This window comes from Narcine bancroftii, chromosome 5 (genome assembly GCF_036971445.1).
Source record: "Narcine bancroftii isolate sNarBan1 chromosome 5, sNarBan1.hap1, whole genome shotgun sequence".
Classification (NCBI taxonomy): Eukaryota; Metazoa; Chordata; class Chondrichthyes; order Torpediniformes; family Narcinidae; genus Narcine; species Narcine bancroftii.
This window is the reverse complement of record NC_091473.1, coordinates 60,298,715-60,411,243: the sequence shown is the minus strand read 5'-3', so window position 1 is coordinate 60,411,243 and position 112,529 is coordinate 60,298,715. Positions and strand designations below refer to the sequence as shown.

The 112,529-nt window shown below is 43.8% G+C and overlaps 1 protein-coding gene across 2 annotated transcripts; it reads left to right on the top strand.

The window, feature by feature from the left end:
- Positions 1–3,666: 3,666 nt before the first annotated feature.
- Positions 3,667–104,133, top strand: tnr (tenascin R (restrictin, janusin)). 2 transcript variants are annotated; one of them, XM_069937534.1, is made up of 18 exons: positions 3,667–4,151; positions 6,307–6,783; positions 18,864–18,979; positions 19,546–19,696; positions 27,925–28,194; positions 33,520–33,705; positions 41,849–41,938; positions 44,666–44,794; positions 56,558–56,701; positions 61,569–61,688; positions 65,988–66,131; positions 74,114–74,244; positions 80,696–80,828; positions 92,657–92,808; positions 94,923–95,019; positions 97,218–97,379; positions 99,960–100,123; positions 100,264–104,133. In XM_069937534.1, exons 1-18 carry the CDS (start codon positions 3,686–3,688, stop codon positions 100,351–100,353), a joined length of 3,222 nt encoding a protein of 1,073 aa, XP_069793635.1. In that variant the 5' UTR covers positions 3,667–3,685; the 3' UTR covers positions 100,354–104,133. The 2 variants fall into 2 exon arrangements, with proteins under 2 accessions (XP_069793635.1, XP_069793633.1); XM_069937532.1 differs by lacking the exons at positions 3,667–4,151; positions 61,569–61,688 and having other exon boundaries at positions 6,468–6,783.
- The last annotated feature ends 8,396 nt before the right edge of the window (positions 104,134–112,529 follow it).

Here is a 112,529-nt window from a genome sequence, read left to right as displayed (position 1 = left end):
CTCTGTCAGATCTCCCCTCATCTCCGATGCTCCAGTGAAAACAATCCAAGTTTGTCCAATCTCTCTCCATAACTCGTACCTCAAATCCAGACAGCATCCTTGTAAACCTCTTCTGTCCTCTTTCCAAAGCTTCCACATCTTCCCGTAATAGGGTGACTAGATATGCATACAGTAATCCAAGTGTGGTTTAACAGAAATTTTATATTATTGCTTTTCAACTCGTTGCCTTGCCCAATGAAGCAAGCATATCGCACACCTTCTTTACCACCCTATATGTTTGCGTGACCACTTTCAATGAGCTGTGGATCTGGAACCTCAGAACCCTCTGCATGTCAATACTTGCTTTTTCATTTTTTTATTGGTTTTTATAATAAATACAGTACAATGAAGAAAAGGGAATGAAACTGGAAATACATTATCACATTGTGGTGGTACACCACCGGCCTACTGCAGGGAGCAACCTCTGTACCTGCAGGAGTGTACCGCCGGCCTACTGCAGGGGGCAACCTCTGTACCTGCAGGAGTGTAAGGGAACAGGACAACACCTGGCTGGCTGTCAATCAATCGGCCTGAATGGATCAAACCCCATCCGGTCGGGTGTCAACCACCCTCTGGGATATAACCCTGTGCCGGCCTCCCGAGGCCTCACTCAGAGTTGCTGCAGCTACAGCCATCCTGGCTTTGTGGAAGTCTTTATGGATTAAAGCCTGTTGTACAGTCTTTACCTTGTGTGTGTCTAATTCTAGTTAACAGTGCACCACACACATGTCTATGTATCAATATAAAACTTTAAACAGAATAAACTTGATTTCCCCTACCTCCGCTGCACTGGATGAAGACAGAATATTTTATGTATGTGTGTCTGTATTAAAAAATCTAACAAAAAACAATCTGAGCAGCTTATCCTGAGGGTTATATATATTTTGTAGCTTTTGATTCATACGTGAATCAAAAAACAAAGGTAAGACTCTATCTCATCTGGAAGAGTGAGTACATCTAATCAAATTAAAAACATTTACATCAAATGGAAATAAGACATAAAATGTTGCCATGTGTCTTCAAATTTCACTGCTGAATCAAATACATGATATCTAAATTTTTTCTGAACTTAAACAGGACATAATATAAGAGAACTATTGAAACACTGTTGGAGGTCGAGAGTCTTTGCTTTTGAATAAGATGGCTCTTTTAGCCAACAGTATAGAGAAGGCCACAACCCTTTGTGCAGGAAAAGAAAAACTCCCAATGTCTGGTTCAATAACCCTCAAAAGAGTAGTAATTGGATTGGGTCATAACTCAACCTGAAATATAATTGAAAAGATATTAAAAATTTCTTTCCAATAGATTTCTGAAGATGGACAAAACCAAAACATATTTGTCAATGTAGCAAAATCAGATTTTCATCTGTCACAAGTAGGGTTAATATTTGAAAAGATACAAGCCATCTTACTTCTGTTCATGTGAATGCAATGCACCACTTTGAATTGGATTAATGAATTTTGGGCACAGACTGAAGATGTATTCACCAGTTTCAGAATCTTGTCCCATAGATCCTCCGATAAGGGTCTTGCAAATTCCAATTCCCAAGCCTTTTTAATCTTATCGTGAAGTATCAGACATAATTTCAATAATCTATCATGTATAATTCCAATTAATCCTTTCTGAGAAGGATGCAATTGAAAGATGTTATCAACTAGATCTAATAAATATACAAACGGAAAATCCAGTAATATAGTATTTAAGAAATTTTTAACAAAAAAATGAATATTTGGCAAGTCAAATTTTACTTGCCAGCTGTTCAAAATATATTAAACAACCTTCCTTAAATAAATTTGTAAAATAAATAATACCTTTGATTTTCCCTATAGAGGAATTATTTATGGTCGAAAAAAAATTTGATAGATAGCACTAGATAAAATAAAGTTTTTTAAATTAAAAAAAAATTGTAAGTTGGAACCAGATTCACAATATACGTTTGAGTATTGGATTAGATAGGTCTTTATTGATCTTGGAAAAACTAAATGGAAGAGCGGTGCCCAATAAAGAAGCCACTGAATACTGATGTATAGATTTCAATTCTGAATCTGTCCTTAATGGATAATCCAATTTGTCAGTATTGAAAAAATCCAAAAAGTTAGATAATGAATGTAAACAGCCCAGTAATAAAATCTAAAATTATGTAGGGCCATACCTCCATCTTTTTATCAATTTTTGTAATTGAAATTTACTAATTCTGGAGTTTTTGTTCTTCCAAATAAAGGAAGAAACTTTTAAGTCAATATTATAAAAAAAAGACTTCAGGATGAAAACTGGAATTGCTTGAAATAGATATAAAGACTTGGGTAATATTATCATTTTAACTGCATTAATATGACCTATTAAAGATAATGATAAAGGAGACCATCTAGAAAAAGACAATCTCACATACTTGAATAGAGGAGAAAAATTGAGATTATATAAATCTTTAAATCGATAGTAATTTTAACCTCTAAATATGTGAAATTATCTCTGACAATCTTTTAATGGAACTTGAGTGTAGATAGGGACCTGCATATTAATCAGAAAATGCCAATACTTGGCTTTCATCTGACCTCCCAATCTGCCATTTATCCCTCTGCCATTTATCTGCCCATATCTGAAACTGATCTGCTGCATTCTTGATAACCCTCTACACTCTCCATAGCTCCACCATTTCTGTGTCATCTGCAAACTTACTAACCCACCCACGTACTTTTTCATTCAAATCATTCATATACATCACAAACAGGGGTGAGGGACCTAATACTGATCCCTGCAGAACATTACTGGTCACAGGCCTCCAACCTGAATAATACTCTTCCATTACCACCCTCTCTCTTCCATGGGCCAGTGCATCCCTTGCATCAGTACCTTCTGGATCAGCTGACCCTGAGGGACATTGTCAGGTGCCTTATGTGGAGGTTCAAATACATCCTCGTTGGGTTGCCAAGAACAGTATGAGAGAAAATGTGACAGAAGAAGATGGTGCATGGTGGGAATTATCTGTCAGAAAGGAAGCATTCAACTATTTCCAATAATCTGTCTGTTGATATCATTGAGCCTTTTGTAGCAGTCTGAATGATTTGTCTTCTTTATGTTGTACTGTGTTTTGAATTCTCACACAATGCTGATATTCTTAGACTCTGCTTTCCCTCCTTCCAGAGAGCAACATGGAAATACAAAATGCTCTAAGGATCTTAGCATCAATATGAAATGAAAGTGCCTTGCATCACTGGATAAAAGAGACTGAAAGTTTAAGTTGGTGATCAGGAGCATCTTAAAAAGGTAGCAAAGAAAGGGTGGTGTTTTGAGAGGGAATTTTAGGGGTCAGGAGCTTTGTGGCTGCAGCTGTTAGTGTCTTTGTTCTCGGTAACTCCGTGTATCTCTTGCATTGGCTTGGGAAGCTTACAGGGGTGTAGAGGAGTAAGTCATGAAGAGTAGGGAAAAGGATGGTGAGGTTTGGAAAATCAAGGCATTGGTCAGCCGGGAGACATTCCCATTGGGGTGGAAGGCTTGGGTCCAGTTCTGACAGTGTTTGGCTTATCATGTGGATTGTGGTGAATGGCCAGCCATGAGTTTCAGTTGAATCTATGAACCTTTGTTTTGCAGCTCCCAATTCAGAATACATTGATCCTCTGGTTCAGGCAACACCCAGTGCTGAGGTGAGATGACACCACTGGTTGGTCTCCTGGCTGTCTGCCTGAGCACACTCATGGATCCTGCCAAACATTGGCTGCTGGTCAATGCCCAATGGCAGAAGGGTGAAGAGGCTTCAGCCAGTACTCATCGGATTAATCACACCGTGCTGGTCCAGCAGAAGTCGATCATCTTCAATCATGTCTACAACATCAATGTGCCACTGGAGTCACTCTGTTCAGTCAGGACACAGGGTGCTCTTGGACGGACTGAACCCTCCCAGCCGGACTACACTGTTGAAAAGTTTCAACAAAACCAGACACTAGAGAGCCCGGTGAGTTTCACCCACAACATCAATATACCCCACCAGGCATGTGATGGCCTGAAGAGTTCACTGCTCGAGAACCTTGTCAACCGCATCGAGCTGCTAGAAAGAGAGGTTTCCTTGCTCAGACACCAATGCACCACAGGCTATTCAGCAGAGAGCTCGGCTGCAGGTAGGAGGTATTCTGGGAACATGACCCATCACGACATTACACCTCCCTCTCTCCATTGCCCCTCTTCCCACAGCTCATCTCCCATCTCTCCACCACCCACTTCCTCTCTCCTTGCTCCCATTCTCTCCTCTCCCCAATTTCCCTCTCCCCATCTTCCCTTCCCTGCTCTTCAGAGTCTTGTGAGACTGACATCACTGTTGTACAGAGTGCAGTGAGACTGAAGTCACCGTCGTCCAGAGTGTGGTGAGACTAACATCACCATTGTGCTGAGTGCAGTGAAACTGACCTCACCATTGTGCAGAGTGCCAACACATCTTTCCTCAGATAAGGAGTCCAAAATTGCTCACAATACTTCAAGTGTAGTTTGACCAATGGCTTACAAAGCCTCATAATTCTATCCCTCTCAAAATGAATGCTGACATTATATTTTCCTTCCTTACTACCAATTTTACCTGCAAGATAATTTTCAGGGAATCTTGTATGAGAACTTCCAGGTGCCTCTGCACCTCTGATTACTGAACTCATTGCCTGTTTAGAAAATAATCAACACCTTAATTCCTTCTACCAAAGTGCATGATCCACCTGCCATTTCCTTGCCTAATCTAACTGTCTCAGTCCTTCTGCAGATTCTGTGCCTCCTCAACACTACCTGCTCCCCTCCTATCTTTTATCATTCGTAAACTTGGCCATAAAGCCAAAACTTCCATCATCCAAATCATTGTCATTGAACATGAAGAGAAGTGGTCCCAGTGCAGAACCCTGAGGGAATACTGCTCACCACCAGCCAACCAGAAAAAAGACCCTTTTATCTCCAATCTTTGCCTCCTGCCAGTCAGCCAATCTTCTATCCATGCTAATGCCTTTCTCATAATGCCTTGGGCTCTTGTATTGTTTAAGAGCTTTGTGTGTGTGTGTGTGTGTGTGTGTGTGTGTGTGTGTGTGTGTGTGTGTGGCAAAGGCCTTCTGAAAATCCAAGTAAATGACATCCACTGATTTTCTTTGTCCTTTCTGTCAGCTCCTAAAAGAATACCAGCAGGTTTGTCAAACAAATTTTCCCTAAAGGAAACCATTATGACTTCTGCCTTTTTTTTAACCATGTGCCTCCAAGTGCCTCGAAACCTTTACGATAGACTCTAACATCTTGCCATCTACGAAGGTCAGGCTAACCCAACCTATAATTCAGTGTTCTTTGCCTCCATCACTTCTGAAAAAGAGGAGTAACATTTGCAATTTCCCAGTCCTCTGGAACCATCCCAGATTCCAGTAATTCTTGAAAGATTACGATGAAAGCCTCCACAGTTCCTGAGCTTCCTTCTTAAGAACTCTGGGGTGTAGTTCATCTGGTCCAGGTAATGTATCCACCTTCAGATTTTCCAACTTTACCAGCACCTTCTCCCGAGCAATAGCGACTACAGCCATTTCTGCCCCTTAATACTTTGGAATATCTGGCATACTGCTGGTGTCTTTCACAGCAAAAACCAACACAAAATACTTCCTGGTTCATCCTCCATTTCTTTGTTCCCTTTTATAATGTCTCCAGTATTGTACTATCTCCCCAAGATGAGGGATTCCCACTACAATGTCAGATTAACCCAGTCAATTATTGACCAGCCTGCATCAGGTGGCTATTTTGATGTGTAGGACAGATCTTCTCATCTGGACAACCTAACTCTGGGATCAAGGGATCTCCTCCAGTGGTTGCATGAAGCTCTAATCCTCCACTGGTTGCAGTTGGATGTGTGGGCTTCCTAAGTGAAGGTTGCCCTGCATGCTGTCCCAATTTAACCAGTTCAGGGTTGGATGTTGGGATGCAGCAGCACAAGGTTCCTTCTTCTGTTCTCAGGTTGAATGTTATTGGTCGATGACACTGACAGCTTGGGTAGCTGGTGCGATGGGGGAGGGGAGACAGCCTCGGAGCCAGGAGGCAGGAAGCCAGATATTGCAGGGATATGAGATACCTGCTCCAGGTCAGCTGAAGCCTCAGACAAGAGAATGGGAAATATTTGGTGACTCTGGTGACATTGTCAACCCCTGTTAATGCAGTATCTGGTGGGAAAAGTTTCTGCTCAGCTTTCTCAGTTATGACCTTCTAGCACTTCCCTGTTAAGTTTCAGCAATCTCCTGCCTTCACTCACTCTGCTCTCTCTCACTCCAGGTCAAGTCGATTATGTTCCCCTGTGTAGTGGGCATGGGAACTTCAGCTTGGAGACATGTGACTGCAGCTGTGACCTTGGGTGGACGGGCAAAAGTTGCTCACTGCTTGTCTGCCTCAACAACTGCTCTGGACACGGGATATGTGTGAATGGGCAGTGTGTCTGTGACCAAGGCTACATGGGTCAGGACTGCAGCGACACAGGATGTCCAAGGAACTGCAGTGAACATGGCCTTTGCGTGCAAGATGAATGTATCTGTGAGGAAGCCTACACTGGAGAGGACTGTAGCCAGTTGAGGTGCCCCAATGAATGCTCTGGACATGGGCAGTGCATCAATGACTCCTGCCTGTGCTCCACTGCCTATACCGGAGAGGACTGTGGCCAGCTGAAGTGTCTGAATGACTGCAGCAGCAATGGTCAGTGCAGTCACAGCAACTGCTCTTGCCAGGCTGGCTATTCTGAAGAAGACTGCACGGCAGGTAAGGACTTCACACTGAGGGTTACACTGACTGGCAGCTGTCACACATGCATCGCTGGGTGCCACTCTGCCTGTCCCACTGATCTGGATGGGGATAGTGGGTCAATGGCAGTGTGCCTGTGACCAAGGTTATAGTCACATGAGGCCATTCAACTCAGATCTGTGCCATTTGTCAGAGCTGTCCAGTCTGAGGGCCCAATTCTAGCACTAAGTCCATTGTTGTGCCGTTAATGTCATGTGAATGTGATAAGGGGTTCTACCTCTGGGTTCCATTTCCCCCCACCCTCATAATTTCTCTGATATTTCTTCCTATTGTGAAGCTCCACTTTCTTTCTACTGTCTTCACTTCAGTTGTCTTCACTCAGCCTCTTCTGCTCAAAGAAAGTAGCCACATCTGATGTCGACTTTGCTCAAAAATGAACAGTTCCAGTCCTGGTGAATCTCCTCTGCACTCAAGCTTGATGATCAGAGCTGTGCACATTGTGCTTAAGCTGTGTCTTACTGGTATCATGTACAACCTGATAAAACTCCTGCAAATGGAAACCCGAAATAAATAAATGCTGGAAGCACTTAGCAGGCAGGTAGCATCTGTGGAAAGGGAAACAGAGTGAACATTTCAGGCCAAAGATCCTTCATCAGATCACCTGCCAGACCATGCTCCTCCTCCCCAACCTGTTCATTTGTGCTTCTGCCGGTGTTTTGTTATTCCTAATGACAGGCTGTGGCCCAAAATGTCGAACCTCTATTGCTTTCTGATCTGCCGAGTTCCTCCAGCAGTTTGTGTGTTGCTCCATTTCTCTGTATATTCCATGTTGACCTCCCGAGTTTATCTAACTGATGGTTCAGTCTACCTGATGGGAGGCCCAGCCTTGAAACGTTGGATACCTTTTGCTTCTTACAGATGCTGCCTACCTACTGAGTTTCTCCAGCACTTTTGTGGACTGCACACCAAAGTATGACCCAGATGATTGATACTGAGATAGCAGCATATCCATCTCAACCATGCACCAGCATACCACAGTCATCCAAGTCATGACCCAGTGGGTTGCGGGAACCATGTTGTGACCTCACTGTGACAAGATTGTCCATCTCAGCAGTAGTGGAGGAGGTATCTGTCATTTTGGAGCCTAACTGAAATTGAAGGTGTGTTTGGTGAAGAGGGATCAGACCTTGGGAAAAACATTGATCAATCATTCAAATAGGCAAATCCAGGGAGAATGGAATGTAATTGTGTTCCGTGTGAGGTGTAACACTTGGGGAGGCATGATCAGATAGATTATACCCCAAACATTCATGCATTTTAAAGAAAAGAAGGTCCTTGGTGTTGAATTATAAGGTGACAGTGTAGATAGATAAGGGGTAATCATTTAAAAAAAAACAAAATGCTGCGATCATTCAGCAGGTTGGAACCTCTATGTGATGAGGACCAGTCCAGTTAAAAGGAAGCATTTAATGTTTTCTGTTCCTTTTGCTCAGTTTAGTTCCTACTTATTAACTCTGGCCTTTTGGGCAAATCCCAGCAATTTACCTTTTAACAGCTGATTTCATTGGCCAGAAAGCTTCACATGCTGGTAATTAGTTCTTGTGCTTGTTCAACACTTCCCACCCATCTTCACTGAAAACCAGCTCGCCTCTTTATTTCCGAGCCTAGTCAAGCCAAATGTATCTATCATTCATATCATGCTCGCGCGGCAGGACGTGATTGTGTTCATCCAGGACCATGGAGCATATTTACAAGTTAGGAAAGTAGTTAACACATTAAAATATTAAGGTACTAAGACGTATACACTAAAAGTCCACAGTACACTATCCACATCTGTACTGGGAGTTCAGGAGCTTGATGGCTTGGGAGATAAAGCTGTTTCCCACTCTGGGCATAACGGCCCGAGTGCTATGGTACCTTCTCTCAAATGGCAGAAGGAAGAACAGTTTACATGTGGGATGTGTGGAGTCTTTCAAATTGTTTATTGCTTTCCGCCTTTGTCAAGTGTAGTAGATGTCCTTCATGCTAGTAAGAGGTTCCCCAATGGTCTTTTCCATTGACTTCACTATCCTCTGCAGGGTCTTGCGGTCTGAGGAGGTACAGCTTCCAAACCAGGCGATGATATAGTTGCACAGGATGCTCTTGATACATCCTCTGTAGAATGTAGTGAGGATGGAGAGTGGGAGGTGAACTTTCCTCAGCCTTTGCAGGAAGTAAAGATGGGACTGGGCTTTCTTGGGTATGGAGCCGGTGTTATGGGACCAGGAGAGATTCTCTGTCAGGTGCACTCTGAGGAACTTGGGACTCATGACGACCTCAACGGTGGAACCATCCTGAAGTTGACAACCATCTATTATATTTTTTTAATGTTCAGATACAGGTTGTTTTCCCTGCACCAGTTCGTTAGACCCTGCACCTCATCTCTGTATGCTGCCTCTTCATTCCTATTGTTCGGGCCCACCACTGTCATGTCATTAGTGAATTTGATAATGTGATTCGAGCTGCGTTTGGTTGCACGATTGTGGGTGAGCAGACTGAATAGTGGATTTAGCATGCAGCCCTGGGGGGCGGGGAGGGGGGGCGTGCTCAGTGTGATGGTCTTGGAGGTGCTGTTTCCGATCCGGACTGTCTGTTGTCTCCCCATCGGGAAGTCAAGAATTCAATTTACAGAGGGAAGTGTTTAGACCCAGCAGGCCCAACTTCCTTATCACGTACTGAGGTATGACTATGTTGAATGCTGAACTGAAGCCAATAAATAGCATTCAAACATACGAGTCTTTATTTTCCAGGTGGGTGAGGGCTAAATGAAGGCGGTGGTGATAGCATCGTCCATGGAGCGGTTGAACCTATATGTGAACTGCAGGGGGTCCAGTGAAGGGAAAGCAGGTGCTTTATGTGTCCCAAGACAAGTCTCTTGAAGCCTTTCATGATGATGGACCTGAATGTGACAGGGCAGTAATCATTGAGGCAGGACACAAATGACTTCTTTGGCATGGAGACAATGGTGGCGGCTTTGAAGCATGTAGGGACCTCGGCACTACTCAGGGAGACGTTAAAGATGTTGGCGAGAACATCCACTAGCTGAGCCGCATATCCCCTGAGCTCTCTGCCAGGAATGCTCTCCGGTCCAGCAGCTTTCCTTGGGTTGACTTTACCTAGTTCTCTCTTAACATCGGCCACTGTAAGACACAGCACCTGATCATTTGGAGGAGTGGTGGTCTTCTCTGCTGCAACACCGTTTATTGCCTCAAACCATGCAAAGAAGTTTTTCAGTTCATCTGGGAGGGAGATATCACCAGCCCAGCCCATGCAGATGATGTAGTCTTGGGTTTAGTGATAGCTTAGATCCCCTTCCACCTGTGTCACATGTCCTTGCTGTCCAGGAAGTGACTGTGAATGTGCACACTTAGCCTCTGATGGTCCTAGACAGCTTGGCTCTTGCAATCGTTAGGGCTCCCTTGTCATCTGCTCTGAAGGTCGCCTCTCAGTTCCTGAGCAGCGCACACACCTCCGCAGCGGTGCAGACACAAAGCATTGACTGTTTCTCTTTCTGCTGACCTGCTGAGTTTTTCCAGTGTTTTCTGGTTTTGCGTCAGATTGCAGTTTATCTTTTATTTTCAAATGTGATTTTTGCCTTTGTTACCCAAAGCATAGAATGTAAGTAAAAATACAATGCTGGAGAAACTCAGCAGGTCGATCAGGGCACAAAGATAAAGGCACATAACCAATGTTTTGGGCTTGAGCCCTTCATCAGGGTATCAAGGCATAGAATATAAAAGCAGGAGACAGAAGGTGCAGGAATCCTGACCAAAAAATAAACTGCTGGAGGATATCTGTGGAGGGAAATGGACAGTAGATGTTTCAGGTCAGACATTACAAAACACTTGTTTGGCAAATGCTTGTGATGCTGCAGGAAAGATGTGAAAGCTGCAGAGAGGGTGGTGGAGGCTAGTCACCAGGATGTTACCTGGCTTGGGCGTTTAAATTATAAAGGGAAACCGAGTCAGCTGGGTTTGTTTCCTTTTAGGCTGAGGAGGAAACTGACAGAGGATCCAAAATTATGAGGGTGTTGATCGTATTAAACCTGTCACTTCATCAGAAGTATCCAAAATGAGACAAGTGAGTTTAGGGGGGGGAAGGATAAAAAGTTCAGGCAGATCTGAGGAAGTAAATTTTCTCCCAGTGAGGTCGGAAACTGAAACAGACTGCCTGTGCAGGTGGTGGGGGTAGAAGCTCACTCCATTTATCACTTGAACTGATAAGGCAGAGAAGGGTTGATTGGTGGTAAATGCCATTAATGTGGTAGGTCATTGAGCTGCACTTCAACTGAAGTTGTCTACCTCCACTAGTCCAATTTGCCTGCATTGCCCCATAATCCTTCTGAACATTTTTCATTCATGTCTCCATCCAAATGTCTTCTAGATCTTGTAATTGTATCCTCCTCTACTGCTTCCTTTGGTAGCTCATTACATATACCGTCAACCTTTGTGTGATAAAGCTGCTCCTCAAGTCCCCTTTAAATCTCCCTCCCCTCACCTTAAACCAATGTTCTCTAGTTTGAGTCATGTGGGCTGAAGGGTCTGGTTCTGTGCTCTATGACTCATGAGTCCAATGCCTGAAGTTCTCCCTCAATGTGCAATTGAAGACTGGAGCAATTGTAGTTCACTCCCATCTTCACGTCTTGCTGCTCTGGATTCACCCAGCAGAAAGATAAACCCTTGATTTAATATCTGTGCTGCATACACTGTTGCCCAGCCTCTCGATTGTCTGCCATTTTCTTTTGGCAGTCTGAAGCTGAATGAGATGGGTGCTGAGCTTCTGGTTCCACCTTACCCTGGTCTCATTGTCCATCTCTGACCTGGCTGTTGGAGCTTAATTGCTTTGAAATTTCCACCCATCATACAGGAGAAATACAAAAGCTGCAGAGGCTGGTGGAAGAACTCAGGCCCACAACATTGACCATTTCCACTCATGGATGTAATCTGACCCATTTGAGTTTTTCCAGCAATTCTCTTTCTGCCTATATGCTACAAACCTCTCCTGGTCCTGTGATCAGAGAGTGTCCAAAACCTCAGTTCTTACACTATCCTTTCACTGCATCTCCAATAAACAGCGTCTTCAAATTCTGAGATTTGATATCTCTTTTTATGGCTTTGCGTGGCCCCCCCCCCCCCACCCCAATCTCTGTGACCCCTTCCAGCTCTGCAATCTTTGTACCTCCCATCCTGGCCTTCTTTTGTCCTAACTTTAATGCCTGATACATCTTCAGCTGCCTCAACCTAAACTTCTGAAGTCCCATTCCTGGACATTTCTCCTCTTTAAAGCCATTCCTTCAGAACTCTCTGACACAATGCTTGAGGGAGCAATGATGATCAGAATATTGGTGAGAGTCTTGGAATATATGTAGAGTTATGTGAGAATATTTGTGAAGCTTGTGTTCTGCGTAAGCAGGTTGCATCGGAATCAGCCATTACATGAATCAAATTTGTCACTGGACTTGCAAACAGAATCAGGGCTACAACTCAGCCATGAGTTCAAATCCCACCAATGCACTGAGGAATTTAATCCAGGTAATTAATCTGGAAATTTTCATAAAGGCCACTTAGCAATATCGTTTTACAGCATATAAGCAAGCCAATTGGCCAACTTGTACATGCCAACCAAGTTGTCTAGATGAACTAGTCTCATTTGGCTGTGTTTGGCTCATATCCCTCTGGACATTTTGTCACCATGCATCAAATGTTCTTTAGATGTAATTGTCCTACATTGACTACATTCTCTGGAAGCTCTTTCAACATACCCACCACCCTCTATGTGAAGAAGATAACCCCAAGGTCTCTTTTAAACCTTTGCCCTCTCACCTTCAATTATTAGAAATAAGGTTAGTGAACTTGAGGCGCAAATCGGTACCCATGCCTATGATTTGGTAGCCATCACGGAAACATGGCTACAATGTGACCATAAATGGGAATTAAACTTTCAAGGGTATCAGGTGGTGCAAAGAGATAGACAGGATGGTAAGGGAGGTGGAGTTGCACTCTTAATTAAAGATGTGCTCCAGGCAATAGTGAGGGATGATATAAGATCTAAAGAGCATAATGTTGAGTCCATTTGGGTAGAGATAAAGAATAACAAAGGGAAAAAATTATTGGTGGGTGTTATCTATCGCCCACCAAATAACAATAGTTTAGTGGCACAGGAAATAAATAGAGAGATAAGTGAGGCATGTAATAATGATACGGCAGTAGTCATGGGGGACTTTAACTTACACATAGATTGGGAAAATCAAGTTGGTCGTGAGAGTCTGGAAGAGGATTTCATAGAATGCATCCGTGATAGTTTTCTTGAGCAGCATGTTAAGGAACCAACAAGAGAAAATGCTCTCCTGGATCTAGTGTTGTGCAATGAGATAGGTAGAGTAAATGATGTAATAGTCAGAGACCATCTGGGAAATAGCGATCATAGTATGATTGAATTTCTCATTCAGATGGAAGGGGAAATAGTTAGATCTAAAACTAATATATTATGCTTAAACAGGGGCGACTACCATAGGATGAGGGAGGAATTGGGCAGAGTGGACTGGGAGCACAGTCTAATTGATGAAACAGTTGAGAAACAGTGGAAGATTTTCAAAGAAATATTTTGTAATGCTCAACAAAAATATATTCCGGTCAGGAAAAAGGGCAGCAAGGGAGGGAAAAATCATCTGTGGTTAACAAAGGAAATAAAGGAGAGTATAAAATTGAAGGCGCAGGTGTACAAAGCTGCAAAGAGCAGTGGGAAACTGGAAGATTGGGATAACTTTAAGAGACAACAAGAGGTTACAAAGCGGGTAATAAGAAATGGGAAAAAGGATTATGAAAGTAAATTGGCACAAAATATAAAAACAGAAAACAAAAAAATTTATAAATATATAAAACAGAAGAGGGTGACCAGAGTTAACATAGGACCCTTGGAGGATGAGAAAGGAAAACTGGTAGCAAAAAATGAGGAAATGGCTGAGGCAATGAACAAATATTTTGTGTCAGTCTTCACAGTGGAAGACACGTCCAGCATGCCCAAGTGCAGAGTTAAGGATGCAAATGTTGGGGAGGGCCTTGATGAAATAGTTGTTACAAAGGAAGTAGTGATGGAGAAACTAATGGGACTAAAGCCAGACAAATCACCTGGTCCTGATGATATGCATCCAAGGATTCTGAAGGAAATGGCAGAAGTTATAGTTGATGCATTGGTGGTCATATACCAAAATTCCTTGGATTCTGGGCAGGTCCCGGCAGACTGGAAGACAGCAAATGTCACGCCACTTTTTAAGAAAGGACGTAGACAGAAGACTGGAAATTATCGGCCAATTAGCTTGACGCCTGTAGTTGGAAAAATGCTTGAAGCCGTCATTAAAGATGAAATAGTGAAACTTTTGGAACGTAAGGGTTCAATCAGGCAGACGCAGCATAGTTTTAGAAAGGGAAGATCTTGTTTGACAAACTTGTTAAGATTCTTTGAGGATATAATGGGTGTGGTGGATAGAGGGGAACAGGTTGATGTTATATATTTGGATTTCCAGAAACCATTTGATAAGGTGCCGCACAAGAGACTTATCAGTAAGTTACAGGAAAGTGGAGTCCGGGAAAGTATATTGGCCTGGATTGAAAATTGGTTGTCTGACAGGAGGCAGAGAGTCGGGATAAGTGGGAGTTTTTCAGGTTGGCAGAGAGTGGTAAGTGGGGTGCCGCAGGGGTCGGTGTTAGGCCCACAACTGTTCATCATTTGCATTGATGACTTGGAGGAGGGGACAAAATGTGGTGTAGCCAAGTTTGCAGATGACACCAAATTGAGTGGAAGAGCAAATTGTAATGAGGTTGTGGAGAGTCTGCAGAGGGATTTAGTTAAGCTGGATGAGTGGGCAAAGGTCTGGCAGATGGAGTACAATGTTAGTAAGTGTGAGGTTATCCACTTTAGCAAGAAAAATATAAGAGCTGAATATTATTTAAAGGGTGAAAAACTACAGCATACTGTTGTGCAGAGGGTTTTGGGAGTGCTTGTGCATGAATCGCAAAAAGTTAGATTGCAGGTGCAGCAGGTTATTAAGAAGGCAAATGGAATGTTGGCCTTCATCGCTAGAGGAATTGAATTCAGAAGTAGGGAGGTAATGTTGCAACTGTATAAGGAACTGGTGAGACCGCACCTGGAGTACTGTGTCCAGTTCTGTTCTCCATATTTGAGGAAGGATATACTGGCTTTGGGTCCAGAGGAGGTTTACTAGGTTGATCCCTGGGATGAAGGGGTTGACTTATGATGAAAGATTAAATCGTCTAGGATTGTATTCGCTCGAGTTCAGAAGAATGAGAGGAGATCTTATAGAAACATATAGGATTATGAAGGGTATGGATAGGATAGATGTAGGAAGGTTTTTTGAGCTGGCCAGGGAAACTAAAACGAGAGGACACAGACTCAAGATTCGGGGGAGTAGATTTAGGACAGAGATGAGGAAAAATAGTTTTTCCCAGAGAGTAGTGAATGTTTGGAATTCTCTATCCAGGGAAGTGGTTGAGACTGCTTCATTAGACATATTTAAAATTCGGTTAGATAAATTTTTACATGATAGAGGAATTAGGGGATATGGGGAGAAGGCAGGTAGGTGGAGTTAGGTCATAAATTAGATCAGCTATGAATGGCGGAGCAGGCTCGATGGGCCATTTTTGGCCTACTCCTGTTCCTACTTCCTACGTTCCTATATTAATGCCCTCTGGTCTAAGATCTCCTACCCTGGGAAAATGAATATGACTATCAACCTTATCCCTGCCTGTCATGATTTTATGTCCTTCTGTAAGGTCACACCTCAGCCTCCTGTGCTCCAGTGAGAAGTCCTAGCCTATCCAGTTTCTCCTTCAAACTCAAGCCTACTATTCTCAATAAAAATGATGATGATGAGTTTATTATCATACTCACAAGGCACAGTATATCTTACAAGTTCAAGAACTGCACAGAATACTTCAAGGTCTCATAAACATCTTGAAATATGAGTCTCAGCTCATGTAGTCAATGCCTTGATTGATGAAGACAAGCATGCCAAACACAGGCCTCTCCACCCTATCCACACACCACCATTTTCACAGAGCTGCATACCTTTACTCCAGGTCTTTCTGTTCTTCAGCGCTCTCCAGAGCCCTATCATTCACTGTACAAATCCTGATCCTGCTTTAACCTATCAATGTGAAACACTTCACATTTGTCCACATTTAGTTCCATCTTGACTGATCAGTCCCTTGACTGATTTTGCCAGTTCAGCCTAATCAGTTGAAATCTTAGGCAACTATTTTCACTTCCACTGTATGATCAATCTTGATGTCATCTTTAAACTTGTTAACCCACTAATCACATGGTAATCTGTCAATAATATAGATGGCAATCAACAGAATCTGAATTTATTGTCAAGAACGTGTCACAAATTTGTCTACATCACCTTTGTTGACCTCACCAAAGCCTTCGACACCGTGAGCAGGAAAGGGCTTTGGCAAATACTAGAGCGCATCGGATGTCCCCCAAAGTTCCTCAACATGATTATCCAACTGCACGAAAACCAACAAGGTCGGGTCAGATACAGCAATGAGCTCTCTGAACCCTTCTCCATTAACAATGGCGTGAAGCAAGGCTGTGTTCTCGCACCAACCCTCTTTTCAATCTTCTTCAGCATGATGCTGAACCAAGCCATGAAAGACCCCAACAATGAAGACGCTGTTTACATCCGGTACCGCACGGATGGCAGTCTCTTCAATCTGAGGCGCCTGCAACCTCACACCAAGACACAAGAGCAACTTGTCCGTGAACTACTCTTTGCAGACGATGCCGCTTTAGTTGCCCATTCAGAGCCAGCTCTTCAGCGCTTGACGTCCTGCTTTGCGGAAACTGCCAAAATGTTTGGCCTGGAAGTCAGCCTGAAGAAAACTGAGGTCCTCCATCAGCCAGCTCCCCACCATGACTACCAGCCCCCCCACATCTCCATCGGGCACACAAAACTCAAAACGGTCAACCAGTTTACCTATCTCGGCTGCACCATTTCATCAGATGCAAGGATCGACAATGAGATAGACAACAGACTCGTCAAGGCAAATAGCGCCTTTGGAAGACTACACAAAAGAGTCTGGAAAAACAACCAACTGAAAAACCTCACAAAGATAAGCGTATACAGAGCCGTTGTCATACCCACACTCCTGTTTGGCTCCGAATCATGGGTCCTCTACCGGCACCACCTACGGCTCCTAGAACGCTTCCACCAGCGTTGTCTCCACTCCATCCTCAACATCCATTGGAGCGCTTTCATCCCTAACATCGAAGTACTCGAGAAGGCAGAGGTCGACAGCATCGAGTCCACGCTGCTGAAGATCCAGCTGCGCTGGATGGGTCACGTCTCCAGAATGGAGGACCATCGCCTTCCCAAGATCGTGTTATATGGCGAGCTCTCCACTGGCCACCGTGACAGAGGTGCACCAAAGAAAAGGTACAAGGACTGCCTAAAGAAATCTCTTGGTGCCTGCCACATTGACCACCGCCAGTGGGCTGATAACGCCTCAAACCGTGCATCTTGGCGCCTCACAGTTTGGCGGGCAGCAACCTCCTTTGAAGAAGACCGCAGAGCCCACCTCACTGACAAAAGGCAAAGGAGGAAAAACCCAACACCCAACCCCAACCAACCAATTTTCCCCTGCAACCGCTGCAACCGTGTCTGCCTGTCCCGCATCGGACTTGTCAGCCACAAACGAGCCTGCAGCTGACGTGGACTTTTTACCCCCTCCATAAATCTTCGTCCGCGAAGCCAAGCCAAAGACAGATGCAAATATTACTATAAATTACATTTAAAAAAAATTTAAACATTTAAAAAAATTAGTGGAAAAGAGAAAGTTAGGTTGTGTCTGCAGTTCATTGTCTATTCATAAATCTGATAACAGGGAGAAGAAGCTGATTTTGTACTGTTGGGCATTTGCCTTTAGGCTCCTGTATTTCCTTCCTGATTATACCAGTGAGAAGAGGGCATGGCCTGGGCAGTGAAGGTCCTTGAGGATAGAGATTCCTTTCTTGAGACACTGCCCCTTGAAGATGTCCTCGATGGAGTGAAGACTGATGCCTATAATAGCACTAGCAGAATTCACAACTCTTTGTAGTCTTTCTTTGTTCTGTGCATTCTCATCTCCATACCAGATAGTGATGCAAGCAGTGAGAATCCTCTCCACGGTACACCTGAAGAAATTTGCAAGTCTTTGGTGACATCCCAAGTCTCCACAAACACCTCATGAAGTCTAGCTGCTGGTGAGCCTTCTTCGCGATTGCATCGACATGAAGGTCCCAGGACAGAGATGTTGACACCCAGGAATTAATGAGGACTGATTTGTATTCTCCTGACTTTACCCTCCTGAAGTCCACCACAGTGGACAAGCATCGATCTCTGAGAGCCACCACTGGTCACAGGCTTTCACTACAATTGATAACTCTCCACTTCCACCCTCTGTCACCTACCATCAAGCCGATTCTGTACCCAATGGGCCAACTCACCCTGGATCCCATGCTACCTGAACTTTCAGACCAGTCTACTGTGGGATCTTGTCAAAGGCCTTGCTAAAGTCAACATGGACAATGTCTACTGTCCTTCACTCTTTATTACCTATTCAAAAAAACTGAAGCACAGAACCACTGGGTTGTTATGAAATCCTATTAGTTCTATGAATGTCATTGAGGGAAGGAAATCTTCCATCTTTGTCTAATCTGGCGTAACCACCATTCCAGACTCATTTCTGTTGACTCACAATGACCTTGGATCAGGGGCGATGAGGGATGGACAATGAATGCTGGCATTCCCATTGTCATCCACATCCTCTGAATGCACAAACTGTTCCTCCAATGGTCTATTTTGTAAACTCTCACAGTGTTGACAATGGTAAAGGAATGAACCACATACAAACATGTGGAAATGAGAAGGCCTTTCTTGTGTGTGGTGACAACCGGTTGAAATGATGAACATGGTCAATGTTTGGAATGTGACCTTGTTCCTGGAAAGCCTGAAAAATGTGTTCTTGTCTGCTCAGATTGATCTCTGCTTTCTCCCCAAGATCTCCCCATTCCTCAGGGACTACGCTTCAAGTCTGTCACTGAGACGGCAGTGGAGGTGCAATGGGATCCTTTTCAGTTCTCATTCGATGCTTGGGAGATCAGTTTCATTGCAAAGGTAAGTCACCCTCTACCACTTGACACATCAGACCAGTCCCCAAGCCCACCTCTTGAAATTGTCCCTCGCTTCCTCATCTCTGTTTTTCTTCAAATTGAGTGCAGTAGCACATATTCCACTCTAAGTTGGTGGAGTTTGTGAGGGCCAAATGAGAGACCAAAAAGACAAGGAGCAAGTGTTTCAGAATAAGCAAATGGTACAGATATTTAATTGTCACACTAAAGGTCAAGACCCCTTTCCTTCATTACAGCCATGCCAAAGGCTTCTGTATGCCTCTCTCTGTCCTCCCTCGCCAATTCTTAACCTTTTCCTTCATTACGTCCATGGCTGAAGCTTCTCTCTCTCTCTCTCTCATGCCTCTCTCTCTCCCATCTCTGTCTTATCTCTTTTTCTCTCTCTCTCTCTCACTCCCCACACATTCTTCACTCCTTCACATCCAGGAATACTCTTCAGTATTCCCTTCTCCATCTTCCCTCCCCATGCCTCAAAACTTCCTTTCATTATGCCCACACCAGGGGACGCAGTTTTGCTCTCTGACCTGATGTGATATTGCATTCCTGTTTCAGAGTAACGAGGGCGGGATGATCGTACAGCTTCCCACGACAGTCACCTCCTTTAACCAGACGGGTTTAAAACCTGGTGAAGATTACACAGTCAACCTGGTCGCTCTCCGAGATCAGATGAGGAGCTCACCAGCAACAGAAGCCATCTCTACCTGTGAGTTGATGATACAGACTTGTGAGAATGGTGTGAAGTCAGTACAATCTCCCCAGGATACAGACTAGACATTGTCTGTCTCCAGGGTACTGACCCACGTTCACTGTCCCCAGAGTACAGACCCACAAAAACTGACAGTCTGTGAGGTACAGACAGGTTTCTGGGCTACAGACCTACAAGCACTGATTATGGCTGGGGTACTGCCACGATAGAGTGCTGCCTCCCAGGTGCTTGGGTTCAGGATGTCCTTGAGCGGTTGCAGAATATTCAGCCAAAAGTCATGGTACATACTGATACCTATGACATAGACAGAAGTGGGGTAGATGTCCTGTAAAGTAAGTTTTGGGAATTAGGAAAGAGGTGTCAATAAAATTAACTGATCAGACACCAAGCATCATTTCACAGACTTTATTTCAGATGATACATTATGGAGAGTAGGTAGCAGTCTCCACTGCTATCTCACTCTGAAATTTTCTTCTGCAAGGATGTATATTTATATAGAGTCAAAACAAGCCATTCTCGAAAGCATAATGGATTACATCATGGGATAAATTTTTGAGAACTACATTAAGACCCTTCTTATATTTTTTGTATTAAAATCTTATATTTAAATAATATGAAGGAGAAAGTGTTAATAACCATTGTTAATGTCCTTGAGTACGATTCAGGCTAAAACTTCTAAATAATTTGAAGAAGAATGTGCCAATAACCAATATTAGCATCCTTGATTTCGGTTAAGGCTTCACTTTTAAATAATATCTAATTGAAAGATGCTGCATATAAATGGGATGATTGCCAACTATGTTAGGGTCAATGTCAAACCTATCAGCACAAAATTTCTTTCACAGAATTGGTGTCAATTCTTCTTCTGGCTATCAATCCTGTAGGACAATGATGGTTTCTTTCAGTCCGTTTGTGGGGTTTGATATGTGCATCCTGGAGTGGCTGTACAGGCCGATCCTTGATAGACCCTGCCTGCCCCATACTTATCAGGTGAGGCCTAGAGGACAGAAGTTCTGTTGTGGCGCTTTTTGTCCCTTTCCTCTGTTGTCTTAGTGACAGTCTCAATCTTCATAAAAATTTCTTCCACAAGAGGTTGTAAAGTTGGAACTCCAAGGTGGTCCTCAAGCTAGGGAAGGTCAAAAGAGGAAGATAGCGCAGGTAAATGAGGGCAGAGTTTCAAGTTCTTAGATTATTGGAACTTTTCTGGGGAAGGGGACGGGTTGTATTTGAAATGGAGAAGAACCAATATCCTTGCAAGGTTTGCTAATGCTGTTTGTTGGTGGGGTTTAAATGAGATTGTCAGGGAATTGGAAAGCAATGTGAAGAGGCGTTTGGCACACACATTGAGGTAGCTGGCAAGGAGTTTATGTGGAAGGACAGACAGATGTATGGTGATGAGATGCAATGTAACAGGGACACAGAGTTAAAAAAAAAACAAATACAGGCCTAAAGGTTTTATATTTAAATGCACAGCATCAGAAATAAAGTGGATGACCTTGTAGTACAGCTACAGATTTACAAGTATGATGTTGTGGCCATCACAGAGGTGTGGCTAAAGGATGGTTGTCATTAGAAGCTGAATGACCAAGGATACAGTGTATTGAAAGGACAGGCAGGTAAGCAGAAGGGGTGGCATGTCTCTGTTATAAGGAACAACATGAAATCATTAGAAAGAGGTGGCATAAGATCAAAAAAAAGCCATTGTAAGGTAGATGTAAGAAATGGCAAGGGTAAAAAGAGTGATGGCAGTTATATTCAGACCTCCAAACAGAAGCCGGAATGTGGACAGCAAGTTACAATGGCAAATAGAAAAGGCTTGTCAGAAGGGCAATGTTATGGTACTCATGGGGGTTTTAAAGTGCAAGTAGTTTGTGAAAATTAGATTGGAACTGGATCTCAAGGGAGAGAATTTGTAGAATGCCAACAAAATAGCTTTTGAGAACAGCTTCTGGCTGAACCGACCAGGGAAATGTAGATTCTGGATTGGGTATTGTGTAATGAATCAGAATTGATCAGGGACTGAAAGGTAAGGGAACCCTTAGGAGGCAGTAATCATATAATTCACCCTGCAGTTTGAGAGGGAGAAACTAAAATCAGGGGTCTCAGTACACTAGTGGAACAAAGGGGGACTACAGAGGTGCGAGAGAGGAACAGGCCAACATTCTTTGGAAAGACACACGAGCAGGAGGGATGATAGAGCACCAAAGGCTGGAGTTTCTGCAAGAAATGAGGAATGTGCAGGACAGGTATATTTCAAAAAAGAAGAAACATTTGAAAGGAAAAAGGACGGAACTGTGGCTGACGAGAGAAGTAAAAGCCAAGGTAAAAAGAAAAGAAAGGGCATACAACAAAGGAAAAATTAGTGGGAAGATAAAGGACTGGGAAACTTTTGAAAGAGTGTAGAAGGCAACTAAAAAGGAAAATATTAATTCTGAAAGGAAGCCAGCAAATAATATCAAAAAATATATGAAAATCAAAAAGAGTATATTAAGAGTGAAAAAAGAGGCAAGTGTTGATATAGGACTGATAGAAAATGACATTGGAGAAATTGTAAGGAGAGCCAAGGAGATGGCAGAGGAACTGAATGAGTACTTTGCATCAGGCTTCACTGAGGGAGACATCAGCAGTACAGCAGACTTTCAAGGCATCAGGGAAAACAATAGCAATATACCTGATAGTTAGAGATCTCAGGGAATAGAATGAAGTACAGACAAGATTACTAGAGAAATTGTGCTTAGCAAGATAAATGGACTAAAGATAGATCAGCCTCCTGGACTGAATGAGGTGCACCCATGGGTCCTGAAGGGGTGGCTTTGGAGATTGTGGAGGCATTGGAAATAATTTTCCAGAAATCAATAGACTCTTGCATGGTTCCAGAGGATTGGAAGATCACAAATGCAGTTTTAGTGTTTAAGAAAGGAGGGAGGCAGAAAAAAGGAAATTGTAGGCCTATTGATCTGACATCGGTAGTTGAAAGTTATTGGGGTTGATCCTCAAGGGCGAGGTTATGTAATACCTTGAGGTGCGTGACATGAAGGAAAGATCCTGTCTGACAAACATATTGGAATTTTTTGAGGTAGTTTCAAGAAGGATGGACAAGGGAGAGGCTGTGGATGTTGTGTATTTGGATTTTCAAAAGGCCTTTGATAAGGTGCCATAAAAGAGGCTGCTAAATAAGATGAGAGCACATGGAATTACAGGAAAGATATTAGACTGGTTGGGGCTTTGGCTGATGGGCAGGAAGCAAAGGGTGGGAATAAAGAGATCCTTTTCTGGTTGGTTGCCGGTTACTAGTGGTGTTCCATGGGGATCAGTGTTGGGGCTGCTTCTTTTTACAATGTATATTGATGATTTAGATTATAGATTGAATTGTTTTGAGGCTATATTTGCAGGTGACACCAAGATAGGTGGTGGAGTAGGAAGTGATGAAGAAACCGAAAGGTTGCAGAGAGATTTGCACAGCTTAAGAGAGTGGGCAAATAAATGGCAGATGAGATACGGTTGTACATTTTGGAAGAGGAATTAAACAGGCAGATTATTATTTGGATGGGGAGAAAATACAAAATTCGAAAGTGCAAAGGGAATTGAGGGTCCTTCTGCAGTATAATCTAAAGGTTAACCACCACGTTGGATTGGCAGTAAAGAAAGCAAATACTAAGTTGGCATTCATTTCAAGAGAAATAGTGTAAAGAGGCGTTGATGAGGCATGAAAGACCCCAACAATGAAGACGCTGTTTACATCCGGTACCGCACGGATGGCAGTCTCTTCAATCTGAGGCGCCTGCAAGCTCACACCAAGACACGAGAGAAACTTGTCCGTGAACTACTCTTTGCAGACGATGCCGCTTTAGTTGCCCATTCAGAGCCAGCTCTTCAGTGCTTGACGTCCTGTTTTGCGGAAACTGCCAAAATGTTTGGCCTGGAAGTCAGCCTGAAGAAAACGGAGGTCCTCCATCAGCCAGCTCCCCACCATGACTACCAGCCCCCCCACATCTCCATCGGGCACACAAAACTCAAAACGGTCAACCAGTTTACCTATCTCGGCTGCACCATTTCATCAGATGCAAGGATCGACAACAAGATAGACAACAGACTCGCCAAGGCAAATAGTGCCTTTGGAAGACTACACAAAAGAGTCTGGAAAAACAACCAACTGAAAAACCTCACAAAGATAAGCGTATACAGAGCCGTTGTCATACCCACACTCCTGTTGGGAGGATGGAATAATGTTGGAGAGAGTACAGAGAAGATTTACCAGGATGATTTCAGGAATGCAAGGGCTAACATATGAGGAACATATATCAGCTCTTGGAGTATATAAGAATGAAAACATTTTGAATGCTGAAACAATTGGACAGAGTAGATGTGAATAAGATGTTTCCCTTGGTGGGTGAATCCAGAACAAGAGGGCACAGTCTTAGAATTAGAAGGTACGCATTTATAACAGAGATTAGGAGAAATTTCTTTAGCCAGATGGTCATGGATTTGTGGAATACATTGCCACGTACAGCCGTGGAGGCCCAATCATTGGGGAAGTTTAACATAGAAACTTAGAAACATAGTAAAATAGGCGCAGGAGTAGGCCATTTGGCCCTTCAAGCCAACACTGCCATTCAATATGATCATGGCTGATCAGTACCTGATTCCTGCCTTCTCCCCATACCCCTTCATCCTCTTAGCCACAAGGGCCAAATCTAACCTACTCTTAAATATTGACAAGGAACTGGCCTCAACTACTTCCTATGGCAAAGAATTCCACAGATCTACCACCCTCTGAGAGAAGAAATTTTTCCTCATCTCAGTCCTAAAAAAAACTTTCCCCTTATCCTTAAACTGTGACCCCGGTTCTGGTTTTTCCCAGCAGTGGAAACAACCTACCTGCGTCTAGTCTGTCTAATCCCTTAAGAATTTTATATGTTTCTATAAGATCCCCCCCCCCTCAATCTTCTAAATTCCAGAGAATAAAAGCTGAGTCTATTCAACCTTTCTTCATATGCAAGTCCTTCCATCCCTGGTATCATTCTAGTGAATCTTCTCTGCACCCCCTCCATGGCAAGGATGTCCTTCCTCAGATAAGGAGACCAAAACTGCATGTAGTACTCCAGATGTGGTCTCACCAAGGCCTTGTATAGCGTAGCAGGAGATTGATAGGTATCTAATTAGTCAGGGTATCAAGAGATTTGGGGAAAAGGCCGGAAATTGGAACTGGATGTGAGAATGGTTTAGCTCAGGGTGGAATTTCGGAACAGACTTGATGGGCTGAATGGCCTTCTGTTCCTTTATCTTGTGATCTGATGCAACAAGGAAAGGTTTCCTCTTGTCCTCACCTACCATCCTATCCAGACTCTCCAGTCAACATATTATTCTCAACCATTTTCACCACCTACAAGGTGATCCCACCACCAGATACATCATCTCCTCTTTCTGCAAGGACCACTCTCCCCCTCATCCACTCATTCCTTCCCTCTATTTGCCCCCTCGGTACCTCCTCCTGTGACCAAAAGAAATGCTCCACTTCAACCTAGAGCTCCCCCCTCACCACCATTTGGAGTCCAAAAGAGTTCTTTCAAGTGAAGCAACACCGCTGTTTTTAAATGTACAGCCTGGTAACAGGCCCTTCAGGCCCATGAGTCTATGCCACCCAATTAACCTACAATCCCATTCGTTTTTGAAGGGTGGGGGAAAATCTGAGCATCTGGAGGAAGCCCATGCAAACACAGGGATAACATACAAGCCCTTTACAGACAGTGCTGGATTCAAACCTAGGTCGCTGGCGCTGTAATATTGTTGTGCTAACCGCTGCGCCAATTGTGCTGCCCTCTACACTAACAGTATTGCTCTGTGCTTACTATGCCGCCCTCTATGCACACCGTGTTTCCACTTGTGAATCGGAAGGGGTCATTGGTATCCAATGTTCCCGTTGTGCCTTCCTCTGCATTGAAGATACTGGATGCAGACTGGGAGATCATTTCGTTGAGCACGTTCACGCAGTCCGCTGCAATCACACAGTCCTCCCAGAGGCCCACTATGTTAATTCCACACACCATTCCCACGTTAACATATCCATCCATGACCTCATGCACTGTGGCTACTCGCAAATTGGAGAACAACACCAAATATTCCATCTGGGTACTTTCTGATCAGAATGCATCAACTCTAGCTCTTTCCCTTTTCCTCTGTCTCCTTTCCTCCAGCTCCCCTCTTTTCTCCTCCATTCAGAGCTGCCTCCTCCCCATTATTCCCCTGCCATTTTCTCCTACCCTCCCACCATATCCACCTATTACCCCATATCTCTTTTCCTGTATTCCTCTTCTTGCCCCTTCTTCCTCCTCCCCCCTCCTTTTTATTCAGGTTTTATTTGCTCATATCTTACTGAAGGGCTCAGGCCTAAACCGTTGGCTCTTCTTTTACTTCCTATAGATGTTGTGTGACCTGCTGAATTTCTGCAGTAGTATTGCACTACAATCCCAGCGTCTGCACTTTCTTGTTTTGCTAAATTCTCATCAAGAGTGTGACGGACAATCTCCACTTGCATGAATGATTACAACTTCACAAATACGTCAGAATCTCAGCATCATCCCAGAAACAGCAGCTCACTTTGTCAGCAGCTCATTAAACACACAAAACATTCAACTCCCCCCAACCAATGTATGCAGTGATTGTCCCGCAGTCACTGACCTGCAACACCAACTGGATAAATAATGCAGTTTCTCATCTAAATCCTGTGGCTCTCTTCCCAGATGCATATATTGTATTTATATTGGAATGGAGTAAAGGATGAAAGAGAAATAGATCTCTGAGTGCATGTAATTAAAAAATGCTAAGAAAGAAGCTGTTTACAAACCATCAAGGCTGGAAAAGTGAGAGGGTGAGAATTGAAAGTCAGGGTAAGAGGCAATGAGGGTGAATTGACATAATGCTGGCCAACAAAGGATGATGAGTGAAAGAATGAAGCAAAGGAAATTGGCACTGAATGACTCCTTCAAAGTTTGCAGGGAATGTTGTTGAGAATTTTTTTTTAAATTAGAACCAAATGGAATCAGGAAGTGATCTTAACAAGTGAGATTAAGGAGAATGTTAAAACCTTTTCCAAGTAACTGAGAACAGGGCAGCTAAGCAAAATGTGGGAGATACGATGGTCCATACGCGTACTACTTGAGGGTATTCACCATTCCTGATGAAGGTCTCAGGCATGAATGTCAGTTACCCTTTCTATGGATGCTGCATGACCTGCTGAGTTTCTCCAATGCATTTGTGTCTTGCACTTGACCCCCGCATCTGCATATTTTTTTTGTTTAACTTGAGGGTATTCACCAGTAATAATGATGTGGAGGCTGCAGAGTGAGGGGAGAGAAATATTGACATTCTGGAGTATGTTTGTATCGAAAAGGAGGAAGTGCTGGAAACACTAGAGAACGCTAATGCTAGTGAATCTCCAGGGCCTGATGGGACTATAACAGGATGCTAAGAGAAGCAAGGGAGGGAATTGATGATGTGATCCGTTGGAACATTTGCACCTTCGTTCTCTACAGAAGAAGTAGCAGACAGCGGGTGGATTGTTGATGTTTGTCCACTGATTCAAAAGGCGCAATGGATGGAAGATTCTGTGAGAAACAGTTATGAATTTTAGAACTTAACAAAGGACCTGTTTGGAAATTGTTCAGCAAGTTTTTTTTTTAAAATAATCTTCAATATTTTCCTTTTAACATTTGAAAAATGAAAAAAATTGAAGTCAATGGGGAAGAACAAATACAAGGGTACAATTGATTCCACAACATCTAAAAAAAATTCTGCCAGTATTTGTTTTCTGTATTAAAGACATTTCCCATGGATAAAATAAAAGTTTTGAATCTTTAAAATGCTAAATAAAGCTATTAATAAAAAATAATTACATTTATTCAGGATCTACCAAAGTGTTCTGGAGTTTTAATTTTTATGGAGCTGTCAGATTGTTGGATAATTAATTTTCAGAGTGGGAAATCCATCAGCCTCCTTCAGTTCAACATAGGGTTTGATTCTCAGATGACTCTGTAAAGGAGTCACTCAGTTGTGGTCCATGCAGTTAGAATGGGACAGGTTGTGCCGGGAGTGATTTGAGAACCAGAGTGAGCCATCCGTCTAAGCTAATCACAGGTCACATTTGCCAGGAGTCTTACCTGGGACCTGCATGTGATTGCCACAACATCTAAAATTGTGTTGAATGAAGCTCCTCATTTACCTTTCAGTGATTGACAGACCGACTCACATCACCATCAGGGAGGTCGCTGATACTTTTGTTTTTGTGGAATGGGCACCTCCCAGAGCTGATATCGACCACATCCTCCTGTCCTATGAACTAGCCAATGGAACCCATGACAAGACAATGCTGAGACTCCCATCCACATTGACTCAGTACACTCTACAGGACCTGAGACCTGCCTCACAGTATCAGGTGTCAATCGCTGGTATCAAGGAGCACAGGCAAAGCCAGCCTGCCACTATCACCTTCACCACAGGTAAAGGTGCTGATTAATCTGTGCTTGAGTGTGCATGTGTCTATGTGCTGTTGGCATCCATGAGTGTGTGCAGAGAGATGAAAGACTCCACTATTGCCTCCATCTTTGCATGACTGTGCTGGTTTCTGACTGAAGGTTTGAATTATAAATCACCTTTGTACAAGTCTGTGTCTGAATAAGGAAACAGGATTTCCCTGTTATTTTATTCCACATTCTCATTGTGGATTTTACTTCCCCAATCTGAATTAGAATTGTCTTGGTGTGAAAAGATTAATCAACTCTTGAAAAGGCAACAAAAGTCACCAAGCTGTCTAATTTAACTAATTTTTGAAGAGAAAATAAATATATTGACCAAGACAGTGGAGTTGATGTGACTGAAGTGGAATTCATTATAATTTTTGATGAGGTCCCATTGGAAAGCTCGTCCAAAAGATCAGAACCAATGGGATACAAAGCAAAGTGATAATTAGAGGTTTAAAGGATGATATTGATCATTTGGTAAATGGAAATTGATCTTGTTAAGTATGAGGTGCTGCATTTAATCAGCTATAACAAGGGTAGGATGCCTACTATGAATGGGAGAACCCCCAGGTTTTGAGGGAGAGTGAGACCTGGTGCACATTGAGAGATCCTGAAAGATGCCAGCACAGGGAAGAAATGTGTACTGATGGTGTGTTGTGTGCAATTCTGGTTGCCAAACTGCAGAGGGCATGATCGCACTTCAAACAAGATTCATCAGGATGTTGCTTTGCTTTTATGAAGAGACGGGACAGATTGGCTTTGTTTTTCTTGAAGGGGAAGAGGCTGAAGAAGAACTCAAAATTCTGAGCCTTTATAGGGTAGGAAACAATAAACTTTTCCCTGTGCAAGAGGTGTGTCTCAGGCCAGAAGGCAAAGGTTGAAGGGTTGAGGGCTAAAAGATTGAAAAGGGATCTGAGGAAGAATATTCTTCACTTCAAGTGGTTAGATTGGATTGCACTGCCTGAGAAAGTGGTGAAGCATTTGGGCGAGTATTTGAATCACCAAGACCTAGTGGGCTGCACACCTAACTCTGATTAATGGGCTGCACACCTAACTCTGATTAATGGGATTAGTGCAGATGATACGTCATGGTTCACAGAGACATGGCCCTTTGGCCCAACTTGAACATGCCAACCCACCTGCCATTCTGGGATAGTTCCATTTACCTATATTTAGTCCTCATTTTTCTAAATCCTTTCCATTGTATATCTGACCAAATATCTGCTGAACTGCGCTCGCTTTTACAGCTGAATGATGAAGTTGGCCCTCAGGTCCCTCTTGGATCTCTTCCCTCTCACCTTAATGAAATGGCCAGATTCTGTGCTGTATAACTGTGACATCACCATGCCCCCTCATTTGAGACTCTTCCACAAGTGGAAACATCTCAATTACATACTTTAGATTTATTCCAAAGCAATTCATCCTTCAGTTTGCAGGTCACAGTTCAGACAAGGCTTCAATCTACATCTGACTATTGTATTTATTGGCAGACATGGAATGATCAACATTTCAGGCCAGAAACCTTCATTGCTATGGCTACATTCATGGGTCCCAGCTATGCTTGCCTTTTCGTTGGCCATGTGGAGCAATCCACATAGCAGGCCGACATAGGCAAGGCTTCTCAGTGCTTCCTCCATTACATTTTTTTTTGACTACTTTGTTTTAATTTTGTGGTCAAAGATGTATCAAGAATTAATCATTACCCAAATACATAGATTGAAATGAAAAATAAATCAATGACACAGGTTGTTCATATTTCCATACAGATCCATCCCCTCTCCCCCCCCACCAAACAAAACCCCGAGATAGAGAAAAAGAAAGGAAAGAGAAAATAGATAAGAGAGAAAGAAGCAGAAAAGCAAGAAAGAGGAAGAAAGAAAGAGGAACTATTTGGATCTGAGATCTTCAGAGGGTCTATTCTTACCTAGATCTCAGATAAGGGAAAGAACAAGGATGTAGAACTCAGGAACACAATGTCTCCCTAAATATTCAACCCTGTGTTCTGCAAGTATGGCTTCAATACCTGCAAAAACATGTTATACATTTTCCTTAAATTATAAGTAATTTTCTCCAAGGGGACACAACTATGTATTTTTGCACTCCATTGGGCTACGTCCAGAAGGGAATCAGACTTCCAAGAAACTGCAATACATTTCCTGGCCACCGCCAATGTAATTTTAAGAAATTCTAATTGGTACTTGAACAGCCTCATTTTAAGTCTTATTTCCACAATATTTCCTAAGAGCAACAATTCTGGACTTTGTGGCAATTGTTTCCCAACAATTTGGTCTAATAGATTTTCCCAAAAAGATTTCATTTTAGAGCATGACCAGGTGATATGTAAAAAGGTTCCTGTTTCTTCACCGCATCTAAAACATGTATCTGATAATATATTAGAATTTAATTTATATAATTTCTGCAGGGTAAGATATAGCTGATGCAAAAAGTTACATTGCACCAAATTTATTGCATTGGTCATGCTGTCCTGACATAAATAAGACCAGTTTTTATTCAAGTCTGATTCCTATCTTGCTTTTGATTTATATAACTCCCGCTAAGGAGTGTCCGATTGGTGTAAGGAATACATTATTGATGTAAACTTCCTTTTTCCCCTTCGAATCAGAATCTCCATTTCACTGCCCTCTGGTAACATCATGGCCGGTCCTAATTCATCCCTGAAAGAAGCTCTTAATTGAAAGTGGAAGAAGATTGTGTTGTTAAGAATATCTATTTTTTAACTGTTCAAATGAAATTAGTTGTCCTTCCACATAACAACCTTTTACATACCTATCCCCTTCCAGGACAATCTATTACAAGCTCCCATTTTAGTAAAATGTAAGGGATAGTATAGATAGGAGGGTATGAATAGTTACAGTTAACATATACACAACACAAGTCACAGCCCAGCGATAATTTGATACATTGGAAGAACTGAGGGAAGGCTTGTCACAGTCCCTGACCCTGATCTCCCTGGCTTCATTCCTTCTCCTCCTTTCCTCTTCTTTCCCTTCTTCCTAACCTACCTCTATCCAGGCCCCTACCTCCTTTCCTTCCTTCCCTGAGTCCTCCTTCTGCAGCCCTCTGTCACTTTCTTCTATCGCCTCCCAACTTTTTATTTTTACCCAGTTCTTCCCTCTCCCACATGTATCCACCAATCAACTGCTTCCTCCTCCCTCCTCCCATCCTATGATTATGGTGTTCACCCATTTCTTGCTGGTCTTGATGATTGGTCATGGCCTGAAATGATGACTGACCTGCTGAAACATTCCAGTGCCCTGTGTGTTGCTGCAGTTCGGGCAGTACCTGCACTCTCCATATTAACCTTCAGCATCTGTTGGTTATGCAACGAGACAGAATGGAGGTGGGTCCTTCAGCCCATAGCCCCATCTGACCCATGACTCTCCAAACCTTCCCGACGTGGGTTGGGTGCGTGAAGGAGGAGGGTCGACTCTTCATGAGGGGTGTGGGCAGCATGAGGATGGGCCACCTCATCAGGGAGAGCATTGTGAGGGAGGGGTGGGTGGGGATGGGGAATGGTTGAGGAGGGGGGTGTGTTTGTAGTCAGGTGGGGAAATACGTAAAGAGGGAGTGGACCCCTCATGAGGGGGGGGATGTTGATTTGAGGTGGGTGAGGAGAGAGAGGGCCCCTCATGGGGGCATTGGGAGGATGAATGGAAGGTAAGCCCTCGAGCGGTGGAACGTTTGTGAGAGCATGGGTGAGGAGGGCGGTGGTGAGGGAGCAGCAGATGGACCCATTGTGAGGGGTGGTGAGTGAGGAAGGTGTGGACACTTTGCGAAGGATGTGAGAGGGAGTAGACCCATTTTCAGGGGGGTGGACTGTTGTCAGATGGTGTGAATAAGTAGGGGATAGGCCTGTTGTGAGGGATGGGGATGAGGAGGGGCTTAGACCTGTTGTGAGGGAGGGGAGTGAGGAGGGGGGTAGACCTGTTGTGAAGGATGGGGGTGAGGAAGGGGTAGACCTGTTGTGAGGGAGGGGAGAAAGGAGGGGGTTAGACATGTTGTGAGGGAGGGGAGTGAGGAGAGGGTAGACCTGCTGTGAGGGAGGGGGGAGACCTGTTGTGAGGGAGGGGTGCGAGGAGGAGGTAGACCTGTTGTGAGGGAGGAGGTAGACCGGTTGTGAGGGGGAGTGAGGAGGGGGTAGACCTGTTGTGGAGGTGAGTGAGGAGGGGGGTAGAACTGTTGCGAGGGAGGGGAGTGAGGAGGGGTTAGACCTGTTGTGAGGTAGGGGATTGAGGATGGAGTAGACGTGTTATGAGGGAGGGGGTGTGGAGGGGTAGACCTGTTGTGAGGGGAGTGGATGAGGAGGGGATAACCCATTGTGAGCAGGGATAGAACCATTATGAGATGAGGTTGAGAAGGGGATGGTGGATGAGGAGGGTTGGGCCCATTATGGGGTAGTGTGTGATGAAGGCTTAGGTCCATTTTTAAGGGTGGGCGAGTCCATTATGAGGGGATGAGTGGGGAGAGGGTTAGTATGGTGGGATGTGCCTGTTTAACCTCCACAAATAATCACAAGACAATTATTGTTTTAATAAGCTCATCCCACATTAATCTGAACTCCAGAGGATGCAGACTCACACTTTTACCCTTTTCATAACAAACCAGTCTTCTCATCCCTGGACCGCCAGTAACACAAGGGTATCTTTTAAACCCATGGACCAAAGCTGTCCACTGTCCTCAGGTAAATGCCCCACACTGGAAGAATATTTGGCTCTCTCTAAACTTCATCCCCTGCGGTGGCAGCTGCCAATCATCCCTGCTTTGTTGCTCACTTCCCTCCTTTTGCTCACAGTCTTTTTCATACGCAGTCCTGTGAGGACAACACATTGAGCCTAAATGCCAAAAACTGCAGATCTGGAAATTTGAAATAAGACAGATAATGCTGAAAACACTTTGCAGTCAGTCAGCATCTGTGGGAAGAGGCACAGCTTGAACTTCAAGTTGTTGAATTTTGATGAGAATTGGATCAGTTTAAGATGAGACAACCTTCGTCGTGCGGAAGAGATGTCAACCTTAATCACCGAGAAACTGAAAACAACGAAAGAGAAAAGGGTAAAGGAGACAGAGCTCCCTCAGGAGGGAAGGGCATGTTCAAAATGGTCATTTCTGATGGAGCAGTGGTAGGAGATCAATGAAGAAGGTAATACTGACATGTTGGCAGCAGCAGCTGGCATTGGAGCTGAGGGTGCTGGTATATGATGTCAGACCATGTCATAGTTCACAGGGTAGCTGCATTGTCCTCTGCCTGGGTCTGCTGTGCAAGTAAATGTGCTTCACTTACAGAGATTGATGGTCCCAAAAACCTCCGTGTGGTGACTCGAAGGTACAACCAGCTGGAGTTGGAATGGGACAACAGTCAAGCTGACATAGATGAATACAGGGTGGTCTACAACACATTGGCTGGAGGACAGTACCATGAACTGATTGTGCCTCAAAATGTTGGGCCTACAAGCAAGATTACAATGACAGGTGAGTTGCAGATCATCTAGCACAACATGGAACTCTGACCCTTGGTTCCGTGGGACAGAGAGACTAAAGTCTGCAGCTATTGGACGAGAACTGCAGATGGCAGGTCATTGTCTTCATGGTTTAACATTAAATATGGTATCAATAATGAATACAGCTGGGAAAGAAGGGTGCCGGGATTTTTACAGTGTTAATCGTCGTGGTGGTATGATATGTGTGGCCAATGAATGGAATGGTTTGGACGTGGGCATGCTTGGTACTGCTGGTGGAAAAAAAAGCAGAAAATACTTGACAGGCCAGGCAGCATCACAGGCAGGAAAGGAAGACTGTATTTCTAGCTGATTGTTCATCAGACCGTGGAAGCTATGGTAGTTCCTGCTGCTGATATCAGGGGTGCACATGGAAGTGGTACAGATGGTGACGATACTAACTGCGGTGTTGCTGGAATTGATAGGGCACTGTAAAGATTACTGCGTTGGTCTCAATTTAAAGAATGGTCCAAATCAACTGGGAGCAATTCAAAACAAGTTCCATAGATGACCAACTGGAATGGATGGGTTTTAATTGATCTTTATTTGAACATGGTAGAAGCCAATTCCGGCTATGAGACTCATGCTGCTGAATTACATTCAGTTAACTTACAACCCTGTACGAGGGTGGGAGCAAACTGGAGCACCCAAGGAGACCGATGCAGTTCACAGGGAGAATGCACAAACTCCTTACAAAGAGCAGCTGATTCAAACCCGGGTCGTTGACCCTGTAATAGAGTTGCACTAACTGTAACGCTAACTGTGCCATCCCAATGACTGACAAGCATGGTGTGTATTTGCAGGAGCTTGGAACATGATTGAAACAAAATAGATCCTGAGGTTCTTGACAGGGTGGATGCAGAGAGGATGTTATATCCTTTGGGAAAATCTGGAATAAGGGGTCACAGAGTGAGAAGAACCCTAGGCTGGTAGATTACTGGTAGAACCAATAGTGGCAGTGGATGGGAAGGTGAACAAAGAAAGCTGGGGGGGGTGGATTCATTGTTCATGTTTTTGTGCTGCAACATAACCAAACAGAACTTGAGATGTGTTTTTTCCATTTGTGTTTGTAACACGGAGGGTTCCCTTACTGGTCAGACAAGAAAGAACGATGTTGATGGCCACTGCCTCTGGGTCATTGAATAGCAGACCCACCCACAGCCAATACCAACTTATAATTGGGCACCTGGAGTCACATGAGCCAGTCCCTGGGCCATCCTCCAGGTGCTGGGTATGAATCCCGATTGTATGGTTCAGCCACTCTCTTCTTTGACCTTCTTGCTGAGGTAACTACCCAAACCATTCAGACTGGGGATCACGAATAGTGCTGGAGAACTAATTAACTATGAGGTGTGTGGATGGGTAAGAGCTCTCTTATGCATACACCTCAAAGGGAAGCACTGTGGATCATCTGACCTAACTTTTAAATAGATTCAAAAGTTGAGTAACATGCTTGCTTGTCAGAAGGGCGGTGGCAGGTATTGTTTGTTTTAATCTTTAGTTGTGACTTTGTTGTTAAGTTAACTTGCATTATAGCAAACTCATTCTGCATGCGAGTGTATATGTCTCCTATTGTGTATTTGCATTCCACTATAAATTAAGTTCACAGTTTAATATTACCTCGTGCAGAGCTGTCACTCTTTGAACCATACGAACTTGTTCCCCACCACGAATTGGTGCTGCGAGTAGGGTTCAAGGAGTAACAGCCAAGCAAGTGGGTTGTTGCAATGTTGAGGAATGTGGTGGAACTGTACTGTTTGTATGTGTATGGCTGGTCTGCCCCTTGGTGATTGTACCTGTGGCTCCTCCCTCTGATTCGCCTAATAAAGGTGGCAACACCATAACCCCTCCCCAAAACAGTCTCGGGTCAGCAACATGAGACAGGTTGTCTGTTTATGGTAATAAAAGCTTTAACAGTCTGGTAACTTCTAGTCTTTGGAATTATTGATAGCACATCAAGGAACAGAGCTCCTTGTGCATTGGGGATAGAGCTCTGAGTATACCAATGATTGTGCTGGATTCAGCAGTCTGGCCAGCCTGCTGGCAGACCGTGGCAAGCCAGTGAAGTGGTCAGATAGCCTGGACTTGTAAGGGGAGAAGATTGGGCATCATCTTGTGTCCCTCATCAAAGAATCAGGATTCCTGGAAAGTAAAGGGAGCCAGAGAGGTGCCTTTTGGTTGCTGGCAGGCTTACTGAGGGACCAACATGAAGCATTGGGGAGAAAGGGACAGGAAATCATCCAGTTATAAGGTGAAGTGGAAATGCCACAGCAGCATTGCTTCAATATGGGTGGAGTGGTCCGGGATGTACAAACCTGGGCCAGAGAGCTAGAGAATAAAGGCACCAAACTAGCATGCAGAGTGGTCAAGATGTAGCAGTTGGAAGTGGCTTGTTGGGCAAGCTGGCAGCCAGACCCAAAGTTCAAGGCCTGATGCTGTGTGGGGTTGGTGCTGACAAGTTGTTGGGGATGGGGACATCAGGATGGATAGCGAAGAAGTAGTGCAGTGCTACACCTGTCCTCCTCCCTTCTGGAAGCCAGACCAATGACCATGGGGTCCTGTACAGGCACGGGGGACTCTCATCTCCCTTTCAATTTGGGATTGAGGAGAATCTCAGAGAGTCATGGGAGGTCATTCCCAAGGCCCCTGTGAGTCCACTGAGAATTGGACCAGCTCTACCAGGAACTGATTGGTTTGGGGATATCACTACTGGCAGAAGCCAGGTGAGGCCTTGGCCACATGGCTGCTCTGGATCTAGGATGAATGTAATACTAACGTGAACCTATTCCATCAGGAAGCAGGTAACCTGGCTGGGTTGTCCAATTAGCAATCCATCAACTATACCCTGCATATGCCATCCGAGGCCATTGAGGGCAAGGCATCCTTGTGGGACCGGCTGGGTGAGGTAGCCCTCCTTGCCTTGCTGGCATGGGATTTACAGTGCTGGGGAGAGTGCTGTAAGGTCGAGGATGGACAAGGGCCTTAGAGAGTGGGCTCTAGTCACGGGCTTTATAATGGCTCCCATGGCAGTTATTCCCCTGGTAGGGAGGACACCCATCCTGATGTGAAGAGGGTAGTACTGTCTTGCACCAAACCGACAGCAAGGAAGATGGTTAGAGAGACCATCCACCTGCTGGAAGGGCTGGAGTACTTGGGGGTGGAGCATGTGCTTGGGCCTGGAAGGGAGAAAAAAAGGCAGCGGATAGGGAAATCCGCCCAAAGTCATGTACCTGGTATTGCTGAAGGAAAGGGTCGCGAGGGACTTGATGAACTGACTTATTGGTTTTCTAGCAAGATCATGATGCAGCGAAGTCGAATGAGGGATGGGATCTGTTCCCCTAAGGGCAAGGGTTGGCCTGACCCCACACCAGTGCCCCCTCCAGACCACACAGAGTCCCTGGGCCCATCCATCGGGGCCCTGCAGCAGGGATCAACCCTCTGCTCTGTTGCTGTAGGAATGGGGCCAGGTCTCCAGGTGGATTTGTTCGGCGCCCCTTTTCCAGCCGAGAGACCCAAGGCACTCTATCCCATTGGCTGTATACTGGGTAAAGGGTAATGTCCAGCATTGGCTGCCACTGAAGGACACAGGTGCTAAGCACACCATCATCCCAGGCAACCATGATGCATGGCTGTGACCCCAGGTTTTCATCGAGGGTTTAGGAGTTTCCATCATCCTCCAGGTGGCCATTACACTGAGGAACCATAGCCCCTGCTTGCCCCGGATGCATCATTCCCAGAGTTAATCCTGGGATGAATGTGCTTAAAGGTTATTGAGGGGCTGTTCGCATTTGAGATATTCTGAATGAGGGTACTGGTTGGTCAGCTAAGTGGGAGGCTGTGGTGATTCCGCCCCCAGTATCAGAGAGTATCGGTACCTGGGGGAATGAGGGAGATAGGGGATGCAGTGATTGCCCTATTGTTGGAGAAGGTAATCTACCCTGCTGTTTTATGGCCAGTACAGAAGAAGGACAGCATGTGGCTCATGATAGTAGAAAACTTGTCCCCTGACCCCCCCCCCCCACCCCCCACCTCCCCAGCCTTACAGCAGCAATTGCAGATGTGGCAACCCTTATCAAGGACACAGGTGGTTAGAAGAGAAAGCAATAGTGTGCAGTCATGGACCTGGCTAATGCTTTCTTCGCCATTCCCCTTAGTTTGGAGTCAAAGGATCAGATTGCCTTTATGTGGGATGATCACCAGTACATCTTCTGTCACCTTTCCTTGGGGTAATTCCTATGTTGTGCCATGGTCTGCTAGCCAGATACTAACACTGGATACAACTAGAACCAGGCATCTCCCTGTCACATTACATCAATGACCTGTTGCTCCAGGGTTCCTCGCAGGAGGTTGTGGGTCAGGTCCAAGATGTAGTGGTCACTTCCTTCCAGGTGCAGTGATGGCTCATTAACCTTGAGAAGAGAAAATGTCCCAGCTAAAATATCCAGTCCTGGGGATACAATGGCACGTGGGCCAGAGTGAGATCCTGACAAGGAGAGGAACAAAATCCTCATTTCCATAATCCCCACCTCCAAGGGAGAGACATATCTGTATGGTTGCTAGGATACTGGTGCCAACACATCCCGCACCTGAACATGATCCTGTGCCCCTTGTACAATGGATCCTGGAAGAAGGCTGGGTTTCACTGGGGTCCTGACCAGCAGGCTACTTTCAAGGCAGGGCAGCAGAACAGGCTCTCCCATTAGCCCCCAGGCCGAGTGGATTGCCCTTTGAACTGCAGATTTCTACCACCACCTGAGTAGCTGAGTGGTTCCCCTGGGGTTTTGGACTAAAATTTTCCCAAAGGCTGCGACCCAATACTCCCCCAAAGGAATGCTGGGATGAAGACAATGAAAGTATGGTCAAGGGTGACACGTTCATGATGATAAATTTGGATTCTTTACCTGGAAGCCTTGGCTACTGAGTGCCAGACAGCCACTGAGTCTATCATAATGTGACCACATCATCTAATCATGTGGTGAGTCAAGTCCACTGATGTAACCCACAAGGAGGGCCATGACCAATGGTCCTCAATTGTAAAGAGGAAATGGTACATCGCAGTGCAGGCCAAGCAAGGTCCTGATGGGGTGAGCTGTCAACATGAACAAGTCATGTCCTTAACCGATAGTGATGGCCCCAAGTGCGAGATCCCAACCATAGACCCCTCACTGATACAGAGGGAAAGACCCTTTGATCACCTGACCCCAGTGAAGAAGCAGCAGGTTTGGTTTGCTGCTGGTTCCAGCCACTGGAGAGGCAGTAAACAATGATGGTAAGCTACTGCTCTCCACTCCGCCATGGGTAAGGCAATCTCCCAGGAGGGGAAAGAGTGATCCAGACAATTGGACAAGCTGGTGTCCATAACCCTGGCCATTAGGACAATGCCATGGAGGTGTGAATGCCGATGGCAGGAGTTGAGCTGGGGATACATGGGCATCCACTCTGTGGACATTCCCAGTGGGAACTCATCTGGGATGATGAACAGTGGCGGCGATTATGGTACAACATGTGGATGCCTCCACTTTTCAAGAGACTGAAGAGACTATGTGGTAGACAGATCAGTCCAGATTTGTGTCTCTCAAGTGTCCAGACCTTAGCCAGCTGGCAGATTTGACACACCATTAGAGTGGGCACTTGGGGATGGATTGGGCCTGGTGATGGGCAGAGGACTGAGGAGTGACCTTGATCTATGATGAGGCTATTTGCCTGTCATTTCAACATGTCAAACTCAGGGTTTGACTGACAGGTGGGTTACAGGAGTGGCAGGAGATGGGAAGGTGATCAAAGAAAGTTGGGTGGGCAGGTGAAGATTTATTGTTCATGTTCTTTGGCTTGGCTTCGCGGATGAAGATTTATGGAGGGGGTAAATGTCAACGTCAGCTGCAGGCTCGTTTGTGGCTGACAAGTCCGATGCGGGACAGGCAGACACGGTTGCAGCGGTTGCAGGGGAAAATTGGTGGGTTGGGGTTGGGTGTTGGGTTTTTCCTCCTTGGCCTTTTGTCAGTGAGGTGGGCTCTGCGGTCTTCTTCAAAGGAGGTTGCTGCCCGCCGAACTGTGAGGCGCCAAGATGCATGGTTGGAGGCGATATCAGCCCACTGGCGGTGGTCAATGTGGCAGGCACCAAGAGATTTCTTTAGGCAGTCCTTGTACCTCTTCTTTGGTGCACCTCTGTCTCAGTGGCCAGTGGAAAGCTCGCCATAGAACACGATCTTGGGAAGGCGATGGTCCTCCATTCTGGAGATGTGACCCGCCCAGCGCAGCTGGATCTTCAGCAGCGTGGACTACGAAATAACTAACACAACATGAAATGTGTTCTTTCCATTTGCATTTGGTCTCGTGCAGCAGTGGGGATGACAGAGGGCAGGCAGGTCAGTGTGAGAATTGGAAGGAGGACTTAAATGACATGCAACCTGTTGTTATCACCTCACCTAGGCTTGGTTTCTCTCCTTCATTAGCAGTTGATGCAGTAAAAGTGGTTGGAAGTGATGTCAGGGAATGTCACCATCAGCCGGATGGGGTGTACTGATCGCTGGGTGGTGGTGAGGCAGGAGGTGCAAGAGTAAGTGTCACACCTCAGTTGTCTCAGCTCCCCCTATTGGCTATATCTCCTCTCCACAATCAGTCTTGATCAGTTCCCCTTGGCATCTCATCCAGAAAGTTATGAGGGATAGGAGTCATGGAAATTTGGTTGAGTGGATTCCGAATTGGCTTGCTTACAGTAGACAGAGGGTGGCAGTAGATGGAGTGTGTTCTCCCTGGAGGTTGGTGACTTGTGGCATTCTGCAGGGATCTGTTCTGGGACCCATTTTTTTGTGATATCCAAACTGGTTGGATGAAGAAGGGTTGGTCAGAACTTTTTCAGATGATGCAAAGGTTGGAGGCGTTGTGGATCACGTAGAAAATTGTTGCAGATAACAACAGGATAGAGACAGGATGTGGAATTGGGTGGAGAAGTGGCAAATGGAGTTAAATGGAACCGTTGCACTTTGGAAGATTGAACTTGAAGGCAGAGTGTTTGTTGACAGGATTCTTTCCAGTGTGGAGGATCAAATGAATTTTGGGGTCCAAATCTTTAGATCCCTCAGGTTTGCTGCACAACTTGATAGGGTGGTTAAGAAACCCCCTAACAGTCTTAATTTTCAGTTTCTGGCCCTCCTTTGCCCCAATACCTTCATCTCTTGAGATATCAAAATTGCCAACACTTGAAACTGAAGTCAGAAAATATTAGGTCAGGCCGCATCTGTGGAAGGCAGTAGGCATTTGTTTCAAGCCACTATCCTTCTTCGGAAATAGCAGGTGAACGCAGGTGAGAGGGGAAAGAACTAGAAGGAGATGGGGAGGGAGCAGTGGGTTGAGAAATAAATACTCTGATTGGGGGAAATGTCTGGAGGAAGGACATTGTGGGTGACAGACAAGTTGGAAGGGTGGGGAGTGGAAAGAGGAAGAGTGGGGCCAGAGAGAAAATGGCATCCGGGGTGGTGAGTGGGGAAGGTTATAAGGTGAGAATGGAAATTTGAAGTCTGGTTGGAAACTGCTGAGATGAAATAAAAGATGTGGTTTCTCCAATTGATGCACAGTCTCATCCTGGCAGGACACGAAGCCAATGGCAGACATGTCAATGTGGGAGTGGTGTGGGATTGAAGTGGCCGGCTGTAAATAAGAAGTCTGAAGATGCTGGGGACTAGTACAACAGAGAAAATGCTGAAGGAACTCAGCAAGTCATGCAGCATCTGTGGAGAGGAACAGGGTGTTGACATTTCAGTGAAGAGGCTGGCCACTGAATTTTCCACCTGAGAAGCTGACTGACCTTTGCCTTCTCTGAATGTTGTCTGGCCCACTGAGTTCCTCCACTACTTGATTGTTGCTCTACATTTGCAGACTCCATGTTTACCCCCAGTCCATGCCTTGTCCTTTCCATCCGTTCTGCTTTATCGCAACTGCATTTGTCTCGTTTTGCCTGTGACTGACCAATTCTGATGAAGGATCATTGATCTGAAATATTTTTGCTCTCTGCCTTAATTGATAGTGTTCTAAACCTACCCAAAATTTCTTCCATCTGTGTGTTTTTGTGATAACATGGTTAACTATATTGAATTTTCCTCTCTCTATGTTGCCTGCAGATTTACTGCCAAGCACTGAATATGGTGTAGGAATATCAGCTGTTAAAGGGACGAAACACAGTGTTCCAACCACCATGAATATAAGAACAGGTGAATTCCCAACTATATCCTGTATGGCAATTTGGTGGAACAGTGGAGATTTATCACAATGTTCAACAAAAGTATATTCCAGTTAAAAACAAGGACAGTGAGGGGTGTGATACCTGGCCATTGATAACTAAAGAAGTTAAGGATAGCATTGAATTAAAACTTAATGCATACAACGAGGCCAAGTGTAGTATGAAAATGTTAAAAGCAATAAGAAGATAGCACGTAAGTAATAAAAGAAAGAAAAGATAGATTATGCGAGTAAACTAATACAGAATATAAAAGCAGGTAATAAACATTTTCATGTATAGAAAGAAAAAAACACGGTTAAAGTAAAAATGGGCCTCTTGGAAGATGAGAAGGAGGAATTAATTTTGGGTAATGTGGAAATGGTCAAGGCTACTGTGTCAGTCTTCATAGTGGAATACATGGTAACATGTCAAAGACCTGTGTTATGAAGTGATGGAAGGTCAGGACCCCTACACAATTCCCATCATTAAAGTGGTAGTGTTGAGCAAACTGCTGGGCCTTTAATTATACAAGTCTCTGGTCCTGAAGGAATGCATCACAGGACACTGAAAAAAATTGGAGAAGTTATACCAGAAATATTTGTGGTAATTTACCCAAAATTCTCTGGACTTTGGCATGGTCCTGGCATTTGGAAGACAGCAAATGTCACAACAATGTTTAAACTAGGAAGTAGACAAAAGGCAGGTAGTTACAGGTCAGTTAGCTTAATGTTTGTAGTCGGGAAATGCTTGAAACTATCATTAAGGAAGAAATAACAAGTCATTTGGAGTAAAGTTGTCCCTTCAGCCAGACACAGCATGGATTTAGGAAGGGCAGGTCATATTTAACTAATGTACTAGAGTTCTTTGAGGATAAATGGATTGCAGTGGATTGAACAGAACAGGCTGATGTTGTAAACCTGGATATCCAGAAGATGTTTGTTATGGTGCTGCACAAAGACTTCTTCGTAAGATCAGGATGTATGGAGTATGCATTAATAGAAGATTGGTTAACCAATGGAAGGCAGAGAGTTGGCATTAATGGATGTTTCTCTGGTTGGCAATCACTGATGAGCAGAGTGCTGCAGATGCTGGGCCGACATCTGGTCATGATGTATCTCAACGATTCAGGAGAGGGGACCGAGTGTTGCATATTTAAGTTCACTGATGACTCTAAATTGAGTGGAAAAGTAAATTGTGCAGAAGATGTGGAGAGTCTGCAGCGAGATATAGATAGATTAAGTTGGTGGGCAAATGTCTGGCAGATGATGTTGGTAAACGTGAGGTCATCCACCTTGGAAGGAAAAATCGTCAATCAGATTAATATTTAAATGGTAAAAGATTGCAGCCTGCTATTGTGCAAAAGGACTTGGGAATGCTGGTGCATGAATGATTAAAAAGTTAGTTTACAGGGATTGAATTTAAAAGCAGGGGGGTTCTGCTGGAACTGTGCGGGGTACTGGTGAGTCCACATCTGGAATACTGTGTGCAGTTCTGGTCTCCTTATTTAAGAAAGTATATACTGGCTTTGGGGGTGGTGCAGAGGAGGTTCACCAGGTTGATTCTGGAAATTAGGGGAGAATGACACCCATGCAGCACAGTAACAGGCCCTTCTGGCCTATAGGCTAGTTCTCCCCCAAATACATCAATTAACCTACAATCCTCATATGTTTTTGGAGGGCAGGAAGTAACCAGAACACATAAAGGAAACCCACACAGACATGGGAAAGCATACAAACTCCTAATAGACAATGGTGTAAAGTGACCTGGAGCTATACTCGTTGGAGCTTAAAAGGATGAGGGGGGGGGGTGGGCGGGATCTTACAGAAACATATAAGGTGAGAACTAGGGGACAGAGCCTCAAGATTCGAGGCAAATAGATCAAAGATGAGGAGGAACTGCTCTGCCCAAGGAAGCAGTAGAGGCTGACTCGCAATGTATTTAAGACTCAAGTAGATTTTTGAAAAAATATTTTTCAAATAATTATTTCAGGATTATGGGGAAAGGCAAGTTGGTTGAGATGACTTCACAGTAAGATCAACCATGATCTTATTGAATGATGCAGCAGACTCAATAAGCCAGATGACTGACTCCTGCTCCTAATCCTGATATTCTTCTGTCCTATTTACTTTGTTACTGCCTAAAAAGAGAAAGTTTTGGAAACGCTCAGCAAGTCAGGCAGGCAGCATCTGGTGAAGTGATGCTTCAGGTCAGACCCCTTGATTCGCATGGGTATTTCCAGCATTTTTTGTTTTTATTTCAGATTTCCTTGAAATATAAGAAGAGTGTGGCTGGGTCTTTTCTTTCTGGAAAGTAATAGGCAAAGGGGTGACATTATAGAGGCAATATTTGGGGCATAGATAAGGTAAATCATCTTTTAATCCAGGGGAGGGGAATCTTGAGCTGAGATGGGAAAGATTTAAAAGGGATCTGAGGGACACCTTCTTCACAGAGGGCAGTGGGTGTGTAGAGTGAGCTGCCAGAGGAAGTGGTAGAAGTGAGGACAACTGTTACGTTTAAAGAACAATTGGACATGGACTTGAATTGAAAAGAGTTAATGGGCCAAATGCAGGCAAATGGGACTCACTTGGTTGGCTTGGACAAGTTGATCCAAGGGGCCTGATTCTGTGCTGACTCTAAGGTAATCTCTCATTCAGATTCCTCTGTCACTTTCCTGTATCTTGCATTTTATGATCAATTTGTACCTTGTCTTGTTTTGCAGCTTTGGATCCACCATGGGGCATTTCCTTCAGTAACATCTCTCACGACTCGGTGACTGTAACCTGGCACAGGCCCAAAGCTGCCTTCGATCACTACCAGATGTTTTACCATCCCATCTTGGATCACTCGGGTAACCAGCGGCTCCTACATTCCCATCTCTACTGTTGCCATATCCCTCTATGTCCTGCTTGTTCCTGTACAGATGTGTACAGCACCTCTCTGACAGCTGATTCCAGATACTAACTGCTCTTTGTGTGAAATAGTTACCCTCAGATCGCCTTTGAAAATGCTCACTCTCACCTTCAGCTATTCTCCTGTAGGTTTAGATTCTGACTGCCTGGCCCGTGGATATTCTCAGAATTTATACTTCTCATGTTGCCTCTCCTCCTCTTTTGCACCAGATAAAATAGGCCCTGTCTGTCCAATCTCTCCTTATCCTGGACAGGTTCTGTCACATTCATAACACATAGAATGTATTGACTTTTGTTTGCCCATAAAGACACACAAACGTGCTACTAGCCCAGCACCCATATCAAGATGAGAAAGAGAAGCAAAAGAGAGTTCCTTCCAAGACATCAAGTGTCATGAATGCTGCTGCCTCTGTGCTCCAGTAACCTCCGTAGCTTGGACCGGCAGTGAACCTGAGCTCCAGGCATCCGAGTCTCCTTCCTCGGTTCCCTGGTTCTGAATATGATTAAGAAGCTGTCAGCCTCTGAGGCCCTTCAGGAGTTCTGTTCACGGATTGCGGTCCCAATACCTGGTTCCCATGTGCCAGTTTCCAGCAGCCCCTGGCCTGATATGAATCCTTCAGCCGCACTGTGGTCTCCAACCCTGCGGGGGACTCTCCCAAACTTCTTCTCGGGGGTGGGGGTTGTGAGATGTTTTCTGTTCTATGTGTTATGTGCCATCCTGCTGTTCTCCTGGAGTCTGCACCCCACCTGGTCCAGGATACTGAAGTAGGCACCACCATTTGGGCACAAAAACCCATGGGTTTAGTGATGTTATAAAAATGCTGCTGGTCCCTTCTACAGGGTTTTAAGCCTGTGCAGACCCTTTGGCGTAATTAGAAGGCTGAAGGACCCTGCAGAGGAGTGCATTGTCTCCATTCCTTGCTCTCGCAAGTTTCCCCAGTCACAGTGCTGACATTACTGCAACTCCAGGAACACCTTGTGAATATGTTCCACACCCAAGAGCTGGATCACATTCTTGAGCATGCTGACCAGAACTGCACACAATCTATATGACATAACCAACACTTTGTGCATCATAACCTGCTGTCTCTACTCCTGTATTCAGTGCCCTGACCAGAAGTGTGCTCTGTACCTTCCCAACCACACTGCCTACATGTGTCCTTGGCCCCCTATTACTCCCAGGGTCCTGTGTCTGTCATTTTGCCCTTGTAAAATTCCAACTGCTGTTTATTTTTCCACTTTCCCAATTGATCTCTGTTAGACATTGCCTTCACTGTTCAGCACAATTTTGGTGTCATCTGCAGACTTACTAATCATGCCACCGACATCTTCATCCATATCATTAATATCATGATAAACGAATGGACCCAGCACCAATCCCTGTGGCCCAACACTGGTGACAGGCCTCTCTGTGGCCCATCACCTGGTGACAGGCCTCCCTGTGGCCCAACACTGGTGACAGGCCTCGCTGTGGCCCAACACTGGTGACAGGCCTCTCTGTGGCCCAACACTGGTGACAGGCTTCCCTGTGGCCCATCACTAGTGACAGGCCTCCCTGTGGCCCATCACTGGTGACAGGCCTCCAATCTGAGGAGCAGCTTGCATTACTACCCTCACCTCCTTCCACCAAATAAGTTTTGCATGAAATGGTCACTTGACCCTGCATCTGATGTGATGAAAGCTACCTACCCAGCCTGCAATGTGAGACTTTTCCATGATCCTTGGTGAAGTCCATGTAGGCAATATCTACCACCTGTCACAAGTTGAACTAAGAACTAAGCACCCAGCCTTGGGGCACCCCTATGTTGACAGTCAGCGAAGAGGAGGTGATGTTGCTGATCTGCTCTTTTTTGGGGTCTGCCGATAGGAAGTCGAAGATCCAGTTGCTGAGGGACAGACAGAGTCCCAGATCCTTTAGTTTGATTATTCATTTTACTGCAATGATGGTATTAAGTGCTGAGCTGTAGTCAATGAACAGCAGCCTGATGTAGTTGTGGGCCCAACAAAGCAACATGTCCAATACATTTTATAGCTATTGAATTTTTCTTTGAATTAAAATTGCTGTGGTAATATAGCAATGCCAGCTGTTTTTATGGCAAATGTAAGTCAACTGTGCTTATCAGATCTGTTTTATTGTATTTTTTGAGGGATTGCTACTACTCTGGATACAAGAGATAAATACACCACTATGGAAAATTGTTCCATGAAATCTTTGGCATCCACTGGAGAAAGCGAACAAAACCTCAGCCTTGCTGCATTTGCTTTCGTTTCTTTTATCGTCAGATTTCTGGGTGGCAACTTGAACCCATGCACCTCTGCATCCTGCAAGATGAATTTAGGGAGTTAGGAAATAAGTTAAGAAGTAGGACCTCAAAGATAATAATCTCTGGATTACTACCGGTGCCATGAGCTAGTCAGAGTAGGAATAACAGGATAGTTAGAATTAATATGTGGCTTGAATGGTGGTGTAGGAGGGAAGGTTTTAGATTCTTGGGTCATTGGAACCGGTTCTGGGGCAGATGGGATCAGTACAAAAAGGATGATCTACATCTGAGCAGGGCCGAGATCAATGTTCTAGGGCGTTTGTTTGCTAGCGCTGTTGGGGAAGGTTTAAACCAATGTGGCAGGGGGATGGGACAGAAGGGTGTAAAATGAGGATAGAAGCAAAAGGTAGTAAGGTGAAAAGCAATAGTGTCAGGCAGGTAAAACCTGGGTGAAAATCAAAAGATAAATGGGATAATTGTGTGGCTAAAGAAAGTCTGAAGGCCTTGTGTCTGAATGCATTCATAATAAGGTAGAGGAACTGAATGTAGAGATAGCTATTAATGACTATAACATAGTCGGGATCACAGAGACATGGCTTCAGGGGGGACCGTGACTGAGAGCTCAACATTCAGGGTTACTCGACATTCAGGAGGGATAGACAGAATGGAAAAGGAGGTGAAATAGCTTTGTTGGTTAGGGAGGTGAATACAATAGAAAGGAAGGACATTAGTTCGGAGGATGTGGAATCGATATGGGTAGAGCTGAGAAACACCAAGGGGCAGAAGAAGCTCGTGGGAGTTGTGTACAGCACACCTAATAGTAGCAGTGAGGTTAGGGATGGCATTATGCAGGAAATTAGTAATGCATGCAACAAAGGAACCGCAGTTATAATGGGTGACTTTAATTTGCATGTAGATTGGGTGAACCAAATTGGTCAGGGTAAAGAGGAAGAGAATTTCTTAGAATGTATGAAGGATTGTTTTCTAAATCAGCATGTCAAGGAATCAATGAGGGATTGGGTATTGAGTAATGGGGAGGGGTTAATTAACAATCTTGTTGTGCGGAACCCCTTGGGCAAGAGTGACCACAATATGGTAGAATTCTTCATTAGGATTCAGATATAAAGTTTCTGAACTTAAAGAGGGGTAACTTTGATGGTATGAGACAAGAATTGGCTAAAATAAATTGGCAAATGGTACTTAAAGGACTAACGGTGGAAATGCAATGGCAATCATTTAAAGATAGCTTGGAGCAATTACAACAAATGTACATCCCAGTTTGTAAAAAGAACAAATCAAGGAGGGTAGCGCATCCGTGACTAATGAGGGAAATCAAGGAGAGTATCATATCCAAAGAAGCAGCATATAAATTAGCCAAAAAAATAATATTCCTGATGATTGGGAGAAATTCAGAGTTCTACAGAGGAGGACAAAAGGATTAATTCGAAAAGGTAAAAGGGATTATGAGAGGAAGCTGGCAGGAAACATAAAAAATGACTGTAAAAGCTTTTATAGATATGTAAAGAGAAAGAGGCTAGTTAAGACAAATGTGGGTCTGTTGTAGTCAGAAGCGGGTGAATTAATCATGGGGGACAAGGACATGGCAGATCTATTGAATGACTACTTTAGTTCTGTCTTCACTAAGAAAGACATAACTAGTCTTCAGGAAATTGTAAGGGATCGTTGATCTAATGTGAAGAAAGGACTGAAGGAAAGAATTGTAAGTCAAGAGGTTGTTAGTTAAATTGAAGGGATTAAGGGCAGATAAATCCCCAGGGCTGGATGGTCTGCATCCAAGAGTGCTGAAGGAAGTAGTCCAGGAAATAGTGGATCCATTAGTGATAACTTTTCAAAATTCTTTAGATACAGGATTAGTTCCTGAGGATTGGAGGTTGGCCAACATAACCCCACTCTTTAAGAAGGGAGGGAGAGAGAAATCGGGAAACTACAGACCAGTTAGCCTGACATCAGTAGTGGGGAAAATGCGAGAGTCAGTTATTAAAAATGCAATTGTAGCACACTGGAAGAGTAGTAGTATCATCGGACAGAGTAAGTATAGTTTTGTGAAGGGAAAATCTTGTCTGATGAATCTAATAGAATTTTTTGAGGATGTAATCTGTAGAGTAGATAAGGGAGAACCAATGGATGTGGTATATCTGGACTTTAAAAAATACATTTGATAAGTTTCCGCACAGGAGACTAGTGTACAAAAATAAAGAGCACGATATAGGAGGTATGGTATTAAGGTGGATAGAGAATTGGTTGATGGACAGGAAGCAAAGGATAGAAATAAGGGTTCTTTTCAGAATGGCAGCCAGTGACTAGTGGGGTACTGCAGGGTTCCGTGCTGGGGCCACAGTTATTTATAATATATATCAACAACTTAGATGTGAAAATAGAAAGCAGCATCTCGAAATTTGCAGATGACATGAAGTTCGGTAGTGGGGTTAGCTGTGTAGAGGATTCAAGGAGGGTGCAGGGTGACTTGGACAAGTTAGGCGAGTGGGTGAAGAAGTGGCAGATGCAATATAATGTGGATAAATGTGAGGTTATCCACTTTGGAGGTAAGAACAGGAAAGAGGATTATTATCTAAATGGTATCTGTTTAGGAAAAGGGGAAATGCAGGGAGACTTGGGTGTTGCTGTGCATCAATCGTTGAAAGTAGGTGTGCAGGTACAGCAGGCAGTGAGGAAGGCGAATGGTATGTTGGCGTTCATAGCAAGAGGATTTGAGTACAGGAGTAGGGAGATCCTGCTGCAGCTGTACAGGGCCTTGGTGAAACCACACCTGGAAGACTGTGTTCAGATTTGGTCTCCTTACCTGAAGAAGGACATCCTCGCCATGGAGGGAGTGCAGAGAAGGTTCACTAGATTAATATCAGGAATGGAAGGACTTGCACATGGACAAAGGTTGGATTGACTAGGCTTGTATTGGCTGGAATTCAGAAGGTTGAGGGGGAAATCTTATAGAAAAATAAAATTCTTAAAGGATTAGACAGATGCAGGAAGGTTGTTTCCGACGCTGGGAGAAATCAGGACCAGGTGTCATGGTTTAAAGATAAGGGGAAGTCTTCTAAGACTAAGATGAAAAAAAAAATCTTCTCTCAGAGAGTGGTAGATCTGTGGAATTCTTTGCCACAGGAAGTAGTTGAGGCCGGTTCTTTATCAATATTTAAGAGGAGGTTAGATTTGGCCCTTGTGGCTAAGGAGATCAGAAGGTATAGGGAGAAGGCAGGAACCGGGTACTGATCAGCCATGATCATAATGAAAGGTGGTGTAGGCTTGAAAGGCCAAATTGCCTACTCTTATACCTATTTTTCTATGTTCAGCCATGATCTCTGCCAGCCCAGGGACTGCTGGCTGGTTTGGGTTGCTCCAGAATGGGAATGTCAGTAGGAGAGAATGCTATGTGTGCCAAGAAGGATATTGATCCCTCAAGGATGAGGTGTGGTCGAAGGGCTTGGCAAGATGGCAAAGGACAAAGAAGTGGGAAATCACCTCTCCCTGACTGGACTGTTTAATACCCGATTTTACTGGACTGAATAAGATTTTGAATAATTGGGGAAAGTTCCTTAATTTCTGAAAATAAAAGAAATGAAGAATGGAAAAGGACAACAATTAAAAAAACCCTATTATTAAAGTGCTGGAAAAACCTGAAGAAGTTGGGCCTACTTCTGTTGTCAGGAACAATTTTCAATGGAGCTGAAGACACAGCGTATATCTCCGGCCAGGTTGGGGGAAACGCCGGCATCCTCTGTATGCGGATCGGTGCCAGATGGCGCCGGCACAACCTTGCTGGCATCGCCCAGCACGTTCATGGGGACGAGGTGACGTGCGCGGCTAGTGGCTTCGAAGTGCATGGGGGGGGGACCTTGGGACGCGAGCATGAGTGCGTCAGTGCATCTTCTGGCGTGCTGGCCAGCAGCGACGCATCGTCATCAGAGGCCCATTATTGCGCTGTCGGCACTATGAGCATGCATGCGAATTCGCGCATGTGCGAGGTCCTTGACCAGGTCTGGGCAGCAGAGGGGCTTGCTCTGCTCTGCGCCCATGAGGTCGGCCCGGCATGGAGAGGGGTCTAGACCTGCAGCCTGGCTGCCCGGAAGGAGATCTTAGTGCCTGAAAAAGAACAACTGAAATTTCTGGATGAGGAGGATCAGGAATTATTAATAGCTGCTGCAAATGTGATTGAAGGTAGGGGACATCAAAGGTACCTTCATCTTATAAGTCAGGCTCCTCACCAGTTTTAATGAGTCCATCACTGGGTCCTGATATAGTGACAATGTTTAAAGAACTGACAAAACAAAATAACAATATGATGGTGTATATGTCAAACAGTTTTCACAATATTGATGAGCAGTTTGCTGATATTAGAGTGAAAATAACTGATATGTCAGGAGAAATTGCTTCTGTGAAACTGGAAGTCAATAAGTGCTGACAGCTGTTGATGTTGTACAAGAGAGAGTTAAGAACGTTGAAGACAGAGTTGATCAAACTGAAGAGTCGTTTACTGGATGGGAAGTTCAGAAGAGAGATCGTTTTGCAGAAAATTGATTCATTGGACTACCAGAGTCGTCATAATAATATTCAAATAGTTGGACTCCTGGAAGGTATTGAAGGAATGAACCCTACAAAATTTTTTCGGGATTGTATTCCAGATATGTTGGGGCCTGAATTTTTTCTAGAAGGTTTGGAACTGGATAGTGTTAAAAAAGAAAACTTTCCTGGATCATCTTCCGAGAGTGGTATCGATTAGATGTCTCAGATATCAAGATCAGGAGATGATTTTGCGTTTGGCAGTTCAACAGGCTCGTATGTCTCAGAGCCCGATGATGGTTCAGGGTAAAAGGGTTTTTTTTCTATGCGGATTTAAGCCAAGAGGTTATTCAGAGATGTAAGGAGTTTAATCCAGCTAAGGCAGTTTTGTGGAAGAAGGGATATAAATTTGCTTTTCGATATTCGGCGATATTGAAGGTGTTCTAAGGGCAATACCAGTCTCAATTTTTTCAAAAGATGCAAGATGCATTAACCTTTGCTAATTCTTTGCCAGATTAGAAGCTGACTCAAGATTTGTCTGCAAAACCTTTGGTGAGCATAACTAAGACCAGGAATGGAAATGGGATTAAAATGCTGGAAACTGGACAATTGATGGATTTGGAGGAGGATCCTCAAGCTTCAACTGAATCATGAATGGACTATATGTATTTTTTTTTATGAAGTCCGGTAGGGGGGGAGGTGGATGACCCTGTGGTTTCTGAAGTTGTCAGCCACTGGTGGTATTAATCACACCCGGTTAATAGAGGGGGGTACTGCATTAGCAGTTTTTTTTGGGAGGGTATTTTTATTTCATATCAGTTAAGAGGAAGGGTTTTTTTTAATATAGGGGTTTTTTTTGTAGTTTTTTTTAGGAGCCTTTATTTTGATATTGTATTCTTGGTGTGATGTGCCCGGATTACAATTGTATTAATATGTCTAGTTTAAATTTTGCAACTTTTAATTTCAAAGGTTTAATAACCCGATAAAAATAAAGCGTGTTTTGGCTTATATTAAGAAAATGAAGATAGACATAGCTTTTTTACAAGAAACTCATTTGACTGAAAAAGAACATTTAAAATTAAAAAGGATTGGGTTGGACAGGCCATTGCATCCTCCTTTAATTCTAAAGCCCGTGGAGTAGCTATTTTAGTTTATAAGAAATTGCCTTTTATATTGGAATCAGTCTCAGAGAAGGTGGATAGGGCATTGATGGTTAATTGTAAAATTTTCCCTGTGGCTTGGACATTTTTAAATGTTTATGCTCCGAATGTGGACGATGAACAATTTGTTACTGAGGTTTTTTTTGGGTTTGAATCAACCGAATGATAATATTTTTGTAGGAGGAGATTTTAATTGTTGTTTGGATCCTTTGTTGGACAAATCTCCAAAATCTGAAAAAATAACTAAGATGGCTGAGCGCTTAGCAGTTGTTATGAAAGATTTGATTTTGGTAGAAATTTGGAGGAGATTAAACCCAACAGAGAAGGATTTTTCATTTTACTCAGCAAGACATGGGTCCTTCTCCAGAATTGATTTGTTTTTAATATTTGCTCAATTACAGAATTACTAATGCAGAATACAAAAGTTGGATTTTGTCTGATCATTCACTTTTATTAATTTCTTGTATTAGTTCTGATATGGTTCAATCTAGTTACAGGTGGAGATTCAATATAGTGTTGTTAAAGCAGCCTGAGTTTGTCACCTTTATTAGGGACCAAATTAAGTTGTTTATGCAACTGAACGAGAATTCAGTGCAGACTAAGTTTACATTATGGGAAAGTGTATTCAAGGGGACAAATTATTAGCTATACTACTAAAGTTAAGAAAAAAATATTTGGCAGAAAGTCATAAGCTTGAGGAGGAAATTATGGTTTTAGAAAAGGATTTGCAGAGATATCTAATATCAGTATGAGAGGTTGATTCAAAGATCTAAACAGTGGTATTATGAGTTAGGAGAAAGGGCTCATAAGGTACTAGCTTGGCAATTGAAGACAGAACAAGTATCTAGGATGATAAATGTGGAAAGGAAAGGTTTAAGCGTCACTTATAAACCTCAGGAGATCAATGATGAATTTCGTTCTTTTTATCAAGATTTATATACTTCAGGGTTTGAATAAGATACTGATCGAGTAGAATCATTTTTGAGTGATTTAGACCTTCCATTTTTGAGTGATTTAGATGCACAGGAGTTAGATTGTCCATTTACAGATATGGAAATTAAAGAGGTATTACAAACTATGCCTAATGGAAAATCACCCAGGAAGGATGGATTTACTTTGGTGTTCTACAAGGAATTTTATGATTTATTATTTCCGGTATTTTGACAAGTATTAAGACAAGCTTCTGAAACTCTTCCAGAGTCTTTTTCTAGAGCCTTAATTACCGTTATTCCAAAAAAAGATAGAGATAATTTGAAAGTAGCTTCATTTAGACTGATTTCTTTGTTAATTGTGGCTAAAATGCTTACAAATAGACTTGCAAAATATCTACCACATTGATTCATGTAGATCAGTCAGGCTTTATTAAAAATCATTATTCAGCTGATAATATTGTTAAATTGATTACATTAATTAATGCACCTAAAAATCAACATAATCAACCTTTAATAGTGGTCCTGGATGCCGAAAAGGCATTTGACCGGGTTGAGTGGCACTTTTTGTTTAAAGTCTTGGAATGCTTTAAGTTTGATCCAGTCTTTATTGGTTGGATAAGGGCCTTATACAACACTTTGTCAGCTAGAGTGGTGAAAAATTGACAAATTTCATCTTCGTTTAATTTAACTAGGTCAACTAGACAAGTCTGTCTGTTATCTCCACCTTTATTTGCATTAGTTATTGAACTTTTGGTTCAATTTATTAGACAGAATATTAATATTAAAGGTATTAGAGTGGGAGAGGAAGAATACAAGATTAATTTATTTGCGGATGATGTGTTAATATACTTAACAAATCCTAAAGAATCTCTGATACATCTTCAAAGATGTTTGGAGCAATATAGAGAAATGTCTGGTTATAAAGTTAATTGGGATAAGAGTGAACTATTACCAATCTCAAGTGAAGATTATTCAGATTGTAAACAGATTACCCAATTTTGTTGGTCCGATAGAATAAAGTATTTGGGGGTGATAGTAAATGTGGATTATCAGCATTTGTTTCAGTTGAATTATGTACCATTACTGAAGAAGATTAAGGCAGATTTGTGTAGGTGGAAAGATCTACCCTTGACTTTAATGGGACAGGTGAACTGTATAAAAATGAATATATTTCCTCGTATACAATATCTTTTTCAATCTATTCCTTGTTCTTTACCAAAGGCTTTTTAAAAGGAATTGAATGTCCCAGTTCGGTTATTTTTATGGAAAAGTAAGTTATCTAGAATTCTTTTGCAAAAGTTGACTTGGAAATACACATTAGGAGGATTGCAGTTACCAAACTTTCAGAACTATTATGAGGCAGCGCAATTGAAATTTATTAATTGAATGTCAGACATTGATCAATCTCCAGAATGGGCTAAAATTGAATTGTCACAGATATCAGAGAGTAATGTTAAATATTTCATCTATAAATGGAAACCTTACCTTTTAAAGATTTATGATGTACCTATACTTAAACATTTATTGGAGATTTGGTATAAGAGAGACCAAATAATTGGAACCAAAAGTAAAATTTATATCGGAATAGGATTATTCCTTTTTCTACGGATAGTCAATATTTAAAAAATTGGGAATTGAAGGGTATTTGAATGGTAGGAGGTTGTTTTGAGAAGGGTGTTTTTCTTTCTTTTATTAAACTTCAAGATAAATTTGGGATATTGGCGAATTCATTATTTGCTTATTATCAAGTACAAGCTTTGATAAAGGATAATTTTGGGCAGGAGATTAAGCTTCTGAATTTGACTAGGTTTGAGAAGTTGCTCACAGAAAGTATAAAAAAAGGATTTATATCAGAAATATATGCGTTATTGCAAGAGAAGATGGATAAACCCAATATATTTAAAATAAAGGATAAATGGGAGAAGGAATTGCAGCTTTCTATTTCGGAGGAAGATTGGATAAAGATGTGTAATGAGGATGTAACCAGGTTGATTAATGTGAGATATAGTTTAGTTAACGATAATTTTTTGCACCAACTATATTTGACACGAGAGAAATTGAAATGATGTGGTTTTAGGGAATCAGATTTATGTTTCTGGTGTGTATACAGAAAGGAACGTTTTTACACTCAGTTTGGTCTTGTGAAAAGATGAAAACTTTTTGGATGAAGATTAGGGAATTTTTGGAACATTTGTACAATAATGAATTACTGTTTGATCCATTACTTTTTTTAATGGGATACATGAACTTAAAAGTGGGTTTAAAATTGGATAGGTTTCAGATTGGATTCATTCGCTTGGTTTTAGCAGTGGCTAGAAAATGTATTGTAGTAACATGGAAAGATGATGTAGAGTTAAATATTCAAAGATGTCACTACGAGTTGCAATCATGTATTTATTTAGAAAAAATAACATATAATTTACATAATAACTATTCTTTTTTTACTAAAATGTGGAATCCGTATTTAAAATACATGGATTTGAATGTATTTCAAGCAGTTTATTTTTAAAAAAAAAGGCACACACCATTTCATGTAAATAACCCGATGTATGTAAAAGGCTCCATTATTATGGGGAGGGTGGGGTTTTTTTTATGTAGTTGGGTGGTAGGGAGAGGGGAGGGGTAGGTTATTAGTTTATTATTATGTACCTTACCAATAATGAACTGTAATATTGGGTTTTTATATGTAACATTGTATTTTATATTACATAAACAAAGTTTTCAAAAAAAGGATGAGGTGTGACCACCTTGCAGCTCAACAAGATTGATTGTCACCACTCACCCTGTTCTCTCTCCACTCTGGATTTCAGGTGCAGTGGAAAGCGTGAACATCTCATCATTCCTAACCGAGTACATCTTGTACAAGCTACAGCCTGCAACTGAGTATATGGTGGAACTAAAGGCAGTTCAAGGACTGGCTGAGAGTCTGCTCCTCTCAAACACTGTACTAACAGGTCAGTTACAATGTCAGGAATAAAGCCTGCAATAACACATGCAGGCAAGCATGTCATGTGCCTTCTTCACCACCTGTCCACCTGTGTTGCCACTTTCAGTGACCTGTGGACCTGAACCTCAGGGTTCCTCTGTTCATAATTATTCCTGAGCCCTACCATTTAGTTTCCATATGTCCTACCCTAGCTGACTTCTCAAAGTGCTCATTTCACACTTGTTGGGATTAAATTCCATCTGCCTACACTCCACTTAACTTTGCAACCAAATCTATATTCTGCTGTAACCCGAGTCAACCTTTGGTATCTGTAACATCACCAATTTACACACCATCCCTCCTTCACTCACATCCAAGTTGCAACTATATGTTACAAGTGGCAAGGTTCCCAGCACTGATCACTGTGGAACACTGCTAGCCACAGACTTTTAATCAGAAAAGCATCCTTCTACCACTCCACATGTACTGCTCCCCCTGCTTCCAATTACCAAGTTCATTTTCTATCTAATGTGCCAACCCTCATATCCAATCTCTTGCGCTTTCACCTTCTGGACCAGCCTATCATGCAGGATCTTGTCTAGTGCATTGCTGGTCCACATCTCTACCACCCCAAATTCATCAACAAAATTAGTGGCAGAAATTTCCATCAAAGATATGCTGACCATCTCTGATCAGTCTCTGCCTTTTCAAATGTTACAAATGCCACCTCTTTGGGTGTACTCTAGTAATTTCCCAACCACTGACACAAGGTTCACCAGCTTATTGTTACCTGACATATCCCTACTGCCCTTTTTAATCAAAGGACCAATGCAGCAAACATCCTGTCTGCTGGTAATTCACTGTTGTCCACGAAGATGCAAAACCTCCATTAGAACCCCAGCTATCTCCCCCATCTCCTCCCTTGTTTTCCACAGTAATGTCATCTGGCCTGAGGGATTTATTAGCCATTGTTTGCCAACACCATCCAAGAGGTCTTTTTTAATACTGGCATGCTTCAGATTATCCATATACACGTACCCTTCCCTGAACATACAACTATCTGGTAAATCCAGATGAGGAATATTCAATTAACACTCACCCACGTGACATGGCTCCACAAACTGATTATCCCAAGATTCTTTCTCTTTTACTCTCTTGCTCCTCATATAAAATGTCTTGGTATTAACCTTTATCTTAGCTTCCCATCATATTTCATGAGCCCTTTTTGTCCTCCTAATATTATTCTTAAATGCTATCCTCACTCAGTATTCCTGAAGATGTTCCCTCAATCCCAGTTGCCTCTGCCTGTTGAATCTTGCTTTTTTCATATTGGTTAAACTTTCAATATCCTTTATAATTCAACATTCCCTAATCTTGCCATAAAGTCCAGCAGCATGGAACAGACCCTCTGATCTTACAACATTCTCCTCAGCATCTCTTCCATTCTCTGATCCACAATGTTTTCCATGCTCCACTGTTTACTGTGATGTCTTGCTCTAGTTAGACTGACCAAAGCCACCTTTAACTTTCACCCAGACTGGGCTGGCTCTGAACTCTTGCTCAGTCCCAGGGATCAGATGTCATTTTACTCACAAACATCTGCTACTGATCTACTTTCATGAGGTCAAAACTGTTCAAAATCAAGGTTTCCCAATTCAAGATCTGAAGGCCAATCTTGTCCTTCTCCATAGCTGCCCTGAAACATCCCAAGGAAAGTTCCCTGTTCCCCAGGTACTTTGCCACCAACACTTCCACCACCTGCACAGTTTTACTTCTTCACCTGAGGTCATAAAGTCCTTTCTCCACTGATGATTATCTCAAAAACATTGAGAAGCACTTTACAAATCTCAGTCAATACTTGAAAAATTAAAATCCCGACAACAATAACCAAGTTAATTTTACACTTTCTGTGATTAACTTTATATCTGTTCCTTTTATTCCTGCTGACAGTTGGCTGGACTTTTGTGTTACCCACCCCCCCCCCACTTTAGATATAACAATCACAGCACAGAAACATCAGCCCTTCTACCCATTTCACTCTTTTGGACGACCCTCCAGGATATTCTCTTGGAGTAGTGATGTTATATTCTCCCTGGTCAACACACTGGGTCCCAGTCCGAATTTTAATCCCCCTCTGCCATACCTGAAATTTATATTTCCCAGCTAGTTCTGCCCTTCCATCAATCACATTTCTGTGATTGTAATTACATCATAATTCCATGCGCTGATCTATGCTTTTAGCTCTCCTGACACCCATGATTCTCCTTGCATTGAAGCAAATGCAGCTGAGCCTGTCTGCTCTACCCTATTCCTTTTTATCTCCTTAAATTCCTGAGGGTTCATTATCTTGATGGAAATATCCTGGACCCATCATATTAATGCCTTTATGAATAAAAGCACATCAGGACTCTCCTTCCTCAGGAGTTTGCAAAGGTTTGGTATGTCATTGGAAACCTTGGCAAACTTCGACAAACAGTATGTGCGGTGGAAATTGTGCTGACTGGCTGTATCATGGTCTGGTATGGAGTCATCAAAAGGACTGAGCGAAAAATCCTGCAAAAGGTAATGAACTCAACCCAGGACATCACAGGTGAAACTCTCCCCACCATTGAGAATATCTCCATAGAACATTGCCGTCAGAGAGCAGCAGCAATTTATCAAGGATCCACACCACCCAGGACGTGCTCTGTTCTCGCTGCCTGTACCACAGGGTCCATACCACCAGGTTCAGGAATAGTTGCTATCCCTCAACTATTAGACTCCTGAACAACAGACTTGTTCAGAGACTCAATTAAGGACTTGTATTTTGATCATTTATTACTGCATGTTTGTACATCTGCATTTGCACAGTCAGTTTGTTTACATTTCTTTATTTTTTGAGTGGAGTTTACAGTTGCTGGTAGTTATAATCTCAGGGTTGTATGTAATGTCATGTATGTACTCTGTGAATAAACTTGAACTTTGAACTTTATGGTTCAGAAGTTGCACACCAGTGGAAAAAAAAGCTCTTGGCTTCATCTCACTTTCCAGGATTTTGCAAGGTTCAGGATTTAAATATACATCTAGACACCTTGAAACATAAGGAAGACTTCTGACTCCACAGCCCACTCACATTCAAAATTATAGAGTCATACAGCATTGAACATTTTTTCCATGCTCCTCATCTGAATATCCCCATCCCCCACTAACTCAGTTCAAATTTTTCCCAGTAGCATCATTGCAAGGAAGTTGATCCATTGTGGTTTAGGTGCATCCCATTGTGATTGTACAGATCCCACCTTGCCCAGAAACAGTTCCAATGAACCAGGAATCAAACACCCGTCTTCCTGTGCTATCTCTTCAGCCATGCCTATATATATCTTACCCTCTTATTGCCATATTCACTGGCTCATGCCATCAGAAGCAATCTGGATATTACAACCATTGCTCTTTAGCTGTCTACCTTACTCCTCAACTGTGCTGCAGGACCTCATCTGCTATTTTCCCCATGTACCACAATTGCTGGCTGTTCTCACTCCCCATTCAGAATATTCTGCAGCTGCTCCCCAACATTCTTAACCTGAGCACCAGAGAAGCAGCTCTGGAGTCTTGAGTAAATGAAGCACTCTGCAAGAGGAATACAATAGCATCTGCGGGATGAAAAACATTGTTGATGTTTTGTGTCAAAATCATTCATCACAATCCACTGCTGCTGCTCAAGATTGTATTTGGGTTTAAATTGCATCTGCCATTACTCTTCCCACAATACCAGCTGATAACATCATCCAGTGAAGGTAACACACCCTTCTCACCATCAACAAGACCAACTTTGGCATCATTTACTATCTTAGAAACTAAACCTCCTGCAAATGTGCCACATGACTAGTCCCAGCCTGTACCTTCTCTTGCTACTTAAAAGCTGCCCTGGATCACTTAGGCTGCAAGCTTTTGGACCAGCTTTCCATGTGAGACCTAGTCAAAGGTTTTATTGAAGTCACAATCTCTCATGGCATGGAAACAGTACCTTCAGCCTAACTCGCCCATGCTGACCAAAATGTCCTACTTACACTAGTTCCATCAGTCCACATTTGGCCCATATACTTCTAAACTCATCCAATTCACATATCAGTCTGAATTTCTCTTAAACATTTGCAATAGTACATGCCTCAACCACCTCCTATGGCAGCCAGTTTAATACACCCACCACCCTCTGTTTAAAAAGAGTCACTCCCTCTGGTTCTTGTTAAATCTCGCACCCCCCCCCCCCCCCACTTATCTTGAATCTATGTCCTCTGGTTACTGATTCCCCTCCTTTGCATTCACCCAATATATTCTTCTCAGAATTTTGTACACCTCCATGAGATCTCTCCTCATCCTCTAACATTCCAAGGAATAAAGCCCACCCTGCTCAACCTCTCTCTTTTGCTCAGGCCCCCGAGTCTTTGCAACATTCTCATAAACCTTCTGTGCCCCCTCTCGAGTTTGACGACTTCTTTGCTGTAGCATAGTGACCAAAGTCTGGAGGAACCACATGTCCTGCACTGCCTTCAGCAACATACTTTGTTTCTTCTTTTAAAACCTCATGCTACTTGGTCAGACAACACATCTCAAATTCATCTCTGCCTTTCCAAATGTAGATTTGATCCTGTCCCTCTGAATATTTTCCAGTAACTTCCCACCACTGATGTTAGACCAACAGTCCTATCCCTCCTTGAATCAAGGAACCATGTTTACTGCTCTCCAGTCTGCTGGGACTTCACCCACATCTGGAAAAGATCCAAACATCTGTCAGCGGAGAGATGCAGATGTCATTTGGCAGTTCAGCAGTGGGTGTGTGCAGGTAGGCAGAGTTCTCTGGGTGTAAGTGTGAATGTCAAGATGGCGATAGCGACCCACTCTTTCTTGTGTGTCTGCAGCAATGGACAGCCCATCGGCTGTGCAGCTTATTCATGTGACTCCAACAGAGGCTTGGCTGGCATGGGCTGCTCCTCAGGCCATGGTACACAACTATATTGTAATTGTATCACACAGCCAGGGTAAGTGTTTCCACAACAGTTAATGGACTCTCTTCATCTGCTCCATTATATTCCCAGTATATCCCTGTTCTCTCCTGCTTCAGTTGCTCTTGGTATAGCACTGTGCATTTCCCCTTTCCCACCCCCTCCTCTCCACCCTCCCCCCCCCCACTACCCCAGCACAGCTGCTCTCCCCATGCATTGTTTGTATTGTGAATGTACTCTTTTTGCCTTTACTTTCTTCTCTCCATTTTCTCAGTAAATAAGGAAAGCATAGAAAACAGTTGTGAGACCACATTTGAAGTATTGTGTTCTGTTCTGGTCACCTCATTACACCTGCATCCTTACAGACCATGTTAGGGAGCTGGAGCTGGATGAACTCCAGATCATTCGAGAGGCTGAAGGGGTGATAGACAGAAGCAATAAGGAGATAATCACATCCAAACGGCAAGTGAGATGAAACTGGGGTTAGTCAACGCAGAGAATCTTTGTGGATATTCCTCTCACCAATAAGTATACCATTGAGGATACTGTTGAGTTGAATGATCTACCAGAGACAAATTGTAATGGTCAGGTCTCTAGCACAGGGGAGAGAAGAGGAGAGTTATAGTGGTTGGTGATTCGTTAGTGAGGGGAACGGATAGGGGGTTCTGTGAACAAGATCGAGACTCCCAGATGGTATGCTGCCTCCCAGGTGTTGTGGTCCACGTTGGAACTAATGACGTAAATGCAAAAAAGGATGAGGCCTTGAAAAGGGAATATAGGGAGGTAGGAAGGAAGCTAAAAAGCAGAACCTCAAAGGTGGTAATCTTTGCCACTGAGGGAGTGAGAATGGAGAGGGAGAGAGGGAAAACCAACAGATTTTACAGTGCACAGGAAACAGAGAAACAGATGGGCAGGCAAAAGGCAGAGGGGTGTGGTTTGGAACAGGTTCTTGGTCAAGAATGTTTCAAATCCTCAAATATTAACTGGGATTCCCTTCAAGTGAAAGGTTCAGTGGGGGAATGTTTTTTAGGTATGTTATGGAAAACTTTTGTAGATGGAGCAACAAGGGAAGAAGCATTACTGGACCTCATCTTGAGGAAGTAACTGGGAAAGGCAGGAGGGGCAATGTCAGTGGGGAACATTTTGGAAAAAGTGACCATAACTCAAGGTATTACAAATAGTGTTGGACAAAGATGGGGATAGACCACAAGTAGAAGTTTTAAATTGCAGAAGGCCAATTTTACTAAATAGGATAAGATTAGGTAAAGGTTGACTGGATACTTCTAGGTCTGACTACGGGTATACTGTGGAGAGCATTCGGGCTGGTTGCATCACAGTCTGGTGTGGAGGTGCCAACTCTCAGGACAAGAGTAAACTCCAGAGGGCTGTTAACTCTGCCTCTACTATCATAGGCACCAGACTTCACTCCATTGACGACATCTACATGAGGTGATTGTGATGGTGTAATGGTGGGGGGGGGGTGGTATTATACTGACTGCTTGCTATTGGCTCTGGCTGTCGAGATACTCCTCCCTACTGGTATAACAGATGGAGATGCTTTCCCACTGGCCAGTTTAGTGGTGGTTATAATCTGTTAATAAAATTGATATGCCATAGACATGGACCAGAAAAGTCTAATACAGGGCTTTTATTAACAGACTATAACCTCCACTAAACTGGCCAGTGGGAAAGCACCTCCATCTGTTATACCAGTAGGGAGGAGTATCTCGACAGCCATAGCCAATAGCAAGCAGTCAGTAGAATATGCATATGTCCTCCCCATTACATCATCACAGTGGTTTCTATCCTTAAAGACCCCCACCACCCAGGCCATGCTCTCTTCACTCTGCTACCATCTGGGTAAAGGTACAGGAGCCTAAAGATGTTCACTCAACAGCACAAGGACAGCTTCTTCCCCGCTGCCATCAGATTCCTGAATAATCAATGAACCAAAGACACTGCCTTACTTTTCATGCTCTATTATTGTTATTTTTTTTTCTATAGTAATGTTGTAAGATGGTTATAATATGAATGTTTTCACTAAGATGCTGCAAAAAAAAAAAAAACAAATTTCGTGGCTTGTTCATGACAATAAATTCTGATTCTGATCCGCACTGAGGGAAGCATTCAACAAAGAACCAGGGAGAGTTGAGCGATTTTACATTTGTGTCACTGTAAAAGGCAGAGGAAACTAGGATAGGGGACTGTGGTGTTGAGGGTTGGAGTGTGGCTGGTAAAGAGAATGAAAGACTGAGCAATTAGTGAACATAAGAACTGTGAATGCTGAAATCTTGAGCAAATGGTGAGGGACTCAGCAGGTCAGGCAGCATCCATGGAGAAGGATGGACAGTCATTGTTCTGTGTTCTATGTTCCGTGGTGGGTTTACAAAGATTTCAGAAGCACATGGATGAAGCACAAGAATTGTTCATTCCAACTGAACACAAATACTAGGGAGAGTAGATTTCAGGTTCATTGCAGGAAGAATGTTCCTGATGTCAGGGAAGTGCAGAGTAAGGCATCGTAGTCTGAGGAGAAGAGGGAAGCAGTTTAGGACTGAAATTAGGTGAAATTTCTTCACTTGCAGAGCTGTGAAGTTGTGGAGCTTCCTGCCACTGAGAGCTTTTAAGGCCAGTTTGTCAGGTACTGTGATCCTTATGGTTAAATGGGTCAAAGGGTATGAAGAGTAGGCAGGAATAGGGGGCAGAGGTTGCACGATCAGCCTTGATTGTACCGAATGGTGGAGCAGGCTCAAAGGGCTAAATGGCCTTCTCATACTCCCATTTTCTATTAAACAACATTGGAATGGAGCAGCATCGGAGTAGGCCCTTTGCCCACGAGTCTGCGTGGAACATGATGTCCAAATTAAACTCAAACTCTGCTGCCTGGACATGATCTCTATTCCTCCATCCTCTTCATATTCATATGTCTATCTAGATGGCTCTTAAATGTCAATTCTGTGTCTGCTTCCACCACTTCTCCTGGGAACCCATTCCAGGCACCCACCTTCTCTGTCTAAAAAAACTTAACCTGCACAGCTATTTTAAACTTTCCCACTTCACCTGAAAACTATGTCCTCTTATGTGTGATACCTTTATCCCTCTCAATTAATCTTATAAACCTTTTTATCAGATCTCACCTCAGCCTCAAAACAGCCCAGATTTGTCCAATCTCTCCCCATAACTCATACTCTCTAATCCAGACAACATACTGGTAAATCTCTTCTGTCCCCTTTCCCAAACCTCCATCAGGTGAAGGGGAAATGGTTTAAAATTGACCTCAAGTATATGGAATTGCCTGAGCAAGTGGTAGAAATGGGAACAATTGTAATATTCAGAAGATATTTAGACAGGTCCATGAATAGAAAAGTTTAACTGGATATAGGTAGAATCCAGCCAAATGGGACAAGCTTGGTCAGCACAGACAAGTTAGGTGGAAGGCCTATTTCTATGGAACTCTCAGACTTAACAAAACCTGTTCTCTGTATTGTTCTCCTCTTTCAGTTTAAGCCTTTTCCTACAATACTTTACTGAGTCACTTTACTGTGACTCAGATCAGATTCTTGAATGTGTGTATGGTTCAATGTGTTCAGTGACCAGGAGTGCCACAGTAAGTCTAAATGTGACAATTTCAGTTGTGGTTTGAGACCTGTGCAGATAGGATACATCCCGAGTTCCTAAGGAAAGAGGAGGTGTGTGGGAATAGGAAGTAAGTTTTCAAGGAGAGAGAACAAGGAGATGCGGTCAATTATTCTGCCTTGATGACTGAGAGAAGGTGTGTGGGGCAACACCTCTTGCTCGGAGGGTGGGGGGGGGGGGGGGGGGAAGCACGAAGCTTGAAAATGTGCTCAGAGTGAGGAGAATTGTGACAAATGGCATAAAACATTAGAAAAGCTGGCAGAGTGGACAAAAAAGTGAGGGATGGAATGACATTTTGGGAAGTAGGAATTGGTTCACATTGACAATCAGGAGGGAATGCAGACTGAATGGGATGATTCCAGTGAGTTTGCAGGAACAGAGGAACCTGGGTGTAGGTAATTCCTCAAGGGAGCAGGCCAAGTTGAGAGAGCGATAAGCACGCATGGGGCATTCAGAAATACAGTGAGAGAGAAAAGACAGGGAGGTGATATTGACTTTGGATCGGCATTGGAGGAGAGAAAATTAGCAGGGCTGATGCGAAAGGCAATGAAGTGGGATGATGGATTTTATATCAGGAAGCAGTCTGCTGGTTGCCTTCTAATTAATGTGTTCTCTGATCATCTTCTGTTGTGCTAGGGATCATTTTCATTGTGTCTTTTTACTTACTGCCTGATGTAAGCCGATTCTCTTTATGTGCAGGTGTTGCAGACAGAATTCTTGTCGATGGGGCTAAGACACGGCACCAGCTGACCAACCTCCAACCCTTCACCAATTACTCTGTCACCATCTCTGCCACCAGAGGCTCCATGGCCAGTCCCTCTGTCTTCTTTCATTTCCTCACCCGTATGTACTTTTTAGTTGTTTAAGGCTGCTCAATCTGGGCGACTGAGGAAGGGGCAGAAAAATATTTAAGTGTGGGAGGGAGGTGGGTAGGGGCTTGGATTAACAACAAGATGGATGTCCACATTGGGCCATGTGTGTGAAACTTGAAGAAGTACCTGCTCACTGACATTTGAAAAAATGTGGAATATTTGCAACAGAGAAGCATTGACTGTCAGTGACATACAGTGTGGGTAGGAGGGGTCACTAAATATTTGTGTCATGCAGCAGAACACAAGTGCTGTAAAAACTCAATGGATCATCTGGCATCCAAAGGAAGCAAAGGATCATCAACATTTTGGACCTGAGCCTTTTGGTAGTAATCAGGAAAACAGGGAGGTGCTTATCTAGAAAGGTGGGGGGAGGAGGGAAAAAGGGGGATGAACACAGATTAACATGTAAGAGGTAATTGGAGGATACAGGTGGGAGCACAGAAGAGAAAGGAGCTGAGAAGTTATGTGAGAAGAGAGCAGAGGGTAGTTCTGATAGAAGGATGGGAAAGGGATGGGGAGCTGGAGGAAAGAAGACAGAGGGATTAGGAAAGAGAAAGATAGGGGGAGGGGACTAATGAAAATTCGAGAGTTCATTTTTTATGTTGTTTAGTTTGAGAGTGGCCAGACTGAATATAAGGTGTTTTTATTCACAATAGAATGGAGTTACGTCCATGCTGGTTAACTGTCCTGAACTGGGGAGGGGGCTGTGACCTTTATTCATGCATCTATGGGAAGTGCCACAGATACTGTTGACCAATGGGTGTGCCCAGACAGATATATATACAAACAGTGGTTTACCACAGTGTTGTTCCTCCAAACTTGTGTTTTGCACTCAGCCCCAGCATCTGCAGATTTTCTTGTTTAACTTCTGTCACACATTAGATCAACATCTGTAGAAACAGCAAGAACAAGATAGGAGAGTATTAATTAAGGTCAATAATGTCGTTTCCAGTCTTGGTGATGCAGCTTAATTGGACATCACAGAATCAGCACAGATATGGGCATTTTCAATGCACTTTGTCCATGTTGGCCATGATTCTGTTTGCCACATTAGGCCCACAAACCTCTCTGCCTTTCCTATCCAAGTATCTGTCCAAATAGCTTTTAAATATTCTCATTGTATCTGCCTCCACCATCTCCTTTGACAGCTTGAGTTCTTTTTCACTGGAGCATCACAGGCTGAGGAGTGACCTGATTAATTGAATTGTGTCATTCTTAATTGTGGAAGATACTAGGAATATACCACAAATTTGAGAGGGTCAGGAGGCAGAAGTGAGCGCAGTCTCTATCACTGAGAAGGTGCTCAGGAAGATGAAGGTTGATAAGTTACCTGGACTGGACGGATTGCACCCCAGGGTTCTGAAAGAGATCGAGAGATGGGAATGGAAAGTTGCAAATGTTACTCCACTCTTCAAGAAGAGAAAGAGGCAAAAGAGAGGAAATTATAGGCTGGTTAGCCTGACTTCAGTGGTTGGTAAGATTCTGGAGTTCACATTTAAGGATGAGGCTAAGGAGAATTTGAAAGTATGTGTTGAAATAGGCCAAAGTCAGCATTGTTTCTTTCGGAGAAGATCTTACCTGACAAATCTGCTGGAATTCTTTGAGGAAGTAACAAGCAGGACAGATAAAGGAAAGTTAGTGGATATAGTTTACTTGGATTTTGACAAGATGTCACACACGAGACTACAAAACAAGCTGGAAGCCTGTGGTATTAAGGAAAAAGTACTAGCATGGATAGAAGATTGGCTGATTGGCAGAAGACAAAGAGTGGGAACAGAGGAGGCCTTTTCTGGCTGGCTGCTGGAGACTAGTGGTGTTCCACAGGGGTTAGAATTGGGCCTGCTACTTTTCATACTGTATGTATATGATTTAGATTATGAAATTGATGGCTTTGTGGTCAAGTTTGTGGATGATACAAATAGGTGGAGGTGCAGGTGGATTCCTCTCGGCTCTCTGGAGTGAGGCAGGCGGAGGCCCCAGTCCGGGCAGAAAGAAGGAGGCGGCGGCCCCGGTCCGGGCACAGGGAAAGCAGCGGCGGCCCCGGCCCCGGTCCAGGCAGAGGGTAGGCGGCGGCGGCCCCGATCTGGGAGAGAGCGAAGGGGAGGCGGCGGCCCCGGCCTCGGTCGAGTGAGGCAGGCGGAGGCCCCGGTCCGGGCAAAAAGTAGGAGGCAACGGCCCCAGCCCGGGCACAGGGAAAGCAGTGGCGGCCTTGGCCCCAGTCCGGGCAGTATTGTCCGACCTAGGAGGGGAGGCAGGCCCCTCCAGTCCGGGTAAGAAACCTGCATAGGAGAAGGCCACTCCGATATAAAACCTACGACCCAAGGAACTCGCTGCCACGTCCCAGCTTGCTTGGCCACGGCACACAAACCATGGGTGTAAAGGGTGGGGCCAGTACTGCGCGCACTGCACTCCACCTAAAAGCTCCTTTGCGCAGGCTCGAGGACAGGTCCACGTCCTCCCCCTCAAAAGATGCTCACAAACTCAAGCTAGCATGCTGGAACATCAGAACCATGCTAGACAAGGCCGACAGACCTGAACGTTGGTCTGCCCTCATTGGACATGAACTCCTCAGACTTGACATCGACATAGCCGCTCTCAGTGAAGTCCACCTTGCAGATGTAGGCAGCCTCCAAGAACGCAACGTGGGCTACACACTCTACTGGTCTGGCAAGCCTATGGATGAATGACGCCTATCTGGTGTAGGCTTCATGGTCAAGAAGTCCATTGCCTCCAAACTCGAAAACCTCCCGACAGGCCACTCGGACAGGATCATGTCCATGCGACTCCCCCTTCAAAACAAGCGTCGCATCACCCTCATCAGTGTCTATGCTCCAACCCTCCAGGCGGAACCAGCAGAAAAGGACAAGTTCTACACTGACCTGCGCAACCTCATTCAACGCACCCCTACAGCCGACAAGGTTGTTATCCTTGGCGAATTCAATGCTCGCGTCGGCAAAGACTCAGAAACCTGGCCAGGAATCCTGGGCAAGCATGGCGTCGGCAACTGCAATGACAATGGGCGCCTCCTGTTGGAGCTCTGCGCAGAACAGCGGCTTGTCATTACAAACACCCTTTTTCAGCAGAGGGACAGCCTGAAGACTACCTGGATGCATCCCCAATCCAAACACTGGCACCTCCTGGACTACGTCCTGGTGCGAGAAAGAGACAAACGAAAGTGCTCCACACCAGGGTCATGCCCAGCACGGAATGCCACACTGACCACCGGCTGGTTCGCTGCAAGCTCAACCTTCACTTCAAGCCAAAGCCCAGGAACAGTAAAGCCCCCAGAAAGAGGTTCAATGTTGGAAACCTGCAGTCAGACGAAGTGAAAGGAAACTTCCAGGCAAATCTCAAAGCAAAGCTCGAGGATGCAATCCGCCTAATGGACTCGTCCCCTGAAACCCTCTAGGATCAGCTGAAGACTACCATACTGCAATCCACTGAAGAGGTACTGGGCTTCTCCTCCAGGAAAAACAAGGACTGGTTCTACGAAAACAGCCAGGAAATCCAGGAGCTGCTGGCAAAGAAGCGAGCTGCCCACCAGGCTCACCTTACAAAGCCGTCCTGGCCAGAGAAGAAACAAGCCTTCCGTCGCGCATGCAGCCACCTTCAGCGCAAACTCCGGGAGATCCAAAATGAGTGGTGGACTAGCCTCGCCAAACGAACCCAGCTCAGCGCGGACATTGGTGACTTCAGGGGTTTTTACGAGGCTCTAAAGGCTGTGTACGGCCCCTCACCCCAAGTCCAAAGCCCGCTGCGCAGCTCAGACGGCAAAGTCCTCCTCAGCGACAAGATCTCCATCCTCAACCGATGGTCAGAACACTTCCAATCTCTTTTCAGTGCCAACCGCTCAGTCCAAGATTCCGCCCTGCTCCAGCTCCATCAACAGCCCCTAAGGCTAGAGCTGGATGAGGTCCTCACCCGGGAAGAGACATATAAGGCAATTGAACAACTGAAAAGTGGCAAAGCAGCAGGTATGGATGGAATCCCCCCAGAGGTCTGGAAGCCTGGCGGCAAAACTCTGCATGCCAAACTGCATGAGTTTTTCAAGCTTTGTTGGGACCAAGGAAAACTGCCTCAGGACCTTCATGATGCCATCATCATCACCCTGTATAAAAACAAAGGCGAGAAATCAGACTGCTCAAACTACAGGAGAATCACGCTGCTCTCCATTGCAGGCAAAATCTTCACTAGGATTCTCCTAAATAGAATAATACCTAGTGTCGCTGAGAATGTTCTCCCAGAATCACAGTGCGGCTTTCGCGCAAACAGAGGAACTATTGACATGGTCTTTGCCCTCAGACAGCTCCAAGAAAAGTGCAGAGAACAAAACAAAGGACTCTACATCACCTTTGTTGACCTCACCAAAGTCTTTGACACCGTGAGCAGGAAAGGGCTTTGGCAAATACTAGAGCGCCTCGGATGCCCCCCAAAGTTCCTCAACATGGTTATCCAACTGCACGAAAAACAACAAGGTCGGGTCAGATACAGCAATGAGCTCTCTGAACCCTTCTCCATTAACAATGGCGTGAAGCAAGGCTGCGTTCTCGCACCAACCCTCTTTTCAATCTTCTTCAGCATGATGCTGAACCAAGCCATGAAAGACCTCAACAATGAAGACGCTGTTTACATCCGGTACCACACGGATGGCATTCTCTTCAATCAGAGGCGCCTGCAAGCTCACACCAAGACACAAGAGCAACTTGTCCATGAACTACTCTTTGCAGACGATGCCGCTTTAGTTGCCCATTCAGAGCCAGCTCTTCAGCGCTTGACGTCCTGTTTCGCGGAAACTGCCAAAATGTTTGGCCTGGAAGTCAGCCTGAAGAAAACTGAGGTCCTCCATCAGCCAGCTCCCCACCATGACTCCCAGCCCCCCCACATCTCCATCGGGCACACAGAACTCAAAACGGTCAACCAGTTTACCTATCTCGGCTGCACCATTTCATCAGATACAAGGATCGACAACGAGATAGACAACAGACTCGCCAAGGCAAATAGCGCCTTTGGAAGACTACACAAAAGAGGCTGGAAAAACAACCAACTGAAAAACCTTCCAAAGATATGTGTATATAGAGCCGTTGTCATACCCACACTCCTGTTCGGATCCGAATCATGGGTCCTCTACCGGCATCACCTACGGCTCCTAGAACGCTTCCACCAGCGTTGTCTCCGCTCCATCCTCAACATTCATTGGAGCGACTTCATCCCTAACATCAAAGTACTCGAGATGGCAGAGGCCGACAGCATCGAATCCACGCTGTTGAAGATCCAACTGCGCTGGGTAGGTCACATCTCCAGAATGGAGGACCATCGCCTTCCCAAGATCGTGTTATATGGCGAGCTCTCCACTGGCCATCGTGTCAGAAGTGCACCAAAGAAGAGGTACAAGGACTGCCTAAAGAAATCTCTTGGTCACATTGACCACCGCCAGTGGGCTGATATCGCCTCAAACTGTGCATCTTGGCGCCTCACAGTTCGGTGGGCAGCAACCTCCTTTGAAGATGACCGCAGAGCCCACCTCACTGACAAAAGACAAAGGAGGAAAAACCCAACACCCAACCCCAACCAACAAATTTTCCCCTGCAACCGCTGCAACCGTGTCTGCCTGTCCCGCATCGGACTTGTCAGCCACAAACGAGCCTGCAGCTGACGTGGACGTTTACCCCCTCCATAAATCTTCGTCCGTGAAGCCAAGCAAGAGCAAAAAAAAATAGATACAAATAGGTGGAGGTGCAGGTAGTATTGAGGAAGCAGGGAGTCTGCAGAAGGACTTGGATGGATCAGGAGAATGCACAAAGTGGCAGATGGAATATAGTGTGGGGACATGTATGGCCATGAACTTTAGTGGAAGGAATAAAGTTGTGGATTATTTTCTAAATGGAGAGAGAATTCAGAAGGCAGAGGTCCAAAGGGACTTAGAAGTCAGTGCAGGATTTCCTAAAGATTCAATTTAAATTTATACATACGGTAACAGGCCATTTTAGCCCACAAATCTGTGCTCCCCAATTTACACCCAATTAACCTACAATACCCAGTATGTTTTGAAAGGTGGGAGGAAACCAGAGCCCCTGGAGAACATCCACGCAGACGTAGGGAGAACGTGCATACTCCTTACAGACAGCGCAGGATTCAAACACCGGACTCAATCAATGGCACTGCAAAGGCATTGCTCTAAACATGAAGCAAACCATGCAGGTTGAGCCAGTAGTAAGGAAAGCAAATACAATGTTAGCATTTGTTTAGGAAAACTTGAATATAAAGGCAAAGATATAATGCTAAGGCTTTATAAAGCATTGGTTAGACCACATTTGGAATATTGTGAGTGGTTTTGGTCCCCATATCTAAGTAAGGATGTGCTGGATTTGGAGAGGGCCCAGAGGTTGACAAGAATGATCCCGGGGTTAGAGGAGTGAAACATGAAAGTCTGCAAATGCTGTAATTGTAGTAAAAACACAAAAATGCTGGAGGAACTCAGAAGGTCTCGTGGCATCCATAGGAGGTAAAGATATATAACCAACATTTTGGGCTGATCCCTTTTTCAAGGTATGAGCAACAAGCAGGCAGGTGCCTGAATAAAAAGTTGAGGAAGAATGGAAGAGAGAGCAGGAGGAGGAGCACAGGCCAACAGTCGAAAGGCGATAATTGGACATGGATAGGAGAGGAAAGGTGAGAACTGATTGGGGGAAGCAAAGCTGTAGGAAAGGAGACAGAGTTCAAGGAAAGGAGAAATAGGCAAAGGGGCGGGAGTAACTATTAGACACTGGGGAGGTCGGTTAATGCTATCTTGTTGGAGGGTGCTCAGATGGAATACGAGGTAATGCTCCTCCAATTTGCAGGTGGTCTCAGTCTGGCAGTGCATGAGACCATGGACAAACATGTTGACATGGGAATGGGGCAGGAAATTGAAGTGAGTTGCCATTGGGAGATTCCCGCCATTCCAGCAGACAGGCAGGAGATGAGAGAGATAACATATAAGGAGAGTTTGATGAGTCTGGGTCTGTATTCACTGGAGTTTATAAGGAATAGGGGGCATCTCATTGAAATCCACCAAATTCTGGATAGAGTGGACATGGAGACGATGTTTCCAGTTGTGGGAGGGTTTAGGAACAGAGGGCGCAGCCTCAGAATGAAAGGATGTTCCTTTAGCACAGAGGTGAGGAGAAATTTCTGCGACCAGACAATGGTGAATCTATGAAATTTTTTGCTACGACAGCTGTGGAGGCCAAATCATTGAGTAGGTTTAAAGAGAAGGCCGATTAGTTCTTGATTTGTAAGAGAGTCAAAGGTTATGGGGAGAATGCAGGAGAGCGGGTTGAGAGGAAAAATACATCATCCATAATTTGATAAGTGGAGAAGTCTCGATGGATAAAATGGCCTTATTATACAGATGAGGTTTCTTCTATGAGGAATGACTATATATTATACTCAACCAGAAGAGGTAAATGTATCTGCTTTGCCTGATTAAACAACAGTGCATTAGTTGAAATTAACACAGTGGCCTTAGGTAACAAGCTGGGAATTACGGGGCATTATTTGAATTGTTTATTGTCACCTTTACCAAGATGCTGTGACAAATATGGTTCTGTAGCATGTCCAGGCAAGCTACTCCACACCAAGATACAACAGGTGGTGCATTATTGAAACCAAAATGCAGGGTTGGTGTTCCAGAGAAAAACAGTGCAAGGGCAGGATCATTGCACTGATGAGAAATCCGGGAACACTGGGAGAAGTGGAGCTGCCCACAGAGAGGACTCACCATGGGGTGTAGCACCGCCAGTCACAGCAACCAGTGACAAAGTGGCTGGCTGACAAGTGGTGGGATAGGAAAAGACTGGGGGCCTGTGGAACCTAGCAAAACACTCGGGCCCTGCTGAGTGAAATGATTGCCTGCTGTTCCCTCCTCTCTGCTCTGAGGAGATGATCGCTGACTTGCAGTATTCTCTGTTGCAGCTCTGGACTCCCCAAGAAATCTGACAGCCAGTGACGTGAGCCAGAGGAGTGCAAGGATTTCCTGGCAGCCTCCTCTGGCTGAAATTGAGAAGTATATCCTGGTGTACAAGGACAACAGTGGGCAACAGAAGGTAGGCCTAGGCAGCAAGTGTGCTGTACAAGACATCCACTGAGATGATCATGTCAACAAGGCAACAGTTACATGCTTTCACTTCTGACCAGCTCTCCTCACCACTCAGTTCTGTGTTCAGTGATTCAGAGGGAGCTCAATACTGGCTGCAGAGGGGTCTGCTGAAGACCTGAAAAAACAGTGTGGGGCCGATCTCCTGAGACAGAAACCCACAGTGGGTGCAGGATGCACAGAGGAGACTTCCATTTTAATCTTGTGTGTGGCAGGAGGTGGAAAAACCTTCCCACCATCTCCCACTATTTGGTGGGAAACCTGTCCAGCTGAAATCCAAACAGACCATTTCCCATGAGTACTTCATGCTCAACAGGAAACTATACCATGCACATGACATGTGCTGACCACTCAGTCCCTGTGGCCTGGTCATAAGGCCACCCCTAAGACCTAAGGGCTGACCAGGATATCCTCGGACATTGTGGGATAAGGCAGTAAATTTGTAATATTGTCAGCTTTGGCTGAGGTGGCTGTTGGAGGCCAATGTTGTACTTTGATTTAAGTAACGGCCTCAGGACAAGCTAGGGAACTACAAGCCAGTGAGTTTCACATAGCAGATATCAGTTCCTGGAGGGGATTCTGAGGGAGAGGAGTTCTCATATTTGGGAAGGCTAAGAATAATTAGGAACTGTCAGCAGGGCTTTATGTGTGGCAAGTTGCATCTCATACATTTTAATATTTTGAAGAGCTGACCAAGAGAATTGAAGAGGCCAGAGTGGTAGGCATAGACTTCAGCAAGGCTTTGGACAAGAATCGATGTGGTGTGATGGATTCAAAGTTGAGGTCACATGGGCTCCAGAGTGAGCAAGAGCACTGAATATGTTGACATTAAGCAAGACAGAGTGCAAAGCTTTCCTTGCCCTGCATACGCAAAGAATCGCCAAGGCACCATTCTTCTTTGGCTTGGCTTCGCGGACGAAGATTTATGGAGGGGGTAAAAAGTCCACGTCAGCTGCAGGCTCGTTTGTGGCTGACAAGTCCAATGCGGGACAGGCAGACACGGTTGCAGCGGCTGCAGGGGAAAATTGGTTGGTTGGGGTTGGGTGTTGGGTTTTTCCTCCTTTGTCTTTTGTCAGTGAGGTGGGCTCTGTGGTCTTCTTCAAAGGAGGTTGCTGCCCGCCAAACTGTGAGGTGCCAAGATGCACGGTTTGAGGCGATATCAGCCCACTGGCGGTGGTCAATGTGGCAGGCACCAAGAGATTTCTTTAGGCAGTCGCACCATTATTGGAACAAGAAAGGGAAGCAAAAGTGAGTCTGTGCAGAAACACTGAGTGTCCTCTTCTCATGTGACCTCTTCTTCCAGTGTGACCTCCTCCCATGTGACCCATCTGGTCTGACTTTCCCCCCTTCTCCGATGTGATCCTTCTCCAGTGTCACCTTTTCCTGTGTTACCCCTTCCTCCACCATGACCCCCTTCTCCAGTGTGACCACCTTCTGTGTGACCTTCTCCCTTGTGATCCCTCTTGTGTGATACCCAGTCTGACCTCCTCTGGCACCTATTCCAATTGTTCCGCGATGAACCTGAGCTTGATGTTCTGTATCCTGGTCACATTTCCCCCCCAGCCTTGAATCCAGGTCTAAAGTCATTGGAAGCTGTAAACCCCACGGCCTTGCATGGCTCCTCGACCTGATTCCTGGTCCCTGGTGACTCTTTGGCTTGGCTTCGCGGACGAAGATTTATGGAGGGGGTAAAAAGTCCACGTCAGCTGCAGGCTCGTTTGTGGCTGACCAGTCCGATGCGGGACAGGCAGACACGATTGCAGCGGTTGCAAGGGAAAATTGGTTGGTTGGGGTTGGGTGTTGGGTTTTTCCTCCTTTGCCTTTTGTCAGTGAGGTGGGCTCTGCGGTCTTCTTCAAAGGAGGCTGCTGCCCGCCAAACTGTGAGGCGCCAAGATGCACGGTTTGAGGCGTTATCAGCCCACTGGCGGTGGTCAATGTGGCAGGCACCAAGAGATTTCTTTAGGCAGTCCTTGTACCTTTTCTTTGGTGCACCTCTGTCACGGTGGCCAGTGGAGAGCTCGCCATATAATACGATCTTGGGAAGGCGATGGTCCTCCATTCTGGAGACGTGACCCATCCAGCGCAGCTGGATCTTCAGCAGCGTGGACTCGATGCTGTCGACCTCTGCCATCTCGAGTACCTCGACGTTAGGGGTGTGAGTGCTCCAATGGATGTTGAGGATGGAGCGGAGACAACGCTGGTGGAAGCGTTCTAGGAGCCGTAGGTGGTGCCGGTAGAGGACCCATGATTCGGAGCCGAACAGGAGTGTGGGTATGACAACGGCTCTGTATACGCTTATCTTTGTGAGGTTTTTCAGTTGGTTGTTTTTCCAGACTCTTTTGTGTAGTCTTCCAAAGGCGCTATTTGCCTTGGCGAGTCTGTTGTCTATCTCATTGTCGATCCTTGCATCTGATGAAATGGTGCAGCCGAGATAGGTAAACTGGTTGACCGTTTTGAGTTTTGTGTGCCCGATGGAGATGTGGGGGGGCTGGTAGTCATGGTGGGGAGCTGGCTGATGGAGGACCTCTAGTCTCTGGCAAACTGTGGATCAGAGCGACAGGACCAACAAAAGCCTCTCCTTCAGCAGTATTCCCCATGGCTCAGGCCTAGCTGTTGTAGTCATTGTAGATTTGCTCACTCCACAGATGTTAAACAGGTTAGGACTTTATTCCCTGGAATGAAAGGGGATTTGATAGAGGAATACAAAATATGAAGGGTTTAGAGAGAATAAGTGCAAGTAGGCTTTTTCCACTGAGGTTAGGTGAGATACAAACCAGAGGAGATAGGTTAACGCTGAAAGGGGAAATTCATGGAACTTCACTCAGAGTAGTGGGGGTATGGAATGAGTTGCCAGCTAAAATAGTGAATGTGGGATCTGTTTTAACATTTAAGAAAACTAACATCACATACCACCCTGAGATGATTTTTTTTCCCTGCAGGCGAGGCAGAATTACAACTTATTGGTAGTGCAAAAAAACTTTGCATGTAAACAAATGAACTGTAAACCGATAACAAATGTAAGAAAACTGACTGTGTCATACAGAGAGAATAAAAAAATCAATGAAATGCTCAAGAAAGTATCCTTAAATGAGTCCCTGATTGAGTTTGTTGAAGAGTCTGAAAGGTGGAGGGGTAGCAGGTGTTCTTCAACCTGGTGATGTGAATCTTGTGGTACTTAGACTTCTTTCAGCAGTGAGAACAGAGCATGTGCCGGGTGATGTGGAGCCTTGATGATTGCTGCTGCTCTCTGACAGCAGCGTTCCCTGTAGGATGTTCTCGATAGTGGGGAGGGTTTTGCCTGTGATGTCCTAGGCTGGGTCCACTAACCTTTGAGGGTATTTTGAAGTATTGGTGTCCCCATTCGAGACAGTGATGCAGTCAGTCAGCACACTTTCCACCACACATCTGGAGAAATTTGCTTGGCTTTCTAGTGTCATACCAAACCTATGCAAACTCCTGAGGAAGTAGAAGTGCTGACATGATTTCTATGCTGTAATGTTCTATGGTTCTTTTTCTCCGCAGAGCTCCTGGGGAGATCGGTGAGGTGTAAATGGATACAGAATTGGTTTGATGGTGGGAAACAGAAATATAGGAAGGTTTTCACTCAGATCTTTGGTATACTCCAGAGATTGGTGCATTGTTTATCATCAAGGTGCAGGACACAAGTGTGCTGGAGATACTCAGCGGTCATGCAGCATCCATGAAAAGCTAAAGGCAGTTGATGTTTTTGGCCTGAGCCTTTTTCCAGGAGTCAAAGGCTCAGGCCAAAAATATGTAGCCTTTTACTTTCTATGGATGCTTCATGAACTGCTAAGTTTTTCCAGTACTTTTTGTGTGCTGCACCAGACCTCAACATGTGCAGATTTTCTTGTTTACCGAGTTAGCATGTTCGGAAAGTTGTGGAAGATCCCAAAATGGGTGGTACAGAGGACAGTGAAGAAGGTTATCTGAGATTACAACAAGATCTCGATGAACTGCGGAAGTGGGCCAAAGAATAGCTATTGGCATTTATGTAACTCAGGCAAGTCCAGATTGTTGCATTTTGGACAGTTAAAACAAGGCAGGACCTTTCATTTTTATTCCCTAACTGTCTAGAGTAGTGTCCTATGATGACATCCTGGTTGGACAGGCTATCACTTATGGGATTCAGGCATTCAGTGGCATAAAGCCTCAACACTAACTGTACCCCAGTTCATGCCCTGATAACTGGAACTCCCCATTCTTGTTAAATTTTGCAGTAGGCTCAGCAAACCTCCTCTTCAATCCCATAGACCATTAGGAAGTTGAAGTGTTTTCTGTTCTTCATTAGCCTCATTTCATTTGACAATCCTTCCAATGTGTCAACTATGAGGTTGCTCTCACACCCTTTCCTGCCAATCATATATAGTCAGCTGAAACACCCAGCCTTCATGTCTCCAGGAGAGTGGCATTCTGGGGGAGAAGGGGGTAGGGAACTGACCAGAGGAGAGTGAGGGCAAGAGGAAACCAGGGAAAAATGGGGCAAAGGGGTCCCAGAAGAGAGTGAGGATGAAAAGGTCCTGGGGAGAAGGGGGTGGGGAATTGATCAGAGTAGAGTGATCCCAGATGAGATTGAAAGGTTACTGGGACCAAGAGGAGCAGGAGGAAACAGGGGAGAGTGAAGTTGAACTAAATCCTGGAGAGACAATGTGGCGGGACCCTGTCCATTCATCTCTACTCATAACTGGACTGCCCTATCCTAGGCAACACCCAGTGAATTTCCTGTGCAACCCCCTCTCCCCCACTCCAGCACTATCACGTCCTTCCTTTCCTTCTACATATAGTAATCCAGCTGTGACTGATGCAAGATTTTTAATCTGTACCATAACCTTCCCACTCACATAAACCTTACCCCAACAGCTGGACAAGTATCCCAAATGTCATCTTCCCTGCCTTGTTGACCTGTACCACAACTTTCTTTGGATTGACACCAAGGTCCCCCTATGCTCAAATTGACCATGGACCCAACCACCTATGTCAGGGATGGTCAAACTTGCTTACCGTAAGAGCCATATACTATAAACTTTAGATGTTTGACAGCTGCAAGCCATGAAAAATATTACATACTTATTTTACTCTTGCATGCACATTTTGTTACAATTTTTAAATATAAATATTAAGAAATACATGTACATAATAATTATTAATGAATATAGTTGTTAAACTGTTTGTATTGGTTTTAATAATCAAAAAATACACATACTGAATATACTTGAAGTAGTCGAATTTTGTGGACCAATTTTTACACATTACTTTTGATCGCAGTAAGTACCTGCGTCATTCAGCGTATCAGGGGCTTGGGTGGGTGGGTGGTTAAGTCTGTGTTTGAGGCATTGGGAGCTTGGATGGCTGGACAACCAGGATCTAGGCGTGAGTCCCCAGTGGAGGTGGCAAGAGCTCCAGTGGGTGGGCAGCCTGGGCTCAGGCAAGTCTGCTTTTGGGACATTTGGAGCTTGGATGGGTGGGAAGGTGGGGCCAAAATATAGGGTGGTCAATTTTATATGGTATACATACCAAATATTTTCAATTGCAACCCATGCCCACTAAAACTACCTTGTACGATTCCTGCCTCAACCAACATATTTTGGTGAGCTGCATGTTATGTTTCAAAGAGCCACACGTGGCTCGCGAGCCACAGTTTGGTCACTTCTGGACCTATGGTATAGGTCCTTCTCTGAGTCCCCTACCAAAGTGCATCACCTTGCACCTTGCAGGAGGATTAGACTCTTTGTGACATTACTCTGCCCATCTTTTCCATCAGTGTCATTCTTTAACCCAGTGGTTCTCAACTTCTCTTCATCCACAGATCACCTTAAATCAGTGGTTCTCAGCCTTTTTTTCCCCACTCATATACCACCTTAAGTAATCCATTGCTAACCACAGAGCACCAATGGCATAGAATGCCACTCACAATTTGATAATCCTCAATAATGTTCCCCTTCACCCTTTTCTCCAAGGAGAAAAATCCCAGCATATTTTTAATTCAAGCACCCCAGTCCTGGGAACATCCTGAAGAATCTTACCTGCACCCTTTCTAGCTTAATGCTGGGTGATGAGATGGCATGGTTGTAATATGACTCTCCACTCCTGTACAGAGTGCCCCAACCAATCAAGGAAAGTGTGCCAAATGTCTTCTTCACTGTCCTGTCTGTGTAGCCACTTTCATAGAGTGATGACCCTCTTCCCCAGGCTCCTGCATGAGCCTCACCAGACTCATCTCCTGCTGCCCTTGCAGCTGATCTTTCACAGGAGAGTGCTCTTGCACTTTTGAACACTGTGTGATGTTATAGTTGGCTTGCTGAACTACTCACAAAAATGAATCCTTCTTGCTGCCTCTGGGAGAATGTGGCAATAAATTTGATGGGTCCATGCAACTTTTTCAGGAGCTGATCCTGGAAGCAGAGGATACTTGGATACGACTGGAAGGCTTGTCAGAAGCAACAGAGTACACACTGAGGTTGCAGTCTGCAGATGACACCATCCAGAGTTCACCAGAGGAGATTGTGTTCACCACAGGTAAGATCAAACTGACAGCCTGGTATCCACCAACAATAAGCCCAAATACTGCAGGGACCCAAACCAGAAATGACAGTGAGGTTCAGAGATGTGCTTGAAAAGTGGTGAAGGTTGAAAATAAATATTCCAGGATACTTAATTTTTAAAAAGTGGGGAAACTTGGAGAAATTGAGGGAACCATGGCAACAATGAAGTGGGGAGGATGGCCCAAGCTCAGAAAAGCAAGAAATACAATTTGGGTGGTTCTGAAAAAATTCACTGTGGTGGGGTGGGGGTGGGGGGAGAAGTCTTGTCCACACGCAGTCATGATATACAGGAAACTACAGGCAAGTGTAATTTTGGCAATGGAATAACCATGGGGCACCAACATCCTCACAAAGTGTGCAGAGTAGCATTGATGCTGGGGAGCATATATTCACAGACGTAGAGGACGTGGATTTATAAATATTTGTGGGGAAGAACAAAGGAAGAACATAGGAAGTAGGAACAGGTGTAGGCCAAAAATGGCCCATCGAGCCTGCTCCGCCATTCAATACGATCATGGCTGATCTAATTTATGAGGGAACAGGTCCTTCAGATATGATTCTGACAACAGGTCTTTGGCCTGAACTATTCCTTTAATTTCTCTTTCCATGGGCCCCACCTGACCCGCTGAGTGTTTTTGGAGTTGTTTTTTCTTTGTATCATTTTTTTTTAAAGAGTCTACAATCTTGTGAATTTCATTTTAAATTTCATAATGTGTGATAAGAAGTTTCACTGAATTTACAGTTTTATGTAAAAAGTGAAAAGTGACAGTTTAAACTGAAATCAGCATCTTCATAAAGGTAAATTTGAAGGCATGAGGCGTGAAATGGCTCTGGTCAGTTGGGAAACTACACAGTAGGAAATGGGCACTGGTTAACAATCATAGGATGCCAGAGTACTCCTATTCCACTCATGGGATCTAATTCCGAGTCTCCCTGTGATCCACGTCCCGCCCCTTCCTGCCTGAGATCCACATCCTTCCACTTCCCATGTGTGATCCACCTCCTTCCACCTCCTGCCTGTGATCCATTTCCCACCTGTGATTCACGTCCCTCCACTCCCCACACATGATCCATGTCCCTTTATTCCCATGTGTGATCCCTGTCCCTCCTGTAATTCATGTGTTTGTCTTGAAACCGAATAAAAGCTACTGTCATAGAACCATAGAATATTACAGCACAGAAACAGGCCAGTTGGCTCTTCTAATCTGTGCTGAACTATTATTCTGCCTAGTCCCACAGATCAGCACCCAGTCCATAGCCCTCCATATAACTCCCATCCATGTACCTGTCCAAATTCTTCTTAAATATTAAAATTGAGCCCACATTCACCACTTCAGCTGGCAGTTCGTTCCACACCCCCACCACTCTCTGTGTGAAGAAGTCCCCCATAAACATTTTTCCTTTCACCCTCAAACCATGTCCTCTGGTTTATATCTCACCTAGTGTGATAGTACAGATTTATCACCAATGTACATAGTGCATATAGTTACTGTATCTAGACTGTGCTTACAGCGATTGGCTGAGAGCTAAGCCACGCCTATTGTCTGGGCCTTAAAGGGTTGTGTCCCTAGCCAGGTCGGATCATTCCGGACTGGTCGGCCACCTGTGAAGAGCTCCTGTCTTTTGCTAATAAAAGCCTTGGTTTGGATCAACAAGTCTTTGATTCTTTCGACGAGCTCTACACCTAGCCTCAGTGGAAAAAGCCTACCTACATTTACTCTGTCTAGCCCCCTCATAATTTTAAATCCCTCTATCAAATCTCACCTCATTCTTCTACATTTCAGGGAATAAAGTCCTAACCTGTTTAATCTTTGACTGTAACTCAGTTCCTGAAGTCTAGGCAACATCCTAGTAAATCTTCTCTGCACTCTTTCAATCTTATTGGCATCTTTCCTTTAGTTAAGTGACCAAAACTGCACACAGTTCTCCAAATTTGGCCTCAGCGATGTCTTATACAAGACATCATATCAGTTTCCACCACGGCCCCTTCCAGTCCATTTCAGGTACCCACCACTCTTAGTGTAAAAGAAAATCGCCCTGCCGCATCTCCCCCCACCTCCCCACCCACTTAAACACTGTCCTCCTGCTCCTTCTCCTCTTCAACACAAACCCTCCAGGATATGACATTTTTACCTCAGGATAAAGTTTCAGTCCACCCTTTCAATGCCTTTCATAATTTGATTAAAATTCCATCTGGCCTCCCTCTCTCTCCAGAGAAAACAACACTAGTTTATCCAAATTCCAGTGTGTCCAGAGGAATACAGAAAGTTACATAAGATTTTGGAAGAAAAAATCAGGCAGGGCTCGAGAATTTTAAGGTCTCCAGGAAGTAACTTAAGGGACTTGGGAGACAGCAAGAGTACCCAAGGAGGCCTTGACAAGTAGGATTAAGGCATGTATGTGAAGAACAGGAATATGACAAGAGTGAGGATGGACCATGCAATAATAAAGGGAGGAACATGAGGCTGGAGACAGAGGAAGTAGTGGAGGATCCAAATGAATACTTTGATTCAGTGTTCATCAGAAGAGAGACCTTGATGAATGTGAGGTCAGTGTAGAACAGGCTGATGTGCTGGAGCATGTTGAGGTGAAGGAAGAGGTCATGTTGGAGCTTGTGAAAAAAACAAGGTTAAGTCCCTGATGTCTAACAGTATATACTCTAGGTTACTAGAGGATACAAGAGAAGAGATTGCTGAGGCATTGATGATAATTTTTGCATCCTCCCTGGCCATAGGAGAGATCCTGGAGGATCAGAGGATGGAAATGCAGTTTCTTTGTTACAGAAAGAAAATAGGGAAAATCCTGGGAATTACAGACCAGTGAGTTTTACAGACCAGTGCTGGTTTTGGAGAGGTTTGTTGGGATAGGATTTCCAAGCATTTGGAGAAGTAGTCTTCTCAGGGATAGTTTGCATGGCTTTGTAAGGGCCTCATGAGCCTAACTGAGATTTTTGAGGAGGTAACAAAATAATTGATGAAGGTTAGTCGGTCGATGTGTATATAAATTTTAGTAAGGCATTTGACATGGTTATCCATGATAAGCTCATTTAGAAAGTCATTCAGAATGAGATCCTTGGAAGCATGGCTGTGCAGATTTGGAATTGATGAAGAAGGCAAAGAGTGGTAGAAGATGGAGCATATTCTGCCTGGAGGTCAGTGACTAGTGGTGTTCTGTAGGGATCTGTTCTGGGACACCTGCCATTTGTGATTTTTTAAAATGACTTGGATGAAGTTGAGGGATGGGTCAGTACCCTTGCAGGTAACACAAATGTTGGAGATGTCATGGATAGTGCAGAATATTTTTGTAGGTTACAATGGGATATAGTCAGGATGCCGAGTTGGGTGGAGAAGTGGCAGATGAAGTTCAATCTTAAAATTGTAGTGATAGACTTTGGAAAATTCAACTTGAAGGCAGAGTTTACGGTTAATGACAGGATTATTAGTGGTGTCTAAGAATAGAGGGATCTTGGGGTCCAAGTCTGGAGATCCCCAAAAGGTGCCCTGCAAGTTGATAGTGTTTAGACATATGTGAGTTGGCCTAAGTTAGTTGGGGGATTGAGTTCAAGAATCGTGAAGTAATGTTGCAGTTCTATAAATCTCTAGTGAGACCACACTTGGGGCATTATGTTCAGTTCTGGTCATCCCAGTACAGGAAGGATGTGGAACACTTTGGAGAGAGTGCAGAGATTTACCAGGATGCTACTTAGATGAGGAAACATGTCTTGTGAAGCAAGGTTGAGCGAGCTAGGGCATTTATCTTTGGAGTGACAGAGGATGAAAGGCAACTTAATAGAGGTGTATAAGATTATGAGGCATAGATAGGGTGCACAGCAAGCACCTATTTTCTCAGGGCAGCAATGGCCAAGACCAAGGTGAGTGAAGGAAAGTTTAGAGGAGACATCAGGGGTATGTCTTTTTAACAGAAAATGTTGGGTGCCTGAAATGCACTGCCCGGGGTGATGGTGGAAGCTGATACAATAGGGACATTGAAAAGACACTTAGATAGGCATCTTCATGTAAGAAAAGTGGAAGGTTATGATGTGATGAATAGAGGGATGTTGGGGTCCAAGTCCACAGATTCCTCAAAAATTTGGTTGATGTTGAGTACGTTGATATTATTTGGCACAATATCATGGGTGGAATGCTGTGTGGTATTGCTCTGTGGTCTGTGCCCATGGCTCATATCAGGAAACATCCTGGTAAACCTTTTCTTTATCCTTTCCAAAGCCTCGACATCCTTCCTGTAATGGGTGACTAGAAATGCACACAGTACAATCGAACCAAAATTTTATGTAGCTGAAAACTGACCTCCATACTTTTATACACAATGCTCAACCAATCAAATCAAGCATACCATATTGCTTTCTTCAATGGCCACTTTCATTGGACCTCAAATACGTCTGGATGTCAATGCTTTAAAAAGTTCTATCATTAACTGTACACCTTCCCCTTACATTTGCCCTTCCAAAGTTCAACACCTTGCACTAGTCCAGATTAGATTCCATCTGCCATTTCTCTGCCCATATCTGAAATTCTCTTGTGTTCTTTGATAACCCAAATTATTCACAATTCTACCAATCTTTGTATCATATGTAAACTTGCTAACCCACCCACCTACTTATTTTTCCCACAAAATTAAAATATACATAGGCTCCAAAAATGTTTATTTCCTGCACCTGAACAGGTATTTTGGTGAATAAAATGACTACCATAGTATTCAGTCAATTACCCCAGTATGGAAAGATGGATAATAAATGTTGATAGTTACAATTAGTACAAGAATAGTGCAATAGTGTAGGAGGGCCATTTTGTGATCCTGGAGACACAGTGGTGCTTTCAGGCACCCTAGTTACTATCCTTTCTTTGGAAAAAAAAATTATTTAAAAGATCTTTAAAAAAATCAACATACAGTCTAATAACAAAAAGAAATCAATTTTGTATAAGTATGAAAAAGAAAACAAAAACCCCACCCACCCACCCCATCAGCCAGCTCTCTTAAGGAGAGCCAGATATGAATAAAAAGAAAAACTGAAAATATTTACAATAAATCAAAATATCTCTAAATGCATATACTCCAAGTAAAGAGATCACTTATTAACAAAAAAAGAATAATTGTCACGCAAGTTATATGTAATTTTTTCCATAATAATACAAGCTTTCAATTCATTAGCCAGCGTACTATATTAATCTCTATATTATCTTTCCAAGTACTTGCTGCACATTTTCGTGCTACAGACAACACGAAGCGCACAAATGGAATTTGAAACTTATCCAACCCTAATCCCCTCAAAGAGACCATATAACCCAATAAAAAAAATAATGGGTCTAATGGTAATTTAATGTTTTATATAATTTTTCCAAAACTAACCTAATTCCTTCCCAAAATGGTTGTACTTTAACACAAGATCAAACAGCATGTAAAAAAGTTCCAGTACATAAACCACATCTAAAACAAGAATCTGAAGTACTAAAACCACATTTTTTCAATTTCTCCAGAGTTAAATATAACTGATGTAGAAAATTATAATTAACCATTCCATATCTTACATTCATCAATTTAGTTACACTATCATAACACATATCCTCCCAATTATCTTCCAGAAAAATATATGTTAAATCATTTTCCCATTTAAGTCTAGATTTCTTCCATTCCAGTTTATCCATACTATTTTGTAACACTTAATACATAACCCTTCTTTGGTATAGAGGAAATCAAAGATTCAAATTTCGTCAATATAGGTAAATTCATCTCTTTACCATAATTATCTTTTATTAAAGCTCTATGTTGGTAGTACACAAACAAAGAATTTACAGATATATCAAATCGTTCCCTCAAATGATTAAAAGAAACTGTCCTTCCTCAAAACAATCCTGCATTATCTTTATACCCTTAGAATCCCAAACCTTTAAATGATTATTAAACATTGAAAAAGGAATAAGATGGTTATTATATAATGAAGTTAAAATTGATAATTTACCTTTCGATCCTAAAACCATATTTCTTTTAGTTCAGATTTTTAACAAATGTTTTAATACCGGCATATTACATTCCCGCAGCAAATTCATATTTCATCGAAATATAAATTGATGTACCTCAACTTCAGAAATACAAGCCATCTCCACTTTCACCCACCTTGGGGGTTGATTCAAGTCCATCAATCTACTAACAAATTTCAACTGAGTTGCTTCGTAATAATTTTGAAAATGAGGTAAATGAAGTCCACCTAAGCATATTTCCATGTGAGTTTATACAATACTACTCAAGGTAATTTACCTTTCCATAAAAACTCCCTCACCACTTTATTTAAATCCTGAAAAAACCCTTTGAAAGGAAACATGGTATCGACTGAAACAAATATTGAATTTGAGGAAAAATATTCATTTTAATACAATTTACCCAACCAATTAAGGTGAACAGAAGATCTTTCCATTTAATTAAATCTATTTAATCCTTTTTAATAAAGGAACATAATTTACTTTATATAAAGATTGATAATCCTAAATATTTAATTTTACCTGACCATTTTAATTTTATGATATTTTTATATTCTGAATAATCACCTTCTCCAACTGGCAAAATTTCACTCTTAACCCAATTAACTTTATATCCAGATAGCTCTCCAAACTGCAATGGACATTCTTGCAACTGTGACAATGACTGTTTTGGTTCTGTCAAATATATCAACACATCGTCTGCAAATAAATTAATCTTATATTCATCATCCATAACACTCATCCCTCTTATCTTATCATTGTGTTTTATTGTCTGAGCTAATGGTTCAATAGCCAATGCAAACAAGGGTGGTGACAATGGACAACCTTGTCGAGTTGAACATGTCAATTTAAATGGCAAAGAAACTTGACCATTTGTCCCAACTCTGGCAATTGGGTTTGTATATAAAGCTTTAACCCAACCAATAAAAAAGGGCCAAATTTAAACTTCTCTAGCACCTTAAATAAAAAAAATTCCATTCAACCCTATCAAAGGCTTTTTCTGCATCCAGCAGATGGTTGGGCTGCTTTCGATATGTATTGACCAATGTTATCAACTGAAGAATATTATGTGACGCATTCCTATTCTTAAAAAAACCTGTTTGATCAATATGTATCAATTTAGGTAAGTACTTAGCGAGCCGATTTGCTAACATTTTTGCTATAATTTTATAATCTACATTTAATAAAGAAGACACTTTCAACAGGTCTCTATCCTTTTTTGGAATTACAGTAATTAAGGCACTCTAACAAGATTCTGGTAACACCTGTTCTTCAGTTATTTGTTGCAATACATCTCCAAATACAGAAGATAAATCTTCATAAAAGATTTTATAAAATTCCACAGAGAATCCATCATCCCCTGGTGACTTTCCATTTGGCATATCCTGTATAGCTTCCTTAATCTCAAAATCTGTAAACGGAGATTCCAATTCCATAACATCTTCATCCCCTAATACCGGTAATGTTAATTTGGATAAATAAGATTCAATAAAACCATTGTCCAGCTTCCCCTCAGAAGTATATAATTTCTGATAGAATGAATAAAACTGGTCATTAATTTCCCGAGGTTTATAGGTAACTATTGAATTCTTTTTAACAGTATTAATAGTCCACAGTACCTGTTCCATTTTTAATTGCCATGCAAGTACCTTTTGTGCCCTCTCACCCAATTCATAATAACACTGTTTATATTAATTAATTAAATGCTCAATTTGATGTTTGTAATGTATTATAACGTAGTTTCAAATTTGCTAAAGCAGCTTTTTTTAAATCTTCTGTCACCTTTCTTAAAATCTTTCTCTAACTCAGCAATTTGTTTCTCCAAAGCTAAACCTTCTGCCATATATTGTTTCTTAACTTGCATAGAATAACTAATAATTTGCCCTCTCAAATAAGCTTTCAAAGCATCCCATAGTACAAAATGACTATCTACGGAATTAACATTCTCAGTCAAAAACAAAGTAATCTGTTCTTTAACAAAAGTAACAAACTGGTTTTTTCAATAACATTGTATTAAACCTCCATCTGTAAGACGAACGTACCACTTCCGAGCTTACACAAGAAAAGAACAATAAAGAATGATCCGATATAACCCTACTTTTATAATCAGCTTGTAATACTCTATCCTGTCAATGTGCCAATACCAAAAAAAAATTATTCTGGAAATTGAATCATGTCGAGATGAATAAAAAGAGAAATCTTTCTCTGTAGGATTAACTCTTCTCCAAATATTCAACAAATTTAAACCTTTCATCGCCATCTTTGATTTCCTTATACTTTTTGGAGATCTATCCAATAAAGGATCCAAAACTCAATTAAAATCTCCCCCGACTAAAATATTTTCATTAGCTTGATTTAACAACAAAAAAAGCTTCTGAAATAAACTGTTAATCATCTATATTAGGTGCATAAACATTAAGCAAAGTCCAAGATTCAGCAAAAATGTTACAGTTCACCCTCAAAACTCTCCCAGCATTTCCTTCCAATGATTTTAATTCAAATGGCAAACTCTTATGAATTAAAATCGCTACGCCTCTCGCCTTAGAATTAAAAGAAGAAGAAAACACATGACCAACCCACTCTCTCTTCAATTTCAAGTGTTCTTTTTCAGTCAAATGTGTTTCTTGCAAAAGAGCAACATCAACTTTCACTTTTTTTATATAGGCCAATACTCACTTCTGCTTAATTGGATTATTCAACCCCTGAACATTAAAGATTGCAAATTTCAAATTAGACATTCCTACAAACTAATAATATATTCACACACATCAAAATATTGCTCCACTTATAAATCCTTAAAATCGTAAACCCTCCCCCTATAAAACATCAAATTGAAAAAAATAAAGAAAAATCACCCCTAAAAAAACCACCCAAAGGTAGTAACGCCCTAAAAATCTGGGTGTGGTAAAGCCCACTAGCGGCAGATGACTATCAAAGATTTCAGTGACATCCACACCGTTCCCCCCTCCCCCCCCAAGCAGACATATATACATTGTTTAATTAAACACAATCAAATAGAGTAAGTATATTCAACCCAATGATTCCAGCCCCAATGACTGTTCTGGGTCTTCAATATCAAGAAGACTTTGTGTCAATTCTTCTTTCTTTCCATGCTTCCCATTCCCATTTGCCCTTCTTTTAGGTGACAAAGATGAAGGTCGACCATTTCCCTCGCAAATCTGGCAATGAGTTGGCAAAAATTAATGCATCATGATCATTTTCAAAAAATTGGGATTGAAAATTGCCATAAAAACTTTTAACACCGCAGGGTAATGAAAAGGAAATTTATAACCCTTCTGCCACAATACTTCTTTAGCTTAATTAAATTCCTGACATCGTCTAATAATTTCTTGACTCAAGTCCACATAAACGAATACTCTATTATTTTGAATCATCGTTGGAGTTTGACTTTGTCGCACCTTCTGCACCACCAGTTGTAATATCATTTCTCTATCTTGGTACTTCAAACAACGAATTAAAACCACCCGTGGTGACTGTCCTGGAAATGGCTTTTTCCTTAATGCTCTATGTACTTGATCCAACTCCAGACCTTCCAGATAAAAACTCCTTGCCCAACACCTCAGGGATCCATTTCTTAAATTTTTTTTAAAATCGGGTCAGAACCTTCAATATTTTCTGGGAGACCCACTATTTTTACATTATTCCTGCAACTTTGATTTTCCAATGAATCAATCTTCTTCAATAATTCCTTTTTCTGAATCCCCCAGTCCACAAAAGAATCCTCCACTTTTTCCCTATTACGTTCCACTTGATTTTTACATTCAAAAAAGCTGCTTCAAATTTTTTGAAATTATCTTGTACAGTGTCTACTGATTTTATACATCTATTAACATCACTTTTAACTACAGTCATATCTTGCTTCATATTTGTCATTTCTTCACACATAGTACTCATTTTAGTTTTCACTTCCAAAAATCCTTGAGTCATCTGCTTCGACATATTCTCCATTTGGTAAGCAATCCCTTCCAAAACAGTAAACACAGAATCCAGTCCAGATTCCATCACCTCCCTTTGAGGCCTACCTTCTCTAGTCTCAGCCCCTATTTCTTCTTGTGTACATTCCAGTAAAGTTAAATCCTCTTCTTCAACCACAACTGGTCCTTTTCCGGTGCGGCCGCGGATCTGGACACCCGACGATGGTGCACCGACCTCGTCAGGCCGCCGTCACTCAGGTTCCCCCACAGCCCACACCTTTTCCAGTAATTCACGCACCCTCGGAGCACCGCACATGCCCGGCAGAACCATCGATCACGCAGGTGCGTCCTCTGACGCTACACTGCAAGCCCCCAGCCCACTAGACAACATCGCGGGCTTGAGGGCTCCTCCCTCGGCTGGACCACCCATGTGCCCGGCTTCACGGGTGCACAAGTCAGCACCAGCTGAGCTTGTTGTCGAGCCGGCGCCATCTTGCAGATGCAGGATCGGCGCCGGTGTAATACTTAGCCGTGCAGGAGTCCTCTGAGGCCTGGGGGCTCCCATCGACGACTCCGTGGATTCAACTTGGTAGGTAGGCTTCAATTCTTCAACATTTTTATAAATGTAATTTCTTCTGTAATTGAGCTTTTGACTTTTTCACATTAGTAGCCATTGCAATCCTCCACTATTCCAAAATCTGTAAATACTACTTTCAACCACTTATAAATTTTAAAATCAGGTATTTAAAAATCTAGCTGGGGGAAGGTGGAATTGCACGTCTGTCTTCTACGCCATCTTGCCATGCCCCCGTTACTATCCTTTCTTGAACAAAAGTATGGCATCAGAACTTTGGAGAAAATACCAGCGACAATAATACCTGCAGCAAATGCATGTCAAATTCGAACCTGCAAAAGTCTTTGGTTTCATTAAACATTTAATGAACATGCCATCTGTCCTGACATTCAGATTAAATAAATTAAATAAATAAGGTTTTTCCCCTTTGCCAGTATCAATGCATTCAAAAATATGGTTTTTCAAACTAATCCAATAAAATGCTTATCAGAACAACAGTGGCAAAAGAGACTTGTGCAGTTTTGGTCGCCAGCCAAAGGAAAGATATTATTAAGCTGAAAAGTTGCAGCAAAGATTTGCAAGGATGTGACTGGGACAGGGGCATGGAATTGAAAAGATAAACAGGGCCTGACGGGTGACCTTTAGAGGATGATAGTCGTGGCCTTTTTTCCCATGCAGATGGGATGAAAACTAGATATCAATTTCTGGTGAGAACGAATTGAAAAGGGATCTGAGGGCACCTTTACACAGACTGCTGGGTGCATGGAGCGAGGAAATGGTGAGGTGGGAACAATAGTAATTTTAAGAGACATTTACATGATATATGAATAGGAATGTTTAAGGGGATATGAGGTGAATGTAGGGTTGGCAACTAGGTCAGCATTAACTGGTCTGTGCTGTAAACCTCAATGATGATAATGGGATGATGCAGTTTCAAAGTACCTCTTGTAAAATGTCATCAAATAAAATGACTTTGCAATAAACCTTGATTGAAATCCAACAAAATAATTGTCAATGAAGGGATGACTATAAAGTCTTCATCCTAAAGAAAATGTCAATAACCTCACTTCATGAAAGGAATCATTCACATGAGAGGATTGGACGGAAAATATGAAACCAATTGGAGGATCAAGGTTTTTCTGTGAAAACTAATGAAAATGTATGAGGGAACAATTTGTTCATGCAGTCCTCCCTGTGAGCTTGCATTTTGGGGAGGAATTGTTGAGTAACTCACTGATGTAATTGGAGGATTAAATGTTAAGTGAATATGAGCTCAACCCACCCTTATTTTGTATTGCAGCGAGCCGTCTTTATCCATACCCCAGGGACTGCACTCAGCACCAACTCAACGGAGACACAGTCAGTGGCATCTACATCATCTACATCAATGGAAAGCCACAGCAAGGGGTGCAAGTCTTCTGTGACATGATGACTGATGGTGGGGGATGGACTGTGAGTATCACTTCACAATCTCTGGATACGATTCCTGCAGTGATGTTGTACCAGACCATAAACTCATCATCTCGTTTCACCTCTGCCGCAAGATCACAAAATCTTCACCTGTGTGAAATGAGACATTGCAGCAAGTGTTTCTGTTTTTGCCAGTTCCAGTGATTGGCTCTTTCTGAAAGCAAAATGAGTTCTGGGCCAGAACACAAAACACTTACTGACCAGAGAGAAGCAATGGTCAGAATGTCTGTATTTGGAAAAGAATCAAGGAGTCGTGCAGGTATTAATCTGAGCAAAACCTGAGAAGGAACCGATAAAGGGTCAACATTTATTCCATCTCAGAGTAAAACCAGGAAATAACAAAGGAAAGAGCATTCAATCACAAAGCAGCCACTCCAGCTGACCAAAGACATGAAATGACCCATTAAATCTGTGCTGCTTCTCTGTATAAGTCAGTCCCTATTCCTGTGCCACATGCTGGTGAGGGCAAGAAAAGGAGGTCATGGCAGATGAATGCGTGGCTGAGCAGTTGGTGCAGGGCAGTTGTTCAGATTTGTGCATCCTTGAGATTGTTTCTGGGGGACAGTATGAGCCATACAAAAGGGATGGGTTGCACCTGAACTTGACAGGGACCAATATCCCCGAGAGCAGTTTTGGTCGGAGAAGGTTTAGCAAGGGAAGTAGTGTGTAAGGTCCAAGGTGCAGTGTGACTGTAAGGAAGATGCAGTCAGTTGGATAAGCTGAATAAAATGTGTTTAATGTTTAAAAATGAGGATGACAAACCTAGAGCACGGATCAGTGCATGGAATTACATTGTTGTGGCCATTACGGAGACTTGACTGTCACAAAAGCAGGGTTGGCTGATGCAAGTTCCAGAGTTCAAATGTTACAAAAGTGGCAGAAAAAGATTTAAAAGATGGGGCATGACATTGCTATTCAGTGATACTATCACAGCTACAGGAAGGGAGGATATTGTGGAGGAATTATCCACTGAGTCAGTGTGAGTATGTCAGAAACAGGAAGGGAGTGATCACTCTGATGGGAGAGTAGGTTTAGGAAAGTGATGAGGAGGAGCAGCAGCAGAGAAATGTATTTAAGACAAAGAGAGATTTTGGGAAAATAAGGGAACAAAAGGTTGTGGACAACAGGTGGTAAATGGGGCAGAGTCCACAACCAGATTAGCTCTGACTCTTGCTTTTCATGTGGGGTTTCAGGATGCAGGGCATGACATTGAGAACTGAGATGAGGAAGATCAGGTGAACATACAAAGCCCTTTGCCCAGAGTAAAGGAATTGGTAACCAGAGGACATTGGTTTAAGGTAAGGGGAGAGAGATTTAACAGGAACCTGAGGGGTAGCATTTTGACACAGAGTGCATGGAAAAAACTGCCGGTGGAGGTGAATGAGGCAGGTACTATTGCAAAGTTTGAGAAAACATTGGGCAGAGCCATGGGTTCAGAGGGATATGGGCCAAATGCACACAGATGGGACCGTGTGGGTGGGACTTTGTGGTCAGTTTGGGCACATTGGGCTGAATGGCCTTTTTCCACACTATATGACTCTGATGGCAATATTCTTTTGGCCCCCAAATAGCCACTGGGCCATTGAGAAGCAAATGACTCAGTAGATAACCCTAATCCCTCCTCCCTCTCTCCCCCTCCTCCCTCTCTTCCCCTCCTCTCTCCCCCCCTCCCTCTCTCCCCCTCCTCCCTCTCTCCCCCTCCTCCCTCTCTCCCCCTCCTCCCTCTCCTCCCCCTCCTCTCTCCCCCCTCCCTCTCTCCCCCTCCTCCCTCTCTCCCCCTCCTCCCTCTCTCCCCCTCCTCCCTCTCTCCCCCTCCCCCCTCTCTCCCCCTCCCCCCTCTCTCCCCCTCCCCCCTCTCTCCCCCTCCCCCCTCTCTCCCCCTCCCCCCTCTCTCCCCCTCCCCCCTCTCTCCCCCTCCTCCCTCTCTCCCCCTCCTCCCTCTCTCCCCCTCCTCCCTCTCTTCCCCTCCTCCCTCCTCCTTCTCTTCTTCACAATTGGCTGGCAACTTCCTTGGTAAAGACAGGATCAACTGCAGACAGGATGGGAATCAGTTGCAGAATTTGTGTGAAGCCTGTAATGCCCTTTCTCCAATGCAGGTTTTCCAGAGACGGCAGAATGGACTTACGGATTTTGAACGGAAGTGGGCAGACTATCGTGTGGGCTTCGGAAACCTGGAAGATGAGTTCTGGCTGGGTAAATGAACAAAACCACTTTATATATCACCATGTGCTCAGTTGATGCAGCCATCCAATCGCAAATGCTTGGATCCATTCCTGAACAAGACTGATCCATCAAAAGAGATTTTGTGGCCCAGATCAAATTTTGCCAGATCTTCCCTCTGCATCTGCTGGAGAATTCAGCGACAACCATGATGAATTTGAGATGTTGAGGAGAGTTTAAACTTGGTTAGCTGGGGAATAGGAACTAGAGTGTTTGATCAGATGATGGTGCAGTTAGTGCAAAGGTAAACACCACGTGCTGTGAGACTGTGAGGAAGGACAGGCAGTGGATGGGTTGAAATGTGTTTACTTTCATGGAGATATGAAGAAGGGCAATGACATAAGATCATGGATCAGTATGTGGAATCATGATTTGGGGGCCATCACAGAGTCTTGGTTGATGCAAAGACAGGATTAGCTGATGCAAGTTCTGGGATTCAGATGTTTCAAAAGGGAGGGAGATTTGAGAGGATGAGGAGGTGGAATGCGAGTGGCATTGCTAATCAGCATTAGGCCAAAAGATACAGGAGCAGAATTGTGCCAGTTGGACAATTGAGTCTGTTCTGTCATTCATATCAAGGCTAATGTGTTTTCCCTCTCTCACCATAACCTTTGACATCATTACTAATCCAAAGGCCATCAACCTCCACTTTCAGTCTACCCAATGATCCACCCATCCAATAATATTCTTATTATCTGCAAACTTGCCCACAAAGCCATCATCCAAATTATTTGCAGATAGAGTGAAAAGTAATGGACCCAATACCTAGAGCTGCAGAACGCCACAAGTCACAGCCAGCCAGCCAGAAAAGGTCCATTTATTCCCACTCTTTGCCTCTGCACTATCTGTGCTAGTACATTTCCTGTAACATCTTGGGGTTCTTTCTCACTTCCTCCACTCTCTCCATGTGCTTGCATACCCTCCATCTTGTCCCTCTGTTCTCATTCCCTTCACACTGTCCTTCTGCTCTAAATCTCTCCACCCTATCCCTTCTCTCTCACTCTCTCCACAGTTTCTCCACACTCTATTCTCTTGCTCTCACTCTCTCCACACTATCCCTCCATGCTCTCTCTTTACTCTGTCCTCTACTCACTCACTCCACCTTGTCCCTCTGCACTCAGTCTCTCCATACACTGTCCCTCTGCACTCACTTCCTCCACAGTCCCTCTGCACTCACTCCCTCCACAGTCCCTCTGCACTCACTCCCTCCACAGTCCCTCTGCACTCATTCCCTCCACACAGTCCCTCTGCACTCACTCCCTCCACACAGTCCCTCTGCACTCATTCCCTCCACACAGTCCCTCTGAACTCACTCCCACTGTACTCACTCCCTCCACACACTGTCCCTCTGCACTCACTCCCTCCACACACTGTCCCTCTGCACTCACTCACTGTCCCTTTCCACACAGTCTTCCACTCTCACTCTATCCATTCTGGCCTCTCCCTCCACACCATCCTTCCACTCTCACTCTCTCCTTGCACTCTCCCTCTGTTCTCACTCACCACACACTGTCCCTATGCTCTCACTCCACACACTCTCCCTCTGCTCTCACTCTCTTCCCACTGTCCCAAGCACACTCATGTGAAGAGAAGTGGCAAATAATCCAAGGGCAGTTTGATTAGTTCAACATTATTACTGTGCCAGTGACCCGTGTTTGAATACTGTCTGTAAGGAGTTAGTGTGTTCTCCCCGTGACCACATGGGTTTGCTACCACATACAATGATGTATGGGGATTAGCAGGTTAATTGGTTATGTGGCTGTATTTGGGTGGCATGGACTCATGGGATAGAAGGGCCAGTTACTGTGCTGTATCACTGAATTTAAAATAATAAACCAAAGATGATTTGCTTGGAATGTCAAAGAGAAACTAAGGGGCAGCGTTGCAGAGAAGCAAGATGGCGATTGGAATTGATGTGGCTTCTCGCCTGTGATGGCCAGCTGTTGGACAGAGCTTTGGGGAGAGTGTGTTGCTAGCTGTCAAAGCACCATGATTGGTCTGGGTGCAGGCACTGCTGAAGACACAGACCAGTGAAACCTGAATTCATCCAGCAAAGAGAAGTGAGTGTGGTGCTTGATTCTAGCCATGGAACTGGACCAACACCCTCTAAGCATCCCTGACGTAGAACTAACTGTCTTTGAACTATAGGTAATCTTTTGCTGTTATTTTAGGACTAGATAATATTCACAAGATTTCAGCCCAGACCCGATACGATCTGCGGATTGACCTCCGTGATGGCCGTGAATCAGTCTTCGCAATCTACGATCGTTTTTATCTGGGCGATGCCAGGAGTCTGTACAGACTAAGAATTGGCGATTACAGAGGGACAGCTGGTAAGTTGCACTGAACATTGTTGGATGCAGGTGTTAATGGAAGATTTTCACTCCCTGCATAACACAACCTGTCTCTAGTGGAAGAGTGAACAGTTTGAATTTGTGATCTGATCTTTATCACTCTCTCCACCTCAGCTACAATGAGCAGACTCTCAAATCAATCAACCCATCTGAATGCAATCAACCCCATTTCCCAATGAATATGTAATCCTCAGGGGTGCAATCACACCTCCCCCAGGGATGCAATCACCCCCCTCCCCTAGCACTCTACTCTGACCTCATATTCACAGGTCCCTCTTCCTATGAACACCGAAGCAAAATATTCATCAAGGACCTCCTCTGCCTCCAGGCAAGTGCTTCCCCTTTTATCCCTAAGTGGCCCAACTCTCACTGTAGTCATCCTTCTGTTCTTCACATACATGTATAATACCTTAGAGTTTTCCTTAATCCAACTTGCCAAGGCAGTTTAAACATTTCCCCAAGAAGTTATTTCCAAATTTACTCACTTTCTGTTTCGGACTTGAATGCATACTGATTCAGAAGGTGATCCATCCACAACATCCTCCCTTTCTGTAGCTGTGACACTATTCCTGATTAGCAATATCACACCTGAACACCCCCTCCTCCTCTTTTGAAACCTCAAAATCCCGGAATATCAGATGCCATAGAGTCATATAGTGTGCTAAAAAGCCATTCAGCCCAATGTGCCCAAACTGACCACAAAGTCCCACCCACACGGTCCCATCTGTGTGCATTTGGCCCATATCCCTCTGAACCCATGGCTCTGCCCAATGTTTTCTCAAACTTAGCAATAGTACCTGCCTCATTCACCTCCACCGGCAGCTTTTTCCATGCACTCTGTGTCAAAATGCTACCCCTCAGGTTCCTGTTAAATCTCTCTCCCCTTACCTTAAACCAATATCCTCTGGTTACCAATTCCTTTACTCTGGGCAAAGGGCTTTGTATGTTCACCTGATCTTCCTCATCTCAGTTCTCAATGTCATGCCCTGCATCCTGAAACCCCACATGAAAAGCAAGAGTCAGAGCTAATCTGGTTGTGGACTCTGCCCCATTTACCACCTGTTGTCCACAACCTTTTGTTCCCTTATTTTCCCAAAATCTCTCTTTGTCTTAAATACATTTCTCTGCTGCTGCTCCTCCTCATCACTTTCCTAAACCTACTCCCCCATCTACCGAGTCTCTGTCCCCTAGTTCTAATCTCGCCTGCCTGTGAAACAAGAGCTGCTTCTACCTTATCTATTCCTTTCATAATTTTTATATTTCTATATAATCCTTTTAATCCTTCTGAACTCCAGTAGTTATTGCCCCAGATTAGACAACCTGTCCTCATAGGCAAACCTCCTCATTTCCAGTACCTCTTCTATACCACCTCCAAAGCAGGTGGTACATATCCTTTCACAAGTAAGAAGACCAGAATTGCATGAAGTACTTCAGGTTCAGCCTCACTAGTACCCTGTACAGTTGCAACAATTCTTTGAGCCATGAAGAAAAGAAAATTCCATTTGTCTCCTTGATAACCTGTGGCATCTGCAAACTAACCATTTACAATTCACTTAGAGGCTCTCCCAGGTCCCCATATTCCTCAGGCTTGCACTGGACAAGGTGTAACAATGCAGAGAGCCAGACCAGGTTGGAAAGGGGATATGGGTGAGAGGCAACCAGCTGAGATGTGCCCTTTGCATTTTTAATCCACATTTGTTGACAGGGTGTCAAACCTCCTGTCACCCTGTAAGAGATATTCTTTTAACTTCTCCACCTTCTCTGCAACTTCAAACTAACTTGTTTCCTCTTCTCCCTTCCCTTTCCACCATCCTGGGACTGGTTCAGCAATTGCATTTCTAAATTGGTGGACCATATTTTGCTTTGATAATGTTGTCTCCTCTGCCTTGGAGAAGCCAGACACTGATTGGGTAATGAGTTTGAAGTTACTCCCAGGGCTGAGAGCAGACTTTCCAAGCCTTGCCCACCATGGGGCCTGCTGAAGGCTGACTCCACAGAGAGTTATGTTGGGAGAAACAGATGAGGGGGAGGAAATATGTTGTCACACGACAGCCTTGTTGACCTAACAGTGATTTCCAGGAGGTATGGAGTCCTGATTTACAGAGGCTGCTGGGATGGAACAGGGCCATGAGACTGACTGGATTGCTCTGGAAGGGATGACAAATGACTTGGTACAGTTCCAGCAGATCTCCTCCTTCCTTTGCTTACGTCCACTGACTCCAACCTGGGCACAGTTCTGCTGGGCCCCTTCACACTGCTTCTGAAGGCAATGGTGCCCCTTTGGCTGGACTTCAACCAGGTGCTCTCCCCTCCACTTCCAAGCTGGGCTCCTGTCTCCTGCCAATGATGAGGTTGAATCAGGCTGGGAGAAAGTCCGAGGCTTGTTTCACTCCAGCTTCCTTGTTTGACCTCTCCTAATATGAAGGATTTAAATTGGACTGGCAGACAGTGCGAGGGCTCATTTCACTCCAGCACCTTTTAATTTGGCTCCCACCTTCTTGGTTCTTCTTGGCTTGGCTCCGTTGGGCTGGTTGTTGATGTCTGATTTTGATTACACAGGTGACTCCCTCTCCTATCACCAGGGTCGCCCGTTTTCCACCAAGGATCGGGACAATGATGTGGCCATCACAAACTGTGCCCTGTCATACAAAGGTGCCTGGTGGTACAAGAACTGTCACCGTGCCAATCTAAATGGGAAATATGGAGAGAATCGGCATAGCCAGGTGAGGAACCCGACTCATAAGATTTGCCGAGAAAGGAGTTGGATGTGGCGCCTTTCATTGATGTTGTGCCTTGGTTGGTTTGGCATGCCTTGTCCAAGTTTCTATGATCACTGACTGATTTTTCACTTTTAACTTCACAGGGTATAAACTGGTACCTCTGGAAAGGCCATGAAATTTCCATCCCATTCATTGAGATGAAGATCCGACCTCATCATTTTGGAGAACTCTAGAGAAGAAGCAGGCAGTTATTGTTTTCGTTGTTAGCTTCACTTGTTCCTCAATGCTTCACTGTAGTGGTACTTACTGAAAGAACCAGTGATTGTAGCTAATCCCACAGATGTCCAATGCACCCCTGTTAATATTCCGGGCAAACCCCCACTCCAAGAACAAAGACTTGCTGATGACGTGCCCTTGCCTTTCACTGAGCTGATCCAGTTCTGATGGTTCACCTTCTCATTTAAAAGTTCCTATGAGACCTGCCCTCCCTGTCCATCTCATTCTGATGGCCCAGAGCAAACCAAGGAGCAGGTTCTTCAGGCATCAAATGCAGATGGTCTCTCATTGGGACACTGGTTTCTTCTTTTCTGCAGCACTTGGCTTTTCTATCTTTGCATAGAACAGAAAGCCTGTGTTGGAGTTGTGAGTGCCAAGGGTCAGAGATGCTGACTGCAGTTATCCATCAACACCGAGAGATGATGCCAATCAAGGTGCCCACCTGAGTTGGTCCCGCTTGTCTGCATTCAAAACCTTACTGATTCATGTATCTGTCCAACTGTCTTCTATGCATTGCTAATGTCCCTACCTCTTCCACTTCCTCTGGCAGCTCCTGCTGCACACCCACCATCCTCTGTGTCTCTCGGTCCCCTCTCATCTTAAACCTATGTCCTCTAGTTTTAGGTTCCCCAATCACTTTATCAGTGCTCTTCATGCTTTTTATAAATCTCCACAAGATCACCACTCAACCACTTGGACTCTAAGGAAAAGAGTCCTGGCCTATCCCATCTCTCCATATAGCTCTAGCACCCCAGTCCTGGCAATATCTTGATGAACCTGTTATGTTCCCTTCCGAGTTTAATCATATCCTTCCTCTGGGCTGGTGACTGACACTTCCTGCAATATTCTAGATGCGGTCTCACCAATGTTTCATACAGCCGCAACTTGACATCTATGCTCCTGGAATCAATGCCCAACCCATGAAAACAAGCATGGGGGAAAGAAACCTCTTCACTCCCCTGTTTGCCGGTTTCCCTTTTTGTGGGGAATGTTGTATTTTTCACCCAAGGTCTCTTTGCTGTACAACATTCTCATGGCTCCGCTGTTCACAGTCTAAGTAGAGTTAAATAGGAAAGTCTGCAGATGCTGGGGTCGAGATGAAGTACTGCTGTGGCACTTGTGTGTGTTAAATTTCCTCTGTAGTTCCTTTCCCATCCCCAGTTCCCCAGTCTCTGTCTGTACCTGAGACAACATTTTTCACTCACCACTATACCACATATTTTGGTGTCAGCACATACATTCCAATAATTCTCAATTCAAATCATTAAAAAATTGGGTCTCAACATGGATCCCTGCAGCACCTCATGAGTTACAGTCCTTCACCACCACTCCCTGACTTAATCGATTGTTAATTTTGTATCCAAATGGCCAGCTCACCCTGGGTTCCTTGTGATCTGAGCTTCTGGACCAGCCTAATTTGCAGGACCTTGTCAAAGGGCATGCTGAAATCTACACAGAAAACATCTACCCATCTTCATAAATCCTCTTGGTCACCATCAAATTCATGAGACATGATTTTCCATGCTGACTATCCCTAATCAGTCCTGCAAGTGGACCACTTCTCTCATAATCCCCTCCATTAACTTTCCATTGACCGATGTTAGTCTCATTGGCTGGTAAGTCCTTGATCCTTAGACCCCTTCTTAGTCTTTTAGTCTTTCACCTGTGGCTGAGGAAGACACAAAGATCTCTGCCAGTGCCCCTGCAGCTTCTGCCCAAGCATCCTACAGGATTCATCAGGACACTGGGTGTTTATAGAATAGCTCAGGAACAGGCTCTTGGCCTACAATGTCTGCACTGAATATGAGGCCTAAATTCAAATAAAACTCTGCTTCTTGCATATGTTCCTCTATCTCTGCAGCTTCCTGTCTATCTAGAAACCTCTAGAATGATGATGATGAAGATGATGAACTTGTTGTCATACACATTATACAATGCACTTTCTCACTTCCTCAAAAAACAATCATGTTTGAAAAATATGACCTACCTCACACAGAGCTATGGTGACTGCCCCTCATCTGACGATGTCATTGCAAAGGATTTATTTCCACATTCGTAATGCAGCTATATACCTGTTTTTCTATTGCCTGGAGGCTATTGGTATGCCTATCTGAATGATTCCACATTTCTTAGGGAGGATCTCTCCCTCACTGCATCAATAGTTGAGCCTACCATTTGGTCCTCCCTGCATGCAGCCGTGACACTCTCCCTGATTAGCAAATCTATGCCTTCCCTCTTTTACCTCCCACTCTATCCTATCTCAAACAACAAAACCAGGAGCAGAGTTGCCAATCCTGTTCCTCTTGCGCCCATGTCTCCGTAATGGCCATGTCATAATTCTAAGGACTGCTCCAGCTTTATGTTCATTTGCCTCATGCACAGTATTCCTTGCATTACAATAAACACACATCAGCCCCTCAGTCCCACTGTGACCATCCACCTGTCCCTTCCTTTCAGATTTACATTTCTTCACATCTACCAATCCCCAACTCCACAGCGCCCTGCTACTCATACTCTCATCCCCTTCAACCCTCCTGAGAAACACCAGGAACATCCATATCCACCTTTCTGCATCTCAAGACTGCTGGCATACTTTCAATTGTGTAGTTGATATACTTCAGGACATCGCTATCCTCTTCCTTGAGGATCTCCTCCAGCTTTCATAGCTGTCCCTACAGTGAAGACAGATGTGATCTATCCCATCTCCTGTGGGCTTTTACTTTCTTTTGGTCTTGATATTTGAGAAGAATCTTTCAAGATTTTCCTTATCTGTCAGGGATATCTCACATCTCTTGAATTCCTGTTTAAGTGTCTTCCTCCATTCCTAGCACTCAAGTCATTCACTTGATCTCAGGTTTCCTCCACCTGCCAGCCCTTCACTTCATTCGGGACACACTGGTTATGAACTCTCTCTCTGCCTTCCTTGATAGTTTGACGCCCCTTTCAGTTCCCGTCAGTCTTTGCTGTGCCAAGAGAAAAAAAAAACCTTCTCTCCCTCACAGCTGAAACATCCTGGTGAATCTCTCTTGCACAGTCTTCACTGCCGTCACATCTTTCTACGGTGTAGTACCCAAGCTGAGGCCCAGCTAATGTTCTATAAAGTTGCACCACTACATCCCATGTCCTGTAAGCAAATCAGTGACAGCTCATGAAGCAACCCTCCACCATCAATCTCCACCTCCTATTACCAAGATAATATTTCATCCAACTAACCAATTTCCCCTAGGTTCCTTGGGCTCTTATCTATTGGACCAATCTCCCAAGTTGTCAAAGGCCTTACTAAAATCCATGTAGACCACATCAATGGCACCCATTAAACAAACATCTCCCCAGCAAACCACTCCAAACATTGTAATCGTACCTGCTTTCACCTATCATCCCACAACCTGGTCCAGGCATCTACCACTCTCTGCATATATCAAAATAATTTGCCTCATAAATCTAGTTCACACTCTGCCCTCATCTTCAATCTTTTCCCTCCAGCGCCTGGCTTTTCCACCCTGGGAAAAAGATTCCGACTGTTGACTGTCTACCTGCCTGCTTTTTGCTCATACATTGATGAAGGACTCAAGCCTGAAACGTTGGTTATACATCTTTTCCTCCTTTGATGCTACAGGATCTGCCGAGTTTTTCCAGCATTATTGTGTATTTACAGCATTTGTAGATTTTCTTCTTTATCCTTCTATGTGAGTTGACTTGCCTGGATAGCTCGCATTTTATTGTATCTTGGAAAACATGACAATAAACAATTCAATTTACTTGAATATATGGAACCTCATGGATAAAACAAATGAGCTGAGAATGTGGATCAATGGTGGGGATTGTAGACTCTGCACTCTTGGAAGAGGTTGAGGGAAGGTCAGATCTGACTGCTCACTGTTCTAAGGTGAGATATTTCAGACATGACAGAAGGGTTGCAAAAGAGGAGAGTGTGTTAACAACTGAGTATCTATTGTGGCCACGACAGAGACTTGGATGTTGCAGAACAGGATTGACTGTTAAGGTTCTGAGATTAGGATGTTTCAAAAGGGATGAGGAGGGAAATAAAAGAAGAGAATGTGGGGGGGGGGTGGTGGTGGTGGTGTAGTGGCATAGCTAATCTGTGATAGTATCACAGTTGCAGTAAGGGAGAACAATGTGGAGGGATCGTCTACTGATTCAGCGTTTGTGGATGTCAGGAAGGGAGTGATAACCTTATTTTGAGTATTCTATAGGTCCCAAGTAGTCACCTTGCCACAGAGGAGCAGATAAAGTGGCAGATTTTGGAAAGGTGGAAAAATAATGGTTCTTATTCTGGAGTGGATTGGAAAGGATTCTTAGGAGTGAGATTTACAAATATTTGGAGAAGTGAGTCTTATTAGAGATGGTCGTCATGGCTTTGTTCAAGTTAGTTATCAGCTGATTGTTCCTAAAACATAACGACACAGTGTTTCTCTGGACTAGAGTGCACTGACATGCACACACAATACACAGTGCAAAAGAATCACATATATGCATAAAAATACATTTTAAAATAAATGTATAGAAATATTTTGGGATGATTTGGTTATAGGATTCTGTTAATCAATCACACAGCCTGCATGAAGAAGTTATTTCCTAGCCTGGCAGTCTGATTTTGATGCTCCTGTACCACCTCCTTGATGGTCGCGGGTGAAAGGTACTGTGTGTTGGATGAAAAGGGTCTTCAATAATTCTTTGAACCTAATTTGAGCAATGCTAACATAACATAACATAACAATTACAGCACGGAAACAGGCCATTAGGCCCTTCTAGTCCGCACCGAACCAAACACCCCTTTCTAGTCCCACCTCCCTGCACAATGCCCATAACCCTCCATCTTCTTCTCATCCATATACCTGTCCAACCTTTTCTTAAATAATACAATTGACTCCGCCGCCACTATTTCTCCCTGTAAATGCTGTCAATAGGGGCAAGGGAGGCACCAGTGATCGTCTCAGCCCTTTTGATGATCCTCTGTATTGATTCCAGTCCGATCCTTTGCAGCTACTATCCTGTAAAATGTCAAGATGGCGGCCAGTTGCCTCGCCCTCCCTCAACTTCCTGAGTAGTGAGGAGGTGTTGTGGGTCATGGGTAGGTCACCATTTATGTGCACACCAAGAAACTCTGCGCTCTCCATTTTCTCCACAACATTACCATTAATGTATAGTAGAGAATGGTTGACTTTGTTCTCTGGGAATTCACCTTTGTCTTGTCAACATTGAGACTCGAGTTGTTGTTCTTGCTCCATTTTATGAGACTTCCAACCTCTCTATAACCTGACTCATTATTGTTGCCAATGAAGGTTGACGATGGTTGTATAATCTGTAAACTTGATTCTCTTTGAACTGAATGTGGTAGTGCAGTCATGAGTCAGCAGTCTGAGCAGTAGTGGGCTAAGCACGATATCTGGAGATGCGCCATGTTAAGCATGATGGGACTTGATATTTTGTTACCATCCTGGACTGACTGGTCTTTTGGTCAAGAAGTCCAGAATCCAGTTGCAGAGGAGGGTGTTGAGTCCCATCGAGGACAGTTTATCCTCTGGCCTCTGAAATATGATCATATTGAAGGCTGAGCTGAAGTCGAGGTACAACAGCCTAGCACGTGAGGCATTGTTCTCTAGGTGGGTCAAGATGGAGTGGAGGGTCAAAGCTATTGCATAATCTCTGGGGGGGGTGGCATGTTATGTCTGACATGCCTAATTGTGATGACCAAAAAAAAGTGAAGGTAGGGTTGCAGACCTGGTGTATTTTGATTTGTAGTAAGGGGTTTGACCATGTAAACTTATTCAGCAAGTCATGAGATCCATGGTACCTTGGCTATTTGGATTCAGATATGGCTTGCCTGTGGAAGGTAATAGATGGAGCGTATTCTACCGGGAAGTCAGTAACTAGTGGTGTTCAGCAGGGATATGTTCTGCGACCAGTGCTCTTTGTGATTGTGATAAATGATCAACAAAAAAATAGAGGGTGATCTATGGGTCAGTAAGTTTGCAGATGACAAGAAACTTGGAGGTGTTGTGGAGAGTGTGGAAAGTTGTTATGTTACATGGATGTTGTTATGACCTAGAACAGCAGTAATAGATATCTTCAAAACAATTTTTATTAATAATTATTAATAATATAACATTTCTTCCTTAACTCTAAACTTCAGAGCCCACTATGGCCTTGAAATATAATCATATTGAAGGCTGAGCTGAATATATAAAATGGAAGAGGGTGGCCAGTGTTAACATAGGACCCTTGGAGGATGAGAAAGGAAAACTGGTAGCAAAAAATGAGGAAATGGCTGAGGCATTGAACAAATATTTTGTGTCAGTCTTCACGGTGGAAGACACGTCTAGCATGTTCAAGTGCAGAGTTAAGGATGCGAATGTTGGGGTGGGCCTTGATAAAATAGTTGTTACAAAGGAAGTAGTGATGGAGAAACTAATGGGACTAAAGCCAGACAAATCACCTGGTCCTGATGATATGCATCCAAGGGTTCTGAAGGAAATGGCAGAAGTTATAGTTGATGCATTGGTGGTCATATACCAAAATTCCTTGGATTCTGGGCAGGTCCCAGCAGACTGTCACGCCACTTTTTAAGAAGGGATGTAGGCAGAAGACTGAAAATTATCGGCCAATTAGCTTGATGTCTGTAGTTGGAAAAATGCTTGAAGCCGTCATTAAAGATGAAATAGTGAAACTTTTGGAATGTAAGGGTTCAATCAGGCAGATGCAGCATAGTTTTAGAAAGGGCAGATCTTGTTTGACAAACTTGTTAGGATTCTTTGAGGATATAATGGGTGCGGTGGATAGAGGGGAACAGGTTGATGTTGTATATTTGGATTTCCAGAAAGCATTTGATAAGGTGCGCACAAGAGACTTATCAGTAAGTTACAGGAAAGTGGAGTCTGGGGAAGTATATTGGCCTGGATTGAAAATTGGTTGTCTGACAGGAGGCAGAGAGTCGGGATAAGTGGGAGTTTTTCAGGTTGGCAGAGAGTGGTAAATGGGGTGCCGCAGGGGTCGGTGTTAGGCCCACAACTGTTCATCATTTACATTGATGACTTGGAGGAGGGGACAAAATGTGGTGTAGCCAAGTTTGCGGATGACACCAAATTGAGTGGAAAAGCAAATTGTAATGAGGTTGTGGAGAGTCTGCAGAGGGATATAGTTAAGTTGGATGAGTGGGCAAAGGTCTGGCAGATGGAGTACAATGTTAGTAAGTGTGAGGTTATCCACTTTAGCAAGAAAAATAAAAGAGCTGAATATTATTTAAAGGGTGAAAAACTACAGCATACTGTTGTGCAGAGGGACTTGGGAGTGCTTGTGCATGAATCGCAAAAAGTTAGGTTGCAGGTGCAGCAGGTTATTAAGAAGGCAAATGGAATGTTGGCCTTCATCACTAGAGGAATTGAATTCAGGAGTAGGGAGGTAATGTTGCAACTGTATAAGGTAATGGTGAGACTGCACCTTGAGTACTGTGTCCAGTTCTGGTCTCCATATTTGAGGAAGGATATACTGGCTTTGGAGACGGTCCAGAGGAGGTTTACTAGGTTGATCCCTGGGATGAAGGGATTGATTTATGATGAAAGATTAAATCGTCTAGGATTGCATTCGCTTGAGTTCAGAAGAATGAGAGGAGATCTTATAGAAACATATAGGATTATGAAGGATATGGACAGGATAGATGTAGGAAGGTTTTTTGAGCTGGTCGGGGAAACTAAAACGAGAGGACACAGTCTCAAGATTCGGGGGAGTAGATTTAGGACAGAGATGAGGTAAAATAGTTTTTCCCAGAGTAATGAATGTTTGGAATTCTCTAACCAGAGAAGTGGTTGAGGCTGCTTCATTAAACATATTTAAAATTCGGTAAGATAAATTTTTACATGATAGAGGAATTAGGGGATATGGGGAGAAGGCAGGTAGGTGGAATTAGTTCATAAATTAGATCAGCCATGGTCGTATTGAATGGCGGAGCAGGCTCGATGGGCCATTTTTGACCTACTCCTGTTCCTACTTCCTATGTTCCTATGTGCAAGTGTGTGTGGCAGACCCCAGACCATTACAGTTCAGGCACGATTCTGAAAAGCCAATTTCAAAGTTCAGTATTATAAATCTTTTGTGTTGAAACTCAGAATCTTTGAACTGTTTTTCAAAGGTAATTACGGAGTAAGTGATGTCCCAAGTCATCAGACTTCTCAAAACTTACAAATTCTTGTATAGTGGCTTTCAGAGAAATGTTTCTTCATATGAATGATTTTTCCACAATTGCCCTCTCTTACTTTGACCTTACAGAATTTGTGATTTTCAAGATGATTTCAGCAAACCCAGGCAACAGTTTTAGATGAAATGATCATTACAATGGCCACAGTAGCACTGCTCTCTCTTAACGAAGAAAGACAGTTGAAATGACCATCTTTTCCTAAGCCACTTTGATCTTGAGAACACTATAGCAGTCCTTCCTCACAGAATACTACTGCATTTCTCTGACTTCAGATGAAAACTGGTTCAGCATATTAAAGATGCATTCTTGAAGTGTCGTATTCACATGACATGATATCACTACTGGCTCTGTTTCTCCAGAAACCACTTCATGAAGCAAATGGTTTTCTGTTTGACCAGATGTATTTCTGATTAAACATTCATTGTCTTCAGTATTTCTATGGAACAATCAACTCTAGTTTTATTGCTCTGTTTACAGCTGTACAGCTGGACATAGCAGTCTACACATCTCTTCAAAATGGTGTTCTCTGTATATAATTCTTTTTGTGTGTGTTTCCAACTCACAACGTACCGCTTTAAAATATATTATACCTTAAAGATTAATAATAGTATAATTCTGTAACAGACATACAGATATGATGCCGAGTTGGGCAGAAAAGTAGCAGATGGAGATCAATCTGGAAAAGTAATAACGCATTTTTGAAAGTGGCACTTGAATTTGGAGCTCACGCTTAATGGCAGGAGCGTCAGGATTCTGGTTCAATTGCAGTGAGTGAGCCCTCGATTTCAGCTAAAGGTGGGGTTGAAAACCAGATGTGTGTCAGGATCATCTCATTCATTTGCATTGAGCATCAACTTGCACTTGCAAAGAGCAAGTGAATGAAAGAAACTTTGGAGTCAGTTGCAATGAGCAGGAGATTACGCTCCTAGTAGCCAAGAGAGTGTCGTAGGATTTTGTTCAAGCTCCACATGCAGTTTCTGGCACCCGCGGAGGGCAGGAATTCAAAACTGAGTAAGTGCCCAGAGCTCTAGGTCAGGTGCAGCGAGAAGGAGCCCTGTGGCAGAGGTTTTACACTGGGAGACAGTGGCAGATTACCTATTAAGTTGAGTAGGCTGAAGCCTAGGGGCCTGGAAGGTAAGGGGGCCCGTTCATGATGTAATGATTGTCTGACAGGCCAATGAAGCACCTGCATCCATACGGAGGGCATGATGTATGGACAATGAAGATAGATGGGGGGGGGGGGGTGGTGTGGGGTGGTAAAATTGTGCAGTCCATGATGCAAATAGAGATTGGTAGCCACTATTGCCTTGAGAATAAATGCCATAGTCACAGTAGCCATGGAGACTGTTACCCATCAACAGCCCAGGCCTGGAGCAAGGTGAGTACCGCTGCACCATCAGAAATGGGCTACAGCCACATCCCAGAGTGGGTGCTTCCACTGTCGGTGGGGTTTGGCGGTGGTCTCTACGATCCCTTTGGAGCCATGTGCTTACCGTGTACATTGTAAAATGGTGGGTGATTCTCGCTGGGGCTCCTCGGCCTGGATGAAGGCCTGACTCGCAACTGGCCGCTGTTTGTGCCCGGAAGCTGCAGATCAGAATGCAGGGGTGGTGTGTGACAACAGGGGAGAGGGTGCAGTGGGAGGAAACTAGAGCTTCCAGGGAAAACCCATAGAGACAAGAAGAGAACGTATAAACTCCTTACAGACAGTGCAAACCCCAATCCCGATCGCTGGTAGTTTCCCACTAGTTCACTGGGGAATCAAAGAAAAGTTCTATGATTCTTCAAACTACAGTCTCCTTCTTTGGTCCTTTATGCTTTCTAGGGTCAGCAGCTTCAGGTTCAGCTTCCACTTTTGCCTGGCACTCTCTGGTCCTCTGTAGATGACAGAAGGTGTGAAGGATGCAGTGGTCAGAGAAGAAAACTGATGTGATGTCGGATGTTCTGACTATTACAACCTTCAACAAGAAGAGGACATCTATCTGAGACTGGCTTGTGCCATCTGATCTTAACCAGGTGGGCTGTGGTTGTGCTCCACCTGTTAGGCTGCTGAAGGCAAAGCACAGCCGTGCATCCTTTACATCTCCACCAGGAGTCTGGAGGAACTGTTCAGTCTGCTGTCAGCATCACCAGATCGTCTAGCCCTATCAATGATGCATTCAAAGTCACCAACCAGAATGACCGGCTGGGATGCCATTAGCAAGATTGGGAGCTTCTGTAAAACAGCCCACTTCTCATTCTACTTGGGCATGGCATACACATTGATCAGTCAGAATGGTATGTCATGATTCGTTAGATTCACCAGAGTAGATGTCTCCCAACCACCTCCTCAACCTCTATGATTACAAAGCTGCTTCCCCACAGCAAGATACCCAGACCAGAGGCATGACAATCATACCCTCAGAATCATACCGACAACCCACGGGGCCACCATCGCGACCACCTCCAATAGTTCCTGACTTGCGGCAGCCCACATTTCTGTATGAAAGTCACACCTGCCATAATCTTGGCCATGTATTGCAAGGTGTTTGACCTCACACAGTTTGAGGGTTGCAATTTTAATCTCTATTATGGTTCTTGGAGTCTCCAGTTTGCAAACCTGATGGTCCAGGATAGATTAGCCCGAGCCCTCATGCACAGAGCTCTGAACTGCACCACTGTTTTTGGACTCTGAGCCCAAGGGCGATGGTCTTCAATGTGTGGGGTCTCCATAGACTAGCTTCAGTTGCAGTGAATGGGAGACTTGTGTCAAGAGACAGAGAGATGAAGTGGGGTGAGGGTGGGAGATTTTGATTCAGTTGCAATGAGCAGGCCAGGACTCGCAGATTGTGGTGGAGATTTGTACAGGGGGAGAGTATCGCAGCTTCACAACAGTTTTAATGGGAAGGAACCTGTGCTCATGGAGAGAGGTGGCGGTTTTAAACCAGGCAAGGTCTCTATCTCTCCTCTTTCTTGTGCCTCTTTTCCATGTGTTTCTTTTATTTTGCCCCCCCCTCCCTCTCTCTCTCTCTCTCTCTCTCTCTCTCCTCCTCCCCTCTCCCTCTCTTGTGATTATGCCTGTGCTTCTCTATTTTTCTGTCTCTCATGTGTTGCTCTGCGTTTGTCTCTTTTGTATGTATATCTGTGTTTCCGTCTTGAAAGTGTGAGTCTCTTTCCCCCAACCCTCTTCTTTCTCTCTTTTAAAAAGATAAGTGATAAACTAGTAAGTTTTGTTTCCAGTAATGGGAGTTGGGAGTGTGAATGAGTAAGTGGAGGCTGTAGAAGGGTTGAGGAACCTAACACTGGCACCATGGTTCAGGGAGTCGTTCAAGAAGGGAGAGAGAGGAAAAATGTAGTGGCGATGGGGGAACATGGACATCATTCTTTCCATACAGATTGAAAGTCTCAAGGCCTGTGTTGCCTGACCAAGTCTCAGGTTTGCAATATCTCACCTGAACTGCAGAGGAGCATGGAGTGGGAGGGGAAAGGTCCAGTTATCATGGACCATGTGGGTACCAGTGACAGAGGATGAATAAGAAAAGTCAGCTGAAAGAATCTGAGCAACTTAGAACAAATTAAAGAGCAGAACTGCAATCTCTCTCTCCTCTCTCTTTCATTCTCTCTCTTTCTCTCTTACCTATGGGAGGTCAAATATACAGGGAATGTCGACAGTTCATGTTTGGGCACAAAGTTATTGATGTGCAGAGAGATGTGGAGGGGATGTAGGGATGTGAAGGGAACAGTGAGATATAAAGGTGATGGAGGGATGACGATCAGGCGCAAACAACAGTTCTTTAATTTGATCTGGACATGGGGTTGGGTTCAGACATGTGGGGTGAGGAGCCTGTTCCTGTGCTGTTCTATGTTCTTTCCCTCCCCTGTAACCTGGACACAGTAAAGTGGACTGTGGGCTCATTCAGAAGAAGGGAGATCTCAAGTGGG

Bases quoted from the DNA above. Each gene is read 5' to 3' on its own strand.
- tnr (XM_069937534.1), top strand. From the start codon at position 3,686: ATGACACCACTGGTTGGTCTCCTGGCTGTCTGCCTGAGCACACTCATG. The intron at 19,697-27,924 runs GTGAGTTGATGA...TTTACCTTTCAG, and splicing joins AACAGAAGCCATCTCTACCT to TGATTGACAGACCGACTCAC. The intron at 66,132-74,113 runs GTATGTACTTTT...TCTCTGTTGCAG, and splicing joins CTTCTTTCATTTCCTCACCC to CTCTGGACTCCCCAAGAAAT.